This window comes from Mytilus californianus, unplaced genomic scaffold, assembly GCF_021869535.1.
Source record: "Mytilus californianus isolate M0D057914Y unplaced genomic scaffold, xbMytCali1.0.p SCAF_11, whole genome shotgun sequence".
NCBI classification, from domain to species: domain Eukaryota; kingdom Metazoa; phylum Mollusca; class Bivalvia; order Mytilida; family Mytilidae; genus Mytilus; species Mytilus californianus.
Genome location: NW_026262593.1, coordinates 70,980,432 through 71,102,327, shown reverse-complemented (window position 1 = coordinate 71,102,327; position 121,896 = coordinate 70,980,432). Strand labels below are relative to the sequence as shown.

General features: G+C 32.7%; 3 protein-coding genes across 5 annotated transcripts in view; 2 read left to right on the top strand and 1 right to left on the bottom strand.

The window, feature by feature from the left end:
* Positions 1-3,611: 3,611 nt before the first annotated feature.
* On the top strand, positions 3,612-63,644 carry LOC127720623 (uncharacterized). 3 transcript variants are annotated; one of them, XM_052227308.1, is made up of 2 exons: positions 3,612-3,662; positions 61,743-63,644. In XM_052227308.1, exon 2 carries the CDS (start codon positions 61,752-61,754, stop codon positions 63,429-63,431), a length of 1,680 nt encoding a protein of 559 aa, XP_052083268.1. In that variant the 5' UTR covers positions 3,612-3,662; positions 61,743-61,751; the 3' UTR covers positions 63,432-63,644. The 3 variants fall into 3 exon arrangements, with proteins under 3 accessions (XP_052083268.1, XP_052083270.1, XP_052083267.1); XM_052227310.1 differs by lacking the exon at positions 3,612-3,662 and adding an exon at positions 35,385-35,558; XM_052227307.1 differs by lacking the exon at positions 3,612-3,662 and adding an exon at positions 57,002-57,083.
* Positions 63,645-68,529: 4,885 nt separating this feature from the next.
* LOC127720626 (uncharacterized) lies at positions 68,530-107,675 on the top strand. Its single transcript, XM_052227313.1, has 10 exons — positions 68,530-68,585; positions 80,424-80,502; positions 85,305-85,666; positions 88,008-88,116; positions 92,965-93,108; positions 95,898-96,059; positions 99,955-100,040; positions 101,259-101,379; positions 103,275-103,424; positions 107,491-107,675. The coding sequence occupies exons 3-10, from the start codon at positions 85,320-85,322 to the stop codon at positions 107,596-107,598; spliced, it is 1,227 nt and encodes a 408-aa protein (XP_052083273.1). The 5' UTR covers positions 68,530-68,585; positions 80,424-80,502; positions 85,305-85,319; the 3' UTR covers positions 107,599-107,675.
* A 4,004-nt stretch (positions 107,676-111,679) lies between these two features.
* Positions 111,680-121,896, bottom strand: part of LOC127719298 (sialin-like) — a 20,156-nt gene continuing 9,939 nt past the window's right edge. The window contains exons 4-11 of the mRNA XM_052225311.1: positions 121,446-121,533; positions 119,100-119,195; positions 118,091-118,221; positions 116,864-117,013; positions 115,860-115,992; positions 114,923-115,073; positions 114,065-114,155; positions 111,680-112,150 (exon numbers count right to left, since the gene is read on the bottom strand). Coding sequence (XP_052081271.1) covers positions 111,983-112,150; positions 114,065-114,155; positions 114,923-115,073; positions 115,860-115,992; positions 116,864-117,013; positions 118,091-118,221; positions 119,100-119,195; positions 121,446-121,533 — 1,008 coding nt within the window. The 3' untranslated portion in view covers positions 111,680-111,982. The remainder of the gene's footprint in view (positions 112,151-114,064; positions 114,156-114,922; positions 115,074-115,859; positions 115,993-116,863; positions 117,014-118,090; positions 118,222-119,099; positions 119,196-121,445; positions 121,534-121,896) is intronic.

Below are 121,896 nucleotides of genomic sequence, written 5' to 3'. Positions count from 1 at the left end.
AAATTTAACAAAGGACTACTAGCAGTTATTGACATGCCAGCTCCAGACCTCAATTAAACTGATTGAAAGATTATGTCTTCTTCATATGAAAATCAAGTACAATACCTCCCGTTAGGGGTTTAGTATCATACAATCATAAAATATATGAGAAAAACATAACCCGTATCATGCCAACAACTGGTTTTAGAACAATAGTGTTTATTTCCGATGCAAAGACCCTATGAGTGAATCAATATTAATACCAAAATATGCAATCCTTAATGACTTGACAACAGTATAGTAACTATATCCTTTCCGAATAAGTCTGTTTTGGTTAGCTTTTGAGGTGAATGCCGACATTTTTGTACTTTGTAAAGAATATTACCATAAAATATTGGATGTGAAATACCTGAACGTATAAGATGTCTACATGTTGATTTATATTTACGATTTATTTATAACCCATTTTCCTAATTATTGTAAATGATCAAGCGTAATCAATTGATAAGGAAATAAACTGAGTATTTTTTAAGGATATTTCTGCTGCCAAAAAAAAAGCAAATTGGCAAATAAATATACTGCAAGTGAAAGAAAGTTACTGTATAGACTTTAACTCCATCTTTTCTTAATTAGACAGGGTTCCACATCTTTTTTGAAATGCTTGTATTTATAGCTGACTATGGGCTTTGATCATTTTTGAAGGCCGTACGGTGACCTATAGTTGTTCATTTCTGTGTCATTTGGACTCTTGTGGAGAGTTGTCTCATTGGCAATCATACCACATCTTCTTATTTTTATATTGTATTGTTCTAATAATTATGAATCAAATATCAAGTTTGAAATTGTCCCGGTTAACACAGCGTTGACAGAATGATTCTATACGTATAAAAATAATCGGTTATAATATTGGGATCGCGTATACACGTCTTTTTTAAAATCTTATTTCTGCATGTTTGTATTTTAAAAAAGTGTATATAATTTGCTGCATCTTTTCATCCTCACCATTTTCGGCGCTATTCGAGGTATTGCGCACAAAACCCATTTTATTTGTCAGGTTCACACACGTGCACGTGACACAACTCTGCAATTTTATTTTTAAAATTTCCTGTCTCGATCGCTTTCCCTTTTCTTTAACTACACGACAAAGCATAATATAATGTTTGCTGGAGATTTTAAGTAAAAAGGGAAATAATTTCTTGTACCATTATTTGTTGAATATCCACATGCACGACTCCCAAAAAATAAGAAAACTGCATCTGCATATTATCTTGAGAATTTTTATGGCTGTAATAAGGTCAAAAGAAGAACCCGCATATGAATTTTAGCAAAGTAAAACAGATCGGAGTTTTTGATATAACTTGTCCCTGTATATAATGCAAATGAATTGCAGTTTTGTTAATATAATATGAAAATAAGGAGATGTGGTATGATTGCAAATGAGACAACTATCTGCCACAGTTTAAGGTAGATCGGGTGTCTTTTTCTGAGCGTTGAACTTCGTTCTGATCATGTTACAAAAATACTTTTTTGTTTTAAAAATATTTTACCAAGTATCATTTAATATACAACAAAATACCTAAAACTTGAAATTTAAAGATTGAACTATCAAAAAATTAAGTGTCGTAAAGTATATTTAAAATTTTTGGGGATTTTTTCAAGAAAATAAGGCCCGTGACCCCCTATTTTTATTTGATATTTCGGAGTTATTAATGAAAAGCAATTTTCTCATCGAATTTTAGCCAATTCTATCTTTTAATGTTTCCGCAATAAGGAAAACTTAAGTTTCCCCTATATTAACAATATAAAATAACCCAAATTTCGTTAATTTCAATGTGTTATTACGAAAAAACAAGGTCCGTGATCCCCATGCAGTTTTTATATTGAAATTTGACCCAGAAGTCTTTTGCAGAAGTTTAAGAAAAATTTATCGTCCAACATTTAGACACCCCAGCTACCTTAAATGATGTGGATGTAAGCAATTATTATAGGCAACCATACAGCCTTCAACAATGAGAAAAATCCATATCGTATAGTCGGTTATAAAAAGCCCCAACATTGTAGACCTTATTTTCTTCACCCCTACCCCTTCTTCCCCTACCTTATACTACTGCTGAATGATACACAAAAGCACAACAAAAGAAAACATATTTCGCTATCCCTTCGAAATTGGAATTTGATAAAGAAAAAATAACACGTTCTATTTTTATCATACATGTGTAGTTTCAGTTTCAACCACGGTTCTAAATTTAGATTTTACTTTCCCCAAAAATTGCGGACGGAATAGAAGACACCTGTTTATTTTCTGCACCTTGAAAACTGAGATTTGGATGACATATATTTTACTTATTCTGAGATAAATGTAATAGTGCTCAATTCTTAGTGTCTGAGTGTGTAATGTTTTGTGGACGGAATCTGATGGTTATTTTTTTTTTGCTGTTGGCTTTTTCTTAGCCTATAAATGTTCATACACCTTATCGCTATTTATCCGCCATTACTGGACATCACACAAGTTCCCGTAAAATTTTGACGTCATAATAGAAAATATCTGACGCCACAATGGAAAAGTGATTGTTGTATGACGTCAAAAGTTCGAGCGGGACAGATTCTCGGGTCAAGCGGGAATAGCGATAAGGTGCATTATGTTGTACTAGTTGTCGATTACCCCTTAGTATCTTTTATACTTTTTACATAAATAATAAAATATAAAACATCATAAAATTTTCAATTGCATAAAAACGGACATGCCAACGTCTTTCTTGTTCAACACACAAATTCACATGCAATATAATTATTCGTTACCTACAATTTTACGCTACACTGTGAATTTCATTCAAAACTATGGTTTTTCAAAAAATATTGTGGGGTCAATTCTGGTTTGATTTAAATGAATTTGATACGAATAGAAGCAGAATTGTCACTGGTTTATTTGTTTATTTGGTTATAATTTTGTTGTTTATGCGTTTTTACCTTCTGTTGAAAAAAACACGAGTCGTATTGTGTACCTGCTCCTGAGTGTCTAAAACAAAATCAGTGGTAATAAAGTCAGACTAACTCACAATAGGATACTCAGATTTCTGATTGGAGTCATTCTAATAATTTCTTTGAAGTTTTGAGATAGCACATGAATACTTGTTTGGATTCATGATAGACCGCACGAAGTCATTTTTCTTTCATGTGCCCATTTTTCCTTTCTTGGAGTAGGGGAGATAACCCGCGTAACTAACGACGCACGTTTTTTATCCTAAATTCCGCTAGAGGCGTGCAATTACGTACACTTCGCCTTAACTTGAGCATGCACTATTTTCAGTTTTAGTTTGAAAAATCCAATTGCCAGGAGGGGAAGCAAATTATTCAGTACTACAACATGTACAAGCAAAATAAAAATAAAGATCGCTTTTACGATATGTATTCGAGTCTCTTCGATACGTTTTCGTAATGCAGTCTATTAACAGTTCTAATAATTGAATATAATATAACATGAAAACCAATTCCATCATGAAAGTCATACACTTACATTATTATTAAAGCAATTGTTAAACCGACAATACTTAACTTTTTGAAAACATCACACTTTAAAATTTCATTAGTATCAAAATCATCTTATTCATGGCATTGAACAAGACAAACAACATTAAGGAGGTGTGTCTAGACAAATACATGAAATAGCTGGTAACAAGTAACAGGTTAACTAGTCTTAATTTTCTTACAACTGCTAACAAACCTAAATAAGCTGTGTGAAAATCAAATTGAGCTAGTGTAAAACATTGTGTGATATCATCAACGTTCCTGTTTGCCAAATCTCGTTTCTAAATTAATGTACATACTTTTGATCGCAAACGTTGTAGCGAATTCGTGAACGGAAATAATCCTGGAAACGTATTGGTGATGAGAAAATATGTCCTTGTACTGTTCATATGCTCGTTTTATTATGTTTTAACGTTATAAATATTCAAGACTGTTGATGCAATAAATTCGTATGGTTGAAAGAATACGACTTCTAGCACACAGTTGGTGGCTGCATTATGTCAGATATTTTAGTAAAAAAATGTACAAAACTTGGTCACGAATTGTGCAGAAGGATTATCTAAAGATCGCGAAACCGCTTATAGCAAAAAACAAAATCAAAAGATTTCAACAGAAGATTACCGCATGATTAAAAATGTTTTGATCGCGCAGGTCTGTGCGCATCATAGTGAAAACTTGAATTGGTTCTGTCAGTCTCACGACGAAGTCCTCTGTGTGGTTTGTGTCCCATCAAAACACAAATCGTGTGCTGATGTTATACCAATTACTGTTGCCTCAACAAAAGCAAAACAATCAACTGCATGACATAACATGGAAGAGGCGATTGATGGTATTCGGTGCAACGTGAAACAATGCATAATGAAAAGCGAATCCGCTATAAAGGAAATTGAAAAACAAGAATTGGTGGTCAAAACCATGATACTTCAAACGAGAAAGAAAATTAACGGCCAGTTAGACAAGCTGTAGAAAAAACTGTTATGAGAACTAAGTTCCTCATCTCACACTTGTAGATCAAATATATGAAATTCCTTCAAAAGTTGAAATCAACAGAAAAAATGCTGACCAAACTAAGCAAACAAACACTACACATGAAAAATTATCTAACGAAGCGACAGCAAGTTAGATTTCACAGACCAATAATTTGGTCAAGCTCAAATTGATATCAACGTCCCAAAATCAAGAAACATATCCGACGTAAATCTTCAGGAAATTAAAGCATTTCAAAACCCAGAGGAAAGATTAATTATAGATATTTCAGGCTGTGTCATATTGCCTAATGGTCATTTGTTGGTTGAAAATCAGTTAATAGAGTACAGCTATAAAGGTGAACATATCCGTTACATTCCAGTCTCTGCGAAGCCGATTGGTAATACAGTGAAAGATCCTAAACGTATTGTTATGACGTAAGGGGACATAAAATTCTTAGAAATAATGAAAAGTAATACATTCGAGGTTGAAAAGAAAATCAGATTACAAAATAAATGTTTCGGAAAATCAATACAAGATGGAAGACTTTGTGTAATATGTGGAGACTCTACAATACAAGTCCTGGACCTCACAGGGAGACAACTGCCAACATTATAAACAGCCTCTAATAGAGTATATCATAACTTGCAGAGACAGGATATTTTACACAGATGGCGTCAATGATATTGTATATTGTTGTAGTAGTTTGAAAGGAAAAGAGTTATGGATAATCTAACAATAAAAAACAGGATGGGAAAGACAGTAAGACATTACTGACCAAATTGGATGGACTTGATTAGCCGACTTCTTTAAACCAGGACAAAGAGAAAAGAACCATAATGTAATGAAAAGGGAAAGTTTGCGTTGTATGAAATCGTTTAAACTTTTCATATCATGTTGATCCCGACGTTTTAGATAACGCCGATCTGCATACCAGAATTTGTCTTTATTTTACTCTAATACAAGAGATCAGTTATAAATTTGGTTTTTATTGGAAGGTCCCACGGCTATCATAAACACTAAGCATATAACCGTGCACGACATCACGCTGAAAATCTATGACTGCACTAGGGTGTTTATGAAATAGGTTATATATATATTTTTTTTAAATTCGTGTTTTCGCTTATGTGTATATTTCATCGAAAAAACCTATATACAATACATGTAATGGAATTTTCCCATCAGTGTTCATGTATGTTTTCAAAACATGAAAATTTCAATGCCACAACAGATTCACTACTAAAAGAATCAAGATATATGTACCAGAAATTAACCCATTGATGGCTTGGACAAGGATTGAAAAAGAGTGTTTTTGTAACTTTTTTTTTAAATTGATTGACTTTCGGGTCACTAACTTTTGAGACGGCTCTTACCTCCTTTTGAAAAATAAATTAGTTAAACCTTTCGATCAGAAGCTTGGTGATCAATTTGAGATCATTGCCATGTTATTGAAGAAAAGTTACACACGCAAGTAGAAAATGCGAAAACTAAAAGCATGATAATTAATTAATAAATATTGGTTATTATTAAAAGAGAGGCGAAATATACCAATCTGGTGATGCTGAAATTAGATTATTTGTAAGTACTTGTTTTAAGTGATTTTCATGTTATGTTGTATGCAGTTAGAACAAAAGTGACCATGGTTTTAATAGGGTCAAGGTCTATCTGCTATGAAATTGTTAGAAATATAGGGCTAGCCATTTGGAAGTAATTGTCCTTGAAATTTTAATTTTTGCAATTTTTCTAAGTTTTTGATTGTTATCTCGAAAACTATAATTGACACAGAAATTTTTCAACAATAACAATAAACATAACAATAAGATATACAAAGCAGTCAATTATGGGTGGAATTATCAATTGATACTTTATAGTAGGTTTTGCCATTGAGAGAAAATGTTTACCTTTTCCCCAGTTTTTACGGATATGTAGACAAAAAAAAGTAAGGGCAAATTTATAGTAAAATAAGACCCAAAATAAGGCAAAACGGCACATTAATCTTCAAATGAATCCTTAAAGGAGTTAAGGTTGATTTTTGTTTAATTTTTGCCGAAACCATAATAGACAAAGAGAAACTGTGAAGCAAAAAAGTTCGGCACTAAAATATCTAAAAATAAAGATCAAAATCAACAATTGACCACTGGCCTTAAAGAAGTTATTGTCATTGAAAGATGATTTTTGTCCATATTTCAAACATAAACCATAATAGATAGATTGAAACTATAAATAGCAAAAATGTTCATCAAAATAGAATCTTCATATAAGTCAAACAATATATCTTTTAAGATAATACCTAAACACGCAAACAATTTATAAAAAAACGTTATTTTCTGAAGGACAATAACTCCTCTTACAGTTTTTGGTCATTGAAGCAATTTTGTTAATCTGTATTGCTAATAATTTTTGCTGTTAAGTGTTCTGCCCATCTATTAATGTATCTGATATAATAAGGAAAATCACAAAAGTTATCAAAAATCGACATTAAAGGGCATGAAGAGGCAGTTGATAATTTTGGTGTAAATAAAAAAATATATAGCATGTAGATCTAAATATTTTGAGCATTTTTGCCTCTCTTAGATTTTCCCTATCTTGAATCTTGAACTGGATACGTTAAAGATTATGCAGGCCAGGTTTGATTGAAATAAGTCCAGTGTTTTTTTCCTCGAAATTTTTTTAAAAAGTTTACTTTTATTACTGAAAGCTGGAAAGGCTTAATAATGATAACACTTACCTATCATTAATGTTGACAAATCTGGTTTTTTTTACCTTCCTGTCGATCTGATCAGTTGAGCCTTTTTCGACTGATTTTTGTAGTTTTTTCTTATGTTGTGTTGTTTCATCGACCTGAAAGTCACATGTTAGGAGAGAGTTGAGCGATCACAATCGTATTTAATCAAGCCACATTCTGTATGTGTCCTTCCAAAGTCTTGAGCCTGTAAATCAGTGATTTTCGACTGTTTCTGCAAATCATTTTTGTTTGTATATAGAAATAAAAGACATAGCATCATTGCAAATGAGACAACTCTCCACCAGAGACCAAATGTTGCAGTGATTAACAACTATACGTCACTGTACGGCCTTCAATAATGAACAAAACCCATCATCAGAGAATCAAGAGATATGCACGAGGGAGGGCATTCCCTTTTTTAAAATGATTTATTTATTTATATAACAGAACATATCAGTAAAATAATATCCACATTGTTATGCCAGAATCGAAGTACTGTGTGTTTACTATTATTGATAATAAGAAAAAATAAGGTCCATAAATATAGTCATAGATGACTTGAGACCGCAGCGTTACTAACGAAAATGGACATACTAGTCGCAATCAAAAACCATTATCGGAGTATGACATGTAATACCATCACCAACATAAAAATAAAAATAAAAAAATAAAACAGTTAAAAAACATAACATTAGTACTTACAAAAGTATAATTAGTACTTTATTTGGTGTTGACATTTTATGCATTTCTTTGTTTATGGATAATGCGGCATAATTATTTTCATACTACTGACTTTTCACTCCAGACTTGACCGAGTACCAGAATGTCCTAATCACAAAGAAGTAGTAAAATGTCGAAAAAATCTATTTTCCGGAGTCAAAAGTCAATATTATGGATAACGTCTATTACAGAGCATCATTATTTCTGTAAATTTTCTGACATGCGTTTTTATCGATTTGTCAATTTTAATGCAAATTTGCGTTTGAAAATTGTTATGACGTCATCATGATTAAGTTAAATGTTTAAGAATATCAGCCACATAGATAACATAGAGTTGAACCCACAATGTGAATTTATATTTTTATTTAACGTCAATGAATTCAAATGTGCAAAATTTTGAGTCAGATGTTTCTTTACCACTATTGTGGCATCGATGAATACAACTTTTAGGACTTGAGCAACCAACTAAGGGGTCACCTCCGAGAAGGAACTGTTTAATTATACCAAATATGCTCTGAGTTTACCCTCAATGTTTTCGTGTTGTTCTATCATCAGACTTGTGTGTCATTTGTGTTTTCGTCGTTTTTTTTTATCATGATGATGTCTGGTTTTTCTGAATTGGTGTTTTGATTGCCCCTGTGTATCGTTCCTCCCTTATATGAAAAAGAGAAAACAAAATTGAAAAACAAACGAAGATTAGAACATAACAAAAGATTACCCTAGTCCGACGAAACGTTTGATTAAAAATCAGGCAAAAACTTACATTTTTTATGTTTAGTACAGACATGTGCTGTGAGACTAGCAATAACAGCTGGTGATGTGGTTATTTCAAACCATGGAACAGCTGGTGACTAAAATAAATGTAGTTAATGTATAGTTATGAGGAAACAATATATATGAGTGCTTTCATAAATGCTGGTAAACTTGTTGAAAGAGTGTAATTTTATCAACGTACAAGTTGGAGGTTTAGCTAGCTACAAAACCAGGTTTAACTCACAAGTTTCTCCGACAAATGCCTGTACCAAGTAAGGAATATGACAACCGTTTTTCACCGTTTGTTGATAACATTTTATTTTGTCAGTTTTTATGGACTTCCCCTTTTTAATTTACCTTGTAGTTCGGTATTTTTGTTATACTTTTTCTATCCAGTTAGTACAGACATGTGATGTGAGAGTAGCAATAACAGCTGGTGATGTGGCTATGTCAAACCATGGAACAGCTGATGACTAAAATGAATATAGTAAATTTATAATTATGAGAAAAAAATAAATAAGGAAAACCGTTTCAGATGTTTCTGTTACCTTTATATATTGATATAATTAGTATAGTTTATTTTACAATAAGGATATTCGCTTTTAATATTTACTTATCCGAATAAGATGATGCGGTTGGATTGCAAATGAGTTTGACCACTATCTTTTTTTTAAATTTGCCTGAAGGCTATGCTGTTATTTATATACTTCTTTGTCTTATGTTTATATTAAATTATATGCCACTTTTGTTACTGTTATCTATATAGTCTTGTGTTCTATTTCACTGAGCAATGGATGATCTGGTTCAGAATGTCGGATTAGAAGACACCACACAGCAACCTATAGACATGCTAAACGACCGATAATTTAAAGTTGTACAGCCAAACCATACATGTAGTCACCAACTTTAATGTAGACCTATTACCACACCTGTTTAAAAAAACATAATTTAGAGGCAAATAAGCTGAATTTGTATGACCTTACATTTGTTCTTATACTTATTCCTTAGTTATGCCTGAGGTATTTGCTTTATATACCTGGTTAAGTTTTTAAAACAGAAACTTAGCTAAAAAATGCATTGCTTGTATACATATTTAAGTTATCTGACGACGAAAAATGCTTATTGTGTTTATACAGTCTTTAAGTGTTGTTTTGTAGCGTTTCAGAAATTTACATTAGGTTTGTGTCAAAACTATGTAAAAGCTGGTTTTTAATTTTTAAAAGTATGAATGAATATTGTTGCGATGAATGAATTTGATTTACATATCGGTGTGTGCTAAATTCGGAGTATTCTTAGTAAGAACTTACGCGGGGTTGTTACTTTAGGGATACATTGCAGAGTCAATTAAATTTAAATCATTGCTAGAAAATATTGTATTTTTTTTCCATGAAGTAATAATTGGGTGTAATTGAATTTGTTCTGCCACTGCTAGTATCACTGGCTTTCGACTTTGAAATTATGCTTTATCGAGAAACAAACTAGACGTACTGTGGACAAAGTATGCAGGAATGGCATAGACATAAATTTGCTTAGGATTAGAAAAACCCCAAAAATATTGTGGGTCATCAAACAAAACGAGAGGTGTACCATGGTATTATATGGTTCAGACTCTGATAAAGTTTCAATTAATTTATAGTTAGGGCTAAGGAGGAGTTGCGCATTAAAAATTGATACATCCGAGATAAAGCAATATGATGCCTAACTCAGGGAAAACGAAAAGGTAATTTGGTTAAAAAACCAATCTGACGATGCACAATAACAGACTTATATAGTGAACATTCTGAACCATCAACTAGGATGCTTGATTTAGAACTTTTCAGTTGAGCAAGAGGAATAGTAGTGTAAAAAAACTACACGATATGAAAAATATGAAGGTTAACAATTAATACAAACTATACTATAACAAAACTGATGTAATCTATTTACAACGAACACTCTAAATGACTATTGACAATAATAACGTACAATTTTAACAATACTCATTTATCAATCATCAGTTACCTATTATTGAACACTTTAACCGAACAAAGAGTCCCATTAATCTAATCAACTAAGTTTACTTATTCCTTATTGAGAAATAAGGCAATATTATAAAAGTCTTCTTTGTTATTTGTATCTTTTTACATATAAAAGACCTGCATAAATGCATATTCATTGTTGCTAATGGTATGATAGCTACGGTTTTGTTTTGGTCGTAGTCAAGTTATTGTTGGCATAAATTCACTGTGTTAAAAATCACACCACTTTGTTCGGTGATTACATGTGGCTATCAAATGTAATATACAATGTTACCTGAAGTTATCGTTTTGATATAGATGTACACGATTCCTCACGGAAAAGCTAAACAAACGCCAAAGTGTACATGTGAGTAGTCAATAAAGATAACTTTTTGAATATCAGTATCATTTTTGTATATATTTGAAAGACTGAAGAGTCAACATCTGTTCAAATGTTTTGACAGGTATTACATTTTTTAAACCCCTCTATTCATCTGCAACATTGCTATTTATTATGCCTGATATATTATTGGATAATACCTGTATCTATTCTGTGATGATGTCCTTAAAAACAATTATACATATCATTACCGATTCTCAAATTTATATGCATAGGTATTATTTCTATAAATATTTATCTTAATTTTCTTTGGTTAGATTATATTTCACGCCTATTATCCTGGTCTGCCAACTGGTTCTAAATATGCATGAAATCTTTGATATTGGTCATTCACACATTTCATATATTCATACATTTCAAACAATAAGTCAAACAACCATAACTAAACAGATGTATATTTGCCTTAATGTTCCATGAATAAGGTCGTATACATAGCAGGAGACTGTCCCTGGCGTCACATCTAATTCGCTTCGTTTAAAATTCATGCATTCCCTCCTTTTTGTCTTGTTTTTCATATTCCAAATAGTGATGAGATTTAATCAACTACTGATGTCTCTGTAGATTATGAATATACTGGTGTCTTAGGATTTAAAGGATAATGTGTACCTTTTGAGCAGAGGCATGGACACATCGACATAAACACTTGTTATGTTTAAGATTTAATACATAAACGCTCTACATTAGATAGAAGATTTATGACTATGGATAATTTGTCCCTCGAAGTTGAGACACTGACACATCGTATTGGTCAACAAACTCATGATGGTAACTTTTAAACTTGTAAACTATTGATTTCAGTCGTTAGTAGTATTTTAGGTGTTAGAAAAACACCGCATTTAAGAAATTATGGCAACAGTAGTTTATTAATGTTCAAATCTTATAAATCGATTAAGTAGACAAATGAAGGTAACGCACAAATACTGAGGAAATCGTATAAACTCGAAAGGGAGCAAAGCGGGGTTTGTTGATAGGGTAAGCATCTCCTGTTCTGTATGCTACACCTAGCCAAAAAGAACAATCGAGAAGAGGTCAAAATCGATCAAATTGAAGAGTAGACGACTTTTCAGGTATCTAAACATCTGAGACTGCAACAACTTGTCGCTAGTGAGTTGAGACATGAACCTGTCGTTTTAGTCAACCAATTCGTGATGATGACAGAAAAAGTTATGTCAGGTCGATGTCAGTCATTGTTCCTCATAACTCTGGTGGAAGAGTTTTGTGTAGAGAGCAAATGCCTTTTAAAAAAGGCCGTATAGTGTGAACATGCACGCCCGTTATGTATTTATTGAGATATGTAAACGCCGTAAGGTAGGACAAAGGATATGATACTGATGAATAATGGGGAAGTCGACAATCGGAAAGTTGAAATCATCCTGTTTGTCATATTTTCTATTCTGCAATCGTTCATCTTTGTCAATATCGAGGAAAAGATCAAAATATGACGCGCACTTTCTAGTTTTGGTAGTAGCATTAATCTCAAATCAACTGAGATACATGAGAAGCAGCACTCACTGAATTGTTGGTTATTAAATGAAAGGACATCATTCATATATTCAAATTAATGGACTTCGAATGATGTGTTGTTCTCTTTTGTTCTTTGAGAAAATTTTGTACTACATTTGATTACAATCACTATCATTGGGAATACATACTGTCTGTTGAAATATCAATCCATCAAACTCAACAAATATGTTGTTGATCAAACAGTCGAGCATTTTGATGATATCATCATCAGTGCATTTGTTTTTGAAATAAGCATGGAGATAATGATATAAAGCGTAGAAAATCAAAAGTGTTGATATTGCTTCGAAATTATAAAGTTAGTGATTGACTATTTTGCAGTAGATCTTTTTGGACATGCCAATGTACTATTTATCAAGTCAATATTCTGTGCTAATGCATGCTCGTAATATACTAGTTAGTTATGATATTTAAATTCTTTACTAATGGCAAAGTATTTATTACTACTGAGAATTGGAAAGTTAAAAAGGTTGGCATGAATTGATTGTTATTTGAAGCCGTTCATATGTGTCAACATCAAGATAAAGAACATGTTTAGAAGTAACATGTATAATATCGGTAAAAAGTATACATTTCATTTAGATGCCCATCATGAAGAAGGTGCAAACTTGAAATTGTTCTGATTTTTTATCGCTTTGTCATTGTATAAATAGAACAACAAGTTAGCCAGTAAGGTGCACAAATAATACCAATTTGTATACCAAGCATTTCCTCAAATATTTTTTTATCTCGACAAATAAAATATGTTGTCGACGAAAAATTACAGCATTTTGTTGATATCATCTTCGGTGTATTTGTCGTTGGAACACTTTTATTCTTTATAAAGTGAAGGAAATGTGTTTCTTTGATACCCAGTGTTGTAGAAAATATAAAAGTAAGGTTATGCGGTATGATTGCCAATGAGACAACCAGAGACCAACGGATGTGAAAATCACTGTTTAAATGATTTTTCAATTGACCAAGAGGAATAGTAGTTTACAAAAATATACAATATAAAGTACATGTAAAATATTTGTAGATAAAAGATAAATGCATATTATATTTTACTAAAACTGATCCAAAATTTTTACAACAAAAACCTTAAATGACGATTAACAATCATGACAACAATGTATGTTTTATTAACAACACTCATTTGTGAATCATCGGTTATCCATTATTATAAACTTTAAATGAACAAAAGAGTCACAATGATTTAATCAACTAAGTTTACATTTAATTTGAGAAATAAAGACACTAGTATGACAATGTTCTTTGTTAATTGTAGCTTTAATTTATAACTGACCTCAGTAAACGTCTCTTTATTTTTAGAAATTGTGTTATCTTTACATAAATGTTTTGGTCGTATAAAAGTCCACGTTGAAATAAAGGAGTAGGCTCGGTAAGACCCCTTTTTGGCCCCAAAATATAGCATTTTTACCATTTGTTTGAAATATAAGTTTTTAGCTATTTTTTGGAAAGTAGACTATTTATTTAAGTTTCACAAATATGGGCTGTTTTTTGACAATACAATGCATATTCATCAAGTGCTAGCATCATCAATTCTTGCAAAATTACTGAAATCTTCACAATTTTAGCATTTACGCTAATTTTTTGATGGTTTTTGTCCAAAATGGAAGTGGCCGCACTTGTGTTCAGTCTTAATATTTAAATACATGTTTTATTTGATGATTATTCATATATAAAGGTTGAGACTGAACACGAATGCGGCCACTTACATTTTAGACGAAAATCACCTGAAAAGTGACGTTTCATGGCATATGTTAAAGATTTTTCATATTGAAGCTTGATTTTGAGCGTCGTTAATGACCAAATCAGTTCAAATCTTGTATTTAAACTAATTGTATCGAATGAAGTATATACTTCAGTGTTTGAAAAATGTTAAAAATCTTTCATCAGATGTATTTCAAATTTTAGGCCAAAATAAGCCCTAACCGGACCTTCTCCTTTACCGAGTTTAAACTATAATTTCCTACCCTACCATGTTTGGTAATTGCAAGTGTCTTCAAATAGCAATTTTACATGAAGTTAATATTGTCATATAGGTATATTCAATTCCAAGGAAAAGCGAAACAAACGTCAACAAGTATATATGAGTAATCAATAAAAATAAAAAAAACAAATACTAGGATGGTGTATAATTGCTAAGAGACAACTCTGCAAGTTTTCCATAAATTTTGCATTTCTGGTTGCCTTAAATGTCTTTGTTTTGTCCATTTTGTTGTCTAATTCTTTGCCTGACGTTTTTATCTTCGTATGTGCTACTGTGTACCTAACACAAATCTTCATTTCATCTACTTGCAAATCTCTGATGTGATATTTATTTTGTAATACTCTCTGGTTCTAAAATGGTTTTTGTCTTGAAACGTTCAACAGTTTGTTGGTCTGAACGGGCATTCTCCTCTGTGATTAGCTAGAGACCTCTTGCTTTTGAACTGCTGCTTGATTTATCTAGTGGTTTCTTAACTGATTCGAATGGAAACCGTCTGAGTGTTGTTAAATTACGCCTTAGATAGTTTTTTTCCGATCTTGCTTTTAATATTCTTATATTTCCCGTTTATTTATATTGGTATTTTTCCTTGCTCCTTCTTCCTACTTTCCTGTCTTTTTGCCGTAAACTAGATTATTTCTTTATCATCAAAATCTTCGTCTTGTGATTCTTGCATTTAATTTTCCGACGTGTCGTTTTTATCCTTGTCCTCTGCCTTCAGTCTTCCCACCTTTACGGTCTTCCCACCTTTACGTAATTGCACATTCAACAATAAGTTTTATGAGAATTTTCGATTTAAAAACGAGTTGTACTCTCAAACTGACTTGATAAAATCAAGTATTATATTACAAATTTAATAAAAATAAAGAACACATTAATGATAAAAAGTTCCTTATCTAGAGCATGAAAAAAAATGACTTGAAATGTATTACTGATCACAAAATTTGGTTTTGAAATTCCATCACAAGAAATAACTATCCCCCCCCCCCCAAACCCAGTCACCACTTTATATGTCATGGGTTTAAGACGTGTGCATGTGACATACATATCTCTCCTTATATTAACAAAATACTAAATACCAAAATCAAACTTGGTTATGGGATAAGGAAACATACTTTATACGACAGAGGGATAATATAAAACATGTAATCGATACATAATTTATTGAAATCTTAATAGTTTTTACTATAATGAAAGGATTTTAAACTATTGTCTTCCGTTCCATAGACTGCTTTATAAAGGAGCCTTAAGATTATACTTGCTGGCTAGTAGTTGGAGGAGATAATTTTAGAAAATATTTCATTCTATTGTCAGAAAAATCTTTGTATTCGATTTTTAAATCGTTAGATAAGTCATGTCTTAAATCATTATTTATTTAACAAAAAAAATAAAAATAAATGGGATTCATCATCCAGAACTTTGCACTTGCAACAAAGTCTTTGTGGGTATGAGATATTTTCATTTCTTCCAGTTTAAAAAGTTTTGAGATAAAAGTGGTCTGATGGGAACTAATCATTAATTTTTTTCAATATTTTCCTAAAGTTTGTGGGTTTTCAATTGTAGTGGCTAATTTTTCTGAACTGTCTGTTTTAAGTAATTACTTTTTAATGATTTATCAAATGGCTTCGATGATGTGTCAATACAGAAAATTTTCCGGATCCCATGCGCGCCTGAACATCCCTAAAAAAAATAATAAAGGTAAAATGATATGCAAAATTGAAGCCAGTCAAAATAAGGTCCTCTTATTCTTAATAATAAGAAATTAAAACATATTTATAAATCCTTGCAGATAACCCAAATGGCTTCAGGATCAAATGTACCCTGTGGTCCGTGAAAGTATGATGACGTCACAAAGGATGCGAAAAGATGGTGTTCGAATTGTAAAGAAGGATTATGTGAAGATTGTGAAAAAGTTCACAGAAAAAGCAAAATATCAAGAAACCATAAGGTGATCTCAATAGAAGATTATCGCAAGATTGAAAATGTTCCGATCTCAAAGGTTTGTGAGCAGCACGGGGAAAACCTGGAGTGGTTCTGTAAAACTCACGACGAAGTCCTCTGTATTGTATGTCTCCCATCAAAACACAAGGCATGTTCTGACATTATATCAATTAATGTTGCTTCAAAAAATGCAAGACATTCAACTGCATTATCTGACCTAGAAGAGGAGATTGAGGGAACTCTGCGTAAAGTGAAACAATGCATAATGAATCGCGATTACGCTACAAAGAAAGTTAAAAGACAAGAATTGGCGATCAAAACAACGATACTTGAAACGAGAACAAAAGTAAACGACCACCTAGATAAGCTGCAGGAAAAATTGCTTCGCGAACTAATATCAACATCTCAAACTTGTAAATCAAAATATACGAAATTCTTTAGGAAGCTAGAATCAACAGAAGAAATGCTTACCAAACTTAGGGAACAAACACTACATATGAAACAATTTTCTTCTGACATACACGTGTTCCTGGGAACGCGTCAGGTTAATCAGCGGATTGTTAGCGAGGTAGGATCTATCAAGAGTGTAATTGGTGCTACCAAGGATTATGAATTAAAAGTAGCTATTCATAGCCTCATCGAAAAATTGTCGAACGAAATTGAAGACTTTGGGCAAATAAAGGTTTCGGAATGCGCAAGCAAATTAGATTTGAAAGACCCAAAAATCGATCAAGCTCAAATTGTGACCAACGTCCCTAAAACCATGTCCGGTATGAAACTTCAGCTAATCAAAACGTTTCGATTTAAGGTGAAAAAATCAATATGTATTTCAGGTTGAGTCATATTGCCGAATAGTCATTTATTGATTGGAAATAACACAAATGGAAACCGTTTAATAGAGTACAGCGATACTGGTGAACATATCGGTGACATCCCAGTCTCTGGGAGGCCGTTTGACATCACAGTAATAGATCCTCATCGTATTGGTGTGACATATGGGGACTTAAAATTCTTAGAAATAATGAATAGTAATACTTTTAACGTTGAAAAGAAAATCAGGTTACAAAATAGTTGTTATGGAATATCAATAGAGGATGGGAGACTTTACGTAATAAGTGGCGACTCTACAATACAAGTCCTGGATCTATCAGGAAGACAACTGGAAACATTACAAATAGCTTCTAATAGTGCACTTTACATCGCAACTAGCAGAGACAGGATATTTTACACAGAATACGACAAGAAAATTGTACATTGTTGTAGTTTGAAAGCCGAAGAGGTATGTCATTTCAAAATTGAGTCCATTACATATCGTTGCGGTGTAGTAGTAGACAATTACAATAATGTTTACGTTGTAAATTATGACTCCGATATTCTAACAATAATACAACAGGATGGGAAAGGCAGTAAAACACTAATGACCAAATTGGATGGACTTGACTGGCTGACGGATGTGTACTATGACAAAGATAGAAGAATCTTACTTGTATGTAATATAAAAGGAAAGGTTGCGTTGTACAAAGTCGATTAAAAATTTCCAAATCATATTGATTCAGACGTTCTAGCAAATTCTGATCTGCATACCACACTTTGTCATTATTTGACTTTAATACAACAGATCAGTTATATACTTTGTTTTTGTTGGAAGGATTGTAACAAATGTTCCAATTATTCCTAAGGCATCAGCCTCTTCAACGAGGATTAAACCGTGTTTACAACTAATTTTATACACACTGAAATAAAGTTCCCATTAGTTCTCTTGTTGGTGGAAATATGCATTCCCGGACCATGAAAACGTTGAGTTATATATTTTTATAGATATCAGTATTCAAACAAGGGCAAATCTCATTAATGTCTTCAAAATTACCGCATATACACGACTTTACAGATTCACCTTAAAAGTGGTTGGTAGATGGTATATTTTCTCTGAAAATAATCTTAAAATAGATTGTATTTATCTTTTGGGTGGTTCAAGCTGAAAGGTAATACATGGTCAACGATTGGTAATGTTTTGTCTTTTTAAGAAAATGTCTCAATGATTAAACAATTTAAAATAAATGAGGTACAAACGGACAGCAGTTCACTATTATACGTCATGTCAAACAACGGTTCTGTAAAAGGGCACATGACATGAATGACAGAAATTTTCAAAGAACGTATAAACGATAACGTTTAGCTCACTGGCCCAAAGGAAGTTATTGTCATCATTTGGCGTCAGTCGTCATCGTCCGTCATCATCTGACCTTGCCGTCCGTCATCGTCCGTCTACGTCTTCGTAAACCTTTTCAAAGATCTTCTCCTCTGAAAATATTGAACCGATTTCAAACCCACTCACTGCGAATGATCCATATCTCATTTATTATAAAGTTTGTCTTATTCCGGTCAACAGTCAACAAACATGGCTAAAAAGGCGGTAAAATGCAGTTTTTGGTTTGTATAAGAAAAAATAAAGCAGTTAGAGAAAAAAATTGCAGGGTAAAAAATATTAACAGGTCAAGATCAATTTCAAAGATAATTTTCAAATGAATCGGACACTCAAATTTGGAGTTATTGCTCCTTATGTAGTATTTTTATGATATTTCCTATCTTGAAAACAATTATAGATAAAGAGAAATTCTAAACAGCAAAAATCTACAGCAAGTCATATCTAACAAGTCAAAGGACCGAATTCGTCAATTGATCCCTCATAGCAGCTATTGTCTTTATCTATTTCCATTTGATTTTTAAGGTTTTTTTTCTCAGAAAATATGGAAGATAGACAATAATTTTGTTCTGTTCTGTTCAGCAAAGTAAGACTTACAAATATGTCAACATGACAAAAAATTTAGTTTGACTTTAAATTGCATGTTTAAACACACATTAATAACATTAAACAGCAAAACAATAATTGATGCAAGATTTAAACAAAAAATTCCAGGTTAGCGATTCAGATTCGTAATAGCCTTTCAAAGGCATATTTTATCAAGACTAATACATTTCCTAAATGACAAAAACCTTTACAATATTGATAAAGACAATCAAATTCTCAGAACGAAGATTTTTCATAAAGAACAATCTCGTGAGTAGCAATCTATTATTTCTGTTATCCATTATCCACTATATAAAATATTGATAAAACCGAATGGAAGATAACGATTTAAAATCCATTTCTATGATCACCTCATCAGAAACAATTACGACAGATAGTGAAATAAAAAAAAAAAAAAAAAACAGACTCATTGTGTGTTTATCAATTTATTCTCGTTTCTGTTATTTCCTAATTATTTATTCAGTTTTGTTATAGATTTTCAGAAATATGTATTTCAAATTGTTAATTTGATATCTAGTTTAATTGGCAATTTACTAGTATTTACAATTATTTAAATTACAAAAAAAAAGTATTTTATACAAAAATATATCAGTGATAGAATAGAAGTTAAATATTGAGAATAGGAGTATAATGGGAAAAAATAATGAATGTATTGAAAAATGGCACACAAATTAAAGAAAAAGAAATTGAGAACACATCCAGATCCTCATAAATATAGCTTTATATGTGCTGTCATATTGTTCATTGTCAAAAAATTTTGCAAAAACCATAAGAGCTATGATTCCTAGGCTATCATGCACGGTTCTACAATCTGTCGATACCTCTTTTTTGGCTCTGCACAAGGTCATGTTTTTCTCAGACTGGTAATCACTTCTTCACACTAAATCCATTGGATGCTGGGTGTGTACTGCCTGATGATTTTAGTCTTTGATCTATGATTTATTTAAAAGACAGTATTACCTTTGAACTACCTGTAAGTTACTTCGAGTACTCTCAGATCTGTACTTGTGTCTTTTATTGTGGGGCCGTATAAATTCCCTGCCACGTCCAGTCTGTGTGTTTGTTAAATTTGTCACCCGATCGACAATGTCGGATGACATATTGCTTTTCCTCCGTTTCTTTTTTCCTATTATTATTTTTTCTTCCGTCTAATTTTGTCGGGGAGTGTTTGCAAAGCCAATAGAACCAATCTTAATGATTGTTGACAATAATGAGGACCACCATCAGTAGAGTTGCAGTGAAACTTTGGAACTTTAAGATAGCCGCCGTTTCCATGGAAACAGCAAAAATGTGAGAAATAAATTTTTGTTTTTGATGACTAATTTTAGTACCGTAAATTGGAAAATTTTGGCGTCGGAATATATTTGCGGATTTCTCTTAAAAGGCATGTGTTTTATTTTGGTGTGTGTAATTCTGGTGCTTCGTCTCATTGATATGTTTAATTTTGGCACAATAGTAGTGAGCGAGCTCATTCATATTTGCTATTATAACCCGTTTTTGACAAAATATCTGAGTTATGTGGTCAATGACCTACACAAACAAAGAACACGACAAAGATAACTAAAAGAACATGAAGGAATCGGATACGGATGTAATTGCAAATAATTCCTTATCGAGTGGTTCAATGCTGAAAGAAAATGTGAAAATAAAAGTTTTACATTTTATTGACAACAAAATCTAAAACATTGAAAGAATTTTTTAAATAGATTATTTGATTATTACAAATAGCATATGAAATAAATTTTAATCATTATCTCTCTTGCAGTACATGTTTATCTATTGACAATCAAGGATTTAAATCTTAATCCTTATGCCTCTGGTAGTATATGTTACTTTATTGCAGATCAAGAATTATAAGGACTGTTGATATTCGAACGATCAATAACGGCGTCTAATCAGCAAAGCCTGGCATATTTTTGACATGTGTGAATAGAAATTCATATTGTGCTTTCTTAACAATTTTATAAAATTGACAATTAAGAGCCAGTCTGCCATAAAACCATGCAAAATCCCAAATTTCGTCCAAATTGGTAGTTACAACTTGCCAAAATTATATATATTTCCAAAAACTTTAGGTACTCAGGAGTTAAGATAAAAAAATTTTTTTTGTTAATTTGCGCTATTTTCCATTAAACCGCCTAATTTGCATATTAGTGAATTATTTTTAAAAATGGCTAAAACATACACCTTATTTAGGCACTTTTTAAGGGTCTGGATAATTGATATAGCTCTTAAATGAAATATTATTTTTATCATATTTTGAAGGAACATTAATTAATAACCAAAAATATAGCTTTTTGAGAATTTCGGCCCTTTTGGCAGGTTGCCAGAAAGTTCGCGCAACAGATGTAATAAACAACTTGTATATACTACATGTACTCAATAGCAGTTTTCTCTCAAGATCATATTTTTTATTCTTAACTTTTATAATATTTTGAAAGGTGTATATCAGTTCTAAGACAGGTAAAAAATTTTAGCTTGGCAAATAATGGAAAATACTTTTAAAATAACCATAAAATGCAATAATTCTAATAGTTTTTGTTTCTTGTTATATTTAACTAAAATTGCTTAAAGTAAGTGGTAACTGGGCTTAAATTGATTTATTTTATGTTGAAAAATATTTCTGGCTAAATATTTGGTTTTTTTCTAGTTAATTTGCAAAATTTAACATTAAGTTACCCAAAGGTAGCCTCAATGTTATTTTTGTGGTTAAATTGTCTCCCTTAGTGGAAATCTTTCACTGGCAATATGGCAGCTTCCAGTGATGAAAAGCAGACGCGTCTGTTCGGTCCGATTTTTCTAATCTTGGAGGTTGTTGTGGACAATCAAAGCACTATACAACTCATCTGTTAGACAAAGTTTATCTTTGTAAAAAGGACACAACCACCACCTTGAATTTATCCACAGCACTGAGGGCAGTGAGGCCTGTTTATCAAACTTTCCACATGTTCCAGGAGGACTACTTTATACACATAAGTGACATTGTTTTCTGTTGATCGTGCTGCTATAAAATTGTCAATATGTCCATGCCGATGGCACAGAGACTCTTTTAGGAAATATTGGCGTGACTATTCAACAAAGTGTGGATGCAAAGATCGTCCTGCTGACATTAAGGCAAATCTCCAAAAGGCGAAAAGCTGATAGTGATGGAGGAACCACGCTAACCCTATCATAGGAATACTGACTTTTGTAATGACAACTTATTCCAAAAGGGTCAGGTAAACTACAAAAATAAATTAGTTAATTATGCCAGGGGTGGATCTAGCCAATTTAAAAAAAAGGGGGGGATGGTGGTTCTTAGCAGGATAAAAAGGGAGGTCCATCCATGTGTTCCTATTCAAAAGCATTAATCAGCAAAAAAAGTGAAGGTTCTAACCAACTGGTCCCTAGTCCAAATATATATGATGTCTTGAAAGGCTATTTTATTTTTTTTTTGCTTTGACATGTTTGACGCCTTACTGCGACGCAGGCGTCATAGGCATAGCCATAAAATAAAATGGCCTTTCAAGAATTCATAATTATTTTGACCACCGGTCCCTCCCTGGATGGATCCACCACTGTATTGTGAAAAGATTCATTTTTAAAACTGCCACATATGCATGACATAGTGGCGAGGTATATAGTTATGTGATACAATGAACATATATACATGTATATGGAAAAAGGCATTTATTTCTAATGCATGTAGATATGTGATATATGCAACACGCACAACCACCATCTAACTGCGAGCTGTAAATTACCAGAAATGAGTCATTAAATATAAAAAAACAACCTGCACTACATGTATATATGGTCAAGATACAAAAATATGTAAATTATAAATTTCTATTGAAGCAAGGACATACCGGCGGTACTACATGTAAAAACCAACCTACAATATATTCCTTAGTTGGAAAGGGCACACATAAATGTAGTGAGGTTAAACTTTTTTTTTATCACTAAAATCTCAATTCCCCTTTTATTTGTCTGAAATGAAAGCACAAAATCTAGGTTTTTATAGTGATAGGGTGTGAGTTTCTCACTTGAAGTTGTATGACGTTTTACATGTAGTCTTGATATTCATTCTGCTTACTGACTTTAATAATGTCTCCATCATGTCCATGTATTCGAATGAGGCATGCCTTTTGTAAATAAATTAGTTTTAACCTTTAATTTGATAAAACAGATTTGTCTACTATAATTTATTCACTGGCATTATGCCGTAGAACAACAGGTTTATAAATTGATTGATTGTTCACACCTGAAACATTGTTCATCTGGACATTGATATGATCGTGTTTTATTGATGTTTTTAGTGTGTATCGTACCATTGACTGGCTGCATTATTCCATTTTTTCACAAAGGCATGTATACATTGTAGGTCTCTGCAAGCAGTGTTTTACCAAGATTAGACAAACGGTAGCTGATGGAGGAATCATAGTTGATACAAAAAAGATTATGGTAAGAAAACATACATGTATGAGAATGTTATTGCATTTATAAAAAAAAGAAGTGATTTAAATTGATTGCAAATCTGACAATGCTCCACAAGAGACTAGATGACATAAAAATTAACAACTATAGGTCACTGTAGGGCCTTCAACAATGAACAAAGCCCATACCGCATAGTCAGCTATCAAAGGCCCAGAAATCACAAAAGTTAAACTATTTAGAATGCGTAAATATATGTACAAAACAATGAACGAAAAACAAATAGGGTATACAGCAACAAACAACAACCACTTTGAGATTAAATTCGTTTGAAGGCCCCAACCCTCATCTAACCTGGGACAGTAGTGTAACAGTACAACATAAGAAATCAGTCATGTGTCCGTTTAGGCTTAACTCATCAGATTGACACAAAGCATAAATTCATCTAACAAAATCAGAGATTGGATGTGGCAGGGTTCTTATACATCCCCACATAGTTTATTTACAGGGGCAATTGAAAGGCATTTTGAAAATTTTAAACTAATTGTAAAATGTACAGAGATACATTTAGTGGGAAGGAGGGGAGGTTAGGAAATCATGAGACGACCAGTGGTAAAATTTTTAACCATTACCAAAAAAGTGCTAATGTCAAAAATATTACTGTAAATTCTGAAATTATTGCGATGTTTTTTTTTATTTTGAAAAATGCGACAGGGTTATAATCGCACTAATTTAAACATGTTAAACTCGCATTTTGAAATTTACTATATGAATTAAACAGGATTTTTCTGAATATTGCAAAAATTAAATTCGCATTTCAGTCTAAAATTACATTACAAAATCGCAGTTATTAATGCACGCAATAATTTCTGAATTTACAGTACTGGTAAAGCTTTGTATTAGTTTTATCATGGACTTGGATTCAATCAAGGACCTCATATTAGAGTTTCTTATAAACATTTATAATTAGGTCATTATGACCTACATTTTCACTTAAGTGACACTAGATATAGTCATGAAACATATAGTATAGCTATGATATTTGACCAGTGGATAGGTTTTAGGTAGAGCAATAGGGTAAATGAGAAAAATTAGGTCACCTTGACCTACATTTTCCACATAAGTGACATGGTTAAGTTGTTTGCATTAAGGTCAATATCTCGGGTACAAAATTGTATAGCTTTGTGATACTTAACCAGTGTATTGATTTTGGATAGTCCAACATGATTCACTTTTATAAAGGTACTGTTGACCTACATTTTCCACTTGAGCAACTTTGTTAATTTTGTGTGTTTAGGTCTCTCTGTAATAGACATGGTATTACATTGATACTTTACTATAGCTAGTGGATAGATATCTTGGGTAGTACAACATGGTTACTATTGATAAGGTCACTTTGGCCTACAATTTCTGCATGAATGGTTTGGTTAAGTTTTTGCATTAAGACATTGAGGTTTTATCAGATATACTAGATGTGGTAAAGCAATGATTTTACTCCACTAGTTGAGATATCTTATATATTTTTTTTCATTGGGTCCCAACCAAATAGATTTCATAGTTATCTCATATATCATGGACATTGTATATTTGAGAATTCATTTATCTTTAATTTAATAAGGGATATATTATTTTTTTAAAGTACATTTGTAGATTTATTTTTTTATCTTTTTAGATGGAGATGAAAGCTAAATGAAAGATGCTCAGGAGTATATTCACAGCATCAACTAATTGTTCATAAAATTTAGCATCAGATTGTGAAACAGATATCATTTCTGACCGGGAGAAACTCAACAGAGGTTTGCATTTCCTTTGGAATGGAAAGTATCCACCATTTAGGAACCAATTGAATCTGGCATGGGATGATGTATCAAAAAGTACAATGGCTTTTTCTACAAAATTATCATCAGAAATTATTGATTTGATTTTGAACTATATTGTACCTGCACAATACAAAGTGTTCTGATCTGTAGTAGAAAAGAGGAAAACAGACAAAACAGTCAATATTACAACAGGATGTTTTGACTGAAGCTCTTGTTGATGCATACTTACTAACTTAGACCTGAATAGTCAATCCGACCTGGCTTCAGATCTTATCACTGTTTGCATGTATTCAGACTGTTTTGCATGTTTCCCTTTATGGCAGACTTCGCTAATATTATATGACAGTAAAATTATAAGCAAACAAACTGAATAATTATATAACCATTTTAATGAAAATGTCTGCACCACAGTTGAACCATATATCTGTATATTTGTTTTTATTCATGTAGGTATAAAATAAATTTTATTTCCATTTGAAATATTTTTGTTTGTCTGTGGTAGTAATAGGCTAACTACATCTTACATGTCTTATTCACATGCCTCAAGTTATTGGAGATTACATTCTATGAGGAAACTTAACATTGTTGTTTTGTCGACTATTATCCCAGAAGCTACATAGGGATCACTATCTGTCATTCATGTCAGCGTCACAAAATTTAAGTAACACTTTTCTCAGCATCTGCTTGATATTTGACAAAAAGTTTATGAAGATTAATTCCAATATAAAAAAATGGACCCCCTTTTCTAGGTAAGAAGCACCCAGTCTAAATTTTTATATGTGTATGTAATATCATCTAATACAACATGTATTTAAATATCAAGACTGAACAAAAGTGGCCATATCCATTTTAGACAACAAACGTCTTTAATTAGCACAAATGCTAAAATTGTGAAGATTTCAGAAATTTTACATAAATTAATGATGATAGTACCTGTTGACTGTTCATAGTATTGTAAAAAACAGCCCATTAAAAAATGATTTTAAATAAACTGAAGTATTCTACTTTTGAAAAGTGACTTCAATAAGTAGCGATAAGTTAATACATGTATTTTTAATAAACAAATTGTAAAAATGCTAAATTTTGGGGCTTAAAAGGGGTCTTACCAGGCTTACTTCTGTAGTATATTTTCAATTAAAACTAAGTTAAACTGAGTTTAATCAAACAAGATAAGCAATAAACATTATATCTGTCATTATTTTCATTTTTACTATCACATACATTTGTAAAGTTTCTCTTGTAACCAATAAAAAATTCATAAATACGGCAAAATTGCCATCTTGTCCATCTTAAATTGTTATTTTATCGTAAGAAAGGTATCATTTGCCGAGCACCATTTTCTTGCATTTTGTAGAAAAATATGTAAGCTTTATGCTGTATTACATTTTATTAAAAACAAAACATGATCTTACAAGATTCAGGTCTTTAAAAAAGACAAATTTTGCTGATTCGGCACTTTTTCAAAACCATGCAATATCAACCTGCCAGTAGAGGTATTGAGAAATGTCAAAACTATGAAAACTATCCTAATTTTCTTTCATTTTAAGTTGTTTGTTAAGGTATTAGTTATCATTTAGCTGCAACTTTTCTATTATAATACAAAAAACCAGGTCAAAATACCCTAAAATAGGCTTAAAATGGCCTTTTGTCAGTACAGAAATGGACAATTATCGAATGTTCTGCATACACAAATAATGACTGAATATTTTTTCAAAATATTTTGCACAAATAGTTATTACATATTAGGTATCAAAAATACAAAATATCAGTCTGATCGGATAATTTGGGATTCGGACCATTTTGCATGGTTTTACCACAGACTGGCTCTTAACTTAAAATTATATAGTGTTGTTGTCAAATTATACTCGTATTTATTTGTAGATTTGGCTATGTATAGAATTGTAGGAAATATACGGAAGATATAGTAGCATAAAATATTTCCCCCAACAATTACGATATTGTCACACCGGTACGTGATTTTGGCGTTTAAATTTGAGTGTTAAACTTTGCTTTATTTTCGTGTGTTTAATTTTGGCACATAGCGAACGAGTTGTGGATATATAAACCCCGTAAGGTGGTGCCAATGGAACATCACCGCCCAAAAATGAAAATTAGCAATAGGGAACGAAAAATCGTCCCTTTTGTCGTAATTTTTTGTGTAGAACTTCCCGTGTAAAACTGAAATATCTGAATCTAGGAAAGGACAGTTATTATCGTTTATATTTGATTTATTTAAAGTAAGATCCTTTTGGGTAAATTTCGGCAGTATATTTTGAAAATTCTTGATTATTTAACAAAACAATATCATTTAGATAACGGTAAATGTTGTCCAATTTATCAATTAAATGCAATTTAGACGGGTCTTTACTGAGTTTGGTCATAAACTGTGATTCATAACAGTACAAGAACAAGTCTGCTATCAAAGGGGCGCAATTGGTGCACATAGGGGTATACCTACATCCTGTCGATAAACCTTATTGCCGAAACGTACATAGATATCATCAAGGCGAAAATTATCAGCTTCAATCATCTCATCACACCTCCAGTAAGTATATCTAGCATATTTACCTTTCTCTTAAGGGAAAAAGACTTTAAATGAGTTGCTGCAAATATATAAATATATATATACATGTATAAATGCATTCAGATTTACAAAACGACCATTTAATCAAATATGGAATCTTTTGTTTGATAAGATTGTGTGGAAGTGTAGTGTAAAGAGTTGAAAAAGTCAAAACTGTCAACACAATCAAAAGAACCACCAAAAGCACGTAATTTATCTAAAGATGTTTTGACACTCCAAAAATAGTTAATTCCACAACTTTCATATATTTTTTACAAAAGTTAATGATAAGTTCTTTGGTAGTAGTTAAGGAGCTAGTTAAAAGCACTGAAAGATTAGTTGTAGAACACTTACTAGAGGCCGAGATGAAACGATAATCTACTGGTTTTATGTGTAGTTTACTTAACCAATACATAGTAGGGACCTTCAAATGTTCAGAAGCGGCCTTAAGCTGTGATGTGTTTTAATCTTTTTTGTAGCTTTTCAAAATTTATGTTAGGATTGTGTCAACATTATGTAAAAGCTTGATTTTCTTTTTTTTTGTATGCATATTGTTGCGAGGATTGTATTTAATGAACATATCGTTTTGTGCTAAATTCGGAGTAGTGTTAGTAAGAACTTACGCAAGGTAATTACGTTAGGGGTACATTGGAGTTTAGTCAATTCAAATCAAAATCAATGCTAACAACTATTGCAATTTTCTTCCCTGAAGTACTAATTGGGTGTGAATTGAATTTTTGTTACAAGTGCTAGTATAACTAGCTGTCTGGTCGAGAAACAAACCAGACGTACTGTGGACAGAGTGATATCTTTAGGTCCTTTGCGGTCATATAGCTCCTCAACTTTTTCGGTATTATACATCCTTGGCTTTCACATATTCGGCTTTGCGCGTTCCTGATGAAGATAAATCCAGGAAAGCGCTTCGAAGGCATGAAATTTATAACTTGTTGTTTTCATGAATGATAACCCCGCCCAGTATGCAGGAATGGCAAAGACTTTAATTTGCTTAGGAAAACCCCAAAGATAGTGTGGGTCATAAAACAAAATAAGTAGTGTACCATGGTATTATATGTTTAAGATTCTGATAAAGTTTCAATAAATTATGTAATTTGTTAAAAAAAGACCAATCGGGAGATGCACAATGACGTACTTACATGGTGAAAATTCAGAACCATCAACCAGGATGCGGAAATAATTGTTTAATTAAAAGATGGAGTTAGTTCTTTTCAATTGAGCAAGAGGAATAGTAGTGTAAACATGCTACACGATATGAAATTTATGAAGGTAAACAATTAATACAAATGATATTATAATAAAACTGATTTAATCTATTTACAACGAACACTCTTAATGGTGATTGACAATTATAACGTACAATTTTAACAATACCCATTCCTCAGTTACCTATCATTAAAAACTTTAACCGTACAAAGATTCGCATTAATCTAATCACCTTATTGAGAAATAAGACAATATTATAAAAGTCTTCTTTGTTATTTTTATCTTTTTACATATACTTGACCTCAGTAAATACATATTCATTGTTGATAATGGTATGAAAGCTAAGTTATCGTTGGCATGAATTCACTGTAATCACCTTACTGTGTTTGGTGATTACAAGTGTCTATCAAATGTAACATACAATGATATCTGTAGCTATCATTTTGAAACAGATTTAGACGATTCCTTACGGAAAACTTATACACACGCCAAATTGTACATGTTTTTGAATGTTTTTGAATGTCAGTATCATTTTTGTATATTATACATGTGTTAGACTGAAATGTTTAGATATTACATTTTTTAAACCTCTATTCATTTTCCACATTGCTATTTATAATGCCTAGTATATTATAGGATAAGGAATTTACCTGTTCTGTGATGATTTTATGAAAAGCAATTATACATAGCATTTCAGATTCTCAAATTAATATACCTATTATTTGTTTCTATGCTAGTCAAACGACCAATGTTTTAATGAGTGTATACAATATTTGTTAATAATTTTAGTCATAAGACAAATTTGATAATTTCAATTGTACTTCCTATAAAATTTCAACAAAATTAAGATAAAAAGATATCTAATTAAGGTATATTAATGCAGAATTTGACAAACATAGTGTGCAGTTTTAAAATATTCATCTTTTTTCACTTTCTAAAGGAAGCGTGTATTTCCTTCCTATGGTCCTGGTTTCCTAACTCGTTCTGAATATGCATGACATCTTTTCTCCGGGACATTCAGCAAACAAGAATCAATCAATCAATCATAACTTAACAGATTAATCTTAGTGTACATGTATTTCTCATGGGTAATGGTGCAAACATAGAAGGAGACTGTCCCTGACGACATACTTGATTAGCTCCCCTTTGAGTTCAAGCAATTCCTTAATGTTTGTCTTGTTATATTTCAAATGTATTTATGAGATTTGATCAAGTGATATTGTCTCTTATCTTAAATGATAATAAAATTGAGAATGGAAATGGGGAATGTGTCAAAGAGACAACAAACCGACCATAGAACAGACAACAGCAGGAGGTCACCAACAGGTCTTCAATGCAGCGAGAAATTCCCGCACCCGGAGGCGTCCTTCAGCTGGCCCCTAAACAAATATATATACTAGTTCAGTGATAATGAACGCCATACTAAACTCCAAATTGTACACAAGAACTAAAATTAAAAATAATACAAGACTAACAGGCTAGAGGCTCCTGACTTGGGACAGGCGCAAAAATGCGGCGGGGTTAAACATGTTTATGAGATCTCAACCCTCCCCTATACCTCTAGCCAATGTAGAAAAGTAAACGCATAACAATACGCACATTAAAATTCAGTACAAGAGAAGTCCGAGTCTGATGTCAGAAGATGTAACCAAAGAAAATAAACAAAATGACAATAATACATAAATAACAACAGACTACTAGCAGTTAACTGACATGCCAGCTCCAGACTTCAATTAAACTGATTGAAAGATTATGTCTTCATCATATGAATATCAGGCACAATCCTTCCCGTTAGGGGTTTAGTATCATACCATCATAACATATATGAGAAGAACATAACCCGTGTCATGCCAACAACTGGTTTTTAAATACATGTGTTTAGTGCCGATGCAAAGACCCTATAAGTGAATCAATATTAACGCCAAAATATGCAATCTTTAATGACCTGACAACAGTATCGTAACTATATCCCTTCTTAATAAGTCTATTTCAAGGTTTTGTTAGTTTCAGAGGTGAATACTGACATTTTTGTGCTTTATAAAGAATATTTCCATAAAAAATTGGATGTGAAATACCTGAACGTATAAGAAGTCTGCATGTTGAGCTATATTTACGAATGATGTCCTTATACCGATGATAAAATTTAGTAAATGTTTTGACTAGTTTGTGATATTGAAAACCCTGGTGTAATAATTTTTCAGTAATACATAAATTTCTCTCGTTAAAATCTAAAACATTGTTACATACACGAGCGAATCGTACAAGTTGAGATATATAAACACCGTAAGATGGTTACAAGGGAACGTCACCATCTAAAAATGGATAATTAACGATAGGAAATGAAAAATCATCTCTTTTATCATATATTTTAGTATTAAGCTTTCCGTTAATGATATAGATATCAAGATCGAGGAAAGGGCAGTGGTAATTGTTAGTATTAGCTTTATTTAAAGTAAGTTCAACAGGATAAATTTCTTTAGTATACATACTGAAGTCGTCATTATTGAGAGCCAAAATATCATCCAAATATCTAAAAGTATTATTAAATTTGTGTATCAGATGTTGTTTCGATGGGTCTTTGCTGATTTTTGTCATAAATTGTAACTCATAGCAATACAAAAAAAGGTCCGCAATAAGTGGTGCACAGTTAGTTCCCATTGGAATTCCGATAACCTGACGATATACGGAATCTCCAAAGCGAATAAACATGTTATCTAGTAAAAATTCAAGGGCATATATAGTATCAAAGCATGTCCAATTGACATAGTTTTTTTGTTTATTGCTACTAAAAAATGACCTAAAAGAGTTTGAACATATATATTCACATTCTGACTTTTTAAATGCCCATTTAATTAGGTGTGTGAATTTTTTCTTAATGAAAATGTGAGGCAATGTGGTATATAGGGTAGAAAAATCAAAACTTTGAACAGATTCAAAATCACCAATATATGCATGTAATTTATCAAGTACTTCCAACGAGTTCTTGACACTCCAAAAGTAATTAATTCCACTATTTTCGAAGGCCTTATTTGAACAATTTATTATCAGGTTTTTTATTGTACCAAGTGTACTGGTAAGAAGAATAGACAATTTAGTAGTGGAACAATGGCTTGAAGACGAAATGAATCTATATTTGTAAGGTGTTTTGTGTAGCTTCGGAAGCCAATACATAGTTGGGACTTTCATTGTATTTGGTTCTGCATGTAAAGCGGTAGCTAAAAGTTTATGTTTGTTACAGATGTCGTTTTCTGAAAATAGAGTCAGTTGGAATGTTGGTGAATTGGTGATTTCTTTTTTCAGAACCTCAATGTAAAATTTACGTCAAACAATAATAATATTATTAGCAGCTTTATCGGCCGGGACAAAAACAAATTCCTTGGCTAGTTCTTTTAGTTTATGTTTGATACGAGCTATTGGTTTATTGTGGTTATTGTTAAGAGTAAAATGTTCTTTAAAATGTTGAATACGTATATCAACTATGTTCATTACTGAATTAAAAAAAGAGTCCAAAGATTTTTTGTCAGCTTTTTCCCGTTTTATCCATTTCAAACAGTAAGTATGGAGTGAGTCGTGGATGATATACCGACACTCATTCCAATTAATAATTGACGGGGGACGATATTTAGGTCCTTTACTGAGGAATGATTTTAACTCTCGGTCTTGAACGATGTTAAGATCTCCTGTTATAACAATGGGTCCATAAATGTATTCTGAATTACTGCAATTACATGAAGTAGATGTATTTTCACTGATATTAACATCATTACACAATTGGCTATAATTAAACACAAATTTCCGGGTAGATTTCTTGTAAATATAACAAATAAGAGGGAGCTCAGTATTATCAAAATATCCCGGAATTTGTTCTTTAACAGAATGGTCGTTAAAAATACCGGCAATATTTACAAAATCAAAACCTTTATTGAATACAATAGTGTCTTAGGATTGATATAAAGGATTTATGACTATGTCCCTCTAAGTTGAGACAGAGACACTGACACATCGTATTAGTTAACTAAATCATTATTGTAACTTTTCAACTTGTATAATATTGATTTCAGTCGTTTTTCCTAGAAGTAGTATTTTAGGTGTAAGAAAAATACCGCATTGAATGAATTAAGGAAACAATAGTTTATCAATGTTCCAAATCTCATAAAACGACCTAGAAGATAAATCATGGTAGTGCACAAATACCGAGGAAAAGACATAAACTCCAAAGGGAAAAAAACCCAAATTTGTTGACAAGGTAAGCGTCTACTGTTCTGCATGCATAACCCAGTCAAGATGTAACAATCAAGAAAAGGACAGAGTCGATGAGATTAAAGATTAGACGACTTATCTGGTATATTAACATCTAAGACTGCGACATAAAGTAGGACATAGGGTATGATACTGTTGAAAAATGGGAAGTTGACAAATGGAAAGTTGAAATAATCTCGTTTATCATATATTCTATTTTGAAGTCGTCCATCTTTGTCCACATCGAGGAAAAGATCAAGATATGAAGCAGACCGTTTTGTTTCGAGAGTAGCATTAATATCACGTTCACTGGGATATATGAGGTACAGCACTTACGGAATTGTAGATTATTGAATGACAGAACATCATCAATATATCTGACAGTGAAATTAATGGACTTTGAAAGGTTTGGGGTTTTTTTTATTCCTTGAGAAGATTTTGTATGAACTCTGCTTCATATGACTACAATTTCAAGTCTGCAAGTTGGAGTGTACAATTATTATCCATTGGACTACAGACTGTCAGCTGAAATATCAATTCACCATACTGAACAAATGTTGTCGATCAAAATGTCGAGCATTTTGATGATATCAGCGCTTTTGTTTTTTGAAATAAGTGGGTTTTTTTTACCAAAAAAGATTTTTTCATGACCTAAAGGAAGATTTTTTTTTATCTACATCACCCATCTTTGTATTTAAAATCTACAATATGACGATGTGTTTTTCTTTCAGTTGAGCATGAGAATATGAATATAAAGCGTAGAAAATCTCAATTCTAAGTATTTCTGCAAAAATATCAAGATAATGATTGAAGATTTTGCAGCAGAACTCTTTAAAAATTTCAATGTATTATTAATCAAGTCAGTATATTGTATTTATGCATTCTCATAATATATTTGATATTTAAACGCTTTAATAATGGCAAAGGATTTATTACTAATGGTAATTGGGAAGCTTAAAATGAAATCGTTACGTTTGGCATGCATTTTCCTAATTTCAAGTCGTTCATATGTGTCAATATTAAGATAAAACATGTTAAGAAGTAACATGATTTCCGTCGGTAAAATTAACATTTTATTTAGATGAGTAAGGTGCTTAAGAGGTACGAATTTTGTTCGTTTATTCTTTGCATAAATATAGCAACAAGTTGGCCCAAATGGTGCACAATTAATACCAACTTGAATACCAAGTGTTTGTCCATATATTATTATCTCGACAGATTTGTTGTTGACGAAAAATTACAGCATTTTGTTAAAATCATCTTCGGTGTTCTTGTCGTTGAACTCTGTTAGACTTTAAAAGGTGTAAGAAATTTTTATCTATGATTCCCATTTCTGTCCGAAATGTGAAAATAAGGTTATGTGTTATGATTGCCAATGAGATCAATGGATGTGTAAAGCGCTATTCTAATTAGAAAATGTAGTCGATTTTTCAATTTATTAAGAGGAATAGTAGTGTAATAAAGTATACGATATAAAATATATTATTGCAAATTAGACTGTACTAAGCTTATTAAATCTGTTTTAGCATCAACACTTTAAATTGCGCTTGACAATCACAAAGAACAATGTATGTTTTATTAACAATACTCATTTGTCAATGATTGATTATCTATTATTATAACTTTAATTGAACAAAAGAGTCTCAATGATCTAATCAACTTAGTTTACAGCAAATTAAGAAATATGACTCTATTATAACAATGTTCTTTGTTATTTTATTCTTTTTACTTATAAATGACCTCAGTAAATGCCTTCTTATTGTTGCTACAGGTAATATCATTACATTTAGGTTGAAGTCGTAGTCAAGTCCATGTTGGAATACACTTACCGTGTTAAAATTATAATTTTCCACCTTACCATCTTTGGTAATTGCAAGTGTTTTCAAATAGCAATATAGAATGTTACATTAACTTACCATTGTAATATCGTTATATTCAATCCCAAGGAAAAACGGAACAAACGTCAAGAAGTTTTTGTAAGTAGTTAATGGATAAAAAAATAAGAGAATGTGGTTCAATTGCCAATGAGACAACTATCCATCAGAGTCCATATGACAAAGCACTGTGTTTGTGGATTCAGAAAATGATGGGTTGTTCCCTTGGAGAAATTGTTGTGCAACGAGCCATTAAACGCCTGTTGAATGTCAGATTTTAATTAATAGTAAACTTGTAGGTCCTGCATTGTAGAATTTGTTGTCGAAACCGGGTCCTACTATTTTGACACGACAAATTCCTTTCGCTTCATGCATAGGAATACAAATATTGAGGTGCGAAAAGTGTTTTATCTTACAATTTCCATGTATATACCTTTTATTTCGTACGTTTCTTTTTGAATAATGGGCACAATTATATGAAAAATTAAACAAATTCGATGAAAGGTTTACTCTACTAATAATTTTGCCGTGTATTTTTAGTTATTTCTCCATCCGTCTTGAACAAATGTAGAAAATATAACATCTCGCAATTAAAAAAGTAATAATTGTATTTATATCCTAAAATTCAATACAAATAACAAATAAATAATCAGAAATTCCTCATTTTCTATGTCAGTAGGTGTTCCCCAAACGTACTGGATATCATATATTATTATACTTCACGTTAAAATGCCAGATTTTAATTGGCTAATACGAAGTAGATAATTTATTCAATCCCATGGATGAGTGGGAGACAATTTCTTGAGTGTCACCCTCATGTGCAGATCAATCAAAAATCAACTATTTAAAGGACTGAACCAATTATTGGATTTACATCAATAAATTAAAGACAATGCTCAAGTTCTACGTTTTAGCCTCAGGACTTTTTCATAGACTGTCAAAATAAAAAAATGTCATCCTTCATGCACTTCTGTTTTAACGTTGTTATGTACGTGATATCATAGTTGTGTACTTTGAATTTAAAATTTAACAGTAAAATACTATAATGATAGAACATTCAGTATAATAAATTAAATAACGCATAGCTGAGAAGACGATAGAGCAGAGTGTTGTTACCCCTCTGAAAAACATTGTCAACCTTGGCTTGGGCTCAGTTGACAATGTTTTCTCGAAATAACAATTTGCGCTATCACCCTCTAAGCTATGTGTTTTTATATATTATTATACTTCATGTCAAAATGCCAGATTTTGATTGGTTTATACGGAGGGAGACAATTTACTCTATTCTATGGTAAATACTATATTACCCTTCACGGAGACGCTTGATCAAGTGTGCACTTTATTAAATACGGATGGTTATGTGCAAGACGTCATAGTTTATTACTTTAAATTTGAAATTTAATAGACAGTAATAACAGAACATTCAGTATAATAAATTAAATAATACATATCTGAGAGGATGATAGGGCAGATTGTTACCCCTCGAAAAGACATTGCCAACCTTGGGTTCGCTTCAGTTGACAATGTTTTCTCGGGGTAACAATCTACTCTATCACCCTCTTTGATTGTAACCGGGTCCTACTATTTTGACACGACAAATTCCTTTCGCTTCATGCATAGGAATACAAATATTGAGGTGCGAAAAGTGTTTTATCTTACAATTTCCATGTATATACCTTTTATTTCGTACGTTTCTTTTTGAATAATGGGCACAATTATATGAAAAATTAAACAAATTCGATGAAAGGTTTACTCTACTAATAATTTTGCCGTGTATTTTTAGTTATTTCTCCATCCGTCTTGAACAAATGTAGAAAATATAACATCTCGCAATTAAAAAAGTAATAAATGTATTTATATCCTAAAATTCAATACAAATAACAAATAAATAATCAGAAATTCCTCATTTTCTATGTCAGTAGGTGTTCCCCAACCGTACTGGATATCATATATTATTATACTTCACGTTAAAATGCCAGATTTTAATTGGCTAATACGAAGGAGATAATTTATTCAATCCCATGGATGAGTGGGAGACAATTTCTTGAGTGTCACCCTCATGTGCAGATCAATCAAAAATCAACTATTTAAAGGACTGAACCAATTATTGGATTTACATCAATAAATTAAAGACAATGCTCAAGTTCTACGTTTTAGCCTCAGGACTTTTTCATAGACTGTCAAAATAAAAAAATGTCATCCTTCATGCACTTCTGTTTTAACGTTGTTATGTACGTGATATCATAGTTGTGTACTTTGAATTTAAAATTTAACAGTAAAATACTATAATGATAGAACATTCAGTATAATAAATTAAATAACGCATAGCTGAGAAGACGATAGAGCAGAGTGTTGTTACCCCTCTGAAAAACATTGTCAACCTTGGCTTGGGCTCAGTTGACAATGTTTTCTCGAAATAACAATTTGCGCTATCACCCTCTAAGCTATGTGTTTTTATATATTATTATACTTCATGTCAAAATGCCAGATTTTGATTGGTTAATACGGAGGGAGACAATTTACTCTATTCTATGGTAAATACTATATTACCCTTCACGGAGACGCTTGATCAAGTGTGCACTTTATTAAATACGGATGGTTATGTGCAAGACGTCATAGTTTATTACTTTAAATTTGAAATTTAATGGACAGTAATAACAGAACATTCAGTATAATAAATTAAATAATACATATCTGAGAGGATGATAGGGCAGATTGTTACCCCTCGAAAAGACATTGCCAACCTTGGGTTCGCTTCAGTTGACAATGTTTTCTCGGGGTAACAATCTACTCTATCACCCTCTTTGATTGTAACCGGGTCCTACTATTTTGACACGACAAATTCCTTTCGCTTCATGCATAGGAATACAAATATTGAGGTGCGAAAAGTGTTTTATCTTACAATTTCCATGTATATACCTTTTATTTCGTACGTTTCTTTTTGAATAATGGGCACAATTATATGAAAAATTAAACAAATTCGATGAAAGGTTTACTCTACTAATAATTTTGCCGTGTATTTTTAGTTATTTCTCCATCCGTCTTGAACAAATGTAGAAAATATAACATCTCGCAATTAAAAAAGTAATAAATGTATTTATATCCTAAAATTCAATACAAATAACAAATAAATAATCAGAAATTCCTCATTTTCTATGTCAGTAGGTGTTCCCCAACCGTACTGGATATCATATATTATTATACTTCACGTTAAAATGCCAGATTTTAATTGGCTAATACGAAGGAGATAATTTATTCAATCCCATGGATGAGTGGGAGACAATTTCTTGAGTGTCACCCTCATGTGCAGATCAATCAAAAATCAACTATTTAAAGGACTGAACCAATTATTGGATTTACATCAATAAATTAAAGACAATGCTCAAGTTCTACGTTTTAGCCTCAGGACTTTTTCATAGACTGTCAAAATAAAAAAATGTCATCCTTCATGCACTTCTGTTTTAACGTTGTTATGTACGTGATATCATAGTTGTGTACTTTGAATTTAAAATTTAACAGTAAAATACTATAATGATAGAACATTCAGTATAATAAATTAAATAACGCATAGCTGAGAAGACGATAGAGCAGAGTGTTGTTACCCCTCTGAAAAACATTGTCAACCTTGGCTTGGGCTCAGTTGACAATGTTTTCTCGAAATAACAATTTGCGCTATCACCCTCTAAGCTATGTGTTTTTATATATTATTATACTTCATGTCAAAATGCCAGATTTTGATTGGTTAATACGGAGGGAGACAATTTACTCTATTCTATGGTAAATACTATATTACCCTTCACGGAGACGCTTGATCAAGTGTGCACTTTATTAAATACGGATGGTTATGTGCAAGACGTCATAGTTTATTACTTTAAATTTGAAATTTAATAGACAGTAATAACAGAACATTCAGTATAATAAATTAAATAATACATATCTGAGAGGATGATAGGGCAGATTGTTACCCCTCGAAAAGACATTGCCAACCTTGGGTTCGCTTCAGTTGACAATGTTTTCTCGGGGTAACAATCTACTCTATCACCCTCTCAGCTATGTGTTATCTTTATACTATCGAGTCCAAACTTGTATTGCCGGGATACATAGACACAGTACTATATCAATCGACCATAACTAAACAGATTTTCGTCGGCCTTGTCATGGATTTTGCTGCATGAATACAAAGACCTGATTGACATTGCTATCAGGTACAAAATATATGTCGTCAGTAGTCAATATATAAAAACTGACGAGGAAAGGTAACACCCGGCCACCGAAAGCTTGATTGTTGTCGAGCCTAGGTGGTCGAGTGGTCTAGCGCGCCGGGTATAGTGCAAGGCGATTTGGTGCCACGATATCTCAGTAGCATGAGTTCGAATCCTGGCCAGGGAAGAACAAAAATTTGCTTCCGCAAAATTACAGATCTAACATTTTTGGGTTGTTATTTAGACGTATGATATATACAGAATGTGTTTTCAGCCTTGTATCACCATCATTAGTGGATAATATCTGTTGTAGAGTCGTCACTGGTTCAGACGTACTTATATATATATATAATTACATCTTCATGCCTTATATATCATGTACTGTGTTACGACGCTAGATTAAAACTGACGAGGAAAGGTAACACCCGGCCACCGAAAGTTTTATTATTGTAGAGCCTAGGTGGTCGAGTGGTCTAGCGTGTCGGGCACAGTGCAAGGCGATTTGGTGCCACGATATCTCAGTAGCATGAGTTCGAATCCCGGCCAGGGAAGAACAAAAAATTTGCTAATGCAAATTTAAAGATCTAACATTGTTGGGTTGTTATTTAGACGAATTATATCAGCAGGGTTTAAGAACATCTGTTGTTCGACCTGTTAGTCAAATGCGTTTTGTTAAAATATACTTTTTCACTTTTTTGGTTTTTTGGAAAATGTTGTTTGTGCTGTATTTAGACCCCTCTAACAAGAATTTTTTTTTTGCATGCACACGTATAAAAATTGCGGTTTTTATCCAACGCAACCATAGGTTTGAATGTTGATTTCAATTTAGACTTGTTTATATATATATATATATATATACAGCACAAACAACATTTTCCAAAAGACCAAATGAGTGAAAAAGTATATTTTAACAAAACGCATTTGACTAGCAGGTCGAACAACTGATGTTCTTAAACCCTGCTGACTGCCATTGGCGATTGCCAAATAAACGGATCACAAGATGTAACAAAATAGATCTTATTATTAATTTATTACCAAACAGAAAACAATAAACTTGCGGAAAAAGATGGTATACCACAAACATGAGGTGCAAAAATTTGTACACCATATCCGGATTTCGACAATTAATGTCTCTTCAGTGATGTTAGGAATCGAAACGGTATTTTGAAGGCCATATAATTTACCTCAATTTAGGATAGACTCTTGAATTTTGAAAGAGTCAAAATAGGATGAACGGATCATATAAGCCCGAAGGCAAATATAATACAAGCCCAAACGAAAAAATATAAACAAGTCTAAATTGAAAACAACGTTCAAACCTATAATTGCGTTGGATAAAAACCGCAATTTTTATACGTGTGCATGCAAAACAAATTTCTTGGTAGAGGGGTCTAAATACAGCACAAACAACATTTTCCAAAAAACCAAATGAATGAAAAAGTATATTTTAACAAAACGCATTTGACTAGCAGGTCGAACAACTGATGTTCTTAAACCCTGCTGACTGCCATTGGCGATTGCCAAATAAACGGATCACAAGATGTAACAAAATAGATCTTATTATTAATTTATAACCAAACAGAAAACAATAAACTTGCGGAAAAAGATGGTATACCACAAACATGAGGTGCAAAAATTTGTACACCATATCCGGATTTCGACAATTAATATCTTTTCAGTGATGTTAGGAATCGAAACGGTATTTGGAAGGCCAAATAATTTACCTCAATTTAGGATAGACTCTTGAATTTTGAAAGAGTCAAAATAGGATGAACGGATCATATAAACCCGAAGGCAAATATAATACAAGCCCAAACGAAAAAATATAAACAAGTCTAAATTGAAAACAACGTTCAAACCTATGATTGCGTTGGATAAAAACCGTAATTTTTATACGTGTGCATGCAAAACAAATTTCTTGGTAGAGGGGTCTAAATACAGCACAAACAACATTTTCCAAAAGACCAAATGAGTGAAAAAGTTTATTATAAAACAAATGTTCTTAAACCCTGCTGGCTGCCATTGGCGATTGCCAAATAAACGGATCACCGATGTAATAAATGGATCTTAATTTAAATTTAATACTTATTTATCCGGATTTCGACAATTAATATCTTTTCAGTGATGTTAGGAATCGAAACGGTATTTGGAAGGCCAAATAATTTACCTCAATTTAGGATAGACTCTTGAATTTTGAAAGAGTCAAAATAGGATGAACGGATCATATAAACCCGAAGGCAAATATAATACAAGCCCAAACGAAAAAATATAAACAAGTCTAAATTGAAAACAACGTTCAAACCTATGATTGCGTTGGATAAAAACCGCAATTTGTATACGTGTGCATGAAAAACAAATTTCTTATTAGAGGGGTCTAAATACAGCACAAACAACATTTTCCAAAAGACCAAAAGAGAAAAAAAGTATATTTTAAACAAACGCATTTGACTAACAGGTCGAACAACAAATGTTCTTAAACCCTGCTGACTGCCATTGGCAATTGCCAAATAAACGGATCACCGATGTAATAAATGGATCTTAAATATAAAATTTAATACTAAACAGAAAACAATAAACTTGCGGATATATATATATATATCTATATATATATATATATATATATACAAGTCTAAATTGAAAACAACGTTCAAACCTATGATTGCGTTGGATAAAAACCGCAATTTTTATACGTGTGCATGCAAAACAAATTTCTTGTTAGAGGGGTCTAAATACAGCACGAACAACATTTTTCCAAAAGACCAAAAGAGTGAAAAAGTATATTTTAACAAAACGCATTTGACTAACAGGTCGAACAACAAATGTTCTTAATCCCTGCTGACTGCCATTGACGATTGCCAAATAAACGAATCACCGATGTAATGAATGGATCTTAAATATAAAATTTAATACTAAACAAAAAACAATTAACTTGCGGAAAAGATGTTATACCGCAAACAAAAGGTGCAAAGGTTTTTGTACACCATATCCGGATTTCGACAATTAATGTCTCTTCAGTGATGTTAGGAATCGAAACGGTATTTGGAAAGCCATACAATTTACCTCAATTTAGGATAAACTCTTGAATTTTGAGGAGTCAAAATAGGATGAACGGATCATATAAACCCGAAGGCAAATATAATACAAGCCCAAACGAAAAAATATAAACAAGTCTAAATTGAAATAACGTTCAAACCTATGATTGCGTTGGATAAAAAACGCAATTTTTATACGTGTGCATGCAAAACAAATTTCTTGTTAGAGGGGTCTAAATACAGCACAAACAACATTTTTCCAAAAGACCAAAAGAGTGAAAAAGTATATTTTAACAAAACGCATTTGACTAGCAGGTCGAACAACAAATGTTCTTAAACCCTGCTGACTGCCATTGGCGATTGCCAAATAAACGAATCACCCATGTAATAAATGGATCTTAAATATAAAATTTAATACTAAACAGAAAACAATTAACTTGCGGAAAAGATGTTATACCGCAAACAAAAGGTGCAAAGTTTTTTGTACACCATATCCGGATTTCGACAATTAATGTCTCTTCAGTGATGTTAGGAATCGAAACGGTATTTGGAAAGCCATACAATTTACCTCAATTTAGGATAGACTCTTGAATTTTGAGGAGTCAAAATAGGATGAACGAATCATATAAACCCGAAGGCAAATATAATACAAGCCCAAACGAAAAAATATAAACAAGTCTAAATTGAAAACAACGTTCAAACCTATGATTGCGTTGGATAAAAACCGCAATTTTTATACGTGTGCATGCAAAACAAATTTCTTGTTAGAGGGGCCTAAATACAGCACAAACAACATTTTTCCAAAAGACCAAAAGAGTGAAAAAGTATATTTTAACAAAACGCATTTGACTAACAGGTCGAACAACTGGTGTTCTTAAACCCTGCTGACTGCCATTGGCGATTGCCAAATAAACGAATCACCGATGTAATAAATGGATCTTAAATATAAAATTTAATACTAAACAGAAAACAATTAACTTGCGGAAAAGATGTTATACCGCAAACAAAAGGTGCAAAGGTTTTTGTACACCATATCCGGATTTCGACAATTAATGTCTCTTCAGTGATGTTAGGAATCGAAACGGTATTCGGAAAGCCATACAATTTACCTCAATTTAGGATAGACTCTTGAATTTTGAGGAGTCAAAATAGGATGAACGGATCACATAAACCCGAAGGAAAATATAATACAAGCCCAAACGAAAAAATATAAACAAGTCTAAATTGAAAACAACGTTCAAACCTATGATTGCGTTGGATAAAAACCGCAATTTTTATACGTGTGCATGCAAAACAAATTTCTTGTTAGAGGGGTCTAAATACAGCACGAACAACATTTTTCCAAAAGACCAAAAGAGTGAAAAAGTATATTTTAACAAAACGCATTTGACTAACAGGTCGAACAACAAATGTTCTTAAACCCTGCTGACTGCCATTGGCGATTGCCAAATAAACGAATCACCGATGTAATGAATGGATCTTAAATATAAAATTTAATACTAAACAAAAAACAATTAACTTGCGGAAAAGATGTTATACCGCAAACAAAAGGTGCAAAGGTTTTTGTACACCATATCCGGATTTCGACAATTAATGTCTCTTCAGTGATGTTAGGAATCGAAACGGTATTTGGAAAGCCATACAATTTACCTCAATTTAGGATAAACTCTTGAATTTTGAGGAGTCAAAATAGGATGAACGGATCATATAAACCCGAAGGCAAATATAATACAAGCCCAAACGAAAAAATATAAACAAGTCTAAATTGAAAACAACGTTCAAACCTATGATTGCGTTGGATAAAAAACGCAATTTTTATACGTGTGCATGCAAAACAAATTTCTTGTTAGAGGGGTCTAAATACAGCACAAACAACATTTTTCCAAAAGACCAAAAGAGTGAAAAAGTATATTTTAACAAAACGCATTTGACTAGCAGGTCGAACAACAAATGTTCTTAAACCCTGCTGACTGCCATTGGCGATTGCCAAATAAACGAATCACCCATGTAATAAATGGATCTTAAATATAAAATTTAATACTAAACAGAAAACAATTAACTTGCGGAAAAGATGTTATACCGCAAACAAAAGGTGCAAAGTTTTTTGTACACCATATCCGGATTTCGACAATTAATGTCTCTTCAGTGATGTTAGGAATCGAAACGGTATTTGGAAAGCCATACAATTTACCTCAATTTAGGATAGACTCTTGAATTTTGAGGAGTCAAAATAGGATGAACGAATCATATAAACCCGAAGGCAAATATAATACAAGCCCAAACGAAAAAATATAAACAAGTCTAAATTGAAAACAACGTTCAAACCTATGATTGCGTTGGATAAAAACCGCAATTTTTATACGTGTGCATGCAAAACAAATTTCTTGTTAGAGGGGTCTAAATACAGCACAAACAACATTTTTCCAAAAGACCAAAAGAGTGAAAAAGTATATTTTAACAAAACGCATTTGACTAACAGGTCGAACAACTGGTGTTCTTAAACCCTGCTGACTGCCATTGGCGATTGCCAAATAAACGAATCACCGATGTAATAAATGGATCTTAAATATAAAATTTAATACTAAACAGAAAACAATTAACTTGCGGAAAAGATGTTATACCGCAAACAAAAGGTGCAAAGGTTTTTGTACACCATATCCGGATTTCGACAATTAGTGTCTCTTCAGTGATGTTAGGAATCGAAACGGTATTCGGATAGCCATACAATTTACCTCAATTTAGGATAGACTCTTGAATTTTGAGGAGTCAAAATAGGATGAACGGATCACATAAACCCGAAGGAAAATATAATACAAGCCCAAACGAAAAAATATAAACAAGTCTAAATTGAAAACAACGTTCAAACCTATGATTGCGTTGGATAAAAACCGCAATTTTTATACGTGTGCATGCAAAACACATTTCTTGTTAGAGGGGTCTAAATACAGCACGAACAACATTTTTCCAAAAGACCAAAAGAGTGAAAAAGTATATTTTAACAAAACGCATTTGACTAACAGGTCGAACAACAAATGTTCTTAAACCCTGCTGACTGCCATTGGCGATTGCCAAATAAACGAATCACCGATGTAATAAATGGATCTTAAATATAAAATTTAATACTAAACAAAAAACAATTAACTTGCGGAAAAGATGTTATACCGCAAACAAAAGGTGCAAAGGTTTTTGTACACCATATCCGGATTTCGACAATTAATGTCTCTTCAGTGATGTTAGGAATCGAAACGGTATTTGGAAAGCCATACAATTTACCTCAATTTAGGATAGACTCTTGAATTTTGAGGAGTCAAAATAGGATGAACGGATCATATAAACCCGAAGGCAAATATAATACAAGCCCAAACGAAAAAATATAAACAAGTCTAAATTGAAAACAACGTTCAAACCTATGATTGCGTTGGATAAAAAACGCAATTTTTATACGTGTGCATGCAAAACAAATTTCTTGTTAGAGGGGTCTAAATACAGCACAAACAACATTTTTCCAAAAGACCAAAAGAGTGAAAAAGTATATTTTAACAAAACGCATTTGACTAGCAGGTCGAACAACAAATGTTCTTAAACCCTGCTGACTGCCATTGGCGATTGCCAAATAAACGAATCACCCATGTAATAAATGGATCTTAAATATAAAATTTAATACTAAACAAAAAACAATTAACTTGCGGAAAAGATGTTATACCGCAAACAAAAGGTGCAAAGTTTTTTGTACACCATATCCGGATTTCGACAATTAATGTCTCTTCAGTGATGTTAGGAATCGAAACGGTATTTGGAAAGCCATACAATTTACCTCAATTTAGGATAGACTCTTGAATTTTGAGGAGTCAAAATAGGATGAACGAATCATATAAACCCGAAGGCAAATATAATACAAGCCCAAACGAAAAAATATAAACAAGTCTAAATTGAAAACAACGTTCAAACCTATGATTGCGTTGGATAAAAACCGCAATTTTTATACGTGTGCATGCAAAACAAAATTCTTGTTAGAGGGGTCTAAATACAGCACTAACAACATTTTTCCAAAAGACCAAAAGAGTGAAAAAGTATATTTTAACAAAACGCATTTGACTAACAGGTCGAACAACAAATGTTCTTAAACCCTGCTGACTGCCATTGGCGATTGCCAAATAAACGAATCACCGATGTAATAAATGGATCTTAAATATAAAATTTAATACTAAACAGAAAACAATTAACTTGCGGAAAAGATGTTATACCGCAAACAAAAGGTGCAAAGGTTTTTGTACACCATATCCGGATTTTGACAATTAATGTCTCTTCAGTGATGTTGGGAATCGAAACGGTTTTTGGAAAGCCATACAATTTACCTCAATTTAGGATAGACTCTTGAATTTTGAGGAGTCAAAATAGGATGAACGGATCATATAAACCCGAAGGCAAATATAATACAAGCCCAAACGAAAAAATATAAACAAGTCTAAATTGAAAACAACGTTCAAACCTATGATTGCGTTGGATAAAAACCGCAATTTTTATACGTGTGCATGCAAAACAAATTTCTTGTTAGAGGGGTCTAAATACAGCACTAACAACATTTTTCGAAAAGACCAAAAGAGTGAAAAAGTATATTTTAACAAAACGCATTTGACTAACAGGTCGAACAACAAATGTTCTTAAACCCTGCTGATTGCCATTGGCGATTGCCGAATAAACGAATCACCGATGTAATAAATGGATCTTAGATATAAAATTTAATACTAAACAGAAAACAATTAACTTGCGGAAAAGATGTTATACCGCAAACAAAAGGTGCAAAGGTTTTTGTACACCATATCCGGATTTCGACAATTAATGTCTCTTCAGTGATGTTGGGAATCGAAACGGTATTTGGAAAGCCATACAATTTACCTCAATTAAGGATAGACTCTTGAATTTTGAGGAGTCAAAATAGGATGAACGGATCATATGAACCCGAAGGCAAATATAATACAAGCCCAAACGCAAAAATATAAACAAGTCTAAATTGAAAACAACGTTCAAACCTATGATTGCGTTGGATAAAAACCCGCAATTTTTATACATGTAAATGCAAAACAAATTTCATGTTAGAGGGATCTAAATACAGCACTAACAAAATTTTTCCAAAAGACCAAAAGAGTGAAAAAGTATATTTTAACAAAACGCATTTGACTAACAGGTCGAACAACAAATGTTCTTAAACCCTGCTGACTGCCATTGGCGATTGCCAAATAAACGAATCACCGATGTAATAAATGGATCTTAAATATAAAATTTAATACTAAACAAAAAACAATTAACTTGCGGAAAAGATGTTATACCGCAAACAAAAGGTGCAAAGGTTTTTGTACACCATATCCGGATTTCGACAATTAATGTCTCTTCAGTGATGTTAGGAATCGAAACGGTATTTGGAAAGCCATACAATTTATCTTAATTTAGGATAGACTCTTGAATTTTGAGGAGTCAAAATAGGATGAACGGATCATATAAACCCGAAGGCAAATATAATACAAGCCCAAACGAAAAAATATAAACAAGTCTAAATTGAAAACAACGTTCAAACCTATGATTGCGTTGGATAAAAACCCGCAATTTTTATACATGTAAATGCAAAACAAATTTCTTGTTAGAGGGATCTAAATACAGCACAAAAAACATTTTTCCAAAAGACCAAAAGAGTGAAAAAGTATATTTTAACAAAACGCATTTGACTAACAGGTCGAACAACAAATGTTCTTAAACCCTGCTGACTGCCATTGGCGATTGCCAAATAAACGAAGCACCGATGTAATAAATGGATCTTAAATATAAAATTTAATACTAAACAAAAAACAATTAACTTGCGGAAAAGATGTTATACCGCAAACAAAAGGTGCAAAGGTTTTTGTACACCACATCCGGATTTCGACAATTAATGTCTCTTCAGTGATGTTAGGAATCGAAACGGTATTTGGAAAGCCATACAATTTACCTCAATTTAGGATAGACTCTTGAATTTTGAGGAGTCAAAATAGGATGAACGGATCATATAAACCCGAAGGCAAATATAATACAAGCCCAAACGAAAAAATATAAACAAGTCTAAATTGAAAACAACGTTCAAACCTATGATTGCGTTGGATAAAAACCGCAATTTTTATACGTGTGCATGCAAAACAAATTTCTTGTTAGAGGGGTCTAAATACAGCACTAACAACATTTTTCGAAAAGACCAAAAGAGTGAAAAAGTATATTTTAACAAAACGCATTTGACTAACAGGTCGAACAACAAATGTTCTTAAACCCTGCTGATTGCCATTGGCGATTGCCGAATAAACGAATCACCGATGTAATAAATGGATCTTAGATATAAAATTTAATACTAAACAGAAAACAATTAACTTGCGGAAAAGATGTTATACCGCAAACAAAAGGTGCAAAGGTTTTTGTACACCATATCCGGATTTCGACAATTAATGTCTCTTCAGTGATGTTGGGAATCGAAACGGTATTTGGAAAGCCATACAATTTACCTCAATTAAGGATAGACTCTTGAATTTTGAGGAGTCAAAATAGGATGAACGGATCATATGAACCCGAAGGCAAATATAATACAAGCCCAAACGCAAAAATATAAACAAGTCTAAATTGAAAACAACGTTCAAACCTATGATTGCGTTGGATAAAAACCCGCAATTTTTATACATGTAAATGCAAAACAAATTTCATGTTAGAGGGATCTAAATACAGCACTAACAAAATTTTTCCAAAAGACCAAAAGAGTGAAAAAGTATATTTTAACAAAACGCATTTGACTAACAGGTCGAACAACAAATGTTCTTAAACCCTGCTGACTGCCATTGGCGATTGCCAAATAAACGAATCACCGATGTAATAAATGGATCTTAAATATAAAATTTAATACTAAACAAAAAACAATTAACTTGCGGAAAAGATGTTATACCGCAAACAAAAGGTGCAAAGGTTTTTGTACACCATATCCGGATTTCGACAATTAATGTCTCTTCAGTGATGTTAGGAATCGAAACGGTATTTGGAAAGCCATACAATTTATCTTAATTTAGGATAGACTCTTGAATTTTGAGGAGTCAAAATAGGATGAACGGATCATATAAACCCGAAGGCAAATATAATACAAGCCCAAACGAAAAAATATAAACAAGTCTAAATTGAAAACAACGTTCAAACCTATGATTGCGTTGGATAAAAACCCGCAATTTTTATACATGTAAATGCAAAACAAATTTCTTGTTAGAGGGATCTAAATACAGCACAAAAAACATTTTTCCAAAAGACCAAAAGAGTGAAAAAGTATATTTTAACAAAACGCATTTGACTAACAGGTCGAACAACAAATGTTCTTAAACCCTGCTGACTGCCATTGGCGATTGCCAAATAAACGAAGCACCGATGTAATAAATGGATCTTAAATATAAAATTTAATACTAAACAAAAAACAATTAACTTGCGGAAAAGATGTTATACCGCAAACAAAAGGTGCAAAGGTTTTTGTACACCACATCCGGATTTCGACAATTAATGTCTCTTCAGTGATGTTAGGAATCGAAACGGTATTTGGAAAGCCATACAATTTACCTCAATTTAGGATAGACTCTTGAATTTTGAGGAGTCAAAATAGGATGAACGGATCATATAAACCCGAAGGCAAATATAATACAAGCCCAAACGAAAAAATATAAACAAGTCTAAATTGAAAACAACGTTCAAACCTATGATTGCGTTGGATAAAAACCGCAATTTTTATACGTGTGCATGCAAAACAAATTTCTTGTTAGAGGGGTCTAAATACAGCACAAACAACATTTTTCCAAAAGACCAAAAGAGTGAAAAAGTATATTTTAACAAAACGCATTTGACTAACAGGTCGGACAACAAATGTTCTTAAACCCTGCTGACTGCCATTGGCGATTGCCAAATAAACGAATCACCGATGTAATAAATGGATCTTAAATATAAAATTTAATACTAAACAGAAAACAATTAACTTGCGGAAAAGATGTTATACCGCAAACAAAAGGTGCAAAGGTTTTTGTACACCATATCCGGATTTCGACAATTAATGTCTCTTCAGTGATGTTAGGAATCGAAACGGTATTTGGAAAGCCATACAATTTACCTCAATTTAGGATAGACTCTTGAATTTTGAGGAGTCAAAATAGGATGAACGGATCATATAAACCCGAAGGCAAATATAATACAAGCCCAAACGAAAAAATATAAACAAGTCTAAATTGAAAACAACGTTCAAACCTATGATTGCGTTGGATAAAAACCGCAATTTTTATACGTGTGCATGCAAAACAAATTTCTTGTTAGAGGGGTCTAAATACAGCACAAACAACATTTTCCAAAAGACCAAAAAAGTGACAAAGTATATTTTAACAAAACGCATTTGACTAACAGGTCGAACAACGGATGTTCCCAAACCCTGCTGACTGCCATTGGCGATTGCCAAATAAAATGATCACCAGATGTAACAAAATTGATCTTAAATATTAATTTAATATCAAACAGAAATCAATAAACTTGCAGAAAAGATGGTATACCGCAAACAAAAGGTGCAAAAATTAGTACACCATATCCGGATTTCGACAATTAATGTCTCTTCAATGATGTTAGGAATCGAAACGGTATTTGGAAAGCCATACAATATACCTCATTTTAGGAGAGACTCTTGAATTTTGAGGAGTCAAAATAGGATGAACGGATCATATAAACCCGAAGGAAAATATAATACAAGCCCAAACGAAAAAATATAAACAAGTCTAAATTGAAAACAACGTTCAAACCTATGATTGCGTTGGATAAAAACTGCAATTTGTATACGTGTGCATGCAAAACAAATTTCTTGTTAGAGGGGTCTAAATACAGCACAAACAACATTTTCCAAAAGACCAAAAATGTGACAAAGTATATTTTAACAAAACGCATTTGACTAACAGGTCAAACAACGGATGTTCTTAAACCCTGCTGACTGCCATTGGTGATTGCCAAATAAAATGATCACCAAATGTAACAAAATGGATCTTAAATATTAATGTAATATCAAGCAGAAAAACAATAAACTTACAGAAAAGATGGTATACCGCAAACAAAAGGTGCAAAGATTTGTACACCATATCCGGATTTCGACAATTAATGTCTCTTCAATGATGTTAAGAATCGAAACGGTATTTGGAAAGCCATACAATTTACCTCATTTTAGGATAGACTCTTGAATTTTGAGGAGTCAAAATAGGATTAACGGATCATATATATATATACATAACTACTTTAAATATCAGCAAAAACAATGTTAAATCTGCAAAATTGCAGAGGCAAATTTTTGTTCTTCCTTCGCCAGGATTCGAACCCATGCTATTGGAATATCGAGACAACACCGCCTGCACTGTGTCCATCGCTCTAGACCACTCGGCCACCTAGACTGAACTAATAATTCAGCTTTCGAAAAGAGAGAAAAATGACAAAAACATTTCAAGAATTAACAAACTAACACATCCATCCAGACCCTTATAAACATAGCGGACAGTACGCTAGGGTCTTTATGATGTTTTAAGATATGTGTATATTGCATATTGTCTAAAAATATTACAAGGACTTTAAGAGCTATTGTTAAACAAAATTTAAAATAGACTTTTATAATGAATAATCTTTTAAACGTTTACATGTATCATTATACTTTCCTCGTTTTACAATTCTCAATCTTGATTAAATTCCTGAAAATCTTTCATCCTGATTTTTTACACCGATATTACTCAGTATTTCCAAAGATAGATAACTCGGAATGCTATCAAGAAAATGTTTGATGTTTTGACAAAGTCTTCTTTGATCCATTTTGATCAGATGTATTCAAAGAGCTGATATATAAATTTGTCTGTTCCATACTTTTGTTCTCTAGCGTACCTTCTGACACAGGCGCTTTGCCCCTTGTGAGTGTGCATTCACGATATTTTGTAAAATATGTTAACCTTTCAAAACTAATCTTAAATGTTGTTGCCCTTAACCATCCAATTTTACAACAAATATCGCAGTAGTTTCTACGTGCTGTCGATCAAAAATGGGAAGAGGGACAGCACGTATGAAATACAGTTATTGCAAGATTTATTGATTAGAGCAATAACACATAGAATGATAACATGAACGGTACTAATTTTCCTGCACCAGATGCGCATTTCGACAATAAATGTCTCTTCAGTTATACTCAAGGCCAAAATATTTCAAAATCCAAAACTAATTTAAAAGATGACCAGCTTATAAATAACAAAAGAGAAAAAGTATAAACGAAGCCGGGTTATCAGAACTTTGTCACTGAGTTTCGAGAAATCAACAATCAATCTATCAATTGATAAGGTAAACAATCATGATAAGTAGTTTGAAAAAAAAATCCTTTTAGTTATTTGCTATACTGTTATTCAACAGGTAAGTGCTTTTCATTCCTGTAATAGTTTTCATTGTATGTTTTTCCATACCTTTCAAAGTCTACAGATCGATGGAGTTTTAAAAGGGAAAGGAGAGATTAAAAAAAAATTCTTACACTGTCACTTGTTTATTTACCTAGTATCAAAAGTCAAGAATATTGTAAGTGCACTGTAGCTATAGTTTTTTTTATGGTAGATCTGTGAAATGATTTTATGATTTTGGACAAGGAGCGATTTAGAGGTTGATACAGTTGATAGACACCTATCTTTTGTTGATGACTGTAATACAATATATATATACATGATGATAAACACAACTTGATATTTTTCCGAATAAATAAAAAAATAAGTAATTCGCAGTAAAGACAATTTTTTTATGTCTGCAATATTTTATAATAATACTTTCAGCCATTAATTTAGTTTTTGGTATGTAAAGAGCGTAATAAAAAAATTAAAGACGCACAATTTCAGAATTCTCATTTTGTTGTTACTCGTAGAGCGCCGCTGATATTCTTTCCCTGTTATGATTGATTGATTGATTGATTGTTGGTTGCTTAACGTCCAATGGCAAATATTTCATGCATATTCAGGACGAGAACAAGTTAACAATAAATACAATAGGTAGGTTCTGTAATAGGGGCTTCCGGGATGAAGATCGGAGAAATTTAGACTGCCACGGGAAATGAGGTTATATTGGATAGGGACAGAAATTTAGCCTTGCAACAGGTCACCTACGGACTCCTCAAAGAGTTGTTGCAAGGGTTCTTAACGTGCAAAGAGCGTGGCACTCTCTTTACACGAGGCATCGGATTTAACGTCCCCATTCTGACCGGACGTGGCTGCATTTGTACATCCCGCACAGCCAAACGGACGCCCCACTTTAGCAAGGGTTTTACTGCCGGTCGGAGGAAGACCGATGGTGACCATACTTCTATTCCCCAGTCACCCTTGGGGGATTTCCCTGTTATGAAGAGTAAGACTAAATATGTAACGCACAATTAAAGGATTTTCATTATTTCGCTACTTTTTGTGAGCCGCTGACATTCCTTCACTGTTATGACGATTAAGACTACGCCACATAGTGACGTTCGTTATGATTGACGGTATTGAGTTACCAATTGGGGTAAACAAAAAGTCTTATTCACCATGTCTCTTTCCGGAATATATACCGACATTTCTAGGAAGTTGTCGTATCACAAAACTCGACACAATTGTAATCCGTGATAAAACAATTTATTATATATGATATGTAATTAGACATATTTTTGGTTCATGCCATTTTCTGATTTAACCCTCTTATTGCGGGATGACATACATGTCCTTTGTGTAAATAGATTACTTTGGGTTGTGACATTTATAAATATTTTCTTCATTTTTTCTCTACATTTAATATATTTGAATAATCAATACGCGGTTTAAATTTTGGTAATTATTTTCCTTTTAGCATTTTTTTCACAAAACATCATCATAACGTCATGTATTTTTTGGAAGTCATTTAACGTCTTAATGCGCAACCATATTTCAGAATGAAAGAATAATTTTTGATATATTCTTTGAACATGTTTAGGGATCGTCGCCTTTCTACAGATTAGATTGCAAATGAAACAAAATTAAAAAAAAATACATAAACGTACAGAATTATATATACATTACCTACATTTTCATTTTTCCTACATTTTTCCTTCACATTCATACATCTTTTAATACTTAATCCTACAACTACTATCTCAAAGCTTGCATGTATAGTTTTTTTTATGTGAGTTGTCCTAAGTTAGGAGCCTGTCATTCAGTTGTTGTCGTTGGTTGTGGTATGTCATATTTGAGTTTCGATTATTGTGATTGCTTTAACATGTTTAATCAGTCTTATTTGTTTTCTAAATCAAATTATTTTACATTGTTTCATGTCGCGACCTTTTATTTGCTAAGTATACGGTATGGGTTTTGCTCATTGTTGAAGGCCTGTGTTTGCTTACATGTACACACTCGTCCTTTGGGCTCTGTTAGATAGTTGTCTCATCGGAAATCTTACAACATCTCTTTATTTTTACTACCAGTTTTATAATGTAGTTAAAGTTTTTTAAGACATCGATAAAGGCAACAGTAGTACACCGCTGTTAAATTAGTCATAATTCGATTAAGCAACAACAAATCCGGTAACAAACTAAAACCGAGGGAAACACATCAACTATAAGAGGAAAACAACGGAACAACAGAAACACTGAACTACAACAAAACCAAACGCCAACATACATAGAAACGGACTGTAGATAACAACTGCCATATTCCTGACTTGGTACAGGACATTTTAAGAAAAAAATAGTTGGTTGAAACTGGTTTTATGGCAAGCCAAACCTCCCGTTTATGTGGCAATGTTAAAAATACCGCTAAAATGACAACACTACGTGACAGGAATACAGTACAAACAAAAGCAAGAACACTCAGCACAGAGAAATACATAAATAAATAATATAGTAGTACATTACAACATGTAAACCACAGAATAACAACGGACACCTCCCATGAATTTACGACAGCACACCAGGACACCACAAACGAAATAAAAACTGCGCGTCACATAAATGGATCAACGTCACAAAAAGTTACGTATTTTTTCTGACGTTTATATTATCACAGGTAAATTTCTAAAAATAGACACGTAAAAGAATAAATTGGGATTGAGTTTGTAATGGTGTTTTCTAACCATGACAAGAATATTAAAATGGAATCGTGTTTGTAATGGTGTATTATTTGTATTTTCTAACCTTGTCGGTTTTTCTTCTAAATCAAAACTGTGTATAAACTTTAAAATCCTGTGAATATTTGCTTTAAACTTAAAATCTTATCAATGAAGAAGCAGAATTTATATCTTAACTTTTACATACATATAGAAAATTAAAATAAAATAACTGTAATATAAAACCAAACAGTAAACACACATGAAAACAAACAACAGAAAACAAAAACCCTGTAGACAAACCACGAGTATCTCGACTATACAGACAAATAAGACATATGTGAAATGTACCCAAAATAACTTTGTCAAACACAAATAGAAACTTGGACAGACGCTTTAATTTAACTTATAAATTACAGTAAGATGTTTCAAGATAAAGTTACTGTAGTCACAATATTTAATGATATAAGCAAATTAAGAACCAACCGAGGAACCAACAAGTGTTTAATTCCCTCTAATATGACGGACTTAAACAGGTTATGTAACACAGTGTGTTTACTAGAGCAGTGATTCGTAATTGTTTGTGTTGTTCAAACCGATAAAGGTCTAGCTTTCATATTTGCCTCAGTAAAAATGTGTTCCAAAATTTGACCATGAACAATCCGAAGTTTTCACAAAAAAATCAAATTGCCTGGATGCAAATTATTCAGTACTTCATGCAAGAAATAATTAAAGAGTCGCTACAACGATATCGGATTGTATTTCTGTCATGCTATTTCTTGACTGTGTCATGGTCAGATACAAACTATACTTTTACATTGAAAAAGGAAGGTTATGCAGTCTGTCAACAGTAGTAAAAATACAAATTAAAACATGAAAACATTTTCCAGTAAGACATTCATTTACTTATAGTACGTGTTATAATGTGTATTTGGTGTGTGTGTGTGTGTGTGTGTGTTTATTTTTAATTGAAATAATAGCTAGTCAGTAAAAATGTATAAGGCTTGTTTTTTTTCATTTTCATTTTATTATTATTATATTTGTTGTCTTCTTTGTGATTTATATTGCTTGAAATGTCTTCTGCTTTCATTTGTATAATAAGGTATTAATATAATAGTACGTTTTCAATTAACATTACTTAACCGATTTAAAATATCGCGCCTTCACATTTTATTTATATCGAGTCAACTTATGCGTGACAATTAACACGACACACAACATGAAGAGGTGTGTCGGGAGAAATACGTGAAATAGCTGTTAACATATCACAGGTAAACTAGTCTTGCGCATACTCATCTGTACTGTTTTGTTATTACTGTTTTAAATTTCTTATAATCGGTGACAAACGCAAATGTTCATTTGATACACATTGTGAAAGAAAAATGCGAGATAGTGTAAAAAGATGTGACGTAACCAACTTCCGTGTTGAACAAATCTCGTTTCCACAATAAATATTAGAGAATTTATAAGACGTGGTAAATAATTCGTAACCGATAGTCAACAGCATTTTATGTTTTGATAATAAATCATGGGAATTACATACCGAGGTTTCATTTTTAATATCTTTCCCCTATGTTGGAAAAGACCTTATTGTTTTTCTAATGGGTTTTTTTTTCCAACATTTATTTTGACATGGCCTCCCCCGTTTCTACTGAAGTTATCATGACCAAATATGGGTCATCGGTAGACCTCATCATGAAATATTACCAAATGAGGCTGTGTAGGATTTCATCATCCACTTTTGAGTTATATCCCCTTGAAACAATTATTTTCTTTTATTTGAATATAGCTTAAAAATTGTTACAGATAGAATCGATCTGAAAATGGCAACATGTACAGGAACAGATGGCTATGTTAATAAACATAGACAATTATTTTGTTATCAACCCTTATCAGAGTAATTTTCCTTGAAATATTATACACAATTTTTGAAAAATTGTATTTCGATAACCGGAAGGCGTATATACATTAGACCTTCACCAATAATCTTTAGTTCATGTGAACTTTCATTTGCAACCATAGTCAAAGGTCATAGAGTGCAAAAAATTTTACGCTAAAATGTCAAGCTTCAATATTAAGAAAACGAGAAGAGATAAAAAGTAAAATAACAAAAATACCGAACTCCAAGGAAAATACAAAACGGAAAATGGCACAATCAAAATCTCAAACACATCAAATGAATGGAAAACAACTGTCATATTCCTGACTTTGTACAGGCATTTTGTTATGTTGAAAACGGTGGATTAAACCTGGTTTTATAGCTAGCTAAACCTCTCACTTGTATGACAGTCACATTAAATTCCATTATATTGACAACAATGTGTGAACAAAACAAACAAACATAATAGGTAAAAATGTCAAAGATAGGGAAACAGCAATCAACATTGTGTTATAATCTTAATCACTATAAAAACAAACAAATATGTCAACAAAGAAAAACAAAATGGCATATATACAAAGTATATAAGCAAAAATGAAAGTCAAGAATACAAAACATGACCATAGCACAATAACACAATGATGGGATGTATAATTACGGAGCCACGCCAAGAGGATATTACCGAAAATGAACTAAACTGTAAAGGTTAATAATCTACAAAGACAAATAAAAGAACACTATAACACGTAATTAAGATGATAAACAACGTCAGTACCTAGAATCTATACTTCAAGACCATCATGTATTATTTGTGAAGTTGATACGGAATATTTATCAATAAGGTCTTGGTATCTTCCGATGAACTTTTTTTTTAGAAAAAGGACGAGACGTAGTTTGACATAACCCTGGTTCATCAAATTTCTCCTCAGACTGTGGTAACGTTTTATAAATTCTTGAGTAGCAGCTGCAAGCTCTTGAATACCGAATGAGGTTGGAAATCCCATATGCAGGTGAAGTTGGTATATTGCTACTATGGTGGGGAAAATTGATAATTTAAAAATTAAAATCGTCTCGTTCGTCATAGATTCTGGTACTCGGTTGGCCATTTATGTCAAATTCGAGGTATAAGTCTAAAAATGAGGCGGAAGAAGCCGTGAATGTTGTTTCCTTAATTACTAGTTCTGGAGGATATATTAATGGAACCCAATCAGAAAAGTTTAGATTGTTAATGGAAAGCACATCATCAATATATCTGAATGTGAAATTAAACGATCTGGCTTCTTTGATCTTCTTGTTTTTGACAAATGTCTGAAGGAACTCCGACTCATATAAAAATAAGAAGAGGTCTGCAAGGATAGGCGCACAGTTGGCTCCTATAGGAATGCCGACAATTTGTTGAAAAAGTCTACCTCCAAATTCAACATAAATATATTGTTAATAAGAAACTCCAGCATACTGATCACTTGTTCCTCTGTGTAGCATGTTTTACCTTTTTGTTCACTATTAAGAAAACTGATTATACACAGCGTATAAAGTGTTCCTCTCTGAGAGCTCTATATTTTATACATTAGACCCAAAACTGTCCGACCATCCTTTCAAAAGTTACGTCGAGATAATTCTTTAAAGAATAATTTGTTGTTTATATCTTTGAAATGGTAACAGATATCAACCTACTATAAACTGCAAAAATGATCAGTATTTTAGGATTAAGAGATTTCAAATTGAGGTCAAGGTAAGGGTCATGAGGAAATGTCATCCTGACCTTCAAAAGATACTTAAACCTTGACCGCGTGACCTTTTGAAAGGTTAATTGATCCTAAGTTGAATAGTAGTAGTCCCATGTCTTAACGCCTTCTGGTTCTCAAGTTCGGTATTACATCATATAATTAATTATTCAGTGTGCCCGTAATGAGCTTTTGAATTGCCACAATTTTTTTATTGTACTTCATTCAGATAAGTTTACATTAAGCATATTTGAAATATCTGTTGTCGTTTTAGAGATATTACAATTTGAAATTTTGTGAGGGGGCATATATTTCTGATTCAAAAACAGCTGGCATTCTGAAATTTTTAGAAATTGAAGAATTTAACAGGTTATATGTTTGACTAAATACCAAAAACCTTTGATTAAAAAAAAGAAAAATATGCAGTTTGAAAGTTTTATGTTTTACATTGACTTTGTAAGTTTCATTAGTTCTATTTATAACATTGATATTGCATATTTTTTTGGACTTTGCCAAATGGGGTCATGTGACATTAGAAATTGAACATCCAAATGAGCCCTATTCAAATATTAAAATTTTAAATCCCCTTTTCTATACGAAAGAGAAGGGTTGGGTCATTAAGTGCAAAAATTAAATCTTCTAAGATGGTAAGAACTACTAGGGGGTGTTTAACGACTTTTACTACAAATGAAGGTCCCGCACGGTCGATTGATGGTAAGGTTGTCGCATATCAAATGAAAGTCCATAAAATGAACATTTCAAGCATCAAATTTATGTCCCCAAAAATGGGTTGGGTGGGGTCATAGAGTGCAAAAATAAATTGTCTTCGAAGGTAAGGTCGTCGCATATCAAAATTAATGAAAGGTAATAATGTGTACATTTCAAATATCAAATTCCTGTCCCCCAAACATGAGTTGAATGGGCTATAAAGTGCAAAAAATATAAATTCCTAAGATGATGTTGTCGCATATCAAACAAAAGGTGACATTATCAAAAAACACCCAGCTACTATAAAATAATTGATTCTTCCAATCAGTTTGTCTAAAAATGAATTAAACGATCTGATAAATGGCTCGGAGCACAAACCTGTAACGTTGTTTTTCTAAAATGAAGGACTAAAATGAAGGGACTATACATGGAATTTTTTATCTTTAAAGGTGGAGAATTATCAGTAAGATATGAAGTCTTAACATATGCAGATAGAAATATATTTTCGGATACACAAATAAAATTATAAGGTCTCAGGTTCCTGTGTCTCATGTGCGGTTTAAGACAGAGGTGCCCCTCCTCCCAAAAAAAAAAACAGGTTATATGTTTGACTAAATACCAAAAACCTTTGATTAAAAAAAAGAAAAATATGCAGTTTGAAAGTTTTATGTTTTACATTGACTTTGTAAGTTTCATAAGTTCTATTTATAACATTGATATAATTGCATTTTTTTTTTGGACTTTGCCAATTGGGTCATGTGACATTAGAAATTGAACATCCAAATGAGCCCTATTCAAATATTAAAATTTTAAATCCCCTTTTCTATACGAAAGAGAAGGGTTGGGTCATTAAGTGCAAAAATTAAATCTTCTTAGATGGTAAGAACTACTAGGGGGTGTTTAACGACTTTTACTACAAATGAAGGTCCCGCACGGTCGATTGATGGTAAGGTTGTCGCATATCAAATGAAAGTCCATAAAATGAACATTTCAAGCATCAAATTTATGTCCCCAAAAATGGGTTGGGTGGGGTCATAGAGTGCAAAAATAAATTGTCTTCGAAGGTAAGGTCGTCGCATATCAAAATTAATGAAAGGTAATAATGTGTACATTTCAAATATCAAATTCCTGTCCACCCAAACATGAGTTGGATGGGCTATAAAGTGCAAAAAATATAAATTCCTAAGATGGTGTTGTCGCATATCAAACAAAAGATGACATTATCAAAAAACACCCAGCTACTATAAAATAATTGATTCTTCCAATCAGTTTGTCTAAAAATGAATTAAACGATCTGATAAATGGCTCGGAGCACAAAACCTGTAACGTTGTTTTTCTAAAATGAAGGGACTATACATGGAAATTTTTATCTTTAAAGGGGGAGAATTATCAGTAAGATATGAAAAGTCTTAACATATGCAGATAGAAATATATTTTCGGATACACACATAAAATTATAAGGTCTCAGGTTCCTGTGTCTCATGTGCGGTTTAAGACAGAGGTGCCCCTCCTCCCAAAAAAAACGTAACAAAGGTAATATTATTGTCAATTTTGAGTCAAAATAAGATCGTCTTATTCTTAATGATAAGAAATTGAAATATGTTTATCAATTCTTTCAGATAGTCCAAATGGCCTCAGGAACACTTGTACCCTGTGGTCCGTGTAGGTATGATGACGTCACAAAGGACGCGAAAAGATGGTGTACGAACTGTGAAGAAGGATTATGTGAAGATTGCGAAAACGCTCACAGGAAAAGCAAAATATCAAGAAACCATCAAGCGATTTCAATAGAAGATTATCGTAAGATTGAAAATGTTTCGATCTCACAGGTCTGTGAGCACCACGGAGAAAACCTGGAGTGGTTCTGTAAAACGCACGACGAAGTCCTCTGTATGGTATGTGTCCCATCAAAACACAAGGCATGTTCTGGCGTTATATCAATAAGTGTTGCTTCAACAAATGCAAGACAATCAACTGCATTATCTGACCTAGAAGAGGCGATTGAGGGAACTCTGCGCAATGTGAAACAATGCATAATGAATCGCGAATCAGCCTCAAAGGACATTGACAAACAAGAATTGGCGATCAAAACTACGATAATTGAAACGAGATCAAAATTAAACGGCCACCTAGACAAGATGCAGGAAAAGTTGCTACGCGACCTTAGATCAACATCTCATACTTGTAAATCAAAATATTCGAAATTGTTTCGGAAGCTAGAATCCAAAAAAGAAATGCTTACCAAACTAAAGGAGCAAACACAACACATGAAACAATTTTCTTCAGACAAACACGTGTTTCTGGGAACGCGTCAAGTTAATCAGCGAATTGTAAGAGAGGTAAGATCTATCAAAAGAGTATTTGGTGCTACCAAGGATTATGAATTAAAAGTAGCTATTCATAGCCTAATCGACAAATTAGCAAACGAAGTTGAGGATTTTGGGCAAATAAATGTCTCGGAATGCGCCCGCAAGTTAGCCTTCAGAGATCCAAAAAGCGACCAAGCTCAAATCTTGATCAATGTTCCAACATCAAGAAACATATCCGACGTGAAACTTCAGCTAATCAAAACTTTTCAAATTCAGAGGAACGCTGAAATAGTTATTTCAGGTTGTGCCACGTTGCCTAATGGTCATTTATTGATCGCAAATACCACAAATGAAAATCAGTTAATAGAGTACAGCGATACAGGTGAACATATCCGTGACATTCCAGTCTCTGGGAGGCCGTTTGATATCACAGTGATAGATCCGCAGCGTATTGTTGTGACATACCCGGACATGAGAATCTTAGAAATATTGAATAGCAATAATTTCAATATTGAAAATAAAATTAGTTTACATAATATTTGTTTTGGAATATCAATAGAGGATGGGAGACTTTACGTAATAAATGGAGACTCTACAATACAAGTCCTGGATCTGTCAGGAAGGCAACTGGAAACTTTAAAAGTAGAATCTAATAATTCACTTTACATAACAACTAGCAGCGACAGGCTATTTTTCACAGATTCTGCAAATAGCAGTGTACATTGTTGTAGTTTGAAAGGAGAAGCGTTATGGCATTTCAAAAGTGAGTCCATTGCATATCCTTACGGTGTAGCAGTAGATAATTACAATAATGTTTACGTTGTAGGTTATTTCTCTCGTAATCTAACAATAATACAACAGGATGGGAAAGACAGTAAGTCATCACTGACTAAATCCGATGGACTTGATCGGCCGAGAGCTGTGTACTATGACAAAGAGAAAAGAACATTACTTATATGTGATTACAACGGAAAGGTTGCGTTGTACAAAGTAGTTTAAAACTTTTCAATCACTTTGATTCCGACGTGCTAGAAAATTCAGATTTGCATACCACAATAATTTCTAATACAATAGATTAGTTATACATTTTGTTTATATTTGAAGGATTTTTACAATTGTTCCTATTCTTCCTAAGGCATCAGCCTCACCAAAGAAGATGTAACTGTGTTTTCCATCAATCTTTACAAACTGAAATAAAGTTCCTATTAGTCATCTTGTCTTTGTTAATATGAACAAAAGAACTGTGAAAAAGTTAGGTTATATCTTTAGAGCAGTTCAGTTAAACAAGGGTAGATCTCATTAATGTCTACAAAATTTTCGTATGTACACGACTTTAAAGTTTCATATATACATTGATATAAAGTGAATTTCGTAGATTCTGCCTATGTTAATGTTATCTCTTCTCATACAATTATATTATTACAGATTGTATAAGATGGTTCGGTTGGTTCGGTAGAAAACATAAAAAAAGGATCAAAGTTTAAAGTGTCTGCCAAGTCGTTTAAAACAAAATGAAGTACAAACGGACAGCGGTTCAACATAATACGTTCTGTCGAGCAAGGGTTTTATAAAAGGGTACATGACAGAAACACGCAAAACATGATTATGAAATATAATTTTAAAAAAGACCTGCAAATACAATGAGATGATGGGTATAGGTAAATATGACAGCAACCCAACGACACTAAACAATCGGGTGCTCATTAATTGAACAGGGACTATCAAGGATCTGCAATCAAAACTCAAAACTTAATTTTCAAAATCACAAAAAAAATAAAAAAAATACAAAGATAAAGACAAACCAATTCTCAACACAAATATTTTTCATTAAGAACAATATCGTGTATAACAAAATATATTTTTTCTGTTATCAATTATCCAGCTTATAAAATGTTAAAAAAATCAATTGGAAGATAATGCGTTAGATTCCGTTTCTATGATCACCTCATTAAAAATAATTACGACTTGTAGTAAAATAGAAACAACAGACTCATTTTGTGTTAAGTAATTATGTGTATTTTTTTTTTTATTTCCTATTCATATAATCAGTTGGTAAATAGATTTCATATTGGAGATACTCGATGTTTATGAAAATAACGAGAAGTGGTATGATTGCCAATGAGACAACTATCCACCCAAGTTCAAATGAAGTGGATGTAAGCAATCATAGGCAACAGTACGGCCTTCAACAATGAGAAAAATCCATATCGTATAGTCGGCTATAAATGGCCCCGACATAAAAATATGAAACAATTTAATTGAGAAAACTAACGGCCTAATTCATCACAAAACAATTTACGAAAAACAAATATGACAGACATGAACCAACGACAACCACTGAACTACAGGCTCCTGACTTTGGACAGGCACATAAGAATGTGGCAGGGTAAACATGTTTGTGAACGCTCCCCCTCCCCCTTACCTAGGACAGTGCTGTTACAGCACAACGTAAGAACAAACTATAAAAATCAGCAGATTACTGTGGATTCATTATTATTCGTTGGATACCAATTTTTATAGATGACGTGGGTACAGGTGAACCACGATTTCAAATGTTCACGAACTTTTCATTCGGCTTTTTTGCAGACCTTGGCAAAACCACGAAATAAAATATCCACGAAAATGTAAGTTTTCCTCAATCAACGAAAATTGGTACCTACGAAAATAAATGAATCCACAGTATTTGGCAATTCATTTAAAATTATTCAGATAAACAAATTTAACTTATATCATTCAATTTCAAACATAATGATAAATCGGTCGCTTTTGTAATGTTTTATTTTTAAGTTTACATTTCGAACTCATCTATACCCCTTTTCATAATTCCCAATCTTGATTGATTGATTGATGCATGCCTACCATTCATTGGCAAATATGTCTACATTATGTTTACTACGATACTACTGTGTGTTCAAAGATCGACAACCCATAGTACTATCAATGATAATTATGATCTCCCGTTTTAGAAGGAGATGTTTTGACAAGTCTCCTTGTGCCTTTTGGATTTAATTCTTCCAATGAGTTGATAATTAATTTTTTGGTTCCATGCCTTGATGCATGACCTCTTTATGAGAGTGTGTGCCTACCATTTTTACAAAATGTTTAATACTTCATTACTGATTTAAAATGTTCTTGCCCTCATCCATCCAATTTTACAATAGCTGTCATAGTATTTTATAAGTGCTGTCCCTCCAGAATGAGTAGAGAAGAAGCACGTATAAAATACAGTAGTTGCAATATTTATGAATTAGAGCAAGAACACATACCATTATTAAAAAGCAGTTGAAATATGAAAGAAGCACGGAGTTAATGTCTCAATAGCCTATCGGTAACTGCAATCATTCGACAAAGAAGCGAACGTCCTGAAAATGCATGAAATATTTGCCAATGGAAGTTAAGTAAACACCAATCAATCAATTGGTGTGGTGTACAAATAATGAGTGTTTGCACTTGTGTTTAAGTTATCTATTATACTATTATTATACAACTAAGTGATTTTCATTCCTGTAACATGTGTAATGGTTTTCAGTTTATTATTCTTACATAGCTTTTCAAGATCAGACAGATTTAGTATAAAAGGAAACATTGTCAATGCACTACTGTTACTATATTATGTTATATCTTGTTAAGATTTTTTAATTTTTAATTTTTGTTATTTAGAGAAATCAGTGATGATGGTAGGTCTTTAATAGTTACTGTTAATGTTATTCGTAAAGGTTTTTCTACTCCGGGTAATTAAGGATGTACACCTCTGAGGAGCCAAAAATTTCTAGAATTAAACTTTTTTTCTTAACCTGATTTTTGGGTTTATATGACTGTAAAAAGATAATTGGTGAAGTAAAAATCATATGGTGGTGCACTTCTTTTTTTGCTATGGCCCTTTGAAAGTACCCAATTTTGATGATTTTCCCATTTTTCATCAATTTTTACCCATTTTTGGGCTAGTATCGTGAAAAAAATCACAGTACCACAATTAAACTTTTTTCATATTTTCAATAAAGATGAAGTGGACCAATCTGAATAAAATTCAACTTAATAAAAACTATAGGTAGGTGTTAATATAAGAAAGTTTTATTATATTTTGATGCTTTTTCATGTCAAATTTACCATGCTGTCAATTTTGTAAATTTGTGATTTTTCTCTATTTTAAGAACAAAATGCATATTATTTCAACCTCTTTGTTATAAATGATTGAAAAAAACATATCTAAGAAATTTCAAAAGAAAAAAGTGATATGGGATGTACATGTTTCTGGTAAAATCATTTCTTGTACCCCTCACCCATTTTATCAAAATTTTGGCTAAAAAGACTGACTTGATTGGTAATAAAATTTGTTACTCAAAAACTACTTTTTGTAAATACACAATTTTTTTCGCAGAGTTGAGTTTGATTATAACATTTCTTAAATTATTTGATATTTTCCACTTGCATCACATGTTTTGGAAACAATTCCAGAACGATATTCTGGAAAGAAGTGTCGCACAACTTGAAATCGGACTCAGTCAGATATGTATGTTGTTTGTATTACGTCAAGTGACTAAAATTTCATGCACGTTTTCAGGAGAGCAAATTAAAATTTAATACAATACATTCTGCAAGGTATGGATCGACCGGGATGATCAAGTGCAGTAAACTTGGACTGCCTCTGAAAATGACGTAGTCTTGCAACATGCCACCTACAGACCACTCAGAGATTGTTACAATGGTGTTTTAACATGTAGAGGGCGTGGCACTATCTCTACAATAGTTCTGTATCTGGCTTTTCATACGTTTTGGTCTTGAGAATATCAGATGAAAATTTGTTATTAAACCCGTGAGAAGAACATAATATTTGTTAATTGTAAACCTAGCTTAGTGAAAACCATACGTATCTCTTTTGAGTAATTACTCTTTAAGCTATTATCTTATTCTGGAAACAAGTGTAGCACGCATTGAAATCGAACACAGACGTTGTTTGCTATATATATGCTTTACGTCCGGTGGTAAATATGTCATACAATAAGTAGGTTTTGCAAGTGGGGATCCACCGATGGGATGAAGGCAATTAACTTGGACTACTATTGAAAAATCGACAATGCATAACACCAAAGTAACAATACTTGTTAAAAACTGTGAGAGGAACAAATCTGGCAAGTGTCAACTTGGCTAATTAAAAAAAAACTTATCTCCTTCGGATAATCACCTTTTAAGCTATTAACTATATATGTTCTTAAGCTTCTGCATCTGACATATACTTTACAATCAACAGAAATCGATAGTAATACCGTTGTAAGTAAATTTCAAATGTTGTTACTAAATTGACAACTTATAAGTGAAGGCTTCATCACAATAGTTTATATATTTAAAACTCTTGATTGTATTGACTTATTTCGATTTCCAACGATTTGGGTAACAGTTAGCGACTTTTAATTGTTGGCAAGCAGAACTGAAACAAAATAATGTTAATAGTATATAGTTGTCATGCCAAGAAATTGCCTCCGTTGAAATTTTGCAAACATCCCATAGAGCAAATTACACGGATGATTAATATTGACCATTTGGTAAACATGGCTGCGTTCTAAGCGACACATATATGCAGGTCATAAATAAATTGTTGAATGAAATCAAATCTTTAACTACTAATGGGTGCCGTAGGAGGTTGACCGGAATTTCTTGGCATTAGATTGGTAAGCTTAAATCGAGGGTTCAAAATGCTGAACGCCAAAAAAAAAAAAAGGGGGGGGGGGGGGTTCGCAGGAAATAATTTTATTTATGAGCTCGATCTACATTTGAAAGGTTTATTTTTTTTTTAATTTAATTAAAAGAGAGAAAAAAATGTTAAACAAATTGTGAATGGTCTTTCTTCCTTTCTCTCATGCCAAGAATGAAATCAAATCTTTAACTACTAATGGGTGCCGCGTAGGAGGTCGACCGGAATTTTTAGCGAGGATTTCTTGGCATGCTTACAAAACTGGGACAGCAGACATTCATTTGATATATTTTATTCTTATTTCATTTACCATTTTAAGGAGGGCTCTGAATTAAAAAAAAAAATCCGTGATGTTATACCCGTGATCGGTTCTTAATATTAGAATACATATCTTTAAGAATTATTTCCCTTTGTTGATGCAAACTAACATCAATTATAAATCAGTAACTAAGGCGTTTATCTGGGTATGTATATTCAACTTCAGTTGTTAACTAGTAAAACACAATGTACAGAATCAAAATGGTCATATGCGATAAGAATTGAGAATAGAAATGGGGAATGTGTCAACGAGACAACAACCCGACCAAGGGCAAAGTCAAAGAGCAGAAAACAGCCCAAGGCCACCAATGGGTCTTCAATTCAGCGAGAAAATCCCGCACCAGGAGTCGGTCTTCAGCTAGTTTTTTTTTTTTTTTATAGAGGAAGCCGAAAGCGAGATTATGGGAACCGAAGGCGAGATTATTTGGTCACTTTAGTACGGCCCACATGAATCCGGGTCCGTTCGCGCCCAATCATGTTCGCCCCCATGCACGTTCGCCCCCTTTCACTTTCGCACCCTACACGTTCGCACCCAAAGTCCGTTCGCACCCTACACGTTCGTGCCCAATTTTTATTGGTTTTGTGTTTAATAATTTGTAAACGAGTTTTGGTAAGTGTATTGCTATAAATATATATTTTTTCATTGTTTCTAAATAAAGTGAGATTCTGACAAGGTTTTTTTTGTGTAAATGGTAAATGTATTGCTATTAACATTTTTTTTTCATTGTTTTTAAATTAAGTGAGATTCTGACGACCAGTATTTTAGTTTTGTGTTGAATAATTTTTGATGTTTAGGTAAGTGTATTGCTCTATATATATCTATATATATACAAGTCTAAATTGAAAACAACGTTCAAACCTATGATTGCATTGGATAAAAACCGCAATTTTTATACGTGTGCATGTAAAACAAATATATATATATATATATAAATTTTTTTTTTTCATTGTTTCTAAATAAAGTGAGATTCTGACAACGTTTTTTTAGGTGTTGATAAAATCTTAATCATGTTTTGGTTAGTGTATTGCTATAAATATTTCTTTTTTATTGTTTCAAAAGGAAATGGGATTCTGACAACGTTTTTTTTTTATATGTTGAATAATTCGTAATCATGTTTTGGATAGTGTATTGCTATAAATATTTTTTTTCATTGTTTATGAATAAAGTGAGATTCTGACACACATGAGATCAAAGGAGCCAAGCTGTTAAAAACAATTATCTTTCATGTTTTTTATTTAAAATCTTCAAAGTTTTACTCATACCAAGCTAAATACATGCAGTATTTACATTTAAAGCAAGTTAAAACAACCATGACAACAATCATGATTTTTAAACACCCAACAATAACATCATATTAGGCTGTGTATAAATACCAATTAGCAGTAATCATACATAATTAACATTTAATAATTAAGTCTCCCAAACGAAGTTTGGGAAGACTTATTGTTTTTGCTCAGTTCTTATTATTATTATTATTCTTCTTCCTCTTCCTCTTCCTCTTCCGCCGCTTTTAAATTTGAACTTGTCCGCACCTGTTCTCCAAAACCGCTTGTCAGATTAACTTAGGATTTCACAATATGTTAGACTAACATGTCTAGTGGTGCAATCAGGGTTTTGTTTGTGCAGTGGTGTTTATAAAGGGGTACTTTGAGGGGCAAAAACAAAAGAGGGTTTTACTATAGAACCCTATGGGATTTTATTTTTTTAAATTTTCAAATGATTATAAATTGAAAACCGTTTGTGATAGACACAATCTTTTTAATTGAAAATGTTCTAAATGATAAAACCCATTAAATGAAATACAGGGTTAGTCCCCAGGGGTCACCCCCACCCCCTGCCATTTAAGAATGTTCTAATACCTTGTAAGTGGTCAAGATCCCCACCCCTAAACCATATATATTCTGGTTTGTCATGCTAAGATGGTTTGAATGATATACAGGGTTAGTCCCCAGGGGTCATCCCGACCCCCTGCCATTTGAAAAAGTTCTAATATCTTGTAAATGGTCGAGATCCCCACCCCTAAACCATATATATTCTGGTTTGTCATGATAAAGCACATGAAATGAAATACAGGGTTAGTCCCCAGGGGTCACCCCCACCCCATGCCATTCAAGAAAGTTCTAATATATTGTAAGTGGTCAAGATCCCCACCCCTAAACCATATATATTCTTGTTTGTCATGCTAAGATGGTTAAAATGATATACAAAGTTAGTCCCCAGGGGTCATCCCGACCCCCTGCCATTTGAGAAAGTTCTAATATCTTGTAAATGGTCGAGATCCCCACCCCTAAACCATATATATTCTTGTTTGTCATGATAAAGCAAATCAAATGAAATACAGGGTTAGTCCCCAGGGGTCACCCCCACCCTATGCCATTTAAGAAAGTTCTAATATCTTGTAAGTGGTCAAGATCCCCACCCCTAAACCATATATATTCTTGTTTGTCATGCTAAGATGGTTTGAATGATATACAGGGTTAGTCCCCAGGGGTCATCCCGACCCCCTGCCATTTGAAAAAGTTCTTATATCTTGTAAATGGTCGAGATCCCCACCCCTAAACCATATATATTCTTTTTTGTCATGATAAAGCAAATCAAATGAAATACAGGGTTAGTCCCCAGGGGTCACCCCCACCCTATGCCATTTAAGAAAGTTCTAATATCTTGTAAGTGGTCAAGATCCCCACCCCTAAACCATATATATTCTTGTTTGTCATGCTAAGATGGTTTGAATGATATACAGGGTTAGTCCCCAGGGGTCATCCCGATCCCCGGCCATTTGAGAAAGTTCTAATATCTTGTAAATGGTCGAGATCCCCACCCCTAAACCATATATATTCTGGTTTGTCATGCTAAGATGGTTTGAATGATATACAGGGTTAGTCCCCAGGGGTCATCCCCACCCCCTGCCATTTGAGAAAGTTCTAATATCTTGTAAATGGTCGAGATCCCCAACCCTATACCATATATATTCTGGTTTGTCATGCCAAGATGATTTGAATGATATACAGGGTTAGTCCCCAGGCATCACTAATGCATATAACTTTACTGGACCAAACCAATTTTCACTGGACTTTGCTCAATGTCAGGCGACCATGGGAATTACGAATTATGGGAACTTCGTTTGGGAGACTTCGTAACAGCATCCTGTTACAATCATTTCTTGTTAATCATCAAATCAATTTAAAACAATATTTCATTTAAAAATTCCTGAATTTTTATTTATGAAAATAAAAATATTTTACAAAACATCTAAAAATTTATCAGGTTTTTGAATAAAAAAAGGGTGCGAACGTGTAGGGTGCGAACGGACCTAGGGGGCGAACGTGTGGGGTGCGAACGTGTAGGGTGCGAACGTGTATTGGGCGCGAACGGACCCGATACCGGCCCACATACTGGCATTTATTTCTCCCACAGGCACAGGTGCTTGTTTCATGCGATGGTTATAGAATTGAATGGAAACGGGGAATTTGTAAAAGAGACAACAACCAAACCAAAGAGCAGAAAAACTGCCCAAGGCCACCAATGTGTCTACAACACAGCGAGAAAATCCCACACACAGAGTGGTCCTTCCCCTACACAATAATTCAAAGGTTCCGAATATTTTACCCCTCAGTGGTCTTTTCAATTTATTTTTGAATGAAATCCGCATGACTTAAATGTGGACCACAATGATTGACCCAAGGCTTCCAAAACGGTCATACATTTGTGTACATGTATATTCCGGACATTAGTTGTCAAACAGCTGAAATTTACCTGTTCAGGTGACAGGTAATCTATTTTGAACCGTACATTGATCGGTCTATTCAAAGTTATTTTCTTACATTTCAGCGGTTTGCATCTAATTAATTTAGTCAAAAAGATTTAAATTATCAGAAATACGTTCACAAATATGATTTGATGAAAAAATTAAAAAGGTGAAAATGAAAAATCTTCATAACCACGTTGTTTGAACCAGAGACATGTCTCTGTTTAGTCTCTGTTTGAACTAGTACACGTGTGCGCTGGTGTGAAATTTAATTATACATCCTAATTTCTTCAAAAAATGCTTAAATTGTCATTGATACCTTTATCTCACGTTTATTTTGAATATTTTCTTGAAGAAATAGCGTAGAAGAGCTACGTACACTCATTCATGCTTTGCAAACGTAAACTTAATTTGCGTATCCGTCTCTGGTCCATGTTTTACCATTGTAAAGATAACATCCGGAATTTGATTTAAAAACGAAAGTAAAGTTTTTGACAACGTTATTTTGCACAAATAAAGAGTCTAAGGCAGATATAAGTACGCTGATGTTGCACACTTCGAATGATGCACTGCCAATTTAACAGTTTACGTCAGAACTTCGAATTTGAATCAAAGAAAGTTTAATATCGTTTTTTTTTTTCAATGTCAATCATTGGGATGGCCAACTCGGCAACTGAATACCATAATTGCCTTTTGTTTATTTAGTCTTAAGGGATTAAAATCGGGATAATATATAAAATGTCTGGCTGGCTAAAAATAATTTTGGGAGCCCTGGATTGACCCCAAATTCAGTCAGAGATATAACTCTATAGGGTTATTACAGACAATAACTTGTGTGTGTTATTACAGATACTTTCATGAGTTGTCTACTCTTTATTCCTTAAATTTTCTAAATCTGTAATAACATATGTTTGTTATTTGTAAAATTATTTAACTTATAGTGGGCTCTAGGGAACTCTTGAGACTTTGCGCAGAAACTAAATGCATAGCCTTGATAACTAATTTTTTAATTAAATTAATACATTTTTGATTAACCATGGTAAATCAATGAGATGAGGCTATTAAGGGATAAACTTAGCTGTGATAACAAGGCTTAGTTATTAAAGGAATGTAACTTATCATATAGACACTTGGGAATTACTGAGAAACTTGCGCAGAACCTCATTACATGCTCTGGTCATTATTTCTTACAATAAATTAAAATACATTGTAATTAAGCATGATGTATGTCTGAGCAAATGCTTTGAAGTAATATAGAGAAGCTGTGATGACACCCTTTAGTTATTACAGGCATATTTTTTCTGTAATAACATATATATATAGGTGTACTATGCAAAATTGGCAAACTGTGAACTGTTATATCTTTTAATAGTTAAGTATACATAAGGACAATAGTAATATCAATAGAACTTGTATACATTTTAACTAAACTAATGATGCATATTGTCCCTTTGAAACATGTAACATATGCATGTTATCACAGATCTTTGATTTTTTAGTCCACAATAACACATGTATGTTATTTTTCTGTAATAACCCTATAGAGTTATATCCCTGACTGAAATTGAACTGTGATTTGAACATAACTGTTTGCTCGCAACAGAAGCATGATACTAGGAGATTTTAAACTATGTGTTTAATATGCTTCTTGTTATCTGCACACCTTTTCAAAAATTAGTTTCCATTCTCTAATTTTAGTTTGCCTCAACCAAATGTTATGAAACATGCTTATTACCACAGAACACTGATCAAGTTTGAATTTTGGTGTAGTCACTTTTGTTCTAGAATTTCAAAATGTATGCCCCTTTACAAATGGAAAAATTGCTGAATTTTTTGTTTCCATTTTCTTATTTAAGTTTGCCTCTACCAAATGTTATGAAACTTGTACAAAATGTTTATTTTCACAAAACACAGATCAAGTACAAATTTAGGTAGTGACACTTTTACTGTTCTTGAGTTATGTTCCTTTATAACTTTATATGCAAGCGGGGGCATCATCTGTGTCCCATTGACACATTACCCATTTATTTGCCTATTATCCTCCATTCTGTAAACCCCCATCCACTGCCTCTAACCTGTTTATCACTGTAACTGAGTGTTATATAATCTGAGTTATAGAGGGGGCCTAACTTGTCTGACATGAAAAAGATTTTCTGGGGCTAATTTGGTTAAATTGCTGCCTTTAAATTTGGATCTCAATGTTGCAGCAGGTTAAAATCTGATTGTAACTTAAATCAGAAAATTGCTCCACAGAATCCAAAAAGGGATTAAGTCTAGGGTCTGCAGTCTGCACTGTAAGCCACTAGACAGATGCCCCAGACTAGTTTTTAGCTCATCTGGCCCAAAGGGCCAAGTGAACTTTTCTCATCACTTGGCGTCCGTCGTCCATTGTTAACTTTTACAAAAATCTTCTCCTTTGAAACTACAGAGACAAATTTAACCAAACTTAGCCACAATCATCATTAGGGTATCTAGTTTAAAAAATGTGTCCGATGACCCTGCCTACATGTACCAACCAACATGGCTGACATGGCTAAAATAGAACATAGGGGTAAAATGCAGATTTTGGCTTATATCTCTGAAACTACATGTAAAGACTTAAGAGCAAATCTGACAGATTAAAAACTTTCATCAGGTTAAGATCAATCTGCCCTAAAATTTTCAGACAAATCAGACAACCCGTTATTGAGTTGCTGTCCCTGAATTGGTAATTTTAAGAAAATTTTGCAGTTTTTGGGTATTATCATCAGTATTATTATAGATAGAGATAAACTGTAAACAGCAATAATGTACAGCAAAGTAAGATCTACAAATAGGTCAACATGACCAAAATGGTCAATTGACCCCTTCTGGAGTTATTGCCCTTTATAGTCAATTTTTAAAAATTTTTGATAAATTTTTGTAATCTTTTCAAAAATCTTCTCCTTTGAAACTACAGAGACAAATTTAACCAAACTTGGCCACAACCATCTTTAGGGTATTTAGTTTAAAAAATGTGTCTGATGACCACGCACGCCAACCAACATGGTCGACATGGCTAAAAATAGAACATAGGGTTAAACGAAGTTTTGTCTATTATTTTTTGAACCAATATAAATAGAGAAAATCTAAAACGAGCAAAAATGTTCATAATAATGAGCTCTACCAATTGTCCATATACATCAAAACTGTTAGACAAATTCTTATAGGAGTTATTGCCTATAAATGACAAATTTTACCATTTTTTTTCATTTTTGCCTATTATCATGAAAACTAGAGAGAAACCTTTTTTTTCTTCGTTATGCCTTATATGATTTAAATTATAAAAGATAAATAAACACTTTAAATCACAAAAATGATCAGCAAGGCAAGATCTATTAAAAAGTCAAATTTTGCCGATATAGTTAGTAGACTGTCACTCTTCTTAGGAGTGATTGCCCTTAAATGAGGATTTTTTTTACCCTCTTTTGTGTTTTGAGCAAAAACTAAAGAAGATAGAGAGAAACTAAACAGACTAAAAGATCAGTAATACAAGATCAACAAAATAGAGATTTTTGTCATGAAGTCTATTCTCGTCTACAATGTTGGAAAGTGTCCTTTGTTTGATATGCACATAGACCAAGGTGAGAGTCACTAGTATTTATTTGCAAAAGTTTGTTTAGACACATAAGAAAAATGTCAGAATTCTGGTCGTCCGACTAGTAGATGGAAAAAATGTTGGTGCAAACTGGGTCTGTATTTGAACATGACAGCTAAATAGATAATGTCATTTTGATGGCTACAACATATCTCTGTGACCATGGTGACATGTAAGGAACCAGCCAGAAGATTTCCTATTTCCTAGTTTCCTAGTCACTGGATCTACCCAGTAGTGAACTGTGAGCTGCTCAAATGAATTGTAAATGTAATGAGCAATAATTAGTCTGGGTAAAATGTGCCTGGGCTGATATAAATTGCTAGTATAAAAAGTCCATGGTTACCTAATTTACATGTACATGTATTTTTGGTCAGTTGAAAAAGTTCAAAGATTTATTTTCCGTAGGTAAAAATGTCCATGTCCCCAGTTAACTAGGAAAACTTCTTGTTCTGAAGAAAACCATGCAGATGGAAACAATGGAATGTTTCAGTATTGTAATGTTTTGATATTTTTGTTGAAGGTGTACATAAATCTTTCATTATACCCCCGTCGTAATGGAGGGCCGGCCCGGGGCATTAAGTTTTACTCTTGTCTGTCTGTACGTCCCAAAATTGATTTCCATTCTCTAACTTTAATTTGCCTCAACCAGATGTTATGAAACTAATACACAATGCTTATTACCACAGAACACAGATCAAGATTGAATTTTGTTGACATCATTTTTACCTTTCTAGAGTTACAAATGGAAAAATTGCTGACTTTTTCGTTTCTGTTTTATTACTTAAGTTTGCCTCAACCAAATGTTATGAATCTTATACGCAATGCTTATTACCACGAAACACAGATCAAGTTTGAATTTTGCATGTTTAGGTGGCGTCACTTTTGCCATTCTAGAGTTACAAAAATATATGCCCCTTTTAAAAGGAACAATTGCTGATTTTTTTGTTTCTGTTCTCTAACTTCAGTTTGCCTCAACCAAATATTATGAAACTTAAACACAATGCTTATTACCACAAAACTCAGATCGAGTACGAATTTGGATAACATCACTTTTACCGTCCTTGAGTTATGTCCCTTTATAACGTTATATGCAAACAGGGGCATCATCTGTGTCCCATGGTCCAAGTTTCCCCCCAAAAATCCGCTTATTTTTTTGGAAAATTGCTCTGGATTATTTTCTAGCAAAGTTTATAACAGGGAATTTTATAATATTTTTGGGAAAGTATATGTAAGTTTCGTTATTTTACCAGTTTAACTACATGTATTAAAGCTTCTTTGTAATTTTGTTTCTTACTATAAGCATGATAAGACGATCTTTTATATTTTAGTAAGTTTATATAAACCTAGCTTTTTATAAAACATGAGCTTTAAATTAATATATATAGTAAACTGCTAAAACAATGCAACTTACACATGTGTTACATGTACTGTCCAAAAAAAAAAGATAAAATTCCCTGTTACTAACTTTGCTAGAAAATAGTCTTGTCATGCTTGTGTAGTTTTTAACTTAAAGTATTAATACAAATGATTGTCTAAGAAACGAAATTTGAAAGAAACTTATTTCCCTCATGTTCCTAACAAAATTATTTTAAAGGGAACTTGAAATTTTCATTTTTCAAATATTTTTATATTATTTCTTCATTTCAGAAGAGCTATGATTTAAGTTTAAAAATCATCATAAATATGCTTGAAATATTTGACTCTATATATATTTTTTTTTATTCTCGCGTTAAAAAAGGGGGTATACTGTTTTACCTCTGTCTGTCCTTCCGTCAGTCCATCCGTCAGTCCATCCGTCCGTCCCATGAATATTTTCGTCGCATTTTTCTCGGAACTACTTGACAAGGATTTCTGAAATTTGGTTTCAGGGTTTATATAAGTAAGTTACACCGTGTGATGCGTTTTCAGATTCATCACTCAACAACTTCCTGTTTACCGAAATATTTCGGCGGGGGTATCATCAGTGAGCAGTAGCTCACAGTTTTACTTGTTTTAAAAGCAAAAAAAAAAAACTATCAATAAAATCTGACAATAATAAACATGATAAACAAGATTTTTTAAGAAATGAAGTCATTCAATGCAGTCTTTTTGTTTCTGTATTCTGTCAGACAGTGTTGTAGGTTTTGTCTGATGGAATAGATTTTATTTTGTCCAAAAAAAAAACCCAGCTTATTAAGCTTATTATTGTTAATGTTTTTTAATGTGTTTTAAAAAGTGTTGTTTTATGATGATATTCATGGTAAATTAATTGCCTTTCTGTGAGTCATGTTACGTTTCAAGGGCTTATCGGGGGCGGCGATAGCCCCTTGAACATACTTCTGACAGAGACATGACAATGTCATGAAGGGACATATGTTTCTAGTAAAATTGATTTAATACATGAACTTTAATTTTTATGATTACATGTTCATATAACTGACTTTTTTTCAAACAGTAAACAATATGTTCCCAGACTTTTCCTTCCTGTAGATAAACAGTTTCTTGAACTTTGCTACATATACATGATATATATATATATATATATATAAACTCAGACACGTAGCTATGTTCATGTCAAAACTCCCAGGCATATGGATGAATTTTGGACGCCTTTTTTTTAATCTAAATAAACTTAAAGAATTTGTTAAAAGCACATTTAGAATTGTAAATCATTCTTCTTGTAATTGAATATAAAGTTGACGAAATTTACCTTTTATCATATGGTATCGTTTTAGGCCAATTAAAATTAATTGATAGATTTTCATCACTGCCCGCCCCCTCTGAAATTGTCCCCCTCAATTTTTTTTTTAATTTTTAAAATTATCATTTCTGTATGACACAGAACATATTTTTGAACATTTATCACAATATGTCATGTATGTACTACATTTTGGCAAAGTATGAAAAATTCTATAATTTTTTTGTTAATAGTCTCCCATATATACATGAAAAAAGTAAAATCACAAAAATACTGAACTCTGAGGAAAATTCTAAAAGGAAAGTCCCTAATCAAATGGCAAAATCAAAAGCTCAAACACATCAAACGAATGGATAACAACTGTCATATTCCTGACTTGGTACAGGCATTTTCTTATGTAGAAAATGGTGGATTGAACCTGGTTTTATCTAAGCTAGCTAAACCTCTCACTTGTATCATATATACCACCTTCATAACCTTAACATTTATTAATAACATTTATGTTATGCCATGTATAAGATTGAATCAGATTGTTTGCATAATATGAAAAAATTGATAAATTAAATGCCTTTTGATTTGTTGGAGCAATAACAGTACATATATATACAATTATAAGTTTGTTTTTAAAAGACAAGCATCAAGTTTATTTGAACTAATTTTAGAGGGTCTAGATTTGTTTTACAAAATATAGAATAATGGGCCAATACTGCAGAAAAATTGCCTAAACGAACAAAGAATGGAGAAAAAAGGCCAGAAAATTAAAGAAAAATAGAAAATAACGGGGTGCTAAAGTAGGAAGAATAGAGAAAATTGGCTTAAAAGATTAAAGAATATTAATATTGTGGATTTATTCAGAAAAACTAGGACTTTAGTATTTAAAAATTGGGACATTATACATACCTGCCAACTTTCACGATTTAGGCATGTACTACACGATTTTGACCCCTTGTCACGATTGCACGATCGTGATCGTGAAAAAAGCTCTAAAACACAATTTTGTGAAAATCTACACGAAAAAACGGAAAAGTCAACAATCCTTTAATATTCTTACACATTCACAAGAAAATATATCCTGGTACATGTATTCTAGCTACATGTTCATTTCTTCTACTGATATAATGACTAGAATCATGCAAATAAAAAGAAGAAAAAAGCTTATAAGCTGACATCATCAGTATACCATATAAAAAAAGATATTGCACTTTTTCTAGAGCACAAAACAGCACACGCAAAAACGCCGCAAAAAATTGTAACCTTTGAAATTGTTGTCACGCACTAAAACCCCCATGGAGATTTATAAAAGTTGGCAGGTATGATTATAGGAGACTTTCTGAGACACTAATATTATTGTATTGAATAATGTTTGACTTTCTAAGACACTTAGTATGATTTTATGGGACTTTTTGGGACAACTGATAAGAAGTCTAAAAGAATCCCAGAAAATTCCCCTAAATCCCATTTAAAGTCTCAATCAAAACCCCAAATAAGCATTTCAAGGTTAGATACAGTCCTAAAAAAACACAGAAAAATCCCATGTTTCAATACTGTCCCAATTATTATCTCAAAATATCCCATATCACTTATCCTAGGATATACAGGGATAAAATTGGGACAATCCCAAAATATGTCCATTGATTTCTTGAGATATCCTAGGAAGTCAAACCCATTTTTCACAGGGGTAGAATTGAAGAACCCCCCATGCAGATCCTCATTTTAAACAAGTGATATTATTGTTACAGAATTGATTTTTAAGCTCATGGAGCAGCATAATATTCCATTGGGAAAATTTTGCTACGAATCATTTAATTCGCACGTTTCAAAAATTTCTATAGTTCACTGTTTGGATTCATAAATATTTTAAACCAAATATCAACATTTTAATTATGTTTTTTTCTGGAAAATATGTTGAAAATATTAGATTTTATTTTTTGTTATTTTTCAGGCTATATTATCTGGAAAGGTGTAATGTACAGTGTACGAATTTGCAGTAAATCAGATGATACAGAAAACAAGACTAAACTGTAAGTGATTTTATTTCTTTTTTCTTCTATATAAATTAAAGAAGATGTGTGGTTTATTGAAAATTATCAATGAAACAGCAACCCAACACATGATTACCGAAAGACATTGAGAGGCCAACATACATGACAGATAACCTAAAGACATCTTTTGTATTTCACTTATAAATGGACTTATTTCTTTTTGCAGTTAATAATATTTTGATACAGTCTAAGACTAAAATTTTTTTTAGACAACAATGATTTTTAGCTCACCTGGCCCGAAGGACCAAGTGAGCTTTTCTCATCACTTGGCGTCCGGCGTCGTCCGTCGTCGGCGTTAACTTTTTACATTTTGAACTTCTTCTAGAGAACCACTGAATGGAATGAAACCAAACATGGCATGAATGTTCCTTATGAGGTGCTGACCAAGTGTTGTTACTTTGTAGCTGATCCATAATCCAAGATGGCCGCCAGCAGGGGACTTAGTTTAACATGGGACCCTATGGGAAATACATACAAATGTCTTCTTTTAGAGAACCACTGAATGGAATGAAACCAAACATGGCATGAATGTTCCTTATGAGGTCCTGACTAAGTGTTGTTACTTTGAAGCCGATCCATAATCCAAGATGGCCGCCAGAGAGGGACTTAGTTTGACATAGGACCCTATGGGAAATGCATACAAATGTCTTCTATTAGAGAACCACTAAATGGAATGAAATCAAACATGGTATGAATGTTTCTTATGAGGTGCTGACCGAGTGTTGTTACTTTGAAGCCGATCCATAATCCAAGATGGCCGCCAGCAGGGGACTTAGTTTAACATGGGACCCTATGGGAAATACATACAAATGTCTTCTTTTAGAGAACCACTGAATGGAATGAAACATAACATGGCATGAATGTTCCTTATGAGGTCCTGACTAAGTGTTGTTACTTTGAAGCCGATCCATAATCCAAGATGGCCGCCAGAGAGGGACTTAGTTTAACATAGGACCCTATGGGAAATACATACAAATGTCTTCTTTTAGAGAACCACTGAATGCAATGAAACCAAACATGGCATGAATGTTCCTTATGAGGTGCTGACCAAGTGTTGTTACTTTGAAGCTGATCCATCATCCAAGATGGCAGCCAGTGGGGAACTTAGTTTAACATAGGACCCTATGGGAAATACATACAAATGTCTTCTTTTAGAGAACCCCTGAATGCAATGAAACCAAACATGGCATGAATGTTCCTTATGAGGTGCTGACCAAGTATTGTTACTATGAAGCCGATCCATAATCTAAGATGGCCGCCAGCGGAGGACTTAGTTTAACATAGGACCCTATGAGAAATACGTACAAATGTTTTCTTTTAGAGAACCATTGAATGGAATGAAACCAAACATGGCATGCATGTTCCTTTTGAGGTGCTGACCAAGTGTTGTTACTTTGAAGCTGATCCTTCATCCATGATGGCTGCCAGATGGGGACAATGTTTAACAAAGGACCCTATGGACAATACATACAAATGTCTTCTTTTAGAGAACCACATACTGAATGGATTGAAACCAAACATGGCATGAATGTTCCTTATGAGGTGCTGACTAAGTTTTGTTACTTTGAAGCTGATCCTTCATCCATGATGATGGGAAATACATACAAATGCTTCTTCTAGAGGTGCACTGAATGGAATGAAACCAATTAAAACATGGCATAAATGTTTCTTATGAGGTGCTGATTAAGTGTTGCTACTTTGTTGCCGATTTACTGTTCAAGATGGCCACCAGGATTTTTTATTAAATTACAGGACCAATATTAAACCAAATTTGGCCTCACTCATTATTAGGGTATCTGTTATGATTTAAATCTATTTTTACATGATTTCCAAAACCAAAGTAGAATCAGGTGAGCGACACAGGCTCTTGAGAGCCTCTAGTTTTCTTATCTTGCACAGAAGTTTTATTTTCATGATCAACAAAACAAGATTATAAGAGCGAAAATTTAGAATTTGTTTTTTTCTTCATTTTTCCATATTTTACATGTAGATCACGACTTATGTTTATCATGTTGATAGCAGCAGGCGAGACACAGGGTTCTGTGGAACCAGTCACAATTTTTTTATTTAATTCCTGTAGGTTGTCAATCGTACTTCAAAAAAAAAATCTGTGTTTGTGTTTTAGATGTTCGCTACTCTACATGTAGTTTTTATGCCAGATATTTGGAATCTTCTTGTTTTATCCATGTACAGTCAGGGATATAACTCTATAGAGTTATTAGAGAAAAATAACATACATATGTTATTGTTGACTAAAAAATCAAAAAACATATGTATGTTACATGTTTCAAAGGTCAAATATACATCATTTGTTTTGTTAAAATGTATTCAAGTTCTATTGATATTGTCATTGTCTTTATGTATAATAAACTTTAGAAAGATATAACAGTTCATAATATGCCAATCAAGCATAGTACACCTATGTTATTACAGAAAAAAATATGCCTGAAATAACTAAAGGGTGTTATTACAGCTTCTCTACATCACTTCAAAGCCTTTGCTAAGACATATATCATGTTTAATCACAATGTATTTTAATTTATTGTAAGAAATAATGATCATAGCATGTAATGAGGTTCTGCGCAAGCTTCCCAGGAATTCCCAAGTGTCTCATACAATAAGTTATATGCCTTTAATAACTAAGCCTTGTTATTACAGCTTAGTTTGTCCCTTAAAAGCCTTGCCTCATTGATTTACCATGGTTGATGAAAAATGTATTAATTTAAGTGGAAAATTAGTTATCAAGGCTATGTATTTAGTTTCTGCACAAAGTTTCAAGATTTCCCCAGTGCCCACTAAAAATTGAAATATGTTTGATTTATTTAACAAATAACAAACATATGTTACTACAGATTTAGAAAATTTAAGAAATAAGGAGTAGACAACTCATAAAAGTATCTGTAATAACACATGTATGATATTTTCTGTAATAACCCTATAGAGTTATATTGATGTAGTACCAATAAAATTTTTGTCCACTTACCCCTACTTTTCTTTTCATAATTTCATATTACATATAGTTTTAAAAGCCATTTTTGAAAATCTTATAACATGTATAAAATTCTTGTAATTTTTGCATAGTTTTTGAAAGAAAAAAGTTGCCAATGTAAATTGTATAAAATTATATAGAATAATATAGAATCATTTCCCGCCAAATTTTCAATTGATAAAATCTCGAAAAACAAGGACATGTACCTTTCATTTTTTCTGCTTTTTAAGTCCCTTTATTTATATACTATCAATTTATTATTAGTCTTTTAAAAAGCTTGTTGTTTTGAGACAGAGGAGCGAACATCCTTATTAGTTCAGTAAAAGTATTGATCAATTTAACTCTTATTGTTTAAATCTATATTTCCTATTGTTTAAGTGTTTCAGGCCATCCTTAAAAAAATGCTTGTTCAATGTTGCCTTAACCCATGCCTTGTAAAGTCAATTTTGCCAGAGGCTATTAGAACCTTAGTTTCATATTAATTTCTTAATTTATCAAAGGAAAATTTAAGAAATGTATACATTTAAAACCCAGTGAGTGACTTCAATGGAGAAGCATTGAGTAATATCCATGGGCTAAATGCTATTCTTATGGATTGATAGTCCACCAGCAGTACTGGTAGTGGTATCAAGGGTTGAGTACTGTGAGTCATGTTTAACCCTGCCAAATTTTTTATGTAACTGTCCAATAGTCAGGAGCCTGTAATTCAGTGATTGTCTTTGGTTGCTGTGTGCAATATTTGTTTTTCTTTGATTGTTTTTAGTATACTGAGGATTCATTTATTTTTTGTGGGTATCAATTTTCGTGGATTGAGGAAAACTTGCATTTTCTTGGATATTTGTTTTCGTGGTTTTGCCATTCTCTGCATACAAAGCCTATAGAAAATTTAAAATTTGTAAAAACATTTGAATTTGTGGTTCACCTGTAACCACGAAACCCACGAAAATCGGTATCCAACTAATAATAATGAATCCCCAGTAAATCTAACTGTTTTTTTCTCTTTTGAATTGTTTCACCGTTTGTCATGCAAGAGACTTTTATAGCTTACTACCCGTATATATGGTATAAGTTATGCACATTGTTAAAGGCAGTTATTATTACCTATAATTTTTTACATCCTCGTCCTGTAGTCTCTGGTGGATATTTGTGTCATTTGCAGTAATACCACATCTCCTTATTTTTATACTCACCAAAAACCCAGGAAGAACCCAGGTGTTCCCTAAGCAGTTTTGCTGCTCCACTAACAGCAAATGAGTGGTGCTCATGGCAAGTAAAAATCAAGCGATAAATTGCATTTAGTAATATGACGAAAAAGCAGAAAAGAAGGAAATTACAATAAAAAGATCATTAAATTGTTTTGCCCCTGCTGTGGTGGAGGAGGGGAATTAAGTGTTACCCTTTTCTATCCATACGTCCATCCGTATGAATGTCCCAAAATTAGTTGCCATTCTCTAACTTTCAGTTTGCCTCAACCAAATGTTATGAAACTTATACACAATGCTTATTACCACAAAACTCAGATCAAGTCCGAATTTGGGTGGTGTCACTTTTACCGTTCTCAGGTTATGTCCCTTTATAATGCAGGGGTACATCCGTGTCCCATGGACACATTCTCCATTTATTTTTTTATGAAGCTACATTTTCACTTTAAAGAATGAACAAGAAAGTTTTTAATTTTATTTCAGAACTTTTTATTTTGCTGAAACAACCAAATTTAGTCTATTCTAAAAGCTAATTATAATAAATAATAATTCTCTTATTCACAGAATAAAGAAAATTCTTTTATTCACAGAATGAAGAATAGAAAATGAAAAGACACATATCTAAGGAGCTGCTCCAAGCAGAAAGACTAGCTAAACAGATGGAGTCCGAGGAATTAGTCACACCACTCCGGCTTCTTCTGGTGCTCATCATTTCAGTTGCCTTGGTTACAGCTGTATCATTCAGCGCTGCCAATACATCAGATTATTTACTTTCTTCGTCCGATGAAACAATTAATTTGACAACAGTACCTTATATATATGATTACCTTAAAGCTGAAAAAACAAGGGAAGAAAATATGGAATTTTATAACCAACCTTTAGATCAGTGGACCGTAGAAAAGAGGTCACGCCTTTCCTTAGATGAATTCTGGGATATATATGATGGCAAATGGTAGGATTTTTTATGTGACTACAACATTTACTGTTTTGATTTACGTGTACATATGTAGCAGCGATTTAAATTGTTTGATGTTGCGTGACTAAAAAATTTATGACACATATCGTTTAAAATAAATATTTTAAAGAATTTTTCCTGCTCTAACGAAAATTTTCTTGTCTTAAACATTGAACTTACTAAGTATGTCATGTATGTTGTTGGCAAAAAAAAAAGAAAAATCCCAACACTACAAGGCATGGGTAGGCAACACCCAAAAAAGAATTTTTTAAGAGTTAGCCTTATATTTGATATCTATGATGGTAAATGATAGAATTTTGATGGGACCACAAATTTATTGTTTGTTGTTCATTTATGCATTACCGGGTATTGACTTTGCTTTTTGTGTGTTTTTTTGTTGTGCATGTACTGATTTTGCACCATAGATAGATACCCCATAATCTTTGTTTTTCTATTAAAAGAGGGACAAAAGATACCAGAGGGACAGTCAAACTCATAGATCGAAAACAAACTGACAACGCCATGGCCAAAAATAAAAATACAAACAGACAAATAATAGTACAGATGACACAACATAGAAAACTAAAGACTAAGCAACACGAACCCTTACAAAAACTGGGGGTGATCTCAGGTGCTCTGGAAGGGCAAGCAGATCCTGCTCCACATGTGGCACGCGTTGTGTATTAAATTATTACATGGTTTATATTTGAAGATACTTAACTGTACAAATTGTACATAATTTAACAACATTTTTTTTCAACCATTGACATTTTACAGTCCTTGATAACTTAAGGCTAAGAAAAATTTTCATATAGATTTTCACAAAATTATGTTTTAGGACTTTTTCACGATCATGGTCCTGCAATTGTGACAATGGGTTAAAATTTTGAAGTTCATGCCTTTTGTAACATGGTTAAAGTTGGCTATTGAAGATGAACTTGTGATTGTTGTGTGCATGTTCAGGACCTTATGAGTATTTGGACCATATGAGTATTTGGACCACATGCATATTGTTGTGACCATATGCGTATATACTCATATTGTCTGACCATACACATATGGTCTGGGTAATTAATATGATAAACGTTGATCAGTTACCTTTACTGTCAATTGCACCCTTCAAGGTGTCATAAATTAAGAAGCTTTAAAACTGAAATTTGACTTATATAATCATTTGATAATGTGACAATATGAGCCTCGTCTTTTAACTTTAGTTTTTGTAGTTTGGGAACTAGCTCATAAAAACACATCTTACATTAACAACATTTATTACAAGAGAGAGTGTAAACAAAAAGGCGCTTCTGGACATCACATAGTAAAAGCATTTTTGCATGGTCATGATTGATTTAATAAGTGTATGCTCCTATTTCAATTGTACAATTTAACAGCTAGAGTAGTTTAAACGTGTTGCCCCTCTATTCCTATGTCGAAAATAAAATATATAAATAAGAACATGAACACATTAGTAAAGTGAGAATAAGTGGAAATCAGAAGAAATAAAATAAAAAAAAACCTTATCTAAACGTCAGGAAAAAGACACATGCCCAAATGCACGAACCAAATTGTCGACAGCGTTAAGAAGCTTTGAATTTACTCTAGCTAAGGGCTATTCCATTAAAATGTGTGTGGGAGGGTAGGACATGTAGGAAGGGACTTTAAAAATATCCCTACAACCAATTTAAGAACCGTTTTTTAGATAATTTTGCATAATGGTAATAGACGCATACTGAAAAAAACCCATGACCCACATTCAATAATTAAACTTCCCTTCCTACCCTCCCACATACATTTTAATGGAATAGCCCTAAAGCAAGACAACAGATATACTAAGGTTCAGACAATGTGTCAATGATAATTAGGGTTTCAATTAGTAACTTGTATAGACTGGGTTCATAGAATGAGCCCTGTATTCCTGTGAAAGAAGTTAAAATTTATTTAAAAAATAACTATATGGTTTAAATACTGATATTGTCCCGCCCGTTAATAACCGAACAAGTATACCCATATATATGGTCCAAATACTCATATTGTACGGTACATGCACATTACATGAAATGTGACAAATTTGAAATGATTTGTATTTAACAATTTGTGTGATTACCCGTAAAAGACTTTTAACATAAATTCCATTATGATCCGCAGAAAATGCAAGCAAGACATTTCAGTGTGCACACTCTTCTAATCAGGTTTATATGGTTTTATATAGCCAATGAGACAAATATTCATTAAAGACTAAAAGACACAATGAATATTGAAGAAAACAGCTCATTAGCCATGACTTTGAAGAAACAGTTTGAATGATAATTTTTTTTATAAATTATGAATTTTTGTTTTGTAGGCCTGTTATAATAACTGATGTTGTTGATAAATGGCCAGCTATAAACTGGACAAAACCTTTCTTTTTACAAAATTATGCAGATGAAAAAGTAATGGTGAAAGCTGTTGTGGTGAGTAGGATTGTTTTTTCTCTCTCTCTGCATGCTTCAATTTTGCATGAGTTGTTTCTCCTTGGATACAAATAAAAAGATTGATTGATTATTGATAAATGGTGAACAAAATATATTGGGTACATGGTCTGAGGACACAGTTATCGTCCTTTGATTTTCATTGCAAAATTGTCTACAAATATAGTCCCTAGTGTGGACAGTGTATAACTTGCATATTTTTTTAAAACACTTTCCAAATTCATTTCCTTGAATGAAATATTAAGTATGCGGATGAAATTACCTGTTAAAAATATTTGGGTGCTGAATTTTTATGTAAAGTAGTGATTTGGTCCAGTTTAAAAAGGTCAAAAATTAGTATGTCTGGAGCTGTCAAACTGAATTATAGACCCCCTTAACATAGAATTTTCCAGATTTTGAGTTAGAGCTGGTAGACTTCTATAAATTTGATATTATTTGTCCCAAAAGTAGTACACTACACTGTAGAAATCTTTTTGAGATAGAGCAGGTGCGATTTTTTAAATTTTAATTTATTGTCTAAAAGAAATGCACTATGAAATAACTGTGTTCTCGGCCTATATATATATATATACATCCACAAGACGTCAACCAAACAACACAAAAAACCAGAACCCTTGCATCTACCTTATTGAGGCTTGTATAGTCCGCAGTCTTTTTCTCCAAAATAAACATTGCCGGCAGGGGTGTGGATTATAGAGTACCATAATGGCTTGTAAAATCTGCACTGGTACAGTGTCCACACCAAGGATCTGGAAATTTTTTTCACACAGTTTTGGTCATTTTAAGATGACTTAAAAGTTGGTGTCCTTTTTTCAAATTGTTGATATAACACTAGATTCAAAGCATCAACAAACTTGTATTGACTGTTTCATCGTATTTATTTCGTGAATTTTCTTACTATTTTTCTAAAAATGTCAAGAACAGTTTAGGGAAGGCAACAGTTTAAAATTGAAATGATTTTAATGACTGAAAATGGTATATTTCTCAGACTATGCTAACGTTTCTTTCGATTTTGAAGACAAAATTAAAACCGGAAGTGTTGCGACAATACTTAAAGTACGAGTAATTCCGGATCCATATCCAAGATTCGTTTTGTTTATCAAAATAAATTGACAGGAAATCACAGTCTTTTGAATTTTATTACCTTTAAAAGTGTATGAATATAACAGATATTGGTTGCACTCGTTTAATTTGGCATGAAATCATTTAGCATTTTTCAATTAAGTATCTTATCTGCTGAAGACAATTTCACGCATGCGTATTACATAGTATATAAACATAATAAAGCACATGTGCTACTAGTGAAAAATTACTTTTTCTACGTAAATTAAATTAAGTTTTAATTTTTAAATCAGAATTGATGATTGTCTTTGCTGAAATGTAATTAAATAACGAAAACAGTTGTCATGGAATTTAAATTTCTTTATGATATTAGTTCTGAGCTTGTGATCAATGCAAGGTGACATGTGAATTAAAAACACAGGTAAAAAGTGATTAGCGATCATTAGCCAATATTTCCCAGAGGCATTAATATAGTTATAAGGAATTAAGGCCCTCAGGATTATCAAACTATACTGGAGTGGCAGTTTTATTACAGGAAAGGGATTATAAAACAAAAACAAGTGTAAAATGGCTATTTAGAAACCCGATCTCAATGAAATGACTGAAATTATTTCTGTAAAAAAATAAAATTTGTCCTAAATCCCTGTTTTTTGTTTAGGACAAATAGCTTTCAGTTTATGTCATGTCTGACAAATATGACAGTTTTGGGACCCTTGGTCCGCACCCCCCTTTTTGCCACCAGAATTCAGGAAATTTTTTTTGTAACTGCTTGAAAACGTCTTTTTTCAGCACTTTCAAAATTTAAGACTCAGGGCCATTAAAATCAATATTATGGTCAATATAGGATCAACAAAATACATGTGTTCATACATTAATTTTCATGTATGTCAAGATTTTATGACCCGAGTCTAAAATTGAAAGTGCTGAAAGAATTTAGCATACACTTTCAAAGATTTCTGCCAGCAGTAAATTCTCCAAATGACAAAGCTTGAGATATTACCAAATGAAGAGCAATAGAGTATCAATACTAAACTATGTTGTGTTGAAGAATCCTGGAAGAAAGAACTGCCCTTGTTTTCTCGCGGTAGTAAGCTTCCCTGGATTGTGAAAAGCTATTGGTTCAATTCCATGTAGTGTTAATCAAAAATGTGAAAATTCGTTTTCTGCTGCTTCTCTGTTAAGAGCGTGATATTAAGCAGAAAAACTAATGAACGACTGCACATGGTCGGTTTTGAGTACAAAAATTAACTAGTCCCTGTAGGGTGGTTTAATCGAATGTTACTGGTACCATGTGAACTAGGACTTTTAAAGCACAGCTCTCCTCCTGAGTATATGTTTAATCTGCCAGTTTACAATGTACATGTACATTAAACAACTTTCTTTCACATTCATTGATGCTTTCAAGAAGTTCTTTTCTATGTTGGTATTATCATCTGGGTTTCTTATTATATAGAAAAAGTCGATGTGGTATGATTGCCAATCAGACATCTATCCTCTAAAGTTCAAAAGGAGTCGATGTAAATAAGCAATTATAGGCAACCGCATAGACTTCAACAATGAGAAAAAACCATACCGTATTCTCATACATACTGGTAATCCAACCATTTATAAATAAGTTATCATAATATCATTATTATGTGAAAAAGGTAAAAAGATATAAGAGATATATATATCTTATTGTCTTATCTTTAAAGAGTCTATGTTTGTTGATGTGGTTCATAAGTGTTTCTCATTTCTCATTTTTGTCGAGCCTTCGACTTTTGTCGAAAAAGCGAGACATAGCGATCCTACATTCCGTCGGCGTCGTCGTCGTCGGCGGCGTCCACAAATATTCACTCTGTGGTTAAAGTTTTTGAAATTTTAATAACTTTCTTAAACTATCCTGGATTTCTACCAAACTTTGACAGAAGCTTGTTTATGATCATAAGATAATATTCAAAAGTAAATTTTGTAAAAAAAAAATTCCATTTTTTTCCGTATTTTACTTATAAATGGACTTAGTTTTTCTGCCAAGAAACATTACATTCACTCTGTGGTTAAAGTTTTTGAAATTTTAATAACTTTCTTAAACTATCCTGGATTTCTACCAAACTTGGAAAGAAGCTTGTTTATGATCATAAGATAGTATCCAGAAGTAAATTGTAAAAAAAAAAATCCATTTTTTCCGTATTTTACTTATAAATGGACTTAGTTTTTCTGCCAAGAAACATTACATTCACTCTGTGGTTAAAGTTTTTGAAATTTTAATAACGTTCTTAAACTATCCTGGATTTCTACCAAACATGGAAAGAAGCTTGTTTATGATCATAAGATAGTATCCAGAAGTAAATTTTGTAAAAAAAAAAATCCATTTTTTCCGTATTTTACCAGGAACATATATATTGACGGGACTTGACACTACCTAATTTTAGCCGATTTTATCGTCGGGTCATAGGTAACAAAGATACGATACGGAAACGGACCTGTTTTAATAACGTACTCGCTATTATCCTAATAATTTCTGATAATATCAATAAAATGTCATTCAAACTAGTTTAACAGTGATGCCAGTGTATCAAACTTGTATTCTGTCACTTCAAATTTGTTATAACCGCATTCATTTTATCACAGAATGGTACAGAATGCAAACAGGGTAATAAAAAAATGGCGCCGATTGCCTTCCCATTTTCAAAAACACTATAAAACACTTCACATCAAATAAATCACACTTATTTTGGTAATTTTATATGACAAAATGTATCTACTTTATGATAAAACTTGTATTTATTTACGATTAGAATTATGTGGTTAATTTATTGAGCAGTTCCTATACTGTTTTTAAGTCAGACGCCAGCAAAATCCATAAATCTTGCGAAGTCTCGTGGAGTCCGAGATTTTATCCATTTTATACAGAAAAGCCTATCAGATTCATTTCCCGTTAGATATACTGTTCCCAGATTTTACTTATAAATGGACTTAGTTTTTCTGCCAGTTAACATTACATTCACTCAGTGGTTAAAGTTTTTAAAATTTTAACAACTTTCTTAAACTATCCTGGATTTGTACCAAACTTGGACAGAAGCTTGTTTATGATTAAAAGCTAGTATTTAGAAGGAAATTTTGTTAAAATTTTGTTTGATTTTTTCTGTATTTTACTTATAAATGGACTTTGTTTTTCTTCCAGTTAACATTACAAACAGTCTGCAGTTTAAGTTTTTAAAACATTTATTAGATTCATAAACTATCCTGGATTTTTACCAAACTTGGACAGAAGCTACTAACAATCAAAAGATAGTATAGAGAGGAATATTTTTATTTATTTTTTTCCTCATTTTTGTTGAGCCTGCGATTAACAGCAAAAGTAGGCTAGACACTGGGTTCCGCGGAACCCTTACGAATTTTTATATAGATTAGACCGTTGGTTTTCCCGTTTGAATGGTTTTACACTAGTAATTTTTGGGGCCCTTTATAGCTTGCTGTTCAGTGTGAGCCAAGGCTCCATGTTGAAGACCGTACTCTGACCTATAATGGTTTACTTTTATAAATTTTGATTTGGATGGAGAGTTGTCTCATTGGCGCTCATACCACATCTTCTTATATCTATATATGACATAGTTTGCCACCATTTTCGAGTTGATTGTTTTCAGTAGTTCTTTTAAAGTGCTTCTTCTGAGGAGTCAAAGTTTATCGAAGTTAAGTTCATGCAAGCTTTGTTTCTACACATAATTCATGTTAAAACAGCCGAAAAGAAATGCAACGATTTGAATGATTCATTGGTTTTCACTTCAGAATAGCAAACCTGCAGCAGTAGCAGTCAACATGGACACTTTTATTAGTGAGCTGGACACTTCTGGACCAAATGGTTGGACCTATCTTGAAGATGAATTATTTATAGTCACCAGACCTGAACTTAAGAAGGATATTGGTCCTAATGTATGTATTGTACAGTAACACTTTCACTTTAACAGTGCATGTAGAAAAAATGTATAACTATAGTCAGACTTGCAGTACACCATGTCATGGTGAAGGTCCTTTTTGATTAAAATCATTTCTTTTTAATGTTTTTTCATCAAAGTGAAAGAATTATAAAAAGAAATACTTGTGGAGAAAAATGAAGAAGAAAGTGAATGGTTTATAATCCTTGGCAATCAATCATTATTTGATATCAAGACAAAAACTTGCATCCCCAATCGACAATTTCCAATTTTTGCATTGATTTTTTATGTATTTATATGAGTTTGGCACATTCAAGAAAATTTATACAGGGGTTCAAATTAACATTTGGTACTGGAAGGTCCAGGACCTTTGACACTCCAAACTGAAAGGTCCACAACCTAAATTCCAGGTCCTACTTTTACTTGAAATATTTCCTAACATAGTAAGATACAAGTAACAAAATTAATGTGCTGTTGGTGTTAGGTCAACTTGTTTCATTGTCAAAGTCACTGTTGTATAAAATATTTAATAACAATTGTAAGTGTCTTGTATATTATAATTCAGATATAAATCTTTTTTTTTTTGTTATTGAGGAGGGTGTCACACCATGGGTGGGTGTGTTGTCTCAACTATTGGTAATTTATTACTACTTATACCATTTTATTAAACAGTTCAAATTCAAAGCTGTTAAAGCAGAGACGTATATACATGTGTATATATGTCTCTGGTATAAGTGTATCATATCTAGTTGCACTATTATAATGCATAAGTTCCTCTGTGAAAATAAGATAAGAAACTTCCAGATTTGTACTGGTCCTTTAAAATTGAGAAGACATTACCTCTTGGAATTGTAGTAATACGTTTACACTATACAAAAATCTACATGTAATATCAATATTTATTAATGAAAAAAGAAAATTACTGTCACATTTTTTTTGGATTTTGAGATGAAAATTTATGAACTAAGTAATTTTGAGTTTCTGTAAAAAAATATTTCCTACTTTTTCTTTCTTTTCAATATATCTTTTGGTTTTCAATTCTAGTGTTTATATTTTATCATCATAGATGTATTTTGTCAACAGCCTGGAATTATTATATTTTCATTGTATTTGATTGGCAAACCCGTTATTACCCTTATCCGCTCCGGAATCATATCTTTTTTTCTTTCCAAATCTTCACATCCTTTGTAGGACAACCACACCGCTACACTATCTGTTCGGCATGTAGAACAAAACCCACCACCATGAATAAAGAAATATATGTACACTATATTTTGAATAATACTATCCTCCACCAATATATACAAGTTCACTTTTGTAGTTGCTCGCATAACTTGTATGTACTCTTAGTTGCATTTAAAATTCATAGGCTAGTTACTGGACATATTTACAGGGGGATTATATATGTTTACGTGGTAAAATAGTTCATACGTAAAAAGAAAACGTTGTAAAATAATTACATCAGTCAGGTTCGCACTCTAAAATCTAAAATCTAAGATAGTTCGCCTTTCATATTGGTCTTATTAACGTCCAGTATACGGGTAGTCCTTTCACAATGGCCTAAGAATCTAAAAAATCGGCTCATTGAGCTTATTGTCTTTGTATTCACATCGTAAAATCTACTTAAATCACTTGTACTCCGTGCATTGAGCTTGTCGTTACACATCATAAAATCTAATAAAATTTAAATATTCACCTTATCTTTATTAGCACAATAAAGAATAAAATGACTTTAAAAGGTAAAAGATATCGTCTCGCGTCTGTATTGGCACCGGCACACCCATATTACGTATTAATATGCATATTATGTTCTTTGCACGCATGGGCATAATACTCTCATGAGCATTTGACATTTATGATGTTATACTATGTGTTCGACCTATTTGGAGTTGACTGCCCTACATCCCAGACCCCACCCTCCCATAGACCATGACCAGGATATCTTCCATTCAGCTATGGTTGTAGTAAGAGTTTACATCTGGCACTGTGTATAAGGAATATAAGACGTCTTTCTTGGTGTTCTATCTTTGAGACTTCTTCACTGTTTAGTCGAAGTTGTCGTTGTACCATGGTTACGTCCATCAATATCTGTATTTTAAACCCTTCACTTAGGGACTCCCATTCTATATTACTGTGGTTTGTCAGTAGACTCTCTATATCATTAATGACTGGCCTTCTGATGTTATCCCAAGCTTTACATTCAATCAACAAATGTTCAACAGTTTCCTCTTTCTGGCTGCAGGCTTTACATATCTCCTGATTTCCCTCTTTGTAGATTTTATATCTCAGGGGCTATATTATTTTCTTCATTTCCGGTTTATGGCATCCAATGTTTTTCAATGTTGTTTTGTCAGTCAGATACGATTTTACTCGGATTTACAAATTACTAGTTGGCAATTTTCGGTATAAAGCTAACAGTTGAACAAAATGAACATCGCTGTCATGAATAATAATGATGAAAATAAATTTTGAGATTGTTTGGAAATTTTTGTTTAAAAGGGTCGGCAAAGTTAATTTTTATTTTCTTTCAAACCGAAGGTCTGTCGGGCGTAGCTTGTAACCTAAACAAGAGTCCGATTGCAAAAAACGGAAGGTTGCGGACCTCGGACCACCGCTAATTTGAACCCCTGTTATATTCACATTATTTTTTCTATTCATGGAAAAGGTATAAAGGAAATCTCTTGCTAAAATTAACTGTGATAACTCTGATATAAGAGATATGTGATTAATGCCAATGAGACAACAACTCAATAAAAACACCAACTTTAACTTTTTTGATAATTACAGGTTTATGCAGAGGAAAATTTCTTTAATCTATTCCCAGATGAAGTTAGACCTTGGGACTGTTTGATGTTATGGGGTTCACAATTTTCTAGGTCCAGTTTACATATGGACCCTTACAACTGGACTGCTACAAATGCTGTATTGTATGGACACAAATCATGGATGGTAAGATACATGTACATTTACTTTTATTAATTTTCCATCAAAATAATTTTTATGCCCCCGCCGTAGCGGAGGGGGCATTGAGTTTTACCCTTGCGTGTCTGTACATCCCGACATTTGGTTCCCAAATGTTATGAAACTTATACGTAATGTCTATTACCAGAAAACACAGATCATGTTTGAATTTGGGTGGGGTCACTTTTACCTTACCTTTCTAGAGTTATGCCCCTTTACAAATGGAAAAAAAATCTGAATTTTTCGTTTCCGTTCTCTAACTTATAAAGTTTGCATCAACCAAATGTTATGAAAATTATACACAATGAGTAGTACCACAAAAATTCAGATCAAGTTCAAATTTGGGTAGCATCACTTTTACTGTTCTTGATTTATGTCCCTTTATAACGTTATATGCAAGCAGGGGCATCATCTGTGTCGCCATGGACACATTCCCAATTTATTTGAGCCTACCTACCCTGCCGATGGGCCATTCTTAACTTTAACATTAGAAAAAGCACCATCTTTATAGTAGTGGTAATCTAAACAGCAAAAACACAGGTATAAGTAAAACTTCAGTAAATAATTAAAAACCAATTGTTCAGTGAACAAATGAAGGTCTTTCCACATCAAAGAAATTTTGAAAAGAAGCTAGTTTCCTCAGACTGATGCGATAAATAAATGGTTTTGATCTGCTTTAAAGTGAACTAAAGGAGATAATGTGCTACTTCCGGTTAAGTGGATGTTACTTCCGGTCTCATTTGATAGCTTCTTTCACACTGATTCCAAAAATATATAGTTTCTATATACTTTTGCCTGTAAACCCGGATATAATTGACCACTTCCGGTCTTAAGTGATAAGTAAATGTATTTAAATTACAAAATATATGGATTCTGAGTACTTGTATATGAAAAAGTGCAAAAATGGCTACTTCCGGTTTTCTCAAGGTCACTTCCGGTTGTCATTTTTCAAGGTCATATGTCACCTAACCTTTTGTACAAGGTCATATGGCTTTATAATGAACTTAGTTGAAGTTATAATCAAATAATCTTATATTAAGACATTTCAGGGGCACTAACTCCTATAAGATGCCATTAAATTGTATCAGACCAAATGTATCATATCTTCATTACAATAAAGCAAACATTTTGCACTTGTTCTTTAATATGTATCTTTCAAAGTGTCGGAGAAAATGCAAAAACAAGCAAAAGTCACAGTTGAGAACTTGACCTTGACCTTTGACCTTGACCTCAATTTCTACGTTAGGACCTAGGGGCCTCAAATAAAAACATTCCAGGGTTATACGGTTAACGGTTGATGAGTTGAAACCACATACCTACAAATTTATTTTGTAAAGGTAGATAACTCCTATAAAATTTCATCGAATCGCTTCGATCCAAATTAGCCAAAAATTCCTGAGGATGTAAAGAACAATTTGTAAAAAGAATTTTGTCGATATCTTTTTTTTGTTACGAAGGAGATGCACACAGATGATAAACAGTGAATAGGGAGATAACTCTTACAAAGAAAATGGTTCGGCTTAGCAGGGTGAAATTTAAAAGCGCATAAACTATACGATACAATATGAGAAATATCTAAGCGACATATTGCGAAACAAACATTTATCGCAAGAACAAAATTTGGCGGAAGATATAAATAATAATAATAATAATCAGAACAAATACAATAGGTCTTTCCACAGAAAAGTGGAAAGACCTAATTAAGAATTACAGAATACTTTCATTTACTGAGACTTAAATTGCTACTGATATAAAAGAAATTAAAATCATTTTGATTTAATTACATATCCTGTGACCACACTTTGTATACAAGGTTCTGAAAGAATTCTATTCTATTTTCTGTTCTGATAATTATTACATCAGCCCAAATGAAATTTCTACCTTCAAATTTTTTAAAGACTGTATCCATACGACAGAGGACTGATAGATCTTTAAAACAAAAAGGTAGAAAGGACCATTTTCAGATCCTTGTAAGCAAAGTTTGGACACAAGGTCTGTAATTCAATCAGATTGCCTTCAATGTCACAGTTCCCAAATTGCACTGATTACCCATATTAGCAAAAGTAGCAGCGGAGGTCTTACAAGTTTTCTTAAAGAATTAACCATTGGTATTTTTATTATTTGACACTATGCACGTCTTTCAATGTCTTTCTCAAATTCTGTTTCAAGATAGCTAAATATATTTAAATAAACACAATATAAAAGCCCTAGCTGTTCATTGATAATTTTTAATTTTTTCTATGTATTGTGTGCGATTTTGTCCCATGTACATTTACTCCATATCCTTTTATTTTCTACAAAACCTTCACAGTATATATCAACAGATGGAGTATTTACTCCAAAAAGTAAAATCTACGGAAACATCGCCATGCGACTTCCACAAAAAGTCAACTTTTAAAAATAAGCAATTAAAATTTGTAACAGGCTTCCATTTCTGAAAAAATTGAATAGAAATCATGGACTATTGTCAAATTGTTCTAAATATTTGAAGAAATAAAACAAAACATCAGTTATTTGTTTTTTACGGATGTGAATTTAAGCATGGATGCAATATAGGTGCTCTTCATTACAGAGTCATGGGTCGTTTGGAGGTCGGTTCAAACCCATTTTTCTATGATTCAATATGGATTCAAACTTAAATTGTTGGGACTATATAGTGAATAAGGATACATCTACAAAATAAACACAGAATAGAAACGTTTGTCTGGATCATAAATTTACTTACTAGATGAAAAATCTGTCAAAATAGGTGCAATTTAGGTATCCTGATGTTAAGACATTCTGGGTTACTTGTAAAAATTTTCAGCTATATACTGCTGTGTAGATTTCTTACAGCAATGGCATGTTTATAACAGTGCAGGAAGTCATTACAAATGCAATAATTAAAGTAACTTTGCACAGAATTTTAATACATTAAAAAAAAATAAAACAATAAGTCTTTTATTATTGAATGAATTGATGTTCACAACAACGGGTGATATGTTTAGATTATTACGGCATTATTATTGATCTCTATCATTATTAGAAGTTTAATTATGCTCACTCCCCAAAAAATCTAAACCAAAATCAAGTGCAATTCTTCACATTGTTAGCTTGATGAATCACATTACTCTGACATGTATCAAAGCTTAATTTGAAATATCACTTTTATCAAATTTATGCAGGTATGTATTCCATACACATGATCATTCTCATATTCTTATTTACAACTATTTTCCTTTCAATACAGGCATGACAGGACTATTTATTATTTATATACCATTTTTTATTATACCCTTGATGGGTTCGTGGTAGCGTGATCGCCTCAAGTACCGAGGTAGAGAACTCGAACCCTGGCCGGTTCAAACCAAAGACTTTAAAATTGGTATTTGCTGCTTCTCTGCCAATCACACGGCATTAAAGAGTAAGAGCAAAGACTGGTCAGCACTGAGTCAGAATAATTTGTCCTGGTAAGGTGAAATGTCTCCCTGGTGAACTAGCACATTAAAAATCCAGCTCAGGTTGTCGATCTTGTACAAAGCAGGGTTCATATTAATATTACATCAACATATTCTCATCCTGAATATGCATATCTTGACCTTGTTGTAGGGTATGAATGATTCATTGAAGACCCTACATCGACTGTCAAGATGAAGAACGGGAATAAAAGCCCTGTTCATTGATAATTTTCTATGTCTTCTATGTATTGTGTGCAATTTTGTCCCATGTTCATTTACTCCATATCCTTTTATTTTCTATATTAATTTGTTGCTAAATTTTAAGCAGCCATCCATCATCATCATCATCATCATCATCATCATCACCAGTTTTGATCACTGAATAGCTTTATGTATAAACTGTTGCCACATCTAGAACAATCTATTTTTACATTTTTGTTTACAAGCTTTTTCCACCAGGACAGGATGAGTTATTATATATATATCCAAACAGGAAATGTCACTTTCCTCTGGATTGTGTCAGATATGATAGGTATAAATACACATGTTGTTGTGATATATTTACTCAAGAGTCAAGACTCAGTAGACATGTTAGAGGGGTAACGATTCACTAGGGGTAATATTTCTTTGAAATGCTAAAAAAATACTGTTGTTTTCCCCATGGTTGATTTTTGGAACGAAGAAGAGCAAGTTCATTTTAAACAATGTTTGACTAAAAGAAGGGCGAGAGGTAACCTAAGGGATATTCAAACTCCTAAGCGATTTTCATATTGATTTTGAAAAATATTTAAGATAATACAAAGAACAGAAAATCAGTTTCTTTTTTTTTTTATCTCAATTTCAAAGAATACAATTGATTCAAACATCTTAATTAATTGCAAACATTGATAAAATGTCTTCACAATTCAAATATATATACTGATGTATGTGACGATAAAATCCTTCCTGAGAGGGGCGTAAAGGGGTGGTATCTGCACGGAAGAACGCGAAACAAAATAGCCATTTCACGAAGAACGAACAATTAAAAATTTCTTACACGTTGATCTTTACCCATATCACGAAACATGGTAAATAACGAACCTTTTTCATGGCTGCACGTGAAATAAAAATGGCAAAACACGTTGCATGAAAATAACCCTTTACCACCCTCTTCCTGAAATATCCCAAAATGTAGTAAAATATTTGTAGTGTATCATTACACCTCTAACACACACTCTCAAGATATTGTTGTTGTTTGGTATCAATCACTATTTAAGAGCTGGTATTTTTTTACTAGTAATAGAATTTTATTTGTTTTAATTTGTATATTAGTTTTCCATTTGTGTTTTTAAGTAAAAGTATAAGAGTAGAATTTGTTAGTTGCAGAGTTGACACATTTTTTGCATTTAGTACTTTTTAGAATAATTTATTTGTTGCACTTTGTCATGTTTGTAATTAGTCATTCACCTTAAAAATGTAGATTATAGATACATGGTTTTAAAAAAAACTTACTGAGTTATATCTTGGTTTAAAGTTTTTTTTTCAAAACATTTATAAAATTTCTTGTCTTACACTTAAAAGAGTTTTATTTATAACCATGCAGCAATTTGTACATTTTTCATTTGATCTTACTGCCTAATAATCAAAATTGGTATGCATGAAAATAAATGAATTCACAGTATATAAAGCTGAATTATGCTTCTGAACAAGATTTGGTTGCTTTTGCAGTTATATTATCCTTAGCTAAAATGCGCTGTTTTCTATTTTTCAGCCCTATTGATGCTTATCAGCCAGATTCAACCAAATACCCAAATTTTGATAAAGCCCAGTACCTAGAGGTAACAGTTTCTGCTGGAGAAATGTTGATTATTCCGACTGGATGGTACCATCAGGTAAACTTCATGAGAAATATGATTTGAAGAATGAATTCATTTATTTAAGGTTGTTGGCTACTCTGTTTCAAAATAACAAGCATTTTGAAAAACTGCTATAAATTGATATATAAAACAGAACTATAAAAGCAGAAAAAATGCAAGTTCTGTGGACTTGTTTTTATACGACCGCAAAATTTATTGGTATCACGTCATCGTCATTGTATTCAGCGTCGTCCAAAGACATTTGGTTTCTGGACAATAACTTTAGTAAATGTAAATAGAAATCTATGAAATTTAAACACAAGGTTTATAACCACAATAGGAAGGTTGGGATTGATTTTGGGGGTTATAGTCCTAACAGTATAGGAATAAGGGGGCCAAAAAGGGGCCCAAATAAGCATTTTTCTAGTTTCCAGACAATAACTTGTGGAACAGTGTATGGATCTCTCTAAAATTACCCAACAAGTTTCAATACCACAAAGGGATGGTTAGGATTGGCTTTGGGGGCTTATGGCTCAAACCGTTTAGGAATTAGGGGCAAAAAAGGGGGAAAAACAAGGGTTTCCTGGTTAATGGACAATTCAAAAAAAGTACAATGTTATGTTTGGATTACCTCCCTTACACTGCTTTTAAATTATGTATAAAGAAATGTTGTATTGCCTTGAGGTGATTAGCTGTCAATTTATTTTCAGAAGTTAATATTTAAAAATGCTGATTAAGGAATATTAATTTTAGCCATGATTATGTATGTCATTTTCTATTTTAAGACTTTTTTGATGTATTTAAATGGGTAATTATGGTTGCAAACTCCATTGGAAATTTGAATTGAGATTATGACCATACCTTGAAGGAAAGAATTTTTTTTTTGGAAAAAGTGGGGGGGGGGGGGGGTTAAAAAGAAATTGTGAGGGGTTGACAATTTTTTCTCATTTCAGATTTCAGAAATTTCTTCAAATATTTAAAAAAAAAAAAAGGGGGGGGGGGGGGGGGTAAAACAAAAATTTATTGGGGGGGTCAATTCGCAACAGCATAGTGTATTGCACAAAAAAATGGGGAATAAATTTTTTTTTGTTTTTTTTTTAGGGGAGTCAATTCGCAACAGCAAAGTGTATTGTATTGCACAAAAGCAAAAAATTTAATATAATTCAAATCATATAAAAAATTCTAAGTTCTTTGACTGCAGTTATTCTGTGTCAGAAACCTATTATGTGTCAAATATTTAATTACAATACAAATTCAGACCTGTATCAAGCGCGAATATTGTGTCCATTTTTGCCCCAACTGTTCAAGGTTGGACCTCTGCGGTCATATCCAGCTGCGCTATAAGCCATTGTAAATTTGGTGGGAAATTATTCTCTTTAGATTTTTCATACATTTAACATTTGTACTTAGTTTCTTTCAAAAACTATGGAAAAATATGAAGGATTTTATAAGATTTTTGAAAATGGGTTTTTAAACTACATGTTTATATAATAAAATTATGAAAAAAATGGCACCACATGGATAAAAACAGAGGATTCTGAATATCTGACAAAAAGTCATAAACGAGGTAATTGAACATCCTTAATTAATTTTTTAATTATTACCAATCTGATTAAATGTAGATCCTGTGTCCAAGCTTTAATACAAGGATCTGACAAAACACTGTCCTACTTTCTGTTCTGATAAATTTTTATCAACCAATAAAATTCCAGCCTCTAATTGTTTGAAGGTATGGATCATTATAATTATAACAAAACCTGTGGATCCCAAAAAGTCATTAAAACAGAAAGTTAAATGGAATGTTTTGAGATCCTTGTAATCAAAGTGTGGACAACTATATTTTGTGTATAGAATGATTATTTTGTTGATTTTCCTTTAATTTCATATTATATCCATGTGTAACTACAACATATATATTTCCATGGTTACAGGCATTTAATGAAGTGGAGACTCTGGCCATATCTAGTCAGATCATGAACAGAAATAATTACCTTGCCGTGTTAGAGGAAATCATCAAGGGAGGGAACATCAATAGGAAGAAATTACCTGCTTATTTTAATACATTATTACCACCTGATCAGGTAAGGAAAGAAAATAACAAAGTAGAAAATCAAGGAAAATGATATGGACTTTCGAAGTATGATTGTGTAAGAAAGTTAGTAGATATAAGAAGATGTGGTATGAGTGCCAATGAGACAACTCTCCATCCAAGTCAAAATTTATAAAAGTAAACCATTAGGCATTAGGCATGATTAACCCTTTTTGGTAGAACCCTTGCTATGACGACAAACTGTAAACAAGTTATGCTGTTTCTCCTGAAATAGAAGTATGTAGGGTATTCCCTTTATCCAAATTTCATATTTTTTGTCTCACCTGAACAAAAAGTCGCAAAAGGCGAGTCATAGGTATTGCTTACAGGCATTGTCGTAGTTGGCGGTGTTAACAATATTTAAGTTAGTTTGATAGGAACTACTTGTGATAAATCAGTGATATTTAGTATACAGTTGTATAAGCATCTGCAGATATTTTGTATGCAGTTGTATAAGCATCTACAGATCTCATTTCCATGGAGACTATTTGGTCACGCCCTTAAGTCTTGGTCTATTGACTTTAAGACTTTTGCATAGTTTACATGTTAAAGTTTGTGATTAGGTCAGTTAAAGGGGAACCATTTATGATACATCATTGATATTTGGTATGCAGTTATATTAGCATTGGTATATCATTTTTCCAGGGAAATTATTTGTCCCAGTACTTTCAGTCATGGTTCATTGACTTTGGATATTGTGCATGTCAAAGTATTGCTGTTTTTATTTCAACATTTGCATTTTACTATCAAATTACATACAGGAGAGACATATCTCTGTGTCAACAGTTTATTCATGTATCCCATTGGTTATAAACTAGTGAATTCTTCAGCAGATTTTTTCATGAGTAACAGTTAACTACACTTCAGAAGGTATTGAATTACGTTCATTATTCTCTCATTACCAGTGGTTGTCAAGATTCACGATAAATCTTATGCATACTGTGGATTCTAGTACGGATCAAGCGTGTTCAGAAAGGAGGGGTTCTTCCCCAAGAATCCCCCCTGGATCCACCAATGAGTACAAAGGTTTGTATGCAGCCTTTCGCTAAACAACAAAATCAGATATCCATGAAAATGCAATTTTTCCTCAATCCACAAAAATTGGTACCCACGAAAATAAATGAATCAACAGTAGTACATGCTGACTTTCAAGTTACAGAGATGAATCTTTTTGGTCTTTAGTTGATTTCTGCATTTTTTAGTTTGACCTTGTGATTCAGTTTTTTTTATGCCCCTGCTGCAGCAGAGGGGGCATTAAGTTTTACCCTTGTCTGTACGTCTGTCAGTACATCCCAAAAAAAGTTTCTTTTCTCTAACTTTAGTTTGCCTCATCCAAACACATATTAAGTTCGAATTTGGGTGGTGTCACTTTCACTGCTCGAGTTATGTCCCTTTATAAATGGAAAATTGGCTAAATTTGCCTTTTCTGCACTAACTTTAGTTTGCCTCTACCAAATGTTATGAAACTTACACAGAATGCTAATTATTATCAAACACAGATCAAGTTCCAATTTGGGTGGAATGTCACGCACATCGTTCTGGAGAATTGTCCATTTATAAATGGAAAATCGCTGAATTTGTCTCGTATATAATTTTAAGCAGGGGCATCTGTGTCCCATGAACACATTCTTCTTTTATTTAATTTTAAATATATAATTTAAATTGGCTTCAAGTAGCACCATTTCTGTATTTATTTTTTGATATATAAGCAAAATCATCACTGTCACAGAGGGTCCAAGGACACAGTTATCGTCCTTTGGTTTTCGTTGTCTACGAATATAGTCCCTAGTGTGAACAGTGTATAACTTGCATTTTTTTTTGATACACTTTCCCAATTTATTTCTTGATATTTTATGCATGAAATATTAAGTAAGGGGATGAAATTACATGTTAAAAAAATTTGGGTGCTGAATCTTTATGTTAAGTAGTGATTTGGTCCAGTTAAAAAAGGTCAAAATTAGAATGTCTGAAGCTGTCAAACTGAATTTTAGCCCCCCTTAACACAGAATTGTCAATATTTTGAGTTAGAGCTGGTAGAAGTTTCTACAATTTTGATATTATTTGTATCAATAGTAGTACACTACACTGTAAAAATCTTTTTGAGATAGAGCAGGTGCGATTTTTTTAATTTGAATTTATTGTCTAAAAGAAATGCACTACGAAATAACTGTGTTCTTGGGCCTAAGAGATGAATTCCGTAAATGTAGATTCTGTACTTTGGCAACTTTCCTGAATGGTTTGCTGGTTTCAATTTGTCAAACTCAATAAAAGTAAAGGATTTACATCTTTGTTTGACAGAAATTCTGTTAAAATGTCCCATTTTGCCATTATACGGCTCAAATAAGCATTTTAAAGCAGTTTTCATTTTATGCCTAAGAGCCATGCTGACTTTCTATCTGACTGCTTTTTATGTTCCTGATATTTGTGTTTCTATGCTTAAATCAAATTTAATTAACTATTTGTGAACTCTGAATCTAAAGAAAATTAGATTATCACAGAAAAAATGTGCAGAATATTTGTATTTATGTCCCTGGTTAAACGGCTTGTTTGATGTATGTGAAATGTGAAGAGCTTTGTACATAAAATCTGTAGTCCATCACAAATATTTCATTAAATCTGTAAAAAAAAACACTTTAGAATGATCAGTACACCCTATTCATTTCATATGCTACCATAATTTTCTTCTTTAGGATAGTAAGTGGTTCAAATATATGCCAATTGAGACTAAAACTACATGCAAGTTTTCCATTGAAAAGTGAAAAACTGGTCATCAGACCATACTGTCTGCAAAAAAAAGTTGAATTCAAGAGTCCTTTTGCAATTAGACTTCTTGTATCATGACATCTCAGCATAGAAATGAGCAAAAAGTAACAAATTTCCATTTCTTATAGCCTCTGTGTGCATTTTAATATGTAAATATGGGCTACGGCCTAAATCGACTCTAAATAATTCTCAGTCTGACATGGCCCAAGACCATTTTATACTCATGTGGTATGCTTTTTGTAACTTTTCTTTACATTTAAAGTACATTTAATATATATGGAAGAATAATGTATGGTAAAAAAACTTCAAAAACTTCAACTTGGTTGAAAAAAATGCATGTTTATGTAAGGCTTCCCTTAATTCGAAAATCTCTATTTTCAGGCACAGGCTCATATAAATTTGACATTTGAATAGCTGTAATAGATCTGATAAATCAACTGAGTGTTCCGTTGCTTTTAATACTTATTACATTATATTCAAGAGTATTTAAAAAGCAAATTTTTGCAATATTTAACTTTTTTAGGCCAAAATCTTGACAGTTGAAAATATTTGATTTAAACGTCAAAAATAAACATCCAAATTTCAATATTAAAATGGCCCTAGTTTCTATAATATAGATTCTATGGCCATGAAACTTGGCCAACTATCTTATAATTTCCTAAGCTTAGGTCATGCAAAGTTTTATTAAAATTGGTCAAGTCTTTCTATCCTATTAGGTCCAAGGACACAGTTATCGTCCTTTGGTTTTTCGTTGTCTACGAATATAGTCCCTAGTGTGAACAGTGTATAACTTGCATTTTTTTTTGATACACTTTCCCAATTTATTTCTTGATATTTTATGCATGAAATATTAAGTAAGGGGATGAAATTACATGTTAAAAAAATTTGGGTGCTGAATCATTATGTTAAGTAGTGATTTGGTCCAGTTAAAAAAGGTCAAAATTAGAATGTCTGAAGCTGTCAAACTGAATTTTAGCCCCCCTTAACACAGAATTGTCAATATTTTAAGTTAGAGCTGGTAGAAGTTTCTATAATTTTGATATTATTTGTATCAATAGTAGTACACTACACTGTAAAAATCTTTTTGAGATAGAGCAGGTGCGATTTTTTTAATTTGAATTTATTGTCTAAAAGAAATGCACTACGAAATAACTGTGTTCTCGGGCCAGAGAGGCAAATTTCATTTTGGCAAAGTTTTATAAAAGTAAAATTTCATATATTGATTTCAATTTGTTAAAATTTAGGATGAAATGTAATTCAAATCATATTAAATTGAATTGTTTCATATTTTGCAGGTGAAGCTGTTTTTATCTCTCCTTCATAAGAAGATTTTAAAGAAAGGTAAAGAAGTTACAGAGGGTGTATTGAAAGACATGCATAGGAAGAAAGTATTGAACATTTGAGAATATGGATTTTGTTTTAAAATTACCATACTATTTAGAAATTTATAGTTTTCTAATTAAAAGTTAATAAATTATAATTAGTTATTGATGTCAGGAGCATTAATTCAGTGGTTGTCAATGGTTTGCTGTCTGTCATATTTGTTTTTCATTTATTGTTTTTACAGAAATCAGGCAGTTGGTTTTCTCTTTGGTATTGTTTTTACATTTTGTCTTGCTCATTGTTGAAGGCTGTACGGTGACCTATGGTTGTTTACATCCACATCATATTGTCTCTTGTGGATAGTTGTCTAATTGCAATCACTTCACGTTCGCCTTCGTTAACTTTTTCAAAGATCTTCTCTGAAAATACTGAGCAAAATTTCAATAAAACTTGGGATGAATGATCCTTATGAAATTTAATATACTATAATAGAGGTTGTGTTTTTCATTCCTGTCGGTCAACAAACATGACCACCAAGGCTAAAAGTAGAACATAGGGGTAAAATGACTTATTGTCTTTTGAATTATATCTTAAAATCTCAAGCAGTTAGAGCAAATCTGACTGACAAAAATGACGAACAGGTTAATATCTATTTACTGAGAAATTTTAAGACAAATCAAACAATCCATTCTGGAGTTATTGCCCCAAAAATAATATTTTTTATGAAATTTCTCAGTTTTGGTTGTTATCTTGAAAACTATTATAGATTTTAAACAGCAAAAATGTTCAGCCAAGTAAGATCTACCAATAAGTTTAAGTAGATATAAGAAGATGTGGTATGAGTGCCAATGAGACAACTCTCTCATCCAAGTGACAATTTGTAAAAGTAAACCATGATAGGTCCAAGTACAGCCTTCAACACAGAGCCTTGGTGTTGACTAAGGACTGAATTTGTCAATTGATCACTTACAGGAGTTACTGCCCTTGAAAGACTATAAAATTCTTAAGTTTCTTCAGAAACTATGCTAGATAATTTGAATGTAAAAAATGTTCAGCAAAGTAATACTTGCTTATAAGTCAACAATGACTGAAATAGTCAATTAAACCCTTGTAGGTGTTAGTAGCCTTGAAAGACAATTTTTAGTAAATTTTTCAATTTTTTGGCAGAAACTATAACAGAAACATCAAACAGCAAACATTTTCAGCAAAGTAGGTCCTACAAATAAATCAACATGACAGAAATTGTCATTGATCCCTTACAGGAGTTATTGCCCTTGAAAGACAATTTTTATGTGTTTTTTACAGAAACCAAGATTGAGAGAGGATAACTTTAAAGGCAATTTTTAACAGGCATTAATATACACTAAACAGCAAAATAGTTATTGATGCAAGATCTTCACAAAAAAAATCCCACATGAATTGAAAATGTAGAAAGTTAGTATCTTAGCCTTCAACATGTTCAACTCCTCAGTCCAACTGCAAAATGGACAAAAAAATCCTTATGTTTGTCTAATGTTGATTTTGAAGAAGAAAACAAATTAATTAAAATAGTTTAAATATTTAAGCTTGAAAGTTGACCAAGAACCTGCATTCAGGCCTGATCTTTGGTGTTGATGGGAAAACTATTGAGGGCTGTATATTCTGTTCATTATTTGTTTTTTTGGGTTGCCGTTTCATTGACAAATACTCTATATCAACTTTTATTCATATCTAGAACAACTCCGATGGCAACCAAAAATGAACTTGGTGCTCTGGTAAAGAAAGCAAACAGAGTTCTTAATTGGAATAAAATGTGTATTAATCCCATCTCGTTGCATGCTGACGGTTTTACTAAAAATCAATGTACCTCACTGTAACGGTCAGCAGTATATATCAATCAAAGGTCTTTTCTTTTCCTATTTATGACAGCAGAATGTCTATCCAGTGTTAGAAAAAAAAGATAACGTAAGTTTGGCTGTGTGGAATGTATAAATATGCAGCCACATCCAATCCAATCGGCAACATTAAATCCAATGTGTTTCTTTGTGTACAGAGTATATCACTCTCTCTTTGTGTTATAAAACCGTTGCAACAACTCAATGAGGGGTCCATAGGACACATGTTGCAAGGCAATATTTCTGCTCCCATCCAATACACCATTACTTTGCAATGGCAGTCTACATTACCAGTCATACATCTCAGTCCGACTTAAATGTACCTTTTGTTTTAATTATAATTTTTTTTCTCGTCCTGAAAATCCATGAAATATTTGCCACTGGACGTTAGGCACGCACCAATCAACGAACCAGTAGTTATTGTGATTTTTTATGTGACATGTCCATGTTGTATCATTTGTATTTTGTCTTACTTTTGGAATGTTCATGTCCACCTGTAGCTTCAGTTTCATTCAAGGCGGCAAAATCAGAAATAGGTGTTACACTACTGTCTCAAGTAAAGGTTGGTGTCTGTTAAAACGTTTAAACCTGCTGTATTTGTTTGCACCTGTCCTAAGTCAAGGGCATGTTGTTCAGTGGTTGTCGTTTGTTGATGTGGTTAAAAGGTGTTTCTAGTTTTTCATATAGATTAGAGTGTTGGTTTTCCTGTTTGGGGTCATTTTGGGGCCCCTTGTAGCTTGCTGTTCAGTGTGAGCCAAAGCTCCGTATTGAAGGCTGTACTTTGACCTATAATTGTTTACTTTTTATACATTGTGACTTGGATAGAGAGTTGTCTCATTGGCAATCATACCACATCTTCTTATTTATATTAGAAACAAGATTTGCAGAAGAAATTGAACTTTAAAAGTATAAAGATGTACTTAAACAATTGGTGAAAATGATTACAATTAACTAGACAAGAAGGTGAAAAATGTTATTGAACCATAAACAAAAAAAAAGGCGAAAGATACCAAAGGGACATTCAAACTCAAAAATAAACTGATGACGCCAGAAAAAGACAAAGCACAATAAACACAACATAGAAAACTAAAGACTGAGCAACAAAAACCCCACCAAAAACTGGGGTCATCTCAGGTGCTCTAGAAGGGTTAGCAGATCCTGCTCCATAATGTTATACAAATATAATATTGCCATTTTGTATAATATCTCAGACATCTCATGGGAAAATATTTATAAGTAATTTGCATGAAAACAATTGAATAAAACATCCAGCGGCACTTAATTACAGGACGATCTTAAAATTCGGTTCATTATATGAGGGTCTGGATGGTGTTTAAAGAATAAAGAAATAATGGGCAAACGGTGCAGAAAAGTGGCAAAAAAAAGGATAGAGAAAATAGGCAAAAATAAATGGAGAATGTGTCACCATGGACACAGATGATGCCTCCGCTTGCATACAACATTATAAAGGGACATAACTCAAGAACAATAAAAGTGACGCTACCCAAATTTGTACTTGATCTGAGTTTTGTGGTAATAAGTATTGTGTAAAGGTTTCATAATGTTTGGTTGGGGCAAACTTAAGTTACAGAACGGAAACTAAAACTTTTGCAATTTTTCGATTTATATAGGGGCATAACTTGATAATGATTAAAGTGACGCCACCAAAATTCGTGTGAAGATTAAATATAAATTAAGAAGATGTGGTATGATTGCCAATGAGACAACTCCCCACAAGAGACCAAATGACACAGAAATTAACAACTATAGGTCACTGTACAGCCTTCAACAATGAGCAAAGCCCATACCACATAGTCAGCTATAAAAGGCCCTGAAATGACAAATGTAAAACAAGAAAACTAACGGTCTAATTTATGTACAAAATAATGAACGAAAAATAAATATGTTACACAGCAACAAACGACAACCATTGAATTACAGGCTCCTGACTTGGGTCAGGCACATACAGAATGTGGTGGGGTTAAACTCGTTTGAAGGCGCCAACCCTCCCTTAACCTGGGACAGCATGTATACAAAAGACTCATTTCTGAATCAGAGATATCTACATAATTATGGTCATCTGTAAGAAAAACGTATCGAAGATCTTAGGGATGTTATTTGTAATGCTATAATAATATGTTTTACGTATAATTAAGGAATGACTGTATTGTTTTTTTTCCATGAAGAAATAACATTAAAAATGTGTTGCACACTTAATAACCCGTGCAGCAGGTTATTTAAAAGTGTGCACTACATTTTTGATGTTATTTCCAATAGACAGAAAAAATATTACACTCATTCCTTATGATTTAATTGTGAATTCCATTTTTAAGGAGTGAATCATGAAAAAACATTGCTGACGTCACGATCACATGAGCTGATTGACAAAAAACATTCAGCCAATCAGAAGATGTGTCGCATCCAAAATCAAATTATTCATAAATATTATAAGTGTCAGACCTCTCATAATACAAGACAGTGGCCCATATGTTCCGTTTTTATAATATTTGTAATTTACAAATCTGTATAGATATAAACATTTAAATCCAATGGTCCTGCTTTAAATGTTCTGCTAATCTACATTATATTATCATAATTTTGTATCTGTGTCAAGTGCTGGCTTTTCAATAATAATCTCTTCGCGATCCTTCGCCCATTCCTGAATCTCACCTCTTGAGAAAAATCCAAATACCACCATTCCAACTACACAGAAAGCAGCACAAACATAAAACACGTTTCTCCACTCTTCTTGACTATCCTTCATTTGATGAAAATAATTTACATAAATTAACATAAATTAATAAAAGTTGATAATTATACAAACAATCAACATAATATTTGAAAATTATTTCACCATTAGTTTTATCATCGTGGCTTAAAATGTGATTGAAGAATCTTATTTAGAAAAGATAAAAAGTGGAACTTTAATCATGTAATAAAAAAGGTAGCCATAGGACATGGACAATTCCAAATAAATTAGGCAGTGGCTACTTTGCCGGCACCAGCAAAATAAAAAAATATATGCTATTTTGCCGGCTCTGATTAAAATATCTTAATTCAAGCCGGCAAAATATCATATTTCAATAGAAATGGCCATTTTACCGGCACCAGCAATATAGTGAATTTGTTATTTTGCCGGTTCTTTGTAAAGAGTGAAATTTAATATTTACTTTTATAAAGTAAGTACTACGAAAATGTGCACTGTCAGCATATAAGAATCAAATAATTACTGATATACCGGTAGTTAAATAAGAAAGCAGCTAACAATATTTGAGATGCATATAATCGTTTAAAACAATTATCAGTCAAAGTGAAAATAAGAAATAAAAATATTGAGCATCTATTTGTTGCAATGAAAGAATATCAAATCATGTAGTTGAAATTATTTCTAAAATCAGTCACAGTATAATGTTATGTATGCATAAGAATAAATTCTCAGATTTTTTAACTGTATGTTATAAAAAAATTAAAGTTAAAATATCATTGCATCATAAATTTGATATAACATTATACAATAAAACAAAATCAATCACATAGCTTTAAAAATCAAAAATATTTAGATTTAATTTGCTTTTGAAATAATTAAGATATTTCAATCAGAGCCGGTAAAATAGCATAAAATTATTTTCTATTTTGCCGGTGTCAGCAAAATATAGCCACTGCCGATAAATTAACCATTTAAACACTATCTGAAGCTTTTATGTAACACGGGCTATCGTACTACGTTTCACATGTATGCTTAAAAAGCTAGGTGGACTTACTATATAATGATTGGTTGAGATAAGAGCAGCCGGTATAGGTAGCTATTTCAAGCTAGAAGTATAGGGGAGGGTTGAGATCTCACAAAACATGTTTAACCCTTCACATGTTTATGTGCTTGTCCCAAGTCAGGAACCTCTGGTCATTCTAAGTCTTGTATGTTTTTTATTTTGGTTCATATATATGTTTCGTAGTTTAGTGTGACGTCCATGTTACTAAACTAGTATACATTATTGTCAAAGGGCCAGCTGAAGCCCACCTCCGGGTCCGGGATTTTCTCGCATGAGTGGCTGTAGGCTGTTTTCTGCTCTTTGGTCGGTTTGTTGTCTCTTTTGACACATTTCCAGTTTCCATTCTCAATTTAATTACTAACATATTTTTGTTTATACAAAGCCATTGTATATTACACAACTGTGACATGTGTATGTTTTTACTAAGCCATATTGTACATTACACGAGCATGTGTATGTCTAAATTAAGCCATTGTACTTTACACGAACATGTGTATGTTTTTACTAAGTCAATTGTACATTACACGAACATGTTTATGTCTAAACTAAGCCATTGTACATTACACGAACATGTTTATGTCTATACATATACTAAGACATTGCACATTACACGAACATGTGTCTTTTTTATTTAGGTGTTGGGTGCTGTAAGTGGGGTGTCCATTTTGTTTTGTGCGGGATGTATACATTCGCAGTCGCGTCCTGTAAGAATGGGGACGTTAAATCCGATGCCTCGTAGAGTGAGTGCAACGCTCTCTGCACGTTTAGAACCATTGCAAAATCTCTTCGAGGGGTCTGAAGGTGGCATGGGGATGCATGCATTTACTCTCCTCCCATGTACGTAATACAACATCAATATTATTGTGAACTGTAAATTTAGCACTGTAAGGTCTGGTACTTACGTTTGGTGTTAAGGCTCCGGCTACTATAGGCGCCACCATACCAGGCACAGTGGCAAAAGTATTAGTTATGCCAAATAAAACACCAGCATATCTAGTAAAAATAATAAAGTAACTCGAAAATGAAAGCTATTACTAGTGAAGTTATATAAATTTTATATAAAAAACCAAATTCCGATCGTGAAAATTTTACAAAATATTGCGATTGACAATAAACACGTGATTATCAGGACTTACATACTAGTATTCAATTTTAATTATGTAAAAATCAATGGGGTTTTACTAAAAAGTTTATTTTTATGTAGTACATTGTTTTATTATTGAAACCAGTTGTTCATGCACTTTCAAACCAAACACAGAAAAAGCGCAAACTTTACAAATAAAGCTTGCACTGGTGAGATTAAAAAACAATTTAAATTTTGGAACTGGTATATTAACATAAAATGGTGAGGGAAAGTACATAAGCACTGATTTCTGTGTGGATGCATGTATGAAACCGTAAGTTTCAAAAAGTTTTCTTTTTGCAAGAGGTATTGACTGCAAGTGTAAATAATAAAAAAAACAACAAAAAAAAACAACAACAAAAAATGACACCGAATCAGTTAAAAGGTGATTTAGTAATATTTTTTATCAAGAAAATAAAATTGACGCAAGCAATCATAAACCCACAAAAGAACTTTTAATGGTTAAAGGAAATCTATCAATTGCTAAAATAAATTTAAATATTAACCGTATGGCAGTGAATGAGAATAAGTAGAAAGACATGTGTGGTATACGCCAATTAGACAGATATTTAACAACATGAAAATACCAAATGACATCTGGTATTCTGTTATTTATAACCACTTATTTGCAACTTACTTTGGACCGAAGTCCACGTGGTTAACGATGTATCCTGCTCTGTTAAATCCGGTAAACATAACAGCTAACGATAGAAATGCAACTGCCATATTGCGCTGATCACATGACGCGAATCCAGTGGCAACTAAAAAGGCACCAGCTCCAAGAAACGCTGTAAAACATATATTCACATAATATTGAATAAGGAGATGTGGTATGATTGTAAATGAGACAAATATCCAACAAAGTACAAATGACGTATATTTAAACAACTATATGCCACCGTATGATACGCCTTCAACAATGAGCAAAACCCATACCATATAGTCAGCTATAAAAGGCCACGACAAAACAAAATGTGAAACACTTCAAACGAAAAAAACATAAGGCTTGGTAAATAACAATACAATTATAAGTAAATATAACAGACAGCAACCAACTACATTTACAACCACTGAATTACAGGACTATTTCATTATAAAATAAAGAGAAGCAAACAAAGAACAAACTATAAGCCATTGTGGTACCGCTTAAGTTGAGAAAATATACTAAAATATCTCAAACCTATACAATAACGATGTTTTTTGTTTGTTTTTGTTAAACCTTAATTGATTAAGTGCAGTATTTACTTTCCTTTAATTCCGTTAATCAGTTAATGAGTGTTTGGATGTGGTCCCTCAATTTTGTATACTTAATTATTACAGCTATTTTTCTGTATTTGTGCCCATTATTCTTTATTCTTCATATATTAACACCCCAGTAGTCTCTATTCTTTATACATATTATATTATTGGCCTATTTTTTCCCTATTCTTTATTTTTTTGGCACATTATTCTCTATTCTTTAAAACCCACACAGGCCATCATTAATGTAGAGTAGCTTGTTAAATTGTAGACTCGAGGCTTGAAATATAAAGTAAAATTCTGATTTCAAACTATTATATCTTAATGTATATTACCTATGCTGCACCATAAGCGTCTTGTCCCTGTAGTTGATAATAATTGTTTAGATCGCATAAGATCTGCAAATAGTCCTACCCCTAATCCTGACACAGCTTGACATACATATGGTAAAGCAGACAAAACTCCATTCTATATTAATTTAATAAAAAAAAATGTAATTGACCGAGTCATCAACTTCTAAATTGTAAAGTGTCGAAAAAAGGAGCCATTGCACAAAAAGTCAAATTTGACTTATTTTGACATCGGATCACACATTTACAACCAAGAATTACTTGAAGTTCAGCTTTACTAACAGAAATGAAGACTGAAATACCTATGGACAATCACAAACCTAAATCGGGGAAAGATCTGTAACACTTTAGTCTTTTTTCGCGTTACTTTTGCTACCGAACAGTATGAATGAATATAAAAAAATAAAGCAAAAAACTCTCAAAATGTTCCGTTTATTGACTGCCAAAGCCCTAACTGATTCGTTTGAAAACTGTCATCATAATTTAGCTGACCATTACGGAATGTTTGTTTAATAGACAACACAGATGTTGACACACAATGCGCATGTGTAACACACTCAGTTGTTGTTTATTAAACGTCGATGAATTCAAAATTTTTATCTAAATATTACTTTCCTCGATTGATCTCGATTGTGAAATCGTCGATTGCAACCTGTAATCGGATTTTAAATTCCATACGCAACATGACTGGTGGCACCAGCGGAGCAAGATAACCTGTCCGTTCAAAAACACATAAGCTCCCCATAGTTTCAGTGGATTTCATTTTGCTTAATTTCGAGTTTCTTTATAATGTTTTGTGGTTTATTTGTCTTTTACGCCATTATTTTTTTGCAACAGTGTTTTATCAACTTATATATTTTGATTGCCTCTTTGGTTCTTCTCGCCTTTTTTAAGAACAAATAAAGATTAGAACTGTTACATAACAATAGATTAATGATTACCCATAACCGACGAAAATTTGATTCCATATATAAATGTCAAAAACTTACACTTTTGATGTTAAACTTCAGGACTGCTTTCATGAATGCAGGTAAACTGGTTAAAAGAGTATAATTTATCCAGTTATTACAGACATGCGCAGTTATACAAGCTATTACAGCTGGTGATTTGGCTATTTCAATCCATGGAACTGTTGATGACTAGAATAAACGCATTGTAAATTCACAGTTAAACACAATAAATGACATCAGGACACGACATAGAAGTTCATAAACTAACTATTGTTTCTTATGTTGGACTGTTCCTCCACTGTCACAGGTTAGAGGTGGGTTGGGCGCCCGCAAACATGTTTAACCCCGCCACATTCTGAATGTGTCTGTCCCAAGACAGGAGAATGTTATTCAGAGAATGTCGTGTGTTGCTGTATATTATATTTGTTATTCGTTTTTTACATAAATCAGTCCGTTAGTTTTCTCGTTTAAAATGTTTTACATTTGTCAAATTTGGGGCCTTTTCTAGATTGCTATGCAGTATGGGTTTTGCTCATTGTTGAAGGCCATACGATGACATATAGTTGCTCACTTCTATGTCATTTGGTCTTTGGTGGAGAGTTGTCTTAATGAAAATCATACCACATAATACCGATTTATATATCTATAAAGTTATTTTATGAAGATTCGTTACTAATGCTTTCAACTTTTCTTTATTGCATTGTAACCCCAAGCTTTACCATATGTTATGAGAGTGTGGGTGGGGGTTTACTGAATAGAAAATAATGGGCAAAAAAAATTATAAAGAATAGAGAAAAATGAACCAAAAACAAAAATAAGGAATAGAGAATACTGAGGTGTTAAAATATAAACAATAGAGAATAATGGGCTAAAAGTATAAAGTATAGAGAAAAATGGCCTAAAAATAAAGAATACAGAAATGAAGGACCCCCCTCCAGAACCTCCTTTACCATAGGCTATGCATGCAAGTTTTCAAGTAAATCATCCAATCTTCCGTTTTACATAATAATAACATTTGGTTTCGCTAATATGTGCTCAATCGCAATAAGACTAATACCGTGATTCTCTACTGAATCTTTACGATGTCTATATATTTGTTACTTAAAACCGACTAGGTCTGAGTGACACTTCTGAAACGGGTTTCATGTGGCTCAGCCAATCTGAATTTTTCTTTGTAATCCTTCGTCTATATGTCTTCTACTTTTAGGTCATATTGTTTTATGCGCTTCTTCGTCATATGCTATTGATTTCAAGTTTTAAAGTTACCCTTTTTGTGTTGTCATATTCTATACTGTTATTTATATAGTCTCGTTCTGCTTCACTGATCCAGGGATGGTCTGATGGAGTATCGCGGACAAGAAAAAACCACGCAACCACCCATATACAGGCTAAACCACCTGTAATTGAAAAATATACAACCAAAACCAAACACGCTATCACCAGTTTGACTCTCATGTAGAATCTTTGAAAAGATCTAATTCTGCATTTAATAAGCAAATCAGCAAGTTTCGCAAAATTATAAAAAATAAAATATGAAAATGAAAGAGGGCACATACTAACTTCTAGACTTCTGTGGATTCATTTATGTTCGTGGATACCAATTTTGTGGACTGAGGAAAAATTGTATTTTCGTGGATATTTGATTTCGTGGTTTAGCCAAAGTCTGCATTGTCTCTTTGACACATTACCCATTTCCATTCTCAATTTTATACAAATCTATATAGAAGATGTGTACTCCATTGAAAACATGAATTCGTGGTTAACCTGTATCCACGAAATTCACGAAAATTTGTATCCCACGAATAATAATGAATACACAGTATAAGATTATAAAAATGGGTTTTTGTTTAGTCTACTACTACGCCAATGATCGAATGGGTCGACATTATCTTAAAGCTTCATTTGCCTTAACATATTCGAGCAACATACTTTTTTTGTTGTTGTTGTTAGTGTTGCTACCATGATAGTGTGTACATAGTAAGAACCTCCGCGAGGTAAATGCAGTATTTCCGAGGATAAATTGCAGTATAGTTGAACTACATCAATCTTGAACAAATAGAATTTTCCACGCGAAATTGATTTTCGGCGAGTATTGATTTTATTTTTCTAAAAGGTGTATTAAGAACTAGCACGAATTTAGATCTGCGCTGTCTGAAAAAAAATTACCGCAAAAAAAAGAACCTTATAGCTTTAATAAGCCGACCATTTATTTAAAAATAATTAACTCATCGAAGGCAATGCATTATTCAAAATCGCTGAAAACTATTGTACATACCAGTAATATAAAATATAGAACCCCATCCATTATCAAAGCCAAATTCACATAAATACCCGGATGATGCAAATGTTCCTACGTTACCAAACATGGTTCCTGCAAGTTGCACAATTAAGAATAGTATAAATACATTAGAAAAAAGTAAAATAATAGAAATACCGAACTCAAAGGAAAATTCAAAAACGGAACGTCCCTTATCAAATGGCAAAATAAAAAGTTCAAACACATCAAACGCATGGAAAACAACTGTCATATATCCTAACTTGGTACAGGCATTTCCTTATGTAGGAAATGGTGGATTAAACCTGGTTTTATAGCTAGCTGAACCTCTCTCTTTTATGACAGTCGCATAGCATTAAATTGAAAACAATATATATTAAGCATAACTGATAATGGTGAACATAACACTAAATCCCTGGGATGTGTTTTAGTTGATTTTAGTCTCTGATGCATGATTTTTTATTATTAATTGTTTTTGGCTTTTAACTAGCTTTCAGTAACTGAGAGTACTCTCAAATCGTACTTTCGTGTTGACTTTACCTGTTGATACAATTTGTAATGTATTTTTGTTATTTAATGTTTACTTATTCAGTGTTATATCTAGTCACTATTTTAATGGTCACCTTTGGTAAATGTTTAGTATGACGATAAATTTTCACTTTTGTTCTCGTACTAGGTAGGAACAACTAAATTTATGTATTTTGTAAAAATTATTTCCGTACTGCATGTATACCTTACAACAAAATTATTTTCATTTAGCTGTTTACGTTATTTTATTTGGCGGCATTTTGTCCAAGGTTATGGTTGTCTTTTTGATATTGTTTTACATCTAACCCCCTTGTTTTATTTATTTTGTATTTACATTGTGTCATAGATCAAATTTATTCGTTCAGTGTATGTTAACTTGTTTTTGTTAATATGTCTTTTGATTGAGTTAAGCCATTTCAATTGATATTTTTTATTGTGTCTTTCTATGCTGTGATGTTACATTATTGTTTCAGGTAGGGTGAATGTTGGCGCCTATTAAAACGTTTAAACCCGCTGCATTTGTTTGCACCTGTCCTAAGTCAGGAACCTGATGTTCAATGGTTGTCGTTTGTTCATGTGGTTCATAAGTGTTCCTCGTTTCTCGTTTTTGATATAGATTAGACCATTGGTTTTCCTGTTTGAACGGTTTTACACTAGTCATTTTTGGGGCCCTTTATAGCTTGCTGTTCGGTGTGAACCAACGCTCCGTGTTGAAGGCCGTACTCTTTGACCTATAATGGTTTACTTTTAAAAAAAATGTGACTTGGATGGAGAGTTGTCTCATTGTACTCATACCACATCTTCTTATATCTAATAACTCTGCGATAAATTCGTTATATTTACCTCGGTCAGTTTCAGAAATAAAACGTTTTCCAAGAAAACTTTCGGCAAAAGCGACAAAAAGCAAGTATAGTGAAATAGTATTTATGTGTGATATAAAATTCAGCTTTCACGACACGTGATTAAGATTGTGGTATACTGATACTAGATTGTACGAAGTAGAAAGAAATACCATAACATTGAGAATGGAAATGGGGAATGTGTCAAAGAGACAACAACCCGACAATAGAGCAGACAACAGCCGAAGGCCACCAATGGGTCTTCAATGTAGCGAGAAACTCCCGCACCCGGAGGCGTCCTTCAGCTGGCCCCTAAACAAATATGTATACTAGTTCAGTGATAATGGACGTCATACTTAACTCCAAATTATACACAAGAAACTAAAATTAAAAAAGATACAAGACTAACAAAGGCCAGAGGCTCCTAAATTGGGACAGGCGCAAAAATGCGGCGGGGTTAAACATGTTTTTTGAGATCTCAACCCTCCCCCTATACCTCTAGCCAATGTAGAAAAAATAAACGTACAACAGTACGCACAGTAAAACTCAGTTTAAGAGAAGTCCGAGTCCGATGTCAGAATAAGAAACAAAAGAAAATAAACAAAATGACAATAATACATAGATAACAACAGACTACTAGCAGTTACTGACATGCCAGCTCCAGACCTCAATTAAACTGATTGAAAGATTATGTCTTCATCATATGAATATCAGGCACAATTATCCCTCCTGTTAGGGGTTTAGTATTATACCATCATAAAATATATGAGAAGAACATAACCCGTGTCATGTACACAAGCTATTTGAAAAGTAAGAAATTTTCATAGGCCGATGCGGGTCTCCGAAGCAGGGTCAATTTTTTTTGTCCTCCTTCTACCTCGGTAAGAAAACATAAATCGACTCCAGTTCCTAAAATACAAGAAGATTGATTTTTAACATAGTTTAAAGCTAGTATGAATAGTGAGTGTTCTTTACTAACCTAAATAAGAGACAGTGACGAGTTTGCTACGTTCTAAAGGAGGAGCCCATCGTCCCCACATGGACTGCATTGCTGGGAAAGAAACTCCCTGGAAAAAAGATAAAATATTTTGATACGATAATGAGGTATCTAGCAACAATACAGATTTTATTATGTTACCTAACTGCATGTTATTAGAATTCCTATCTCCTTCTTTGAGAAAACGACATATTTAAAAACAGAATCTTTTATCACGTGGATTCAGTTGCTGAAAAAAACTGTTTAACACCAACAGTTTGTAAAAGACAGGCGGAAGATACTAAAGATATAATCTAACTCATAAGTCGAAAACGAACTGACAATGCCATGGCAAAAAACGAAAAACGACCAAAAGACAAACATCAGTCTACAAAGCAATACGTAGAAAACTAAAAACTGAGCAACGCGTTCCTCACCAAAAACAGGATTGAGC

Excerpts from the sequence above, each read along its gene's own strand:
- LOC127720623 (XM_052227308.1), top strand. The coding sequence starts at position 61,752 with ATGGCCTCAGGAACACTTGTACCCTGTGGTCCGTGTAGGTATGATGAC.
- LOC127720626 (XM_052227313.1), top strand. The coding sequence starts at position 85,320 with ATGAAAAGACACATATCTAAGGAGCTGCTCCAAGCAGAAAGACTAGCT. Across the intron at positions 93,109-95,897 it reads AGAAGGATATTGGTCCTAAT|GTTTATGCAGAGGAAAATTT; the intron begins GTATGTATTGTA and ends TGATAATTACAG. Across the intron at positions 100,041-101,258 it reads GATTGTGTCAGATATGATAG|CCCTATTGATGCTTATCAGC; the intron begins GTATAAATACAC and ends TCTATTTTTCAG.